Raw genomic sequence first — 120202 nt, 5'->3', positions numbered from 1 at the left:
TATGTCAATGCGGAGCTTTACAGAGTCCTCCCCATTGTACAGAGCTCAATTTGGCATATGCATGCCTCTGGAGGCTCCGCAATTGCTTCACACCATCCATATGAAGCCTGGCTTTAAAATGAAGGAGTCGTGTCTCTCAATCAGTAAAAAGAGTAATTCAAAATGAACCAATCTTTAGTGAACTGCACACTAAAAGGCTCTGCATGGTCAATTGTCATCTTCTGTGGCCATACAGCATTTACTGCATGCGGCCTCCGCAGAAGTCAGAGCAAACATACTTTTTGCGCTTTGCAGAGATGTTGTCAAGGAAGTGAGTTTGTGTTTATACAGGACCTCCCGCCCACACCTACTGTCAACCAATAATCTCAATGTGGAGCTATACTGAGCCCTCCACATGGTTACATTTGAGAGGCGCGCAGCAATACGCAACAGAGCTTGATTTGGCCTCTGCATGCCTCCAGAAACTCTGCAATTGCGTCACACCCTCCGTCCACAATTGCGGATCAAGCATAAATGGGCTTTTAAGGCGTCCTACGTGAGCTCTGGCGGATAGGAAGATGGATGAGGAAACATGCAGGGTGAGGTCGGGGAACACCCTGGAACGCCGTCATCGGATGACATAAAACGGCACTATATCAGGTGGACCCTGTCGTCTTAAATTATTCATATGTTTTCACTGCTGCGCACCAACGTGCAGGTAAATCGTCAAGACTACGAGCTATGATTTGGACGATACTTTTGATTGTCCAGGGCATCCTTATCTTATTCATACTTGTTTCGAAACGCTCTAGGTGAGTACCCTTTTCAAAAATCACTGTTTTATTCGATTTAATTTCTACTTTTGCAATGCATACATTGAACATAGCATGCATGCTTTCTGTATAATACTGTATTGTAGCCTTTTCAAACTTGTTTTCACCTGTGGGCATATTTGCTTAGCCTACTTATTAATATATATGTATTGCCTACCCAGTATAAACTAACCCAGCATAAAGTAGTATTTACCATAAACCTAAAATAATCTAAATAGATCTTGATAATATCACAGTTGTATTGAGCGATGTATATATATGAGCTGTCGCCTGTCAATCATTTTTGAGAGGCACAATTTAGATAATTCTGAGTTAAACCTAAAACCAATGGATTTATTATAAGAAGTAAACAACATGACTTAATCTGTTAGTTTAGTGGCCTGTTATGTAACAATTTATCCTCCCACTCGATGCTGTTTGGAGTTTGGTTAAACAGCCAGACTTCGAAACTTCTGTCGAATTAAGGACTATTTCTGCTGGCCAGTTAAATGTAAACTTGCGTGTCTCAAAGATTTTGTATCAAAGGTTCATGAAGGCACGTCTGTTTTCATCCTTGTTGCTGTATCCTTGGTTGTGAGGAACTGATGGGCTTGTTCTATTCTAAATGTTAATGGGAGAGTTCCGGCTTTAAAACATCCTGGAAAAGCTGTATATATTTTACACACAGCTGTGTTACACAATGTACTGTTAAGAGCCAGGCATGCAAATATTGATTCAATTGATATATGGGTACAGTCACTATATTAAAATACAAAATATGTGCAATCAGTAATGTTGATATGAACAAATATAGGTGTGAATATTAGCTGTTCAAAATTAATTGTATTCTGTTCTTTTCTATACAGGTCAGAGAAAGAGCCACCTTTAGACAAAGGAGTTATTCCGTGGTTAGGCCATGCCCTTGAGTTTGGAAGAGATGCTTCCAAGTTCCTAACCCGTATGAAGGTGAAGCATGGTGATATCTTCACGGTAAGAGTGGCGATATCCTCCTGACACCCAGCAATTCATTTTTGTCCTCTAGTGGACATCAATTCTTGGTCCATATCTCTAAGGCCATATAAGCCACAGTATTAAGTCCTGTTGTCCCTTTGAGATGACATTCTGGGCTTTTCAATGATATCACATGTGTGAAGGTGTGACTTTGACAACGTTATCTTCCTGGTTCCTAAAAAAATGGCTGCTGTCAAAATTAGCACATTTTATAGAAATTTGAAAAGAAGTGTGTAATTATTATTTTTGCGACGTTGATATTCAAATTGTTTTCTAGTAAGTGAATACCTCAGGAATAGTTAAGTGAGTTGTCAGGACTGTGTAATATTTTTTTCACATTAAATAAGAGCTTATATCCTCTGTAGTGGACAACCGGATGCCGCAACTATGTTTTTCACCTACTGTACCCATTGACTGTAATGTTAAATGTTTTCATATTTACGTCCTAATGACCGTTACAGGGGACAGTTTTGCACTTACAATAAAAGATAAATAACAATATTTTACAAAATCTCAATCTTAGTAACATTTTCATTTTACCCCAAACACTTTTTTGGGGTCTCAGGAGGACATAAAACACTAGCCTCAATATCATCTATGTAAATGTACCTTCACCTGATCATCTGTTCTTGCCTTAATTCTCGAATACATCTATAGTAGATTCAATTCTTCACCATTCAAGGTGAGTGTTTGTTTGTGTCACCCTTATTAATTGTGTGTCTGTGTCTCTGTGTGTGTGTCTGTGTAGGTGCGTGTGGCTGGACGTTATGTGACAGTGCTGCTGGACCCCAGCTCTTATGATGCTGTGATAGAGGACTCTGTGTCCCTGGACTTCACACGCTATGCACAGGTTCTCATGGACAGGATCTTTAGCCTGCGGCTCCCCCATCACAACCCTGCTGTAGAGAAGGCCATGATGAAACAGTACGTCCCTATCCTTATCCCTAGCACATTGTCACTCGCTCTTTTATGTGGGCAGCCCAAAAACAGCTCTACATGCCTATTGATATGGTCAGAGTTCAAAATGACATGTTTTTAAATAAGACAATTGAGGACAGCCTTATCCAGCCAATAACTGAATCCTTACACAGGTATAATACACAACTCTGTGTGTGTAAAGTTGCTGCCTGGCTCCACCATAGTCTAAATCTAAATGTTTCCCTCCCTGAGACAGAGGTGTCTGGGACCAGGGAATACTACATCAACCATCACAGATATCACTACCATTAGCGTAAGATGGTAAGCAAGATCACAACGACAGACATGGACGCTCTGTTCCTAGCTCCTAGCTCCTTTGTTGGTTATTACTGCACTGTTGGAGCTAGGAACATAAGCAGTTCGTTACACCCGCGATAACATCTGCAACATATGTGTACACCAGATGGAGGCTCCTCAGAGGAAGAAGGGAAGGACCATTCTCCTCAGGGAATTTCATAAAAATAAAATAGTGAAATATTTAAAAAGTTATCCTTTTTTGATAAAACTGTACTAAACATATTCATGTCACCAAATAATTGATTAAAACACACTGTTTTGCAATGAAGTTCTACAGTAGCCTCAGCAGCACTCTGTAGGGTAGCACCATGGTGTAGCCTGAGGACAGCTAGCGTTCCATTGACTTCAATACAAAACCTAGGAGGCATATGGTTCTCACCCCCTTCCTCAACTCATTCTCCAACCTACAGTATCAGAGCTCTTGCAGCATGAACTGACATGTTATCCACCCAATCAGAAGATCAGAGAATTAATCTAGTACTGAAAGCATAAGCTACAGCTAACTAGCACTGCAGTGCATAAAATGTGGTGAGTAGTTGACTCAGAGAGAGAAAGACAATAGTTGAACAGTTTTGAACAAATTAATTTATTTCGAGAGAGAGCGAGAGAGATTTGGCTAGCTATATTTGGCTGTATTTAAAAAAAAAAAAAAGGATGCTACGTTAGCTACGTGGCTTTTAGTTTTATTAATTTATTGCCACCGGAGCCCACCGGTGTAACTGCTTTCTGACTTTACACTATAGTGCATGATTGTAGCGGGTTTAATAACACGTTAGTTCTAGTAGCTATGTTGACTATGACGTGACAATGATGTAGGCTGTGTGTAGAAATTAGCGGTCATGATTTGAAGGTTTGGCTTGGAAAGGTTTTTTTGCCTGGTCAGACAGCTGATGTATGTGTTGTGCACTGAAGTCCACAAGCGAAGAGGAGGAGAAGAGGAGAGCGCGTAGATAGTTGTGAGAAGCAAACATATAATATATATATATACAATGAGCAAAGTGATCATGCTGTTTTAATGTGGCTGCTATGAAAGTGAACTCTGTTTGCATGTGATCAGGGGTGTATTCAATCAGCCAATTCTGTTGTAAAATGTTTCTTAAACGGAAGCAAACGGAACAAAACGGGGATAAACATACCTACATTTGTCTAATAGAAAATCACATTTGCAACTGTTGGATTAATGATTACACACTAGATCAGCTAGATGCAGGCAAGAGTGTGAAAGGCAGTATTGAAAGTGTCACTGTCTGTCACCCAAAAATATTTTGACCTGTGCACCTACATTGTAAACTCGTTCATAGGCTAGGTTGAAGCAAGCTCGTGATGGGTACAGGGAAAATGTGAGTACCTACAGTGGCTTGCAAAAGTATTCACCCCCTTTGGCATTTTTCCTATTTTGTTGCCTTACAACCTGGAATTAAAATTGATTTTTTGGGGGGGTATCATTTAATTTACACAACATGCCTACCACTTTGAAGTTGCAAAATATGTTTTATTGTAAAACAAACAAGAAATAAGACAAAAAGAAACTGAAAACTTGAGTGTGCATAACTATTCACCCCCCCCCCAAAAAAGTCAATACTTTGTAGAGCCACCTTTTGCAGCAATTGCAGCTGCAAGTCTCTTGGGGTATGTCTCTATAAAGCTTGGCACATCTAGTCACTGGGATTTTTGCCCATTCTTCAAGGCAAAACTGCTCCAGCTCCTTCAAGTCGGATGGGTTCCGCTAGTATACAACAACCTTTAAGTCATACCACAGATTCTCAATTGGATTGAGGTCTGGGCATTGACTAGGCCATTCCAAGACATTTAAATGTTTCCCCTTAAACCACTCAATTGTTGCTTTAGCAGTATGCTTAGGGTCATTGTCCTGCCGGAAGGTGAACCTCCAGCCTAGTCTCAAATCTCTGGATGACTGAAACAGGTTTCCCCTCAAGAATTTCCCTGTATTTACCGCCATCCATCATTCCTACAATTCTGACCAGTTTCCCAGGCCCTGCTGATGAAAACATCCCCACAGCATGATGCTGCCACCACCATGCTTCACTGTGGCTATGGTGTTCTCGGGGTGATGAGAGGTGTTGGGTTTGCGCCAGACATAGCGTTTTCCTTGATGGCCAAAAAGCCCAATTTTAGTCTCATCTGACCAGAGTACCTTCTTCCATATGTTTGGGGAGTCTCCCACATGGCTTTTGGTGAACACCAATTGTGTTTACTTATTTTTTTCTTTAAGCAATGGCTTTTTTCTGTCCACTCTTCTGTAAAGCCCAGCTCTGTGGAGTGTACGGCTTAAAGTGGTCCTATGGACAGATACTCCATTCTCCGCTGTGGAGCTTTGCAGCTCCTTCAGGATTATCTTTGGACTCTTTGTTGCCTCTCTGATTAATGCCCTCCTTACCTAGTCCGTGAGTTTTGGTGGGAGGCCCTCTCTTGGCAGGTTTGTTGTGGTGCCATATTCTTTCCATTTTTTAATAATGGATTTAATAATGCTCCGTGGGATGTTCAAAGTTTCTGATCTTTTTTATAACCCAACCCTGATCTGTACTCCTCCACAACTGTCCCTGGCCTGTTTGGAGAGCTCCTTGGTCTTCTTTGTACCGCTTGCTTTGTGGTGTTGCAGACTCCGGGGCCCTTCAGAACAGGTGTGTGTGTGTGTGTGTGTGTATATACTGAGATCATGTGACAGATCATGTGACACTTGGATTACACACAGGTGCACTTTATTTAACTAATTATGTGACTTCTGAAGGTAATTGGTTATGCCAGATCTTATTTAGGTGCTTCATAGCAAAGGGGTGAGTACATGTGCACGCACCACTTTTCTGTTTTTAATTATTTTACATTTTTGGAAACATTTTTTATTTATTATTTCACTTCACCAATTTGGACTATTTCGTGTATGTCCATTACATGAAATCCATATAAAAATCCATTTAAATTACAGGTTGTAATGCAACAAAATAGGAACAATTGCAAGGGGGATTAATTATTTTGCAAGGCACTGTAAATGTATTGATGTTACATTGAGCTGAGTGGAGTGAATGGAATATGAATGACAGTCATCCAATATGCTGTAATAGAAATAAGGCCATGCTCATAAAAAGGTTTGAGGAGGAGGCTTGAAGAGCTGGGCATCTTGCATTATCTGAAATAGGTCCACAGAATTAGGAGGGAGGCTTCTATGGAGGAACTTTTAATGTCCTTTGAGCTAGCTACCTAACAAGCTTGTGTGTGCAGAGTGGCACCAAAATTCAAAACACGTCTTACCTTCCGTGAAACATGATAATTCGGCCTATAATATTCTTAACTAGCATTGAAAAAGTTAACCCATTCTTCTCTAGCTACTTAAAAATATATCTCCCTATCTTCTGAATTGAAGAGGGGAGGGGCAGGTCACCTAAACACACACAGGCTAAGATTTTCATCTTGTAGGCACACACTGACAAAAGTTTGAGGGACAGAGTGAGGACTTTGCATAGGCGCTTTGTTGCGTTTTGTTGTGGGACTAGAAAAAAATGGAAGGTAAAATAACGTTATTAACCAGTTCCCATGCTTTTAAAATAATGGTTCTGTTCTGGAATAGTATGGATCACTTTCATTCCAGGTTCAGTTTCTGTTCCTTGAAAAATATCATTATTTTCCAGTTTTCTGTTCTGTTCCCTGAACCAGTTCCAACCCTTGGTGCATACAACAAATGTGCTCACCCCCCACCATGCTGTTACTGGGCACTGTTGTGGAACTACCTCAGTCTATCTCAGCCATATCGTCATTGTGTTGGTTACAGTGTTATAGTGCTTACTTGGCTCTGTGTAGTGGATTTTGAAACCACAGTATCAGTGTTTTGTACCCTGCCACACATGTTTACTACACAGACATAGGATAGTGTTTCTTAATTCTAGGACCACAGGTGTTTTATGGTGTTTTTCCACATTCATATAATTTAGGTAGGAGGGAATTACGGGTTTGGTCTTGATGATGAACGTTCCTCTCTCTTGACCTTAGTTTCTTGACTTAAACCTTTGTGTCCTCAGGCACTTTGAGGGGGAGAGCCTGTCCTGCCTGACCAGCACTATGCACTGCCATCTCCAGTCCCTGCTGCTGCAAGCCCAGAGGCCCTGTCACAACCAGACTGACTGGAACACGGACGGGCTCTTCAGCTTCTGTTACAGTCTTCTCTTCAGGTATTTTTGGAGGAGTTCAAATTGTCATGGAAATTACCACTAAGGATTTAAAGTTAAATGATCAGGTCTTTAGTATCAATGCCGGAGAGGTTACAACCAACTTAATACTCTAAGTACAAGTTTGTCAGAAGCTCTGAAGGGATGCTCTCCCTTCAGCACTCTTTATACTCATGCAAAAACTAGGTGTCTCTGCTCTCAGGGTGCAATAAGCTGATCATGACCTTGCACACACAGTTTCTAGGCGTTGGGCAAAGTAACAATGTGTTCCCTTCTTTGTGTTCTTCTATCAGTCCCTTCCCCGAGAGCAGTCACAGAACATCCTAACACAATAATCAGGACTCAATATGCTATATGCATTTGCAGAGACACAGAGGACACTAAAAATGTCCACTACACTCCCTCTTCTTTTTTGTGTGAATTTGACCCCTTTTTCTCCCCAATTTCATGGTATCCAATTGTTTTAGTAGCTACTATCTTGTCTCATCGCTACAACTCCCGTACGGGCTCGGGAGAGACGAAGGTTGAAAGTCATGCGTCCTCCGATACACAACCCAACCAAGCCGCACTGCTTCTTAACACAGCGCCATCCAACCCGGAAGCCAACCACACCAATGTGCGCCTGGCAACCTTGGTTAGCGCGCACTGCGCCCGGCCCGCCACAGGAGTCGCTGGTGCGCGATGAGACAAGGATTTCCCTACCGGCCATACCCTCCCATACCCTCCCTAACAAAGAAATGATCAGTCAATAATTTTAATGGTAGGTTTATTTGAACACCGAGAGACGGAATAACAACAACAAAATCCAGAAAAACGAATGTCAAAAATGTTATAAATTGGTTTGCATTTTAATGAGGGAAATAAGTATTTGACCCCTCTGCAAAACATGACATAGTACTTGGTGGCAAAACCCTTGTTGGCAATCAGAGGTCAGACGTTTCTTGTAGTTGGCCACCAGGTTTGCACACATCTCAGGAGGGATTTTGTCCCATTCCGCTTTGCAGATTTTCTCCAAGTCATTAAGGTTTCGAGGCTGACGTTTGGCAATTCAAACCTTCAGCTCCCTCCACAGATTTTATATGGGATTAAGGTCTGGAGACTGACTAGGACACTCCAGGACCTTTATGTTCTTCTTCTTGAGCCACTCCTTTGTTGCCTTGGCCGTATGTTTTGGGTCAATATCAGGAGTGCATTTAGTAAATGCTGATTCTTACATACAATAGACAAAAATGTATCTTCATATTTAATACTTTTCCCATTACCCTTTACATTATAAGGTTGCTGTTGTTTAACAGCCTAACTTAAAACCTTCAGGTATTTGATCAAACATGGATACTAACTCATTCTTGCATATTATCATCAATTATAGGGGAAAAGGGGAGTTCCTGGAAAGACAGCAAGTTATCAGTATCGCCTTCTTTTAGTAGCATTGAACATGATAGTTGCTGAGACTCCAGTTGTCAGGGAAGTACAAAAGGCCTTACAACAAGAAAGCAAAATGATCAAACACTTCAAACAATCACCCACTTAGCTATCTGGGAGCCCCAAGCTCCAAAGAGGCCTTTCAGCCAACCAGTAAACACCCACTCTGATTTCCCAGAATGAGACTTTGTAACTGTGGCAATGTAGTCAGCAAGATCAGTCACATTTGATGACACATCTGGGACAAAAGTGCAGTATTCGTCGCCAATGAGTGCACAAGTACCCCCTTGACCAGCCAATAAGTAGTCAAGTGCCTCCCTGTTTTGCAGGGCCACCTTACTTTGCACCTTGCTTTTACTTCCCCATTCCGAACAACAAAGGCGTCTCCAGTAGCATTTTCCATTTTCTCAACTTTTAATAGCCAAATCTCAAATTTGATCTGAGGCACATGCAACTCCATATTGGGGCAGCAAAACGTGAGCGAATTGGGAGAAGAAGGTCTGCACCTGAGTGACATCTGCAAGGGATTACTTATTAAAATTAGTGGTCGGCTGATGATAGTCTCTGAACAGAACCCTCAATTCTGTTTCAGTGTTTCCAAGGACTCCCATGGCCGGCACCACAAACCCAACAGTACATGTCCCTCACCAATTAGGTGGTAAACTATAATAAGCAAATCTGCCACATAACCAATAGGTACCATTTGGGGCTCCTTTCAGTCTGATAGACTTTTTTTAAACAATAATTGTATAACTCACATTTCCTGGTGCTCCTGTAACAGAATCATGTACAAGAGAGCAGTTATTGCTACCATTCACCAACATAGTATCCCCATAGTACAGTTACAAACATTTTCACCCAAATTGTTACTCCCAATTCCTCTAATACACCAGAGGGCTACCAGGGATCCTACTATAGGTATGCGTGGGTCACTGTAATTGTTTGGTCTAGGATATACAAGGCTGACAGTAACATTGTATATCACAAAACAAGTCATGGCCAATGACAATTTTAAGGACAGTTGAATAGTTAAGTTTACCCCTGCAAGGAAACCCCTACATATGGGAGACCCTTACCTAGTCCCACTGGACCCAACCCACATACCCAACAAGAAGTCTTATATGAGGTGGCATTTGCCACCATTCCAGATCGAGAGAGGAACAGATTCCCTCCCTCAACTTGACCTTTTACTTCAGTTTTCCTTTGGCTGACCTCTCCTCCTGGACCACTACTCTGAGTCTGCAGTGGTCCCTTTGGCTCGGGACTTTCATCTTCACCTGAACGGTCACTCACTGTTGGGCAATCAACAGTTCCAATCAGCACAATGGTTCCGATCCATGGAGGCCACACAGCCTAAGGGATGGGACTCCCGCCATCCTCCTCAGGGGCAAAGAACTTGTCTGCAGTGCGAGACATGAATCCAGGTGTCCCTCTCAGCTACCTTTTTACTGCAGTTCGGGGTGGTCAGCAAAACCTGATATGGTCCTCTACAACAAGGATCCTTCCAGCTCTTTCTTCTGTAGACTTTTAATACAATGAAGTCTTCAGGGCACTGACAATGCTCAGTTCCTCCTGATAGGTTGGGCAGAGAAGCCTTCACCTGTGGGAAGAGTCTTAAGAACATTGTTAACCTCTTAAGTCGACCCTCTACTTTTTTGAACATTCTGTTAAAAATCGCGCAACATTTCAGCGCCCTGCTACTCATGCCAGGAATATAGTATATGCATTTGCTTAGTCTGTGTGGATAGAAAACACTCAGCCGTTTATAAAACTGGTTAAATCACTGCTGTGGCTTTACCAGAACGGCATTTACATCGAAAAGCACAGGAAAAACTGATCACTGAAAATGGGAAAATATATCCATGCGCTACTTGAACCCATTGATAAATGTGAACCACAATTAATTGACTGAGGTTGCAGTACCTACAGCTTCCACACGGTGTCTAGAGTCTTGTCATTTCCCTTCGAGTTTTTTCTTGGTCAAACACATGCAGGGCACCGTATCTCCTTAGGTCTAGGACCGGATATTTTCGTTGAGTTTCTAGCCTGACATTTTTCCAGACGGATAGCTAATGATCTTTACATCGCCTCCTGATGAATTTTATCGCTTATTAACGTTTACTAATATCTAAAGTTGCATTACAAACGTATTTCGAAGTGTTTTGTGAAAGTTTATCGTCGACTTTTTGAATTTTAAAAAATGACGTTACGTTTTGAAACAATGTTTTTTTCGTTTATCACACAGTCTACATATAACGATATCTAGGCTTTATATGGACCGATTTAATCGAAATAAAGACCCAAATAGTGTTTATGGGACATCTAGGAGTGCCAACAAAGAGGATGGTGAAAGGTAATGAATGTTTTCTATTTTATTGTGCGGTTTGTGTAACGCCGAAATGCTAATTATTTTGTTTACGTCCCCTGTGGGTCTTTTGGGGTGTTACATGCTATCAGATAATAGCTTCTCATGCTTTCGCCGAAAAGCATTTTAAAAATCTGACTTGTTGCCTGGATTCACAACGAGTGTAGCTTTAATTCGATACCCTGCATGTGTATTTTAATCAACTTTTGAGTTTTAACTAATACTATTAGCATTTAGCGTAGCGCATTTGCATTTCCAGAGCTCTAGTTGGGACGCAAGCGTCCCGAGTAGAAGCAACAGGTTAAGTGAGACTCAGTATGCTCCCAAGTCTTCTTCCATTCCCTGCAACGGCAACCTCTTTTGAGGAAATGGCGTGTTAGTCATTCTCATGGGTTGCCCTGTCAGCACCTCCTGGGGTGAGAGACCAGTCACTGCGTGGGATCTGCCTCTCATGCTCATCAGTGCCAATGGAAGCACCTTCACCCATGTCAGGCTTGTTTCACCAATCAGTTTAATCAATACATTTTTTAGGGTTTGGTTTTCCCATTCTACCGCATCCCCAGATTGAGGATGATAGGCACAATGGTTTCTCAAATCAATCTAGAAAGTCTCTGACAGGGACTGAACAATCTCATCCACAAAATGTCAACCATTGTCAAAGGAGACTTTTCACGGCAGACCCCACCTTGGTATGTATGATCTCTCTCAGAAGAGCCTTTGCCACAGCTGCTGCTGTAGCTCTCCTGAAAGGAAAAGCTTCAATCAATTTTGAAAATATGTCAACAATCACCAAACAATACTTGTTCCCCTCACAAGGGGTCAACTCAATGAAGTCCATTATCAAGTGCTCAAAGGGGCCCTCTGGCCAGGGATTGGACACGTAGGATACTGAAATGCCGCATCCAACATTATTAGGCATACAGATCACACATTTCTTCAAAAAAATTCTGCAAACACAGTAAATCCTACTGTACTCCAATCATTTATTTACAAGATCCACCATCCCTCCTTTTGACACATGGTCTTGACCATGTGACAATTTAACAAGGTATTGGAAAGTACAATGGGGCATGGCAGGTCCATTAGAATCATCAAGCCATACACCTGAGGTGTCCTTGTGGCAGTGTTCAGCCCACCGCCTTATCTCAGTCGCATCAGCTGCTGCCTGCAAAACAACAACATTATTAGGAGAGAAGGGGTTAATGGGAACAGAAACAGGAACTGCTGCCATCTGTAGAAAGGGGAAACAGAATAGGAAGCAGCCAGCTTGGCTGCACAATCACCTTTAACGTACATGCTCTGGTTAAACCAAATAACTCTGCTGCAAGAGCAGACAAGTGAGGGGGAAGTCTAGCACTTTCCACAGTTTGAACAGCGGTGACAACCGCATAACCTACTAAAGGTTCACCCTTGTCATTCCTGAATTAAAAAGAGGAACGTCTTTTTAAGGCCAAGCCTATGGCTACAGTCCATCTCAATGGTCAATGGGTTAAGCACAGTACATATTTTCATGCTTAGAGTAGTATCTCACATGCATATAGCCAACTCCGTGGTACTGTGTCAACACAGTAGACATAAACCCACGATTCTCAGAGACAAAAAGATGGAATGGTTTGGTGTGGTCAGGCAAACCCAAAATGGGGTCAACAGTAGAGCCTGCTTTAACTTAATCAAGGCTAATTCAGTCTCAGGGGTCCATTCCACCACTTCAGACATTTACATTTTTCTGCCATGAATGTCTTGGCATGTGACAAATAAAGTTTGATTCGAAATACAATCCTGAAGAGGCTGTACTGTCTCCTCATAGTCTTTCAACCTTGGGCGGCAGTATCCAGCCACTCCCAACAGTGACATCATGTGCTGCTTAGTAACAGGTTTAGGCAGGGACTTTAAGCTTGAGGAAATATCTTTAGAGAGGGCGTGACCATCAAAAATAATGTCATGACCAAATATTTAACAGAACTTCTACATACAGTGCCTTGCGAAAGTATTCGGCCCCCTTGACATTTGCGACCTTTTGCCACATTTCAGGCTTCAAACATTAAGATATAAAACTGTATTTTTTTGTGAAGAATCAACAACAAGTGGGACACAATCATGAAGTGGAACGACATTTATTGGATATTTCAAACTTTTTTAACAAATCAAAAACTGAAAAATTGGGCGTGCAAAATTATTCAGCCCCCTTAAGTTAATACTTTGTAGCGCCAGCTTTTGCTGCGATTACAGCTGTAAGTCGCTTGGGGTATGTCTCTATCAGTTTTGCACATCGAGAGACTGAATTTTTTCCCATTCCTCCTTGCAAAACAGCTCGAGCTCAGTGAGGTTGGATGGAGAGCATTTGTGAACAGCAGTTTTCAGTTCTTTCCACAGATTCTCGATTGGATTCAGGTCTGGACTTTGACTTGGCCATTCTAACACCTGGATATGTTTATTTTTGAACCATTCCATTGTAGATTTTGCTTTATGTTTTGGATCATTGTCTTGTTGGAAGACAAATCTCCGTCCCAGTCTCAGGTCTTTTGCAGACTCCATCAGGTTTTCTTCCAGAATGGTCCTGTATTTGGCTCCATCCATCTTCCCATCCATTTTAATCATCTTCCCTGTCCCTGCTGAAGAAAAGCAGGCCCAAACCATGATGCTGCCACCACCATGTTTGACATTGGGGATGGTGTGTTCAGGGTGATGAGCTGTGTTGCTTTTACGCCAAACATAACGTTTTGCATTGTTGCCAAAAAGTTCAATTTTGGTTTCATCTGACCAGAGCACCTTCTTCCACATGTTTGGTGTGTCTCCCAGGTGGCTTGTGGCAAACTTTAAACAACACTTTTTATGGATATCTTTAAGAAATGGCTTTCTTCTTGCCACTCTTCCATAAAGGCCAGATTTGTGCAATATACGACTGATTGTTGTCCTATGGACAGAGTCTCCCACCTCAGCTGTAGATCTCTGCAGTTCATCCAGAGTGATCATGTGCCTCTTGGCTGCATCTCTGATCAGTCTTCTCCTTGTATGAGCTGAAAGTTTAGAGGGACGGCCAGGTCTTGGTAGATTTGCAGTGGTCTGATACTCCTTCCATTTCAATATTATCGCTTGCACAGTGCTCCTTGGGATGTTTAAAGCTTGGGAAATATTTTTGTATCCAAATCCGGCTTTAAACTTCTTCACAACAGTATCTCGGACCTGCCTGGTGTGTTCCTTGTTCTTCATGATGCTCTCTGCGCTTTTAACGGACCTCTGAGACTATCACAGTGCAGGTGCATTTATACAGAGACTTGATTACACACAGGTGGATTGTATTTATCATCATTAGTCATTTAGGTAAACATTGGATCATTCAGAGATCCTCACGGAACTTCTGGAGAGAGTTTGCTGCACTGAAAGTAAAGGGGCTGAATAATTTTGCACGCCCAATTTTTCAGTTTTTGATTTGTTAATTTTAAGAAAGTTTGAAATATCCAATAAATGTCGTTCCACTTCATGATTGTGTCCCACTTGTTGTTGATGCTTCACAAAAAAATACAGTTTTATATCTTTATGTTTGAAGCCTGAAATGTGGCAAAAGGTCGCAAGGTTCAAGGGGGCCGAATACTTTCGCAAGGCACTGTAACTGCATCTTAGAGTGGAAAACGTTGACCATTTTCAGCTAAGAAAATCAACAATGCCTTAGTATCTTCGTGACAGATTTCCTCAGATGAGGAACAGACCAACAGGTCATCAATGTATTCAACCACAGTACTACATCCAGAGGGAATACAACCTTCCAGGTTCCTCGACATTTCCTGGGCAGAAACGGCAGGTCATTCAATGTATCCTTGTGGCATCACTGTCCAAGTAAAAGAGAACCAAACCTAGGGTCAACAGGGATGCTGACAAATGCATTAGCCAAAACTATAACCGAAAAACAATAGCTCCCTGGGGGAACTTGGGAAATAATAGTAACTGTGTTCAGCACCAAGGGTGCTCTTACGTGAACAGCATTCTTAACTGTTCTAAAATCTTGCACAAAATGATATTCACCAAATGGCTTCCTAACAGGTCAAATAGGGGTGTTACACAGATAATTTGGGGATGGGATCAAAGACCCATTTTCAACCAGGGTCTCATGGATGGGAATAATACCCATTTTTGCTTCTTTGCTGAGAGGGTACTGATTTTTATATGGTCTATGATTATTCTTCGGGACAACTTTCACTGGGGTGGCACCTCTCATCTTCCCAATATCAATCTTGGAGACAGCCCAGAGCTGTTCTGGCACTTCATCCAGCCATAGTATGTGGGAGTTATCTTGAGACACAACCATAATATTCTCGGTAGGAATAGGTTATTTCTTTGGTATCGTTCGGATGGTAGACCAGAAAGGAGAAAAAGGTTGCTGTTGATGGTGACCACTTCCCATCACCTTCCCAGGCCACCCAATCAGTGGCTGTGATCACACTCTTCATCCAAGGGTCAACATCTCTACATTTTCAATTATTCATTTTTAAAAAATACTATAGTGTGGGACAGCACCTGTTACTTCATACAGTGCTCTCTGTACATCAGACAGCAAAACTCCGGCAGCTGTAAATTCCTCACCGTAGTATATTCCATCAATTGTCACTTCCATTCTGCTTTTCTGCTTTGTCCATCTTTGTTGATATTCAGGGTCTTCTTCACACAAGGGGACCGCTGCTGTACAGTGAAAATGTTCTGGGACGTGAGGTAAGTGATCTCTCGTAGTTCACCTGCCACCTCAGGATCGTTCAAATGCCAGGCATAATAACACTGGGACATGCACGGGTATATCTCATTTGTAGGAGAACGGAGGGACAAGCCTTCAGCAGTGCATACAGCAGTCAGATTTATCTTGCACATCTCTTCCCAGGAGGTTGACAGGGCAGTCAGAGGAGCTCAAAAGTTTTATTTAGATGGGCAGATAGCAGCCCCGGTGTCTACTAGGAATTGAATTTTCTGGCCAAGTATTTCAATTTCTATCAGGGGATTTTCAGCAAGGTGGTAAGTGTGCCAGAGGGATTGGCTGCCATTTTACGGGCTCATAACCAAATGTGCTATTATTATTTTTTCACATTGTAACTTATTTTGTACATAATGTTGCTGCTACAGTCTCTTATGACCGAAAAGAGCTTCTGGACATCAGAACAGCAATTGCTCACCTCAAACTGGACAAAGATGTTTTCTTTAAAGAGTCCGACGCGAAGGATATACTGCTTCCCCGAGACCAGGCCCAAATCCCTGTCATTTACATGAAGAAAAGACTGAGATACAGGGGGCGGAGATCAGGGTACCTTGTGAGAATTTGTCGGGGAGTGGGTTAACCGCCACTACCATCCGTCCTATTGGCCAAAGTGCAATCACTGGAAAATAAACTGGATGATCTACAATTAAGACAATCCTACAAATGGGACATTAAAAACTGTAATTTCTTATGTTTCACAGAGTCGTAGCTGAACGACAACATGGATAATATAGAGTTGTCTTGGTTTTTCATGCATCGGCAGGACAGAGCAGCTACGTCTGGTCAAACGAGGGGCGGGAGTATGTGTCTATTTGTCAATAACAGCTGGTGTGTGATGTCTAATTCTAAAGAAGCCTTGAGGTATTGCTCACCTGAGGTAGAGTACCCCATGATAAGCTGTGGACCACACTATCTACCAAGAGAGTTTTCATCTATATTATTCGTAGCCATCTATTTACCACCACAAGCCGATGCTGGCATTAGGACTGCACTCAACGAGCTGTATAAGGCCCTAAGAAAACAAGAAAATGCTCATCCAGAAGCGGCACTCCCAGTGGCAGGGACTTTAATGGAGGCAAACAAATCTGTTTTACATCCTTTCTACCAGCATGTCACATGTGCAACCAGAGGGAAAAAAACTAAATTTGGCAAAACTAACCATATTATATCCTCCTGATTCCTGCTTACAAGCAAAAACTAAAGCACGAAGTACCAGTGACTCGTTCAATGCAGAAGTGGTCAGATGACACGGATGCTACGCTATAGGACTGTTTTGCTAGCACAGACTGGAATATGTTCCGGGATTCATCTAATGGCATTGAGGAGTATAACATTTCAGTCACCGGCTTCATTAATAAGTGCATTGACTACGTTGTCCCCACAGTGACCTTACGTGCATATCCCAACCAGAAGCCATGTACTACAGACAAGATCTGCACCTACAGTGCCTTGCGAAAGTATTCGGCCCCCTTGAACTTTGCGACCTTTTGCCACATTTCAGGCTTCAAACATAAAGATATAAAACTGTATTTTTTTGTGAAGCATCAACAACAAGTGGGACACAATCATGAAGTGGAACGACATTTATTGGATATTTCAAACTTTCTTAAAATTAACAAATCAAAAACTGAAAAATTGGGCGTGCAAAATTATTCAGCCCCTTTACTTTCAGTGCAGCAAACTCTCTCCAGAAGTTCAGTGAGGATCTCTGAATGATCCAATGTTTACCTAAATGACTAATGATGATAAATACAATCCACCTGTGTGTAATCAAGTCTCTGTATAAATGCACCTGCACTGTGATAGTCTCAGAGGTCCGTTAAAAGCGCAGAGAGCATCATGAAGAACAAGGAACACACCAGGCAGGTCCGAGATACTGTTGTGAAGAAGTTTAAAGCCGGATTTGGATACAAAAATATTTCCCAAGCTTTAAACATCCCAAGGAGCACTGTGCAAGCGATAATATTGAAATGGAAGGAGTATCAGACCACTGCAAATCTACCAAGACCTGGCCGTCCCTCTAAACTTTCAGCTCATACAAGGAGAAGACTGATCAGAGATGCAGCCAAGAGGCCCATGATCACTCTGGATGAACTGCAGAGATCTACATCTGAGGTGGGAGACTCTGTCCATAGGACAACAATCAGTCGTATATTGCACAAATCTGGCCTTTATGGAAGAGTGGCAAGAAGAAAGCCATTTCTTAAAGATATCCATAAAAAGTGTTGTTTAAAGTTTGCCACAAGCCACCTGGGAGACACACCAAACATGTGGAAGAAGGTGCTCTGGTCAGATGAAACCAAAATTGAACTTTTTGGCAACAATGCAAAACGTTATGTTTGGCGTAAAAGCAACACAGCTCATCACCCTGAACACATCATCCCCACTGTCAAACATGGTGGTGGCAGAATCATGGTTTGGGCCTGCTTTTCTTCAGCAGGGACAGGGAAGATGGTTAAAATTGATGGGAAGATGGATGGAGCCAAATACAGGACCATTCTGGAAGAAAACCTGATGGAGTCTGCAAAAGACCTGAGACTGGGATGGAGATTTGTCTTCCAACAAGACAATGATCCAAAACATAAAGCAAAATCTACAATGGAATGGTTCAAAAATAAACATATCCAGGTGTTAGAATGGCCAAGTCAAAGTCCAGACCTGAATCCAATCGAGAATCTGTGGAAAGAACTTAAAACTGCTGTTCACAAATGCTCTCCATCCAACCTTACTGAGCTCGAGCTGTTTTGCAAGGAGGAATGGGAAAAAATGTCAGTCTCTCGATGTGCAAAACTGATAGAGACATACCCCAAGCGACTTACAGCTGTAATCACAGCAAAAGGTGGCGCTACAAAGTATTAACTTAATGGGGCTGAATAATTTTGCATGCCCAATTTTTCAGTTTTTGATTTGTTAAAAAAGTTTGAAATATCCAATAAATGTCGTTCCACTTCATGATTGTGTCCCAGTTGTTGTTGATTCTTCACAAAAAAATACAGTTTTATATCTTTATGTTTGAAGCCTGAAATGTGGCAAAAGGTCGCAAAGTTCAAGGGGGCCGAATACTTTCGCAAGTCACAGTAGCTAAAAGCTCAGAGCATGCGCGGACCAATGCTCAAGTGTCTTCATTGACATTTTCAACCTCTCCCTGACTGAGTGTGTAATACCTACATGTTTCAAGCAGACCATCATAGTTCCTGTGCACAAGAAAGTGAAGGTAACCTGCCTAAATGACAACCACCTCATAGCACTCACATTGGTAGCCATGAAATGCTTTGAAAGGCTGGTCATGACTCACATCAACACCATCATCCCAAAAACCTTAGACCCACTCGATTTCGCATACCGCCCGAACAGATTCACAGATGATGCAATCTCAATCGCACTCCACACTGCCCTTTCCCACCTGGACAAAAGGAACACCTATGTGAGAATGCTATTCATTGACTACAGCTCAGCGTTCAACACCATAGTGCCCACAAAGCTCATCACTAAGCTAAGGACCCTGGGACTAAACACCTCCATCTGCAACTGGATCGTGGACTTCCTGACGGGCCGCCCCAGGTGGTAAGGATAGGCAACAAACCATCTTCCACGCTGATCCTCAACACGGGGGCCCCTCAGGGTTGCATGCTTAGTCCCCTCTTGTACTCCCTGTTCACTTACGACTGCGTTGCCAAGCATGACTCCATCACCATCAATAAGTTTGCTGATGACACAACATTAGTAGGCCTGATCACCGACAACGATGAGACAGCCTATAGGAAGGAGGTCAGAGACCTGACAGTGTGGTGCCAGGACAACAACCTCTCCCTCAATGTGAGCAAGAAAAAGGAGCTGATTGTGGACTACAGGAAAGGGAGGGCTGAAAATGCCCCCATTAACATCGACAGGGCTGTAGTGGAGCGGGTCGAGAGTTTCAAGTTCATTGGTGTCCACATCACCAACAAACTATCATCGTCTAAACACACGAAGACAGTTGTGAAGAGGGCACGACAACACATTTTCCCACTCAGGGGAGGAATGGGTCTTCAGATCCTCAAAAAGTCCTACAACTGCATCATCGAGAGCATCCAGACCGAATGCATTACCGCCTGGTATGGCAATTGCTCGGCATCCGAACGTAAGGCGCTACAGAGGGTAGTGCGTACAGCCCAGTACATCACTGGGGCCAAGCTTCCTGCCATGCAGGACCTATATCCTAGGTGGTGTCAGAGGAAGGCCCAAACAATTGTCAGACTCCAGTCACCCAAGTCAGACTGCTCTCTCTGCTACTGCAAGGTAAGCGGTACCACCGGAGGCTCCTCAACAGCTTCTACCCATAATATATATAAATTCCCCCAAGCCATAACACTGCTGAACAAATAATCAAATGGCTATTTACATCGCCCCCCCCCCCCCCCCCCCTGCTCCCTTTGTTATTACACTGCTGCTATTCACTGTTTATTATCTACGCATAGTCACTTTACCCCTACCTGTATGTACAAATGACCTTGACTAACCAACCTGTACCCCTGCACATTGACTCGGTACCGGTATCCCCTGTATATTTCCTTGTTATTTTTATTTTGTGTTCCTTTTATTTTCTTAACTATTTCTTGAACTGCATTGTTGGTTTAGGGCTTATAAATAAGCATTTCACGGTTGTATAAAATTTTATTTTATTTGCTAAATGTCCTGGCTTGCCACAGTTGTAGCAGCTCCAGTCTCTTCCTCCAGAGGCGCCTTGCACTCCTCGCCCTCTTCCCATTCCTCTCTCAGCATCATCCTTGACCTCCACCTCCACGGTATCCTCTTCCTCCAGTGAAAAACATAAACTGTGCAGCGTGTAGTTTAGCTCCAGTCTTGGAGTTCTTTCACTTAGTCTGTCTTTCTGCATGGGTGATTTAAAGTTTGACATCAGCTAGGGTCTTTATCTCCCACCAAATGCATGTAGGGGTCACAGCTGTCTTCAGGTCTTGTCGCAGGCTAGTAACCATGGCATGGCACAGCAGGCTGCCATATCATTCTTGGTCAGGGGTCAGATCAGAGTGGTGGAGGAAGATATTCTCCATTCGTTCCTGATATTCCTCAAAGCTCTCATCGGCCTTCATTATGGTGGAATGTATTTCTGCCAGTCTGTGTGCTTTTGGGTATGTTGTCTTTACATTATCAAACACAGCAATGAGTTGGTCAGCACGGTTGGCTCTGGTTGCATCACTGTTCCAACCTACCTTACACTTGTTCCACTTGAACTTCTAGCACCGACAGGGTATTTCCTCAATTTCACAGGTGGGGGGGTTATACATGGAAATGATTGCTCTCACCTCTTCAAACTTCACAGCATCTTTCGCAGGGTCAGTCCATGCTGTCTGACACAGTAGCCCCTTACCAAATTTCTTTGCCATCACTTTACTGGGTCCCTTTGTTGCCCAATCTGGGTCTTTATATATACTTTTACTGTTCCATTTCCCCATTATTACTTTTAATTATACCTTATCAGTTTACGTTACTCTAACAATTTACTCATACCTCAATCATTCTGTGAACTAATTTCCCTTTTTCAGTAAATTAGTCAATCATACAAAAATCATTTCACTCAATCACTTACTATTCTCTAAATCCTAAAATGGAGTTCCCAGAACTTCCATGTAGATCCCAGAACTAAGTAAGTACTAAATAGGCTGATAATGACCTTGCACACACAGTTTCTGGGCATTGGGCCAAAGTAACAATGTGTTCCCTTCTTTGTGTTCTTCTATCAGTCCCTTCCCTGAGAGCAGTCACAGAACATCCTAACACAATAATCAGGACTCAACACGTTACATGTAGTCACGCATTTGCAGAGACACCGAGGACACAAAAAATGTCCAACACTATTCTTCTCTCTCTATTTCACTCACTCACTCACTCACTCACTCATTCACCGACGTGTCAACCAGGGCCTACGTCAAACACCTGGGATAAACAGTTTATGCACAAGCCTGTTCCACGAGCCACTTTGTTTGTAAATACACCAAGAAGAATGTTGAGTGGCACGTAAGAGGCATCTAATGAAAGAGTAGTGCCACCCATGCTTATTTGAGCCTCCCTCTCACACAAACGCTATGCTTCTAGGCTGCCCTTCCTGTAGCACTCTCCACGCCTACACACTGTAGAAGGCTTTTTATTTATAGCGATGCCAGAGATGTTTGAGTTGGTCATTTAAACACTCAGCGTCCTAATGCGAAGCAGATAATGTAGCCATTACAACTTTTCGCGTGAGAGAAGTTTATACTAGTAATGGCCTACGCTGTGAACACTAATCATGTGGGTGAGCAGTGGAACACAGGAAGTGTACCTGTTGACCTTAAGTGGGAGGACATCGATAGGAAATGAATCTTAACCATCACTTAAGGCAACGTCAATCAATGAAATGACTACTCTTTGACATGGTTTCCTATGCGTAATTGCTACCTAAACTAGCAAGCTCGGTTTGTTTGGCATACCACCTAGTCTTGTACAGTGGGGCAAAAAAGTATTTAGTCAGCCACCAATTGTGTAAGTTCTCCCACTTAAAAAGATGAGAGGCCTGTAATTTTCATCATAGGTACACTTCAACTATGACAGACAAAATGAGAAAATAAAATCCAGAAAATCACATTGTAGGATTTTTTATGAATTTATTTGCAAATTATGGTGGAAAATAAGTATTTGGTCAATAACAAAAGTTTATCTCAATACTTTGTTATATACCCTTTGTTGGCAATGACAGAGGTCAAACATTTTCTGTAAGTCTTCACAAGGTTTTCACACACTGTTGCTGGTGTTTTGGCCCATTCCTCCATGCAGATCTCCTCTAGAGCAGTGATGTTTTGGGGCTGTTGCTGGGCAACACAGACTTTCAACTCCCTCCAAAGAGTTTCTATGGGGTTGAGATCTGGAGACTGGCTAGGCCACTCCAGGACCTTGAAATGCTTCTTACGAAGCCACTCCTTCGTTGCATTCATTCTTTCCATTACACGGATCAGTCGTCCTGATCCCTTTGCAGAAAAACAGCCCCAAAGCATGATGTTTCCACCCCCATGCTTCCCAGTAGGTATGGTGTTCTTTGGATGCAACTCAGCATTCTTTGTCCTCCAAAAACAACGAGATTATCAGTGGTCTTGTATGTCTTCCATTTCCTAATAATTGCTCCCACAGTTGATTTCTTCAAACCAAGCTGCTTACCTATTGCAGATTCAGTCTTCCCAGCCTGGTGCAGGTCTACAATTTTGTTTCTGGTGTCCTTTGACAGCTCTTTGGTCTTGGCCATAGTGGAGTTTGGAGTGTGACTGTTTGAGGTTGTGGACAGGTGTCTTTTATATTGATAACAGGTTCAAACAGGTGCCATTAATACAAGTAACGAGTGGAGGACAGAGGAGCCTCTTGAAGAAGAAGTTACAGGTCTGTGAGAGCCAGGAATCTTGCTTGTTTGTAGGTGACCAAATACTTATTTTCCACCATAATTTGCAAATTCATTCATTAAAAATCCTACAATGTGATTTTCTGGATTTGTTTTCTCATTTTGTCTGTCATAGTTGAAGTGTGCCTATGAAAATTACAGGCCTCTCTCGTCTTTTTAAGCGGGAGAACTTTCACAATTGGTGGCTGACTAAATACTTTTTTGCCCTACTGTATATCTGAGACCTCAGGTAACATGCCGGAACATTGTTACATTGTGGGAGGCAACCTGTCTGACTAGGGAAACGACATACTACCCTACACCCACAAACTCACCTACCCACTCTCTCTCCCTCAGGGCAGGGTACCTCACACATTTCGAAGGGGAGCAGAAAAGTAACAGAACAGACCCCATTGCCGTTTACGCGGAGTACCGGAAGTTTGACAACCTCCTGACCAAAATGGCCAGGACCATGCTAAAACCAGGTGACTAAATGAAACATGGTCTCTGAAAGAAACATTATGAACCACAAGGTTTTAAATCTGTGTAAAAGTACAATGGCAGATGGATGTGAGTGGATGAAAATAAAGAGTAATTGTGTCCGATCTTAGGGCTCAATTAATTATGAATGTGGTATTATAGATGGAATGTTTTACCCTGATTTTGAATGTATTATAAAGATTGAATAGAGGGAGAATTCAATCTGTATTATTATCACTTTATATGAGTCAGCTTTTGTATCATTGAGTCGTCTGGCTGTTTTTGATATGTCATTTGTCCATGGACTCACTGTGGTGACCTCATCAGTGAAAGGACTTTAGTTTTTTTTTTCGGTTGCCATGGTGCGATCACTGCAGTGAATTATTTTATCTGAGCGGGTCATATGTTTGAATCATATTTCAATCATAGGTCATAAGGTGAATGCACCAATTTGTAAGTCGCTCTGGATAAGAGCGTCTGCTAAATGACTTAAATGTAAATGTAAAATATTTCCGATTCACACTGGCATATTACTCATGGTCGCTATGTCGTCTCCTCTCACACCTGTTTCATACAGGCTCTATCTGATGTCACCTGACACACCTATGTCTTCTCTCACCATTTCACTGTCACCTGTCCCTTTCATTCCCTTATCTACGATTTTACTCTTTTCTCACAATGCATACTGTATATGTTTTTACCTCCAGACTTACTACCACATATCTCCTGTTTCTGATAGTATCTTCCCCACCAGTGTCTCTATTGTCACCTCTTTCCATTCATATGGCATGTGGATATCATTGATGTTTCATGTCACATCGATGACTCACTCATTGCTTCATATTTATGTCATGCTCATTTACATTAGTAAAATACAGTGCATTCGGAAACTATTCAGACCACTTGAATTTTTTCACCCTTTTTTTAACGTTAGCCTTATTCTAAATTTGATTAAATCGCTTTTTTCCCCCTCATCAATTTACACACACAACCCCATAATGACAAATCAAAAAATAAAATAAAATAAAAACATTTTAGAAAATAAAAATAAAAAATACTGAAATATCAAATTTACATAAGTATTCAGACCCTTTACTCAGTATTTTGTTGAAGCACCTTTTAGCAGCGATTACAGCCTCGAGTCTTCTTAGGTATGACGCTACAAGCTTGGCACACCTGTATTTGGTGGAGTTTCTCCCATTTCTTCTCTGCAGATCCTCTCAAGCTCTGCGAGGTTGGATGGGGAGTGTCGCTCCACAGCTATTTTCAGGTCTCTCCAAAGATGTTCGATCAGGTTCAAGTCTGGGCTCTGCTTGGGCCACTCAAGGACATTCAAAGACTTGTCCCGAAGCCACTCCTGCATTGTCTTGGCTGTGTGCTTAGGGTTGTTGTCCTGTTGGAAGGTAAACATTCGCCCCAGTCTGAGGCCCTGAGCACTCTGGAGCAGGTTTTCATCAAGGATATATCTCTGTACTTTGCTCCGTTCATCTTTCCCTCGATTCTGACTAGTCTCCCAGTCCCTGCTGCTGAAAAACGTCCCCACAGCATGATGCTGCCACCACCATGCTTCACCGTCGGGATGGTGTCAGGTTTCCTCCTGCATAACTTTATTTATTAAATAAATGTAAAAAGTATCCAAATGTTTTATTTGTTCACTCAGGTTCCCTTTATTTAATATTTGGTTTTGGTTGACGATCTGATAACATTCAGTAAAACTATGTAAAAATAGAGAAAATCAGAAAGGGGGCAAATACTTTTTCACGGCACTAATCACATTAACTCTGTTTAACCTGTGTGTGTGTGTGTTTTTTTTTTTGTGTTTACTCTTGACTGTCTGTGCCTGTGTGTTTTTGTGTGGGTGTCTGTCTGTCGGTCAGAGGAGAAGAGGACTGCCCACAGTGTACGGGTGCGTCTGTGGGATCTGTTGGCCCCGGCGGGGCTGGGTGAGGGCTCGGGGTCCAGCACCTGGCTGAGATGCTACAGGCACCTTCTGCAGGAGGAGGGCGCTGACGAGGAGACACAGAGGAGAGCCCTGCTGCTGCAGCTCTGGGCCACACAGGTGAGTCACATTCAATCCCTGAACTCACCTCCCTGTGAGTTCTGTCATTGTTACAAAGCAAGGGCTGCCCAGCTATTTATAGCTGTTCTGAACAGGTCTCATGAATGATTGGTGAAAATCCCTGTTCCATTACACACATACAGTGGGGAGAACAAGTATTTGATACACTGCCGATTTTGCAGGTTTTCCTACTTACAAAGCATGTAGAGGTCTATAATTTTTTATCATATGTACACTTCAACTGTGAGAGACAGAATCTAAAACAAAAATCCAGATTATCATATTGTATGATTTTTAAGTAATTAATTTGCATTTTATTGCATGACATAAGTATTTGATACATCAGAAAAGCCAAACTTAATATTTGGTATTACCGAGATCATACATTTCCTGTAGTTCTAGACCAGGTTTGCACACACTGCAGCAGGGATTTTGGCCCACTCCTCCATACAGACCTTCTCCAGATCCTTCAGGTTTCGGGGCTGTCGCTGGGCAATACGGACTTTCAGCTCCCTCCAAAGATTTTCTATTGGGTTCAGGTCATGAGACTGGCTAGGCCACTCCAGGACCTTGAGATGCTTCTTACGGAGCCACTCCTTAGTTGCCCTGGCTGTGTATTTCGGGTCGTTGTCATGCTGGAAGACCCAGCCACGACCCTTCTTCAATGCTCTTACTGAGGGAAGGAGAATGTTGGCCAAGATCTCGCGATACATGGCCCCATCCATCCTCCCCTCAATACGGTGCAGTCGTCCTGTCCCCTTTGCAGAAAAGCATCCCCAAAGAATGATGTTTCCACCTCCATGCTTCACGGTTGGGATGGTGTTCTTGGGGTTGTACTCATCCTTCTTCTTCCTCCAAACACAGCGAGTGGAGTTTAGACCAAAAAGCTCTATTTTTGTCTCATCAGATCACATAACCTTCTTCCATTCCTCCTCTGGATCATCCAGATGGTCATTGGCAAACTTCAGACGGGCCTGGACATGCGCTGGCTTGAGCAGGGGGACCTTGCGTGCGCTGCAGGATTTTAATCCATGACGGCGTATTGTGTTACTAATGGTTTTCTTTGAGACTGTGGTCCCAGCTCTCTTCAGGTCATTGACCAGGTCCTGCTGTGTAGTTCTTGGCTGATCCCTCACCTTCCTCATGATCATTGATGCCCCACGAGGTGAGATCTTGCATGGAGCCCCAGACCGAGGGTGATTGACCGTCATCTTGAACTTCTTCCATTTTCTAATAATTGCGCCAACAGTTGTTGCCTTCTCACCAAGCTGCTTGCCTATTGTCCTGTAGCCCATCCCAGCCTTGTGCAGGTCTACAATTGTATCCCTGATGTCCTTACACAGCTCTCTGGTCTTGGCCATTGTGGAGAGGTTGGAGTCTGTTTGATTGAGTGTGTGGACAGGTGTCTTTTATACAGGTAACGAGTTCAAACAGATGCAGTTAATACAGGTAATGAGTGGAGAACAGGAGGGCTTCTTAAAGAAAAACTAACAGGTCTGTGAGAGCCTGCATTGTTACTGGTTGGTAGGTGATCAAATACTTATGTCATGCAATAAAATGCTAATTAATTACTTAAAACTTGTTCACGCTACCACGTTCCCCAAGGGCACCCCGCCCCCAAAAGCTCAACTCAAAAGATGGCGCACAGAATGCAAAAATATTCTTAGAAATATTTAACCTCCACACATTAACAAGTCCAATAGCTCAAATGAAAGATAAACACCTTGTTCATCTACCCAGCGAGTCAGATTTATAAAATGTTTTACGGCGAAAACATAGCACAAATTTATGTCAAACCACCACCAAAGACACAGCCAATATACAGCCATTTTGTCGAACAAAAGATGCAATAAACAAACGCAGGATTAAAAGAAAAATAATTCACTAACCTTTTGAAAATCTTCATCAGATGACTGTAATAGGACATGTTACACAGTACATTTATGTTTTTTTCAATAATATGCCATTTATATCCATAAATCACCGTTTACATTGACGCCATGTTCAGAAAATGATAAAAAATGTCTGGAGAAATTATAGATAACTCCGCCAGATAACAGCAATACACATCATAAACTTTGACTAAATATACATGTTCTACATATAGTTAGAAAGATACACTGCTTCTTAATGCAATCGCTTTGTCACATTTCTTTTTAACGTTACAGAAATCGTTCATTTTTCAATAATCTGAGACGGCGCTCAGACATAAGCAATATTTCTCCGCTATGTTGGAGTCAACAGAAACACAAAATTACAACATAAATATTCCCTTACCTTTGATGGTCTTCGATCAGAATGTAGTGGAAGAAGTCATACTTACACAACACATTGTTTGGTTTCAAGTCGTGTGTCTTTGTATTAGCATATGCTGCAAGTTCCAGCTGAAATACTACCAAAAATTACTTCTGGTCACGAACAGTTGCGCATCAAAACTTCAAAATTACATATTATATGTCGACTAAACTGGTCAAACTAAGTGAACAATCAAGCTTTAGGATGTTCTAAACGTACAAAACAATTATCTAATCTCTCGGACGAACGTGCTTCTTCGCAGGCGATCTGGAACAAAAGGACGTGTCTCCAAAAAGCGCGCTCTCGTAACCTTGAATTTTCTCGCGACACTCAGTCTTTTGCCTACCAAAGGCTCAAAACTCGCGGGATTTGCACAATTAAACGCTGTACTGAATGAGGACATCTAGTGGAAGACATAGAAAGTGTCTCCAGATCCATAGCTGGTTGGGAAGGGTGGGGGCGATGACGTCAAAGTTGCCCCAAGTTTGAGGCTCCCAAAAATAGTTTGGGAGATTGCCTGCCCTGTGAGTTCTGCTATACTTACAGACATAATTCAAACGGTTTTAGAAGCTTTAGAGTGTTTTCTATCCAATAATAATTATTATATGCATATATTAACAATTTTGGACAGATTTCTTTTCAGTTTACTATGGGCACGCAATTCCTCCAAGGGGGGCAGTATTCTGCCTATCCTTAACTGGTAAAAATCATACAATGTGATTTTTCTGGATTTTAGTCTCTCACAGTTGAAGTGTACCTATGATAAAAATTACAGACCTCTACATGCTTTGTTAGTAGGAAAACCTGCAAAATCGTCAGTGTATCAAATACTTGTTCTCCCCACTGTAGATAGAACATTTTATTTCAATTCAAAAGCTTTTTGGAGGTGGTTCAACAATGACCCCTAGTTATTCAGCAGCACACCCTTCTGGCTAGCAGCCATCTTAAACATGACAATGTTCCAATACAAAGATAGCTGCCCAGCTATTTATAGCTGTTATGAACAGTTGTCATGAACGATTGGTGAAAATCCCTGTTGTTCCATTACATCCATAGATAGAAAAATTCCATTCTATTCAATAGCTTTTTGGAGATGGGCCAACAATGACACCAAGTTATTTAGCAGCACACCCTTCTGGCTAGCAGCCATCTTAAACATGATAATGTTCCAATACAAAGACGCTCACATGCCAATGTCAGATGCTAGTCTCGATTGGTTAGGGTTAGTCTTTGTAAAATTCGGCTTCCAACACAGTGTGCCTCTCAAATTCTGATTCTACTGTGCCTGTTTGTCTGCCACATTTTATGCCTTGTCCAACCATTGTAGAATGATTTTATAATAAGTGATTATTCTTGAAAGACTATAAATAATTGCAGTGCTTTAAGATGAATACTAACGCTGTATTCTCAACCACTGGAGTGTATGGAAAACCCCCAGAACAGTTAGACCTTATTTGAGTGTTGTTATCTAAGAGAGGGCAGATATACTATCTCTAAGTTAGACTACTGCGAGTCCCAGTGGTACATGGGCCTCAGTGGGATCTTCCGTACTGGAATTGTTGTCACAGAGTGACACTGCAGTCTGCTCCTCCTGCTCTAATAAGTACTTCACAACAGAAAGACAGACATGAGTTTAATACTCATCTTTACCACAAGAGTGCACTGGTAGCCTCTTTATGTAGAGAAAGGTGTATGATGTCAGCTAAATGAACCCTTGGAATCCCAAGATGGAAAAAGTAGGCTGTAAATACAAAGATGTCTTCAAGTGCATCTGAACACATTCTGAGACTTAAGTACATTCTGAGTACACTCTTCTTAGCAGGGTTGGGGTCAATGTTATCTTTCTGAATTGAAATGGAATTGAACCCAACCCTGCTGCGTAGACATTACTTCACCCATTGAGAACTGATAACTGCCTCTAACATTTCCCGCAGACACATGATCTACCATCATCATGCAACTCTTGATTGCCATCTTTCAGTTCCCTTTTTTTCAGTAACACTAATAATTTAGTAAAGAACAAAAAGTGTTACCGACAATATCCTCACCAAACCCGGTCTCCTCCTTGTGGTATTATATTGTGTGCAGTTTGTTACATAGCAAACATCGTTTGGTCTGGAGGCAATGTAAATTCAGTGGTCTTTCCAGTCATGTACAAACACAGAGAGATGGCCATGGACAGGCCAGTGTGCCCTCAAACACTCCATATTGAGTCTCTGTTTGATATCTAATGTATTTCCTTTTGAAGTAAGCCATTACAGCACTTACTTCCTGACAGTAGCCAGAATGTGGTTTTCTATCATAGAAACACAGGAAAGGATTTAACTGTACAGACAAGTGTTGGTTGCCCTTTGTGTGAACTACACGACTATGAGAGAAAATAATAAGAGCTGTCATGCAGTGTGTAATGTTCTCTTCTCCGATTACATAATTGCTACCTGTACAATCTCTCTGTGAACTATCGGAGAGGGAACTCACTGTCATTGCCTTCATGTCTATCTTCATTTGTGGCCAGGGTAACGTTGGACCTGCTGCATTCTGGCTCTTGGGTTTCCTGTTGACCAATCCTGAGGCCATGAGGGCGGTGAAGAAGGAGTTCAGCAAGATCTCAGGGCAGGACTCAGCACAGTGTCCCCTACTGGACAGGCTACAGCACACACCTGTCTTTGGTGAGGATTACTTGTTTCCTGGGTAATCTGCACAAAGACAAGGAACTCAATGACTAAAAGACCAGAGCAGATCCACCTGCTCCGACTATGAAAGATGCTCTCAATTAGCTAATGGCTCCCATGTCACCATCAACAGGTGGTCTAACCTCTAGTGCAAATAATGACACTAACCTGAATATAGTAACCTGACTAGCCCTTTTTAATGTGCAATTCCTCTGCAGGGAGTCATCAATTAAGAATTATATTGGTGAATCTATTATGAGGACATAACCCTTACATAACCCCAAGCATTTTGCTACACCCGCAATAACATCTGCTAAATATGTGTATGTGACCAATACAATTTGATTTGATATGCCTAATGAGTACATTAGTGTTAATCCTCTTCTTTTCTTTGCCCTCCCCATCCCAGACAGTGCCTTAGAGGAGACGCTGAGGCTCAGTGCTGCCCCCTTCATTACCAGAGAGGTAGTACAGGCAAAGACCCTGCACATGGCCGATGGGCAGGAGTACAAACTCAGGAGTGGGGACAGAGTGTGTCTGTTCCCATTCATAAGCCCTCAGATGGACCCTGAGATCCACCAGGAACCACAAGTATGGATGTCACTTGTCCCTCCCACATTATCAAAGAATAGCTCCCTAATTGATGGACAATAAAGATTAGTTTCAAGTCCATCTGCGGATTAGCCTGTATGGGAAGGGACTTAGTTACACGGCTGTGTCATTCTGTTGTCCTTCTCCACCCTACAGTACAATACAATTAGTGGAATATGCAGGGAAATTGAAATAATAGGCTAATATTGCCATCTGATATGATATGGTTGCGTGTTGCAGGAAGCGTGGGGGAACAGTCATGTTTGATCATAATTTGTCAGTATGAGCCGGATTCACTGCTTTACCTCCCTGTGTTTCCTGTCATAGAGATTCAAGTATGACCGCTTCCTCAACCAGGAAGGTTCTGTGAAGAAGGACTTCTTTAAAGGAGGGAGACGGCTCAAGTACTACACCATGCCATGGGGCGCGGGCACCAATGGCTGTGTGGGCAAACGCTTTGCTATCAGCTCAATCAGACAGTGAGTGTCTGAGTGTTCCTAGTGGGTGTTAGGGGAGGGCAGAGGAAGTCGGTGGGGGGGGGGGGGGGGGGGGGGGTCAGAAGTCCCCACCTCACCAGAATCAGGGACAAACTAAATTCTGGGACAGACAATTGATTTGGGGAGATGGAAGGCTTAGCAGCTGTTTGTGACTATGCAGACTCCTCCAGGTGTCTATGCAAGATTGGGTTCCAGTGAGATGAATTTCACTGCTATGCAAATAGCCCATTCCAAAGGAAAATACAAATGGGGTATGCAAAAACTGGTATATGCAAACAGAAAATGTTACAGTTTAGACACGTTTGTAATGTATTATGTCAACAACTTACCTATTGTGTCTCTCTCTCTGTGTGTTCAGGTTTGTGTACCTGGTGCTGTCTCATCTAGAACTGGAGCTGTGCGATCCAGAGGCTCAGATGCCAGAGGTGAACTCCAGTCGCTATGGGTTTGGAATGTTGCAGCCCGAAGGAGACCTGGCCATCAGATATAAACCTAGACGGTCACATTGAAGACAGAGACGGGTGCGGAGATCTCTCAAACCAGACGTCAATTTATTCTCATTTCAAAGTGTTTGACAATATAAAGTCTTGTATGTATTTTTGTACCAACACAAATGTACAGTGTAATGTTATTGTGCTATTTATCTTGAATTATAATTTGTATATTTCACTTTAAAGGGTTTGTTTTTGTTCTTCACTATTTTGTTTATACAATATGCTGTATCCATGATTAGCTTGGCTCAATAATACCAGCCCCATGTGTTTAAAGTGCTTTCCATATAAACTCTTGCCCCACCTAATTACAATTATATATATTTTTTTTTAAATGTTCACAACAAATTTGGAGCTTATCCCAGTGATTAATTGGTGTCATAAATCCCCTCCAGTCTCATGACAGTTGTGTCCATTGCATCAGAGAACTATTTGGTAGATGCTTTGAGAGTAATGGGGTGGCTGGCCACTCTTTAAACAGAGCTAACCACACATTCGTCACACTGACATTGCCCTGCTGGTCGGAGGCAGAGTGAATGGAAAGTTTAGATTTATATGTCATTTGAAAATAATTAATAGCCCAGTTGACCAATAAGAGTTGGCCTACTTTTTAGTCACTCTTTACATTACTGAGTCCATATCCCCCTAACAGGTTTCTGGGGATCCCAGCAGCATAACATTGAGTGGTAAAGCTTATGCATGTACAAAGAGGTTGCAATTGTAAAGCATGATGTATATAAACCCTGGCTTGCTGAAGCAATGTATTGCCCATTGAGAGGCTTTGGAAACCACTGGTCGGCCATATTGGCACTCCCAAGTAGGAGCAGTCCTCCATTGGAAATAATGGAATTCTAGATGTAATTAAGTATTTGTTTGTTGTAGTAGGGACAGTAACATTGGTACTCTCTAAAGAAAATACATGAAGGAAAATGTTTTTACAATTTTTTTCCTTTTTTAAAAATGTTTAGTTCACGTAATATCATTTCAAAGAATGCATTAAGGCGTCTGTAATATAATAAAGGTGTCAAAAATGAATGTAGACATTAATAAATGCATTTCTATTGCTTCCTAAATCTTTTTTACAATTGAGGAGGAGTACCAAGATAACTGTGTGGTTTCTTCAATAAAGCGCCCCCTGTCAGTCATTCAGGGTTTGTTCTGTACACATCGTTGGTTGTACCAAGTGCAATGAGGGTTCCTCAAATGACAAACATTGGAGAATCGCAAATGACCCTCATATCCAGATTGTATAACTTTGTTATAACAGCCTAATAGGATATACAATACAATACTATACAATAGAAGGCATATCATAGTAATGATGTAACATAGACACCTGCTCTCCCTTGCGCACAATAGTGCTTTGATTGCTGCTTGATTTGTTCTTCTATGTTTTGTGTCATCATGTACGTTGGCCATTGATCATGCCTACTGCAGGGGACACCAAAGCAGCTACCTTGCCAAGACTAAATCTTGTAAAATACCTTTAGCTTATTTGCGGTTTCCAGAGTAAACCTGTGGTAAGGATGTGGACCCTCTCTTTCTAAAATTATCTGCCAAAATTGTTGCAACCCCTATTATTAGCCTGTTCAACCTCTCTTTCGTATCGTCTGAGATTCCCAAAGATTGGAAAGGTGCCGCAGTCATCCCCCTCTTCAAAGGGGGTGGCACTCTAGACCCAAACTGCTACAGACCTATATCTATCCTACCCTGTCTTTCTAAGGTCTTCGAAAGCCAAGTTAACAAACAGATTACCGACCATTTGGAATCCCACCGTACCTTCTCTGCTATGCAATCTGGTTTCAGAGCTGGTCATGGGTGCACCTCAGCCACACTCAAGGTCCTAAACGACATCATAACCGCCATCGATAAGAGACATTACTGTGCAGCTGAATTTATCAACCTGGCCAAGGCTTTCGACTGTGTCAATCACCACATTCTTATTGGCAGACTTGACAGTCTTGGTTTCTCTAATGTTTGCCTCGCCTGGTTCACCAACTACTTCTCTGATAGAGTCCAATGTGTCAAATCGGAGGGCCTGTTGTTCGGACCTCTGGCAGTCTCTATAGGTGTGCCACAGGGTTCAATTCTCGGGCCGACTCTCCTCTCTGTATACATCAATGATGTTGCTCTTGCTGCTGGTGATTATCTGATCCACCTCTACGCAGAGACATCATTCTGTATACTCTTTGGGCCACTCTGTGTTGGTGCATGTGTCGATTTGCTATGGTTTATCTTGGCCAGGTCGCAGTTGCAAATGAGAACTTGTTCTCAACTAGCTTACCTGGTTAAATAAAGGTGAAATAAAATAAATAAATAATGTACTACATGTTGGCCGTTGATCATGCCTACTGCAGGGGACACCAAAGCAACTACCTTGCCAAGATTGTAAATTTTGTCAAATATATATGTGTACACTAGTTTGCAAAGCTGTCATCAAGGCAAAGGGTGGCTATTTGAAAAATATAAAATCTATTTAACACTTTTGGTTACTGCATGATTCCATATGTTATTTCATAGTTTTAATGTCTTCACTATTCACTAATGTCTTCACTACTATTCTACAATGTAGAAAATAGAACAAATGATTTGCTACGTCACTCCTCCACCAGGCTGATTCCCTTCCAGTGTGTTCTGGGTTATCAACCGGTCCTGTCTCCCTTCCAGTGTGTTCTGGGTTATCAACCTGTCCTGACTCCCTTCCAGTGTGTTCTGGGTTATCAACCGGTCCTGTCTCCCTTCCAGTGTGTTCTGGGTTATCAACCGGTCCTGTCTCCCTTCCAGTGTGTTCTGGGTTATCAACCTGTCCTGACTCCCTTCCAGTGTGTTCTGGGTTATCAACCGGTCCTGACTCCCTTCCAGTGTGTTCTGGGTTATCAACCGGTCCTGACTCCCTTCCAGTGTGTTCTGGGTTATCAACTGGTCCTGACTCCCTTCCAGTGTGTTCTGGGTTATCAACCGGTCCTGACTCCTGACTCCGTGGACCCAGGGCCAGACCAGCGCTCCTGCGGTGGATGAGTGGTTCAGGTGCACAGAAGTGTGGAGCGACGCTCACGTGAGACTCCAGCACACCATCCACTGTCAGAAGCAGGCAGACCGCCACCACAGTGAGACTCCAGTGTTCCATCCTGGTGATCGTGTATGGCTCTCTACCAAGAAGCTCCCACTCCGCCTGCTCTGCAAAAAGCTGAGCCCCCAGTTTGTGGGGCCGTTCAAGGTTCTCTGGAGGGTCAGTGATGTGACGTATAGATTACAGCTCCCCAGTGACTACTGCATCTCACCGTCGTTTCATGTCTCCCTTCTCAAGCCGGTGGCTCCTGGTCCTCTGGTCCCCTGGCTGAGGCTGTCCCCCACGACTCCCCTCCACCCCCCCGTGGATGTCGAGGGAGGTCCCGCCTATGCCGCTAGATCCCTACTGGACTCCCGACATCGTGGGCGTCGGCTGCAGTACCTGGCGGACTGGGAGGGGTACAGTCCAGAGGAGTGGTGTTGGGTTCTGGTGGAGGACATTCTGGATCACAACATCATCCGTGATCTCCATCTTTGCCACCCAGACCGGCCTGCTCCTCGTCCTCGGAGGCGTCACTCTGGCCGGCGTTGTCCTGTGGCTGGAGCTGCGCATCATGGGAGAGTTGCAAAGAAAAACCCATATCTCAGACGGATGGGCAAAAGAACACAGACACTGGACAGAGGAACTCTGCCTCGAAGGCCAGCATCCCGGAGTCACCTCTTCACTGTTGATGTTGAGACTGGTGTTTTGCAGGTAATATTTAATGATGCTGCCAGTTGAGAACTTGTGAGGTGTCTGTTTCTCAAACTAGACACTCTAATGTACTTGTCCTCTTTCTCAGTTGTGCACCGGGGCCTCCCGCTCTTTCTATTCTGGTTAGGGCCAGTTTGCTCTGTCCTGTGAAGGGAGTAGTACACGGCGGTGTACGAGATCTTCAGTTTCTTGACAATTTCTTGCATGAAGTAGCCTTCATTTCTCAGAACAAGAATAGACTGACGAGTTTCATCAGAAAGGTCTTTGTTTCTGGCCATTTTGAGCCTGTAATCGAACCCACAAATGCTGATGCTCCAGATACTGAACTAGTCTAAAGAAGCCCAGCTTTATTGCTTCTTTAATCAGAACAGTTTTCAGCTTTGCTAACATAATTGCAATAGGGTTTTCTTGTAAGAAACAACGCTATAGAAGAGAAGCAGGTACGGGGAGTTGACATTTAATTAGGAATGGATATGCAACAGGACAGGAACAGCGTCAGAACTGCGAAACACAAAGAGAGATGACAATCAATGCAGCAGCGAGGAACAGAGCTGGGGAAATGACAAATATAGGGGAGTTAATAAACAAGTGATTGAGTCCAGGTCAGTCCAATAAATTGCTGATGCGCATGACGAGGGAAGGCAGGTGTGCGTAATGATGGTGGCAGGAGTGTATAATGCAGGGCAGCTTGGCGCCCTCGGACACCATGGGGGAGGAGCGGGAGCAGGCGTGACAGTACCTCTTCCTCTGTGGCGCCCACCTGGGCGAGCCTGACGGGACAGCCAAGGCACGAGCAAAGGACATGCCGGCTAGGCGTAAAATCCCCCAGAAATAGCAGAGGCGTGGGAGCCTGGCGCGCCGGCTGAGACATAGGAGCCTGACGATCCGGCTGAGGCGTGAAAGCCTGTCAATCCCGCTGAGGCGTGGGAGCCCGATGATTCGGCTGATATGTAGCAGCCTGACGAGCCGGCTGGCGATCTAGCTGAGGCCTTACGTGGGATGGGCCCCTTCCGAGCCAACCGGGGCAAGGAAACCTCTCGAGTCGGCTAGGGCATGGAAACACGACGATCCAGCTAAAGCACCCCCAGTTCCACCGGCGGTAGCCCCGGACACAACGTCACCACCAACAGAACCGCCAGCACTCTCCGATGCTTCATTTGATGGCTTCTGCATTCTGTAAGGGCCGATGCTGGAGTCGAGAAGCAGGTACGGGGAGTCAAACATTTAATAAGGAACAAGACAGGAATAGCGTCAGCACACAGGTAACAAAATGACATGCAAACTATAATGCAGAAGTGGGGAACAGAGCTGGGGAACAGTTGATTGAGTCCAGGTGAGTCCAATAAATCGCTGATGCACGTGATGAGGGAAGGCAGGTGTGCTTAATGATGGTGGCAGGAGTACGTAATGCAGGGCAGTCTGGCGCCCTCAGGCACCAGAGGGGAAGAGCGGGAGCGAGCAGGCGTGACAGATCAACTAGCCTTTTAAAATGATAAACTTGGATTAGCTAACACAACGTGCCATTGGAACACAGGAGTGATGGTTGCTGATAATGGGCCTCTGTACACCTATGTAGATATTCCATAAAAAATCTGCCGTTTCCAGCTACAGTAGTCATTTACAACATTAACAATGTCTACACTATGTTTCTGATCAATTTGATGTTATTTTAATGGACAAAAAACAAGGACATTTCTAAGTGACCCCAAACTTTTGAACGGTAGTGTGTGTATATATATATATATATATACATACAGAATACAAGCCAAATGTTTGGACACCTACCCATTCAAGGGTTTTTCTTTATTTTTACTATTTTCTACATTGTAGAATAAACTATGAAATAACACATATGGAATCATTTAGAAAACAGACAATTGTTAAACAAATCAAAATATTTTAGATTCTTCAAAGTAGCCACCCTTGACAGCTTTGCACACTCTTGGCATTCTCTCAACCAGCTTCACCTGGAATGCTTTTCCAACAGTATTGAAGGTGTTCCCACATATGCTGAGCACTTGTTGGCTGCTTGTCCTTCACTGTGTGGTCCAACTCATCCCAAACCATCTCAATTGGGTTGAGGCCGGGTGATTGTGGAGGCCAGATGATCTGATGCAACACTCCACTCTCCTTCTTGGTCAAAAAGCCCTTACACAACCTGGAGGTGTGTTGGGTCATTGTCCTGAAAAAACATTGTCCTGAAAAACAAATGATAGTCCCACTAAGCGCAAACCAAATCATAGTCCCACTAAGCGGTAGCCATGCTGGCTAAGTGTGCCTTGATTTCTAAATCAATCACAGACAGTGTCACCAGCAAAGCACCATCACACCTTCATGGTGTGAACCACACATGCGGAGATCATGTCACACCCTGACCATAGTTTGCTTTGTATGTTTCTATGTTTTGGTTGGTCAGGGTGTGATCTGAGTGGGCATTCTATGTGGGATGTCTTGTTTGTCTATTTCTATGTCTGGCCTGATATGGTTCTCAATCAGAGGCAGGTGTTAGTCATTGTCTCTGATTGGGAACCATATTTAGGTAGCCTGGGTTTCACTGTGTGTTTGTGGGTGATTGTTCCTGTCTCTGTGTTTGCACCAGATAGGGCTGTTTTGGTTTTGCACATTTCTTGTTTTGTTAGTTTATTCATGTATAGTGTCTTTATAAATTAAACATGAATAACCACCACGCTGCATTTTGGTCCGCCTCTGTTTCACCAGAAGAAAACCGTTACAGATCATTCGTTCACCTACTCTGCATCTCACAAAGACACTGTGGTTGGAACAGAAAATCTCAAATTTGGACTCATCAGACCAATGGACAGATTTCCATCAGTCTAGTGTCCATTGCTTGTGTTTCTTGGCCCAAGCAAGTCTCTTCTTTGTATTGGTATCGTTTAGTAGTGGTTTCTTTGCAGCAATTCAACCACGAAGGCCTGATTCACGCAGTGTCCTCCGAACAGTTGATGTTGAGATGTCTGTTATTTGAACTCTGTGTAGCATTTATTTGAACTGCAATCTAAGGTGCAGTTAACTCTAATGAATGTTTCCTCTGCAGCAGAGGTAACTCTGGGTCTTCCTTTCCTGTGGCAGTCCTCATGAAAGCCAGTTTCATCATAACGCTTGATGGATTTGCGACTGCACTTGAAGAAACTTTCAAAGTTCTAGAAATGTTTCGTATTGAGTGACCTTCATGTCTTAAAATAATGATGAACTGTCGTTTCTCTTTACTTATTTGAGTTGTTCTTGCCATAATATGGACTTGGTCTTTTACCAAATAGGGCTATTTTCTCTTTACCACCCCTATCTTGTCACAAAACAACTGATTGGCTCAAACGCATTAAGAAGGGAAGAAATTCCACAAATTAACTCTTAACAAGGCACACCTGTTAATTGAAATGCATTCCAGGTGACTACCTCATGAAGCTGGTTGAGAGAATGCCAAGAGTGGTGCACAAAGAGAAAGCAACTGCATCATTTCTCGTCACCCTTTTATGAACCTTTGAGCTTTTTTTTTACAACTACATGCACTTTGTGGAAGACTATTTCACCGAGTCTGGACCCTCTTACTTATCGGTGTTAGGCTAAAATCTCTTTAAGGTGATCAGTTCAAGAACACCTTCAAATGTCAGGCCGTGGCTGCCTCGCTCTTGTGAAACACCGCTCTTCTGTGTGGTGCTAAAGTTAAATGATTTCAGAGCCGAAGTATAGGGACTGCGCACAGCGGGGAAATTAGATGGTTTTCTATACTGACATATAGGCGTTTTCAGCACTGGACAGCGCTCGCGAGTGTTGTCGAGTTTATCATTGCGCATCCCCCACCATGCTCACTCATCAGCGAGGAAAGCGGCTGTGCGGATTAAATGATCTATTTGGTTCTCTGATGAGTGGATAAACCACCTGACATTGCGTTCTCTATCAGGCCCGTAGGTCATCGGGCTCGATGGCAATTTTATATAGTTACCCCTGATGTTTCTCTTTTCCCCTTTTGTAGCCATTGGAATAGGGGAGAACAGACCCTAATGTAGGACCGTGTCTTCTGGACCTGTCTGGCCATATAGTTTCGGACATTATTCATTCTCAAGTGACTGAACGTTTTGAGTGAGGATGATTAAAGGGGGCTCTCGGTCGACCACCTCGCTTCCACCGGAGCCGGTGGAAATAATCCGGAGCAAAGCGCACTACCGTCGGGTTGGACTCAATGTTGGGGGTCTCCTCCACGAAGTTCTATGGAGAACGCTGGACAGGTTGCCGCGAACAAGGCTTGGCAAACTACGAGACTGTAACACCCACGAGTCTCTCATGGAGATATGCGACGACTACAGTTTGGATGATAATGAGTACTTTTTTGACAGACACCCCGGGGCTTTCACGTCCATTCTGAATTTCTACCGCACGGGAAAACTGCACATGATGGAGGAGATGTGTGCCCTGTCGTTTAGTCAGGAGCTGGACTTCTGGGGTATAGATGAGATCTACCTGGAGTCCTGCTGTCAGGCCAGGTACCACCAGAAGAAGGAACAAATGAACGAGGAGCTCAAACGAGAGGCCGAAACTTTGAGGGGCCGGGAAGGCGAGGATTTTGATACCACATGTTGTTCTGAGAAACAAAAGAAACTGTGGGATCTCCTGGAGAAGCCGAGTTCATCGTTAGCTGCTAAGGTAAGAAAAGTCAGGTATACCTCTTCAAGTTTGTCTGAACTTTTCCCTGCATGGTCTTTACTGCTCTGTCATGGGATTGCATGTCATCTTGCTGTAAGTGGATCGCCAGTTAATGTAACTTCACCTAGGTTCTCCTAGATAAACATTATTGGTGGCTTACCGCCACGTTGAAAAGTTCAATTTAGTCATTTGCATTATACTCAACAAATAATAAAAAGGTGCTACATTTTCTGTATGACATTTGTTTATGACACGTCATTTGCTGAAATTGTTCATATTTAAACAATTACATGGCCTGTCCTTGAAAGTGGGAGTTGTTCTAAAGAGGTAAGTCATAACTAAAGATAAGCATAACTTTTAACTTTCTAGACTTGTAAGTGCTATGACTCACAGTTTGAGTGTGTTTGTGAGGAAGCATGTCATTGTAGGTTGACTTCACTGAAGTTGACATAAACCATCATGTGGCCTCTGATGCCTGACTGGCTCCCTTTATCTCGGATCCAGTGCTTTTAATCTGTCATGTTCAATGGCTCTGGAGAACTCCTGGAAAGCACTATTCCACTTCTCCTGTACCAATGAATGAATGTAGCCTGTCACTGAGAGGTCGCCTGTCAATACCAATAGAGAGGTGAAGGTGTCAACAGAGCATTAGCTCCATCGTGACAGACTGATCTGATACTATGCAATGCAGCTGGTTTTGCCCTCATATTGAATACTTAGAAAACTGAGTTTTGTCTGGAGGGAGACAAGTGGGCAATACTGGGAAGTGGGAAGGCACAGGTACAAAGACCAGTTCGTGATCAGTGTGTGATTGGACGCATGCATTTTGTAATTATCTTGTCCCTCTCTGTCATTTTCAAACTCCAACAGTCTCTTTGATGTTAAACCCAGTGTGATTCCTATAAAGGTCTCTTGAACACGCCGGTCGTTCATATTTGTATAGGTAAATCGAGAGAGGAAGGAGACAGAGCAATATCTCTTACTGGAGGTATGCATCTCAGAGCACTGGAGAAAATAGATGCAAGAATCAAAACTACTTTATACATGTAACTCTTCAACTATTTATAGTGAGTTTATCAAGTATTTAAACTGATTCTGGTCCCACCCTCTTGTCTTTGGATTTCATAATGAGTGTCTGTTGTTGGCAAATTATTCCTGATGACATTTTCAGTGTTTGGTTCCACCCACCCACCCACCCTCTCTCTCTCTCTCTCTCTCTCTCTCTCTCTCTCTCTCTCTCTCTCGCTCTCTCTCTCTCTCTCTCTCTCTCTCTCTCTCTGCCTCATTTCCAGCTTTGCATTTTCTCTCATCATTTCTCTCATTGATCACGCTGCTGTAATAAGGCCATTTCACTAGGCTGGATCAATGTCATATTCAGTCACGTTAACCTCATTTTAAGTGAAGTGTTTCCACTACTGTTTGAATATGGCAATAATTAATTAGCATGATTAATAACAGGCCAATAACATGTTCTGAATACTACATCTGTAAATAGATTGAGTACTGATTGGGAGAGTGGGGGTCAATATTACACAGGTATCATGATATAGCTGGCTTGGTAAATATGAGTGTTGTGTTGTTTTCTTGTTGTTGACCTTTTTCTGCTTACTTGTAGCCACGACAGCATTACGTTTTTATGAAGACGTTGTAGGGTTCATGGATCATGCCCACTCTGATTTCTACCTTCAGTATTTTTCACCTGCTCTGCCTACTATTATATAAGACAGTGAAGTCCAACAGTATTTTGGCAGTGGTACATGTTGTGTTGTTTTGTCTCTGTACTCCATTACTTAATATTTGAAATGATACACTGACTATGATACACACAATGATACACAATTATACACTGTCCCCCAATTTTAGGTAACCAAAAGTATTTGGACAAATTCAGTTGTATGTGTGTTAAAGTAGTCAAACCTTTAGTATTTCCAATATTCCAAAAACAATGACTTCATCAAGCTTGTGACTCTATTAACTTGTTGGCTGCATTTGCAGTTTGTTTTGGTTGTGTTTCAGTTTATTTTGTGTCCAATAGAAAATAATAGTAAATCATCTATTGTGTCATTTTGAAGTAACTTTTATTGAAAATAAGAATAGAATATGTTTCTAAACATTGAATATTGTGGATGCTACCATGATTATGAATAACCCTGAATGAATCATGAATAACGATGAGCGAGAACGTTAGAGGCACTAAAGATCATTCGCCCAAGACATGCTAACCTCTCGCCATTACCAATAACAGGGGAGGTTAGCATTTTGGGGTGGTGTGATATTTATACGTATGAAGGTAGGAGTACAGAGTTACTATGTTTTTCTTGTCTAGTCAACAGGATTCAGATTCATCTCAGTGCATTTGGCTCATGCTGCACAGTAGGATTAGTGCTGTCTGAGGACATGGATATCTCTAAGGGGCTCAGAAACTTCTGAATGGAGGGGTGGGGGCAGGAGGGGGATGTGGAGATGAGGCAGCGGGAGTAATTGGTTCACTTGACAAATAGGGCCTGTGTCCCATGTTTTCCCTCCGTAATGGGGGAGAGGGGGATAACAGTGTCATGCTGAGGTCTAATGGCAGGTGACTGATGCAGCCTTGTTTTCCCTCCGTAACGGGGGAGAGGGGGATAACAGTGTCATGCTGAGGTCTAATGGCAGGTGACTGATGCAGCCTTGTTTTCCCTCCGTAACGGGGGAGAGGGGGATAACAGTGTCATGCTGAGGTCTAATGGCAGGTGACTGATGCAGCCTTGTTTTCCCTCCGTAACGGGGGAGAGGGGGATAACAGTGTCATGCTGAGGTCTAATGGCAGGTGACTGATGCAGCCTTGTTTTCCCTCCGTACAGTGTCATGCTGAGGTCTAATGGCAGGTGACTGATGCAGCCTTGTTTTCCCTCCGTAACGGGGAGAGGGGATAACAGTGTCATGCTGAGGTCTAATGGCAGGTGACTGATGCAGCCTTGTTTTCCCTCCGGGGGAGAGGGGATAACAGTGTCATGCTGAGGTCTAATGGCAGGTGACTGATAACAGTGTGTCATGCTGATGGCCTCCCTCCGTAACGGGGATGGTCATGGAGGTGACTGATGCAGCCTTGTTTTCCCTCCGTAACGTAGAGAGGGGATAACAGTGTCATGGAGGTCTAATGGCAGGTGACTGATGCATAACAGTGTCATGCTGAGGTCTAATGGCAGGTGACTGATGCAGCCTTGTTTTCCCTCCGTAACGGGGGAGAGGGGGATAACAGTGTCATGCTGAGGTCTAATGGCAGGTGACTGATGCAGCCTTGTTTTCCCTCCGTAACGGGGGAGAGGGGGATAACAGTGTCATGCTGAGGTCTAATGGCAGGTGACTGATGCAGCCTTGTTTTCCCTCCGTAACGGGGGAGAGGGGGATAACAGTGTCATGCTGAGGTCTAATGGCAGGTGACTGATGCAGCCTTGTTTTCCCTCCGTAACGGGGGAGAGGGGGATAACAGTGTCATGCTGAGGTCTAATGGCAGGTGACTGATGCAGCCTTGTTTTCCCTCCGTAACGGGGGAGGGGATAACAGTGTCATGCTGATAATGGCAGTGTCATTGTTTTCCCTCCGAGGGAGAGGGGATAATGGCAGGTGACTGATGCAGCCTTGTTTTCCCTCCGTAACGGGGAGAGGGGATAACAGTGTCATGCTGAGGTCTAATGGCAGGTGACTGATGCAGCCTTGTTTTCCCTCCGTAGCGGAGGAGGGGATAACAGTGTCATGCTGAGGAGAGGGGGATAACAGTGTCATGCTGAGGTCTAATGGCAGGTGACTGATGCAGCCTTGTTTTCCCTCCGTAACGGGGGAGAGGGGGATAACAGTGTCATGCTGAGGTCTAATGGCAGGTAACGGATGCAGCCTTGTTTTCCCATGCTTAATTGAAGGGTGGTATCATTAAAATAAGTTGTTCCTAAACACATATTCCACGTAATTTATTTTTCAGTGCAGATACATTTTAAATTGCACATGAATTACTCTTGACTTTGTGTCAGGTGATGGGTTAAGGGAAGGTGCGATTCTCAGTATATATAACTAAAGACGTCACCCTGGCTGTGCCTGGTCCTTTGGCGTTATAACCTCCACAAAATACACATATGAACATGGGCTCTGAGACAAGACATTCCTCATAGTCAGACCTGCTGTACAATGAAGGACACTGTGTATGCACAAGCCTCCCCACTGGTCACAGACGTCGATTCAACATCTATTCCATGTTGGTTCAATGTAACTTCATTGAAATGACGTGGGAAAAACATTGATTCAACTACTGTATTTTTGATACACTCTCATGTGGTTGTAGACTCTCAGGGGTCTCCATGTCAACATATTTTGGCTTTTTCCTTCGGGATAATTCCCCCCAAAAATATAGAATCTCTGGGAAACAAAACGTTTGAGATCATTAATTCATCCATTATAGATGAGTCTCCTTTCATACCTACAGTATGTCTGCAAAGCGTGTACTGTGTGTATTCACTGAGAGGAAATGGAAAGCAGCTTGTGAATGGAAGACCTGGCTGATGCTGCACTAAAGCCTGTCTCAGCATGTTTCTGCCTCATAGACCACAGTTCACTCTCAGTGCCCTCAGCACCATGGCCATACAATATGACAGGCTCACAGTGCATCAGAGGGTTGTAGCCTGTACACTTCCATCTTACCTTACATTGGAACACTGTTTAAAGAGAAGATCACACACAGACAGGGTCAGATTACAAAGCTACTATCAATAATAGTACTAGTTTGATTCAATATTTCATTGATTGTCCTACGGCAACATTATTTTCCCTATACAACGTCAGGAGATGTCTGCTGGGTGATAAAACATACCAGGGGCAAGCAGGTTGTTGAGTCACCTGGTCGTGGCTATCGGTTGTGATTTGATGGTGATATTTCCATATGTCCACTCTGCCCTGTTCCACTGACATCCCTGATTCTCCGTCTCCACATACAATCACAGCACTCTCCCCAGTCCAACCTCCAACCTCCCCATCCCCTGAAAGTCAAGCAATGGAACCTAAAACTACTGCAGTTTGGACCCAGAATTGGACTTTAGCTATGCAAAAAGGATGCTAGTATGGTATTAAATAAATGGCTTGGAAAATCAGTCGTCAGACATTTTAATCAGAGTATATGCTGTTACAGTCGTGATTCAGTGGTGCTTGACCGTGATCCAAATGCACCATTCAGCTGTAGTTAAAAAGCCATTTTGTTAATACTATTTCATAACTATACTGAACAAAAATATAAACGCAACATGCAACCATTTCAAATATTTTGTTGAGTTACAGTTCATATAAGGAAATCAGGTAATTTAAATAAATAAATTAGGCCCTAATCTATAGATTTCACAAGGGTGGGCCCACTTGGGAGCCAGGCTGACCCAGTGGGGAGCCAGGCCCAGCCAATCAGAATTAGTTTTTTACCCCACAAAAGGGCTTCATTATGGACAGAAATACTCCTCAGCACCCCCGTCCCCCCTCCCCCATCTGATGATCACGCAGGTGAAGAAGCCGGATATGCAGGTCCTGGGCTGGCGTGGTTACATGTGGTCTGCGGTTGTGTGGCTAGTTGGACGTACTGCCAAATTCTCTAAAACTACATTGGAGGCGGCTTATGGTACAGAAATGAACGTTCACTTCTCTGGCAACACTCTGGTGGACATTACTGCAGTCAGCATGCCAATTGCACCCTCCCTCAAAACTTCAGACATCTGTGGCATTATGTTGTGTAACAAAACTGCACATTTTAGAGTGGCCTTTTATTGTCCCCAGCACAAGGTGCACCTGTGTAATGATCCTGCTGTTTAATCATATTGTTGATATGCCAAACCTGTCAGGTGGGTGGATTATCTTGGCAAAGAATATATGATGACTAACAGGGATATAAACAAATGTGTGTACAACATTTGAGAGAAATAAGCTTTTTGTGCGTATGGAACATTTCTGGGATCTTTTATTTCAGCTCATGAAACATGGGCCAGCGCTTTACATGTTGTGTTTATATTTTTGTTCAGTATGAATGCTAATGTATAGATTTACTACCACAGTATATTTCTGTTGGACTTTCCTCATACAGGACCGAGCATCCCTGAACCCTGACCCTCACAGTAAACTCTTGGCTATACTCCTGAATGGGTTTGTGCTAGTTACAGTCACCCACTGCTATTTATGGTCACCTGCTCTAGGTGCTCTCTATCTCCTATTTTCCAGAAACATGTTTTTTACTCAACCCCCGTCTCTGTCTCTGGTTGAGTGATGATGATTAGGCCTACATTATGGCCAGGTTGACAGGTCCTCTGTAAATAATGAATGAGGGACTCCAGCAGCCTACAGTACAGCGGCCCTGTTCACATCTCCTCACGTTTGACCTCTCACTTCTTAAATGTCACCATTGGAACTTATCTGCAGTAGTTGACTTTTCTACCCGCACAAGTTTTAAAAAAGTTATATTAGTCGTATGTACAGGATACATATGGTATACACCTTCCAAATAAATGCTTACTTGCAGGTTCCTTCTCGACAAAGCAACAACAATAAGAAATAATAAAAGATAAGAATATGAACATACAGTAAACGGTTCAGTAGAATATAGTTTTAGGATAAGTATATCACAGGAATCTCAATTTCTAGTCCAATATTTACACGTCTTTTGGGGAACGGGGGATTGGGGGGCATCAGAGTCAGAATCAGAGCAGGCTGTCAGTCCGGTTTAAGTGTTCAGCAGTCTGATGGCTTGTAGTTTGTGGCTTGTAGACCTAATGCTCTGATACCATCTGCCCGATGGTAAGGGAGTGAACAGCTCGTGGCTAGGGTGTGTGGTCCTTGATGATGACGCAAGCCTTCCTCAGGCACTGTTTCGAGTAGATGTCGTGGATGGGTGGGAGGACGGTCCCAGTGATGTACTGGGCTGTCTCCACCACCTGCTGGAGGGCCTTGCGGTCGTGGACAGAGCAATTCCCGTACCAGGCTGTGAGGCAACTGGTCAGGATGCTCTCGATGGCGCAGCATTAGTATTTGGAGAGGACCCAGGGTGGCATGCCGAATTTCTTCAGCCGCCTTAGGAAGTAGAGACTCTGTTGCACCCTCTTGACAAGAGTGGTGGTGTTGTTGGTCCATGACAAGTCCTCGGTGATGTGGACGCCGAGGAACTTTAAACTTCTGACTCTCTCTACTGCAATCCCTTTGATGTGGATCGGAGCATGTTTCCTCTTCTGCTTCCTGAAGTCAACAATCAGCTCCTTTGTTTTGCTGATGTTGAGGGAGAGGTTGTTGTCCTGGCATCACAATGCCAGTTCACTTACCTCCTCACTATAGGCTGACTCGTCGTTGTTGGTTATCAGTCCTACAACCGTGGTGTCATCAGCACACTTGAGGATGGAGTTGGGGTCGTGCAAAGTCACACAGTCGTAGGTAAACAGGGAGTACAGCAGAGGGCTGAGGACACGCTCCTGGCGTACACTGGCTGTGTGTGAGTAACGGCTTGGAGCTGCTACATACTGTAAGGTATTCAGGCTGTCTTAGAACACACTCTGCATTATAAGAGGGTTGGTCAGTGTGTGTGTGTGTTTGTGTAGTCGTGGTAGTAGTGTTACTCTGATACGGTAGGCTTAGTGGCTCCCTCCATTAGGCAATAAGCTTATGTAGATCACCTCTCTGGGTGGATACCCTCCAGTGCCAGTAGTACAGTGTTGCCTAGTTCCGCTCCAAACCAAGTGGGTCAAACTGATCTTGGCAGACTACTGTGGAAGCACAGAAAGCAGATGTCTCTGTCACTTACCCTATGGTCAAATGAGATTACCTTGTTAATTGGATGTTATTATTTATACCTGTCCAGACCTTACAATATTTAGCAAGCAGAGACTTATTAAGCTACTTTAAACCCATGACTTAATTTACTACATTCAGATGCCTATGGTGTATTACTGTAGCGGTACAATAATATCCGTCCCATTGAGGAGGGATCTGTTCCATTTATAGAGGATCAATCCAGCCATGATGACAGGTATCTACAGTCAGTCAGTTGTTGTCGGCTAATTTGGATGTCCTCATTCAAATGTGAAAGAAACCCCACATTTGTAAGGGAAGCCTTCCCAGTCCAAAGGTATTACAGAACATCAGCCTGTGTCTAGCCTATATCCTGCTGATACAAGGTAAACCCTTGCCTAACAGTCAATTAGTCCTTTTCTCTTCTGATCTCAGTTCCATATTAGGAAGGACTTTTGGCTCATTATCAGAAAGTGCATTTAAGAAAGTAATGACCTATATGCGTAATTAACTTACAATATGCTATGATAGTGAGTAGTTATGATCGCTTTTTCACAGAGATAAGATACATGTTATCATGTCATCCTCTGCATGTTGTTTGTTTTGTTCTCTATGTAAATGTTTGTCTGTTTCCACCTAGATCCGCATTATCCTTAGAACCTCTCCAAAGCTTTCTCCAGATGGTGTTGCAAGGATTTAAAGTGAATCTTCTTTGAAATCCGAAGCAAAGACGTTTACATATTTTGTCTGCTATCAGACCTAACCAATATTCTTAGAGGAATGTGCAGCCTTGGTGAAAGTGCTTTGTGGTTCTTGTTGGTTACTCTCTCATTGTGTCAGTAATCCCCTATATGCCCCTAAAGCAGGGTACCCCAACTGGTGGCCCCGCGGGTGATTTGATTTGGCCACCAATGTTTTCTGAGCAAAAAAAAAAAAAGTATTTTTTTTGTCTGTTGCAATTTGTTATTGTTCAACATAAAGACTGTAAAAACACCCGGAAATCAAGTATTCCTGCGCATAATAGAGAAATATTTGTAATCGTATACGAATGTAAGCAAGGTTTGAAATGATTATGTTTCAGTCAAATATTATATCTATTTGGGCTTCTTGTGGTCAATTTGCAGTCTTCCAATGATTTGTATTTATGTTCCGGCCCCCTGAAAAAAATATGGCTTGTGGCTGAATCTAGTTGATGATCCCTGCTCTCTTAACCTTTGAGAAAACAAAGGCATTAGCTCAAAGAAATAAACAGACAATTAGACAACTTTTTGATTTAGCCTGTTACTGACATATCTTTAAGCCTGGTCTATTTTTAGTTTAGATCTGAAATCCACGACCACAGGGAGACATCCAGCACACAGCCTTCAGAGATGCTCCTCTTCACATCTTGCTCACAAACCAACATTTACATGATCGATTCTTCACGTCTTTGATATCATGTGATCAATGTGTGTCAGGACATGGCTGGAGAAGGAGAGGAGCCTGTAATGGATGGAGAAAATCTCCTCCATCAGTGTGCTGCTGAAAAGAGGATTACATTGTTTGTGTTGTTGCCAGTGTTTCCCATGTGTGCCATATTTTCTAAGCCTGGTAGATTTTTTAAAGCCTTCAAGGACTGTGTCTCTTTGCAATCACAGTAAACTACTGCGGCAGCAAGAAACATATATTCTGCTGTCAATCAGATGCATTCAGTATGAGATATTCCCTTATTAACTTGCCTCTGAAATCAACCTTGTGGCTATTTGGCAGAATAGGGTCCTGGAGAAATGTGTTGTTAATGTGTTGAAATTGAGGTCATACCTTTGGGCTACGGTTTCCTCTCCATAGAGATTATGAGTGGTGAAGAAGGTGGTTCCCTGGGACACTATTCAGGGTATGTGACCTATAAATAACTTCCTCCATTGATGGAGGTCATCTATTACCTGTATGGACAGCAGCTCCTGCCTGGCTCACTATGCTCCTCAGGGGCAGCCTTTGAGTTGACCTGAGCATGTGACTAACCATGTTTTATTTGTTTTGGGATGTATTTTTTGATTGCTTGATGTTATTTGGGATTTTTTTTTAAATAATTCACTGATACTACGGCCCACACACTGTAAAACCAATTTTTTTCTGTAACACTTTTAAAAGCTTCAAGGCATTTAGGATTTAAATGAAAACGCGTCACAGTGTTAAGATTGTAAACACCAGAACATGTTTATTCACTGTAACGCTTTAAACAGATGAACACGTTTATTCAGCATAAGGCATTTAGGTTTTAAACACTACTGCATGTATATGCATATTTTCCAGCATGCCTTTCAAGTGAATATGAGAGATACCCACCCATGACTGTGTTGTTAGTGACAGAGACATGGTTATTGCGTTCTTGCAATCTATCGGTATGCTGTTGAGTATGGCAGAAACATTTGCTAAATGACTAAAATGTAAATGTAGGAATCATTGGATATAAAAAAAAAATTAAAAAACAAAGCATGCTGGGAAATATGATAATGAAGACCGCTCCCATGTCTTGTTCACTCTGAGAGACAATTGGTTATAAATGTTTTTATAGTGTAAATCAATAATCAATGCACTTGATACACATGCATTACAATGGTCTCAGGGGCAACCACCATAAAGAAATGTTAAATGCTAGTGTTGATCAATATGAAAGATGCGTCTCTCAGACCATATCTATACAGTATACCCAGGGGCAACAGACTTGGCTGTGCGTGGGGTGCTGCAGGTGAATTAAACATCTGTACCCCATTTCTGGTCTGTTAGAGCACTGAGAGTGAGCAATAAGAAATTACATGAATAATTAAATGAAACAACAACATCGAACAGAGTGGAAATGATACCATGACATTCAAGAGGGCCTCTATCGGGTGCAACACGCTTTTGAAACAAAAATATGGGCCTAATTGTAAAGATGTCATTTAACGGTAAAAATGTATTACTTATTAATGTGGCATGAACCTGTCGTGGTTGTGTTCATGCCTGCACAACAGCAAACGCAAACCTGTAGTGTATTCAATGTTTAAAAAGGCTTCTAAAGTTTATAATTTTCACTTAAAATGTCCATTAATTATAATCCACATAATAATTCACATTTCCTGTTTATTTTCCGGATTATTTTCCTGCTGTGAGAAACTATTCAAATTAAGATAGCATACCTATACCTGCGCACGTTCACCCACTCTAAAATAATTCTAGCATCCAAACAGCACCCGCCATCTGATGAATGGAACACCAGAAAGTGTAGTGACATTCAGCTATTGTCATTAGGCCTACTCTCTTGTAGCCTGAATTAATTGATGCGTCTTTATGACAAATTAACCTTTTTTGTTCAAAGGAAAGTCGGGACAACTGAAAAGGGGTTGAAATACAGGATTGTCCCAGGATGACAAGTGCACCCACATGGAATATAACATTTAAAAAACATGACAGAGAGGTGGAGGTGTTTGTTAAATTTGGAATATTTTTTTTCTTCATTATTATGTAACACAGTAGCAGTTCAGAATTGCATTTGAAACAAATTGGAGAATGTTTAAATTAGCAATAAAGTATTTTGAGCCCCACCGTAAATCCCACGAACATCGGAACTAAACAAACAGACTGAGGAAGAAGACTTTCGTAATAGATCCAGTGTTATGGTGATTTTGCATGATTGTATATTTACCTCATATCTATGAAATGGTTTGTATACATTTCTGCATTGTATTTCTTGTGTTATTTCATCTCAGTTGTAGGTGAAATGTTATATCCTTATCTCTGGTAATACGTGCTAAAATGCTGATTAAGTTATTTTCACCTAAGTAATTAGAGCGGAGAGAGGGAGAGAATGAGAAACAGGGAAGGAGAGAGAAAGACGAGAATGAATGATGTAGAGTAAGGGGGAGAGAGGGCTGAGATGGAGAGATGAGAGAGAGAGAGAGAGGGGGAGAGCGAGAGAGAGAGAGAGAGAGAGGTGATATGAAGAGACGAGAGCGGGAGCTGAGATGGAGAGAGCGTGAGAGAGGGGAAGATAGCATGTGCGTCAGTGCTCTTTGTCTGTCATTGTGCATAGTGGTGTCAGGCCAGTGGGAGATATATGGCAATTGAATCAGCAAGGCAGCAGAGAGGCTGTGTGCCATGGATTTTATAGGCATTCAGAAAGCACCTCAGCACCACAGCCAGACACTGTCACCCAGCATTGACCCCTCAAAAACATCTCTTTCAACACAGATCATAGGACAGTCTCTCACACATCTTGTCTGCATACTCCACTCCACACACATGTTCACATGATCATTGGTACACACACACACACACACACACACACACACACACACACACACACACACACACACACACACACACACATCCATCCCTAGTCTAATCTTATGTCCTAGTAGTCATAAATCATCTGCGGTGTCAATCATTTATATAACACAAACCCCAGCATGCTAATGTACTGTAATTCTAGTGTGGCCATCCATCGTCAAGTCATGCTGAGCCAGTGGTCCAGCGGTCCATGCACGTTACTTTGCCTTTCAGCCTTTCTCTATCTCACTGTCTGTCCAGGGTGTGTCCTGACTGTCCTCACCTGACCCAACTTGCCTTTCATCTTAATGCAATTGTCATCGATTTTCTCCGCAGAAACAATTTGCTTGTCAACCCATACTGGGTGAAAATATATGGGACCTGGCGGGAGCTGTAGAACTCTGTTGATGGCTTCACCTTGACAGAGCACATAAAACTGTCATCCTCAGCCCAGACGGATACCCAGTTAATCCTTAAGAGTCTAAGCCAGAGGGGAGGAACTGTTTGGAATTGTTTTAAGATGGGCATATCAAGGATCATTTAGCAATATGATTTGGAATGGAAACACTTTACTTGACTGCCAGCACTATAACACGTTATGACACGGTCATAACCATGTCATAATAAGTCATAATAGCTGACATAACTTGTCATAAGCACCCCCAACCATCACACCTCCTCCTCCATGCTTCACGGTGGGAACCACACATGCGCAGATCATCATTCACCTATTCTGCATCTCACAAAGACACGGTGGTTGGAACCAAAAATCTCCAATTTGGACTCATCAGACCAAAGGACAGATTTTCACCAGTCTAATGTTCATTGCTCATGTTTCTTGGCCCAAGCAAGTCTCTTCTTATTATTGGTGTCCTTTAGTAGTGGTTTCTTTGCAGGAATTTGACCATGAAGGCCTGATTCAAGCAGTCTCTGAACAGTTGATGTTGAGATGTGTCTGTTACTTGAACTCTGTGAAGCATTTATTTGGGCTGCAATTTCTGAGGCTGGTAACTCTAATGAACGTATCCTCTGCAGCAGAGGTAACTCTGGGTCTTCCTTTCCTGTGGCAGTTCTCATGAGAGACAGTTTTATAGCGCTTGATAGTTTTTGCGACTGCACATGAAGAAACTTTCTTCAAATGTTCCATATTGACGGACATTCATGCCTTAATGTCACGATGGACTTATTTGAGCTGTTCTTGCCATAATATGGACCAAATAGGCTATCTTCTGTATACCACCCATACCTTGTCACAACACAGCTGATTGGCTCAAAAGCATTAAGAAGGAAACTTGAACTTTTAACAAGGCACCCCTGTTAATTGAAATGCATTCCAGGTGACTACCTCATAAAGCTGGTTGAGAGAATGTCAAGACTGTCATCAAGGCAAAGAGTGGCTATTTGAAGAATCACAAGTATAAAATATATTTTGATTTGTTTAACACTTTTTTGGTTACTACATGATTCCATATGTGTTATTTAATAGTTGTGATGTCTTCACTATTATTCTACAATATAGAAAAGAGTAAAAACAAAGAAAAACCCTGGAATGACTAGGTGTGTCCAAACGTTTGACTGGTACTGTATATTTTTTAAATTGACCATATTAAATTATCATTGTAATTGCGCACCCTTTGATGTCAGACATGCATCTACCCCAATGCTCTGCTGTTGATGACTGGGATGAATGCAGGAGCAGATTTCAGGAGCAGGACAAGACACCATCTTTTTGACTGATGACTGATCTAAGGTCATGCACGTGATAGGCCTATCTGGCTTACAGTTTATGATTATGATGATCATAATGCTTCTTGACAGTATGATAAAGTATATTTTCTTAGTCCAAGCAAAGTGACACAGGAGGGTCATAATGCAGTATGCCATTGGAAGGGAGGACAGTAGCAGGTGACCGAACTGTTGTTTTTAGCCATTTCAATTTCAGTATTTGTATTTATTATGGATACCCACTATCTGCTGCCAAGGCAGTAGCTACTCTTCCTGGGGTCCAGCGAAATTAACACCATTTTTAAACATTACAATACATTCACAGATTTCACAACACACTGTGTTCAATCAGGCCTCTACTCCACCACTATCACATATCTACAGTGCTAAATCCATGTGTATTTAAGTGTATAGTGTCATTCTGTTACAGATTTTTGGTTAATTCTGTTACAGATAAGAGTGTATTTACAAGTTATTTAAAATATGATTTAAAAAAGTCATGACTGTGAATATTTCATTACGATAACAACAAAAGATTTAAGAAACAAACTTTCAAACGAAAGTAATTTCAGATGACCGTCCTACCCATGCTAGATTACGGAGACGTAATTTATAGTTTGACAGGTAAGGGTGCTCTCGATCGGCTAGATGTTCTTTACCATTCGGCCATCAGATTTGCCACCAATGCTCCTTATAGGACACATCACTGCACTCTATACTCCTCTGTTAACTGGTCATCTTTGTAAACCCATCGCAAGACTCACTGGTTGATGCTTATTTATAAAACCCTCTTAGGACTTACTTCCTCCTATCTGAGATACCGACTGCCGCCCTCATCCTCCACATACAACACTCGTTCTGCCAGTCACATTCTGTTAAAGGTCCCCAAAGCACACACATCCCTGGGTTACTCCTCTTTTCAGACTGGAACGAGCTGCAAAAAAACACTAAACCGGAACAGTTTTATCTCCATCTCTTCATTCAAAGACTCAATCATGGACATTCTTACTGACACTTATGGCTGCTTCACGTGGTGTATTGTTGTCTCTACCTTCTTGCCCTTTGTGCTGTTGTCTGTGCCAATAATGTTTGTACCATGTTTTGTGCTACCACCATGCTGTGCCTCCACCTTGTTGTGTTGCTATCGTGTTGATGTCATGTGTTGCTGCCATGCTTTGTTGTTGACTTAGGTCTCTCTTTATGTAGTGGTGTATCTCTTGTTGTGATGTGTATTGTCAAATATTTGTATTTTTTAAAATCCCAGCCCCCATCCCCACAGGAGGCCTTTGGCCTTTTGGTTGAATAATGTAAATAAGAATTTGTTCTTAACTGACTTGCCTAGTTATGTCACGTTCGTTGAAAGGATCGGACCAAGTCGCAGCGTGGTATGCGTACGTTCTCTTCATTAAAAGAATGAACACCAAACAAACAAAATAACAAAATAACAAACGATACACTATAGTCAAGATCCCACACTAGAAAGTGGTGAAAAGGCCTGCTTAAATTAAATATGATCCCCAATCAGAGACAACGATAAATAGCTGTCTCTGATTGGGAACCATATCAGGCCAACATAGATATACAAAAACACTAGACATACAAAAACCCTAGACATACAAAAACTAGAGTACCCACCCTAGTTACACCCTGACCTAACTAAAATATATAGAAAACAGAGATATCCAAGGTCAGTGCGTGACAAGTTAAATAAAGGTGAAATAAAAAAATATGACCTTGTAATGTAACTGGGTGTCAAGTAAAGTGTTACCAAAAACAGAAAGTCAAAAATAAATCAAAAGGAACGTTGTTTTAAAGTATCTGTCCTATATCTGTGCCAATTGAACTGATATGTTGCAGTAGTGCTCTAACAATTGAATGTGTATAGTGGACAGATTAGAGTGGTTGAAGTCTTAAACCTTTACTGCAGCATTTCCCAAACCAGTCCTGAGCACATCAAGGGGTGGACATTTTGTTTTGTTTCTTTTATCAACCTTGCACTGACTGTAAGTCACTCTGGACAAGAGAGTCTACTAAATAACCTAAATGTAAAGGTTAAAATGAACACTGGCAAAGCACACTGCTGGATATTATTCTAATGAGCTCAGCTCTATTTATATTTTGATCAAATTTGGCCTTGTTTGGGGCGAAGTCATTAGAATAATACCCAGCAGTGTGCTTTGCAAGTGTTAATTTATAACCTTTACATTTTGGTTATTTAGCAGACACTGTTATCCAGAGCAACTTATAGTCAGTGCATTAAACTAAGGTAGATAAACAAAAACATCACAGTCATAGCAAGTACAAAGATGGTGTTACCATTACCGCGAATGTTGTGGTTAAGCAGGCTACTTTCAAGTTTATTTTTGTATTAGAAATTACAAAAAAGCATGTATTTTAATTAAACTGTTACAAAATACATGACTTGTACTTCAGGCCAGTGAAATACCAAGTAGGCATTGAAACTATTGAAATACCCATATTATGCAGAATAACAATATTAACGGAACATGCAACAATTTCAAAGATTTTACTGAGTTACAGTTCATATAAGGAAATCAGTCAATTTAAATCAATTGAATAGGTCCTAATCTATGGATTTCACATGACTGGGAATACAGATATGCATCTGTTGGTCACAGATAACTTTTTTAAAAGGTAGGGGCGTGGATTCAAAAAACAGTCAGTGACCACCACGTGGCACATGCAGCGTGACACATCTCCTTTGTATAGAGTTGATCAGGTTGTTGATTGTGGCCTGTGGAATGTTGTCCGACTCCTACTCTTCAATGGCTGTGCGAAGCTGATGGATATTGGCGGGAACTGGGACAAGCTGTCGTACTCGTCGATCCAGAGGCATTGGAAGAACTGGGACATTTTCAGCCTCCAGGAATTGCATACAGATAATTGCGACATGAAGCTGTGCATTATCATGCTGAAACATGAGGTGATGGTGGCGGATGATGGCATGACAATGGGCCTCAGGATCTCGTCATGGTATCTCTGTGCATTCAAATTGCCATTGATAAAATGCCATTGTGTTCTTTGTCTGTAGCTTTTGCCTGCCCATACCATAACCCCACCGAAACCAAGGGGCACTCTGTTCACAACGCTGACATCAGCAAACCACTCGCCCACACAACGCCATACACATGGTCTGCGGTTGTGAGGCCTGTTCAACGTATGCCAAATTCTCTAAAACAACATTGGAGGTGGCTTATGGTTGAGAAGTTAACATTACATGATCTGGCAAAAGCTCTGGTGGACATTCCTGCTGTCAGCATGCCAATTGCAAGCTCCCTCAAAACTTGAGACATCTGTGGCATTATGTTGTGCGAGAAAACTGCAAATTTTAGAGTGGCCTTTTATTTATTTTATTACCCCCTTTTTTCTCCCCAATTGGTTGAAGTTACAGTCTTGTCTCATCACTGCAACTCCCGTACGGACTCGGGAGAGGCAAAGGTCGAGAGCCATGCGTCTGCTGAAACACAACCGAACCAAGCAACACTGCTTCTTGACACAATGCACATCCAACCCGGAAGCCAGCCGCACCAATGTGTCAGAGGAAACACCGTACACCTGGCGACCTGGTCAGCATGCTTTGCACCCGGCCCACCACAGGAGTCGCTAGTGCGCAATGAGACAAGGATATCCCTGCCGGCCAAACCCTCCCTAACCCGGACAGCGCTGGGCCAATTGTGTGCCACCCCATGGGCCTCCCGGTCGCGGCCAGTATTTTACTGTAAATTGACAGTAACCTACTGTGCTGCCAGTAATTGACTGTAAAAATTACAGGAAGTAGTTTTGACAGTGTACAGTAAGCGAATGGAATACATGTAATTTAACCTAATTGTTATCAGCCTGTGATAGTAGAACAAAGGGATGACTGAATCATTTTTATTTGCTCACAACAACTACACACCACACCAGACTTGGGACAACCATAGTTTTAAATATGTTCTGTGGAAAGTAACACTTTTTTGGTCAGAACAAATAGTTATGTTGGCGGTGACAACAACTATTTGAATACAGATCTGAAAAAATGACTACTTTTCAAAAATATTTAAATACAGATCTCAGAAAGTGACTACTTTTTTACAATCTTTGAATATAGATCTAATAAAGCAACTAATTAAAAAAAAATTAAAAACATGTGAATACCAATCTCAGGAAGTGATTACTTTTCAGAAACGATTGGATTTCCTGCCTTCAACTAAAAGGCTCTGCATGACCAATCTGCCGTCTACAGTAGCTGTACAGCATTTACAGCGATGTGGCCACCGCAGAAGCCAGAGCATTCATACTTATGCGCTTCGCAGAGCACAGCTGTTGTGAAGGAAGATGTCAAGGAAGTGAGTTGATGTTTATACAGGACCTCCCGCCCCCACCTACCGTCAATCAATCATGTCAATGTGGAGCTTTACGGAGCTATACGGAGCCCTCTGTATTCTTACAAAATTTATGTGGCGAATGGCGATGGGGTACGGAGCTCAATTTGGCCTCTGCAAGCCTCCGGAAGCTCCGGCTTGCATCCAATTGCATCGTCCAGAATCGCATTCACAGAGCAAGCATGAATTGGCTTTCTATCTGCATGTTGCAGATAGAAATATGATGAATAGAGCACACACAATGTCCTATAATATTTCAATCTATCTGACAATAGATCATATTTGATTTACATAATAGGGTGAATATAGGCCCTCAAAAAAATACCTTATGAAATATTTATAGTACATTTGGGAAATTTTTGAATAAGGTTTTACACTAAGCAATGTGTTAATTTAACCAGTGTCTACATGAGTCCACAGACTGCACACTTTCGTTGTTGATTCAACACTCTCAGTGTTGATTCATATTAATAATAATAATTGTATGCTCGCTTCGAGGCAAGCGAGCATAAAATACCTTTACACAGGTCAACATTCACAAAGCCGTGGGGCCAGACGGATTACCAGGACGTGTACTCAAAGTATGTGTGGACAAACTGGCAAGTATCTTCACTGACATTTTCAACCTCTCCCTGACCGAGTCTGTAATACCTGCATGTTTCAAACAGACCACCATAGTCCCTGTGCCCAAGAAAGTGAAGGTAACCTGCCTAAATGATTACCGCCCTATAGCACTCACGTCAGTAGCCATGAAGTGCATTGAAAGGCTGGTCATGGCTTACATCAACACCATCATGCCAGAAACCCTAGACCCACTTCAATTCGCATACAGATCCACCGATTACACAATCTCAATCACACTCCACACTGCCCTTTCCCACCAGGACAAAAGGAACACCTATGTGAGATTGCTATTCATTGACTACAGCTCAGCGCTCAACACCATAGAGCCCACAAAGCTCATCACTAATCTAAGGACCATGCGACTGAACAGCTCCCTCTGCAACTGGATCCTGGACTTCCTGACTGGCCACCCCCAGGTGGTAACACATCTGCCACTCTGATCCTCAACACTGAGGCCACTCAGGGCTCCGTGCGTAGTCCCCTCCTGTACACAAATCAAATCAAATGTATTTATATAGCCCTTCGTACATCAGCTGATATCTCAAAGTGCTGTACACCCACGACTGTGTGGCCAAGCACTACTCCAACACCATCATTAAGTTTGCTGACGACACAACAGTAGTAGGCCTGATCATCGACAACTATGAGACTATAGGGAGGAGGTCAGAGACCTGGCAGTGTGGTGCCAGGACAACAACCTCTGTCTTAGTGTGAGCAAGACAAAGGAGCTGATCGTGGACTACAGGAAAAAGAGGACCGAACAGGCCCCCATTAACATTTATGGGGCTGTAGTGGAACAGGTCCAGAGTTTCAAGTTTCTTGGTGTCCACATCACCAACAAACTATTGTGGTCCAAAACACACCGAAACAGTTGTGAAGAGGGCATGACAGCACCTATTCCCCCCCAGGAGACTGAAAAGATTTGGCATGGGTCCTCAGATCCTCAAAAGGTCCAACAGCTGCACCATCGAGAGTATGGGTTGCATCACTGCCTGGTATGGCAACTGCCCGGCCTCCGACTGCAAGGCACTACAGAGGGTAGTGTAAACGGCCCAGTGCATCACTGGCTCAGTACCATACCAGGCTGTGATCAACCCAGTACACCACTAACGGCCCAACGGCCCTGCCATCCAGGACCTATATACCAGGCATTGTCAGAGGAAGGCCCAAAAAAGTGTCAAAGACTCCAGTCTCCCAAGTTATAGACTGTTCTCTCTTCTACTGCACAGCAAGTGGTACCGGAGGCCAAGTCTAGGTCCGAAAGGCTCCTTAACAGCTTTTACCACCAACCACAAGACTGCTGAACAATTAATTAAATTCCAACCTGGACTATTTACATTGACCCCCCCTCTTTGCCTTTCACTGCTGCTACTCGCTATTTATTATCTAAGCATAGTCACTTTACAAATTACCTCGACTAGCCTGTACCCCGCACATTGACTCGGTAACGGTTCCCCCTGTATATAGCCTCGTTATTGTTATGTCATTTTCTTGTGTTACTTTTCATAAAACATTTTTTACTTTACTCATTGAGTGAGGTCTTAGTGCCAGCATCGGTTTATGTTGGTAAATAGATGGCTACGAATAATATAGATGAACTCTCTTGGTAGATAGTGTGGTCTACAGCTTATCATGAGGAACTCTACCTCAGGTGAGCAATACCTCAGATTCCTTTAATATTAGACATTGCGCACCAGCTGTTCTTGACAAATAGTCAAACACCCTCACCCCTCGTCTTAATAGACGTAGCTGTTATGTCCTGCCGATGCATGGAAAACCCAGCCAGCTCTATATTTTCCGTGTCATCGTTCAGCCATGACTCGGTGAAACATTCGATTTTACAGTTTTGAGTCTCCCGTTGGCAGGATAATCTCCAACGGAGATCATCCAGTTTATATTCCAGTGGTTGCATGTTGGCCAATAGAACAGAGGCGGGTTACCCACTCGCTGCCGAATTCTCAGAAGTCCCCCCGATCTCCACCCCCTGTATTTCTGTCTTTTCTCTGCGCGAATGATGGGGATTTGGGCCTAGTTTTGGGAAAGCAGTATATCCTTCACGTCGGACTCATTTAAGAAAAAATCTTTGTCCAGTTCGAGGTGAGTAATCGCTCTTCTGATATCTAGAAGCTCTTTTCGGTCATAAGAGACGGTAGCAGCAACATTATGTACAAAATAAGTTACAAACGATGCGAAAAAACAAACAAAATAGCACAGTTTGTTAGGAGCCCGTAAAATGGCAGCCATCCCCTCCGGCGCCATTATTATCAAGGACAGATACTGTGCTCCAGTGGATGACCACTGAGCAGAATGTTATTTTAGAATACTCTGCCTCTTTCTGTTCTGTGCTGTGCTGCGGATGGGGAAGATCACATGGTGTGTTGTGGCAGACAAGGCTGAATGGATGCATATTGAAATCACACAATATTTCTCCCCTTGCTTTTCCCTTTTTACCTCTCTTCTGTCCTGCTGTCGCTCCCTGCTATCACCCAGAGAGGTGTGGCAGCCATGTTGGGGATAGTGTTGCAGTGCTTGCCAGCCTGGCAGCTGTAATTACATGAAACTGATAACAACCCAACACCGGTAATCTCCATGGCGGAGTAATAAACAAAAATGTTCAATTAACACAAGATCATGGTTGTTACCACATCCACAAAGTCAAAATTGGATATATCGTTACAAAAAAATGTGCTTTTTGGTCTTAATTGAAGATTGGGGTTAGGCATATGGTTTTCAGTGTGGTTAGGGTTAGGGTCAATGTTAGGGTTAGGTTTAAAATCATATTTTAAGTAGGTAAATTGTAGAAATAGGCAGGGGTTAGCCATTTGTGACTGTGGTAACTAGCGACGAACCAAGATAGTAGACTTAGCATAAAGCTGCAGGGAGTCATGTTTCTGGTGCAGACACTTTAGATTAAATAAAGCTTTATTGTGGACTGATTTTTGTATCATCCATTGTGCTGTTAGACTCCAGTTGCTTTTAGACTTTAACAACTGACTATAGCAATTCTCTCATACTTTCAGCAATTTCTCATACTCTCCTAGCTATGTATAGGCACAATATAAATATAAATTCACCAGTTTTCACATACATTCTGTCAAATTCAGTTGGCAGCAATATACAGTAGATTTTTGTGGTTGATGCTTTTTCCCTTTCACTAAGCAGTTCCTAAAGTGCAAATGGAAAGCCAACCAGAGTTAGGTAGAGCAGAACAGCATTTACAGCCGCACCTGACTGAGTCAGTGAGTGAGTGAGAGAACAAAGCAGGCGTAAAGACAGATGGGTGAGAGGGAAACCTGCAGCTATCCAGATGGGTCTCTCTCTATGGCCTCTGCTCTTAGACAAACACACACATGCAGAAGACAGAACAGTCAGTGGGTTCAGGTATATCCCTCATTCCCAAACTAATGGAAAAGATAAGCACATAATGAAACCATGGAATTATATCAAACGTATCTTTCCATTTAGTATTGAGGCATGTGTACAAAACATTAGGAACACCTGCTCTTTCCATGACATAGACAGACCAGGTGAATCCAGGTGAAAGCTATGATCCCTTGTTAATGTCACAAGTCAAAAGATTTAAGTGCCTTTAAACGGGTTACGGTAGTACGTGCCAGGCTCACCGGTTTGAGTGTGTCAAGAACTGCAACGCTGCTGGTTTTTTATTGCTCAACAGTTTCCGTGTGTATCAAGAATCCATCGAACTTGACAAAACTGTGGGAAGCATTGAAGTCAACATGGGCCAGCAAACCCATGGAATGGTTTCGACACCTTGTAGAGTTCATGCCCCAACGAATTGAGTCTGTTCTGAGGGCAAAGGGGAGTGCAACTCAATATTAGGAAGGTGTTCCTAATGTTTTGTACACTAAGTGTATATGGAACTACAAGCAAATGGCCTGGGACATGGACTTATGATAAGACACATTTTTGTTGATAAAAAATTACAAATAATAATAATAATTAACACTGAGAGTGTTAAACCAATACTCAAAGTGTGGAGTCTGGACCCAAATAGACACCGGAAAAGTTTTAAATGAACACACTGCTTAGTGTAAAGCCTCATTCAAATAATGACTGTATTTAAGATACTTTTCAAAATGCATTTGGTGAACTAACCCATTCACTTGACTTGTATTGATTTATTATTTTTATTATAAAAAAATATAAATAATACTTACTAGCTCTGACTTTAATGATAACTACTTTATTGTGTGAAGAAGTACTTGACTGTGATATGTGGTTGTCCCACCTAGCTATCTTAAGATGAATGCACAAACTGTAAATTGCTCTGGATAAGAGCGTCTGCTAAATTTAAAACATGTAAAATGTCATGCATTTGTATGCATTGTATTTATTAGTATTTATTACGGATCCACATTAGCTGCCGCCAAGGCAGCAGCTACTCTTCCTGGGGTTCAGCAAAATTAAGGCAATTATACCATTTAAAAAAACATTACAATACATTCACAGATTTCACAACACAATGTGTGCACTCAGGCCATCCCTACTACATATCTGCAGTACTAAATCCATGTGTACGTGTGTATAGTGCGTATGTTATCGTGTATGTGCATGCATGTGTCTGTGCCTATGTTTGTGTTACTTCACAGTCCCTGCTGTTTTATAATGTGTATATTTATCTGTATTTTTAATCTAATTTTACCGCTTGCATCAGTTACTTGATGTGGAATAGAGTTCCATGTAGTCATGGCTCTATGTAGTACTGTACGCCTCCCATAGTCTGTTCTGCACTTGGGGACTGTGAAGAGACCTCTTGTGCTATGTCTTGTGGGTTATGCATGGGTGTCTGAGCTGTGTGCCGGTAGTTTAGACAGACAGCTCGGTGAATTCAACATGTCAATACCTCTCACAAATACAAGTAGTGATGAAGTCAATCTCTCCTCCACTTTGAGCCAGGAGATGTTGGCAGGCATATTATTAATGTTAGCTCTCTGTGCACATAGAAGGTCCTTTTTTTATGGCACTTGACCACATGACTGAACAGTAGTCCAGGTGCGACAAAAGTAGGGCCTGTAAGACCAGCCTTGTTGATATTGTTGTTAAGAAGGCAGAGCAGCGCTTTATGATGGACAGACTTCTCCCCATCTTAGCTACTGTCGTATCAATATGGTTTTTGACCATGACAGTTTACAATCCAGGGTTACTCCAAGCAGTTTAGTCACCTCAACTTCCACATTATTTATTACAAGATTTAGTTGAGGTTTAGGGTTTAGTGAATGATTTGTCCCAGATACAATGCTTTTGGATTTAGAAAAGTTTAGGACTAACTTATTCCTTGCCACCCACTCTGTAACTAATTGCAGCTCTTTGAGGGCTAGGCCCCTTTTTTCTCAATTTCCACCTGAATGACGTGCCCAAAGTAAACTGCCTGTTGCTCAGGCCCTGAAGCCAGGATATGCATATAATTGTTACCATTGGAAAGAAACCACTTTGAAGTTTGTAGAAATGTTAAAATAATGTAGGAGAATATAACACAATAGATATGGTAGGAGAAAATCCAAAGAAAAACCAACTTTTTTGAGAGAGAGAGAGACCATGCTCTTACAATGGCAAGTAGAAGGGCGTTCTCAATTCTAACTCCCAGGATGCAATTCCTATGGCTTCCGCAGGGTGTCAGCAGTCTATATTCAAGGTTTCAGGCATGTAACTTCCAAAACGAATAAGAAAGATCAGTTTTAGTACAGGGAAACTTGGAAATTACTGTTTGCGCACGCCATGAAGAAAGGACCTGCTAAAATCGGTTTCCTATTGAACATACTTCTTTCCGTAAGAAATATTATAGTTTGATTACATTTTAAGGTATCTGAGGAGTAAATAGAATCGTATTTTGACTTGTTGAAACAAAGTTTAGTGGTAGATTTTTGGATTCCTTTCTCTGCATGTTGAACGATTACTCAAATCAATGGTGCCAACTAAACAGACTTTTTGGGATATAAAGAAGGATTTTATCTAACAAAATGGCAATACATGTTAAAGTTTGGACCCTTTGGATGACAAATCAGAGGAAGATTTTCAAAAACTAAGTGAATATTTAATCACTATTTGTGAATTTATGAAACCTGTGCCGGTGGAAAAACATTTTGATGTGAGGTGCCATCCTCAAACAATCGCATGCAATGCTATCGCTGTAATAGCTACTGTAAATTGGACAGTGCAGTTAGATTGAAATTTAAGCTTTCAACCGATATAAGACATTTGTATGTACCTAAATGTTTAATATCCTTCATTTGTAGGATTATTTGTTTGAATTTCTCATCCTCCAGTTTCACTGGAAGTTGTCCCGCTAGCGCTTAAGAAGTTTGTTAAGGGTTGCCGTCATTTCTGTTGCCATAGTAGCTGAAGTATATTATGTTGAGACATCCGCATACATAGACACACTGGCTTTATTCAATGCCAGTAGCATGTAGTTGCTATAGATTGAAAAAAGTAATGGGCCTAGACAGCTGCCCTGGGGAATTCCTGATTCTACCTGGATTATGTTGGAGAGGCTTCCATTAAAGAACACCCTCTGTGTTCTGTTAGACATGTAACTTTTTATCCCCAATATAGCAGGGGGTGTAAAGCCATAACGGATACGTTTTTCCAGCAGCAGATTATGATTGATAATGTCAAAAGCCATACTGAAGTCTAACGAAACAGCCCCCACAATAGTTTTATCAATTTCTCTCAGCCAATCATCAGTCAGTTGCATTGTATCATCAGTCAGTTGCATTGTATCAAAAGCATTGGTCAAACACATTTTTTTCCAAAATGTTACTAATGGTTGGTAACAGGCTGATTGGTTGGTAAAGGGGGCTTTACTATTCTTAGGTAGCAGAATGACTTTTGCTTCTCCCCAGGCCTGGGGACCCAAACTTTCCAGTAAGCTTAACCTTTTCACATGTGAGTTCCACATATCTCTTACGGTCACCCCAGCGTGAGTAGTTTTATGCACGTGATGTCAGAATGCTCTCACTGTTCCATAATGTGATTATTACACAATGGGACAGTTAACACACTGCCTGCTAATTATCTATAGGCTATGTTTCAACTTGTCAATTTCAAATTATTTTCTGACAAGTTGCATTTTCTAACAACAGTTTGAATTGAGGTGTGTTCCGCCTCCTCATGAATTCACATAGAAGTAGTTCATTTCAGCGTTGCGGACAATTTATGTTTGTGGCTTTACTGAGCTGGGTAAACTTCTCTCTTCCAGGAGAACCCCCTGCACTTCACTCATGTTTGTGCAGATCAAGTATGCATATATTTGCACAGAATACAAGAATTGGACAATTGTTACAAGAATTGGACAATTGTCTTGCTGGCACTCACTTTGCCTTCCTTGTTGTTTTCCTTACACATAATAACTTTGGACATCCTTATTTTCTGTGTTGTCATTTCTACTGTAGGCGCATACAGTATGTATGGAACATAATGTATTTACAGTTTTATTCACATGTTTTCAATTACTGGTGACAAATAATGCATTCTGATTATTGCATATATTGTAATGGACACCTATGATGTGTGTAAAATACTTTTTTGAAGGTTGAACTGATTATAATGAGCTAAACTATTTGCCATCCATGTGTGGCGCCATGTTTGTTGACATTATACAGTGCATTCTGGGTGTCACGTAATCTGCCAGACCAAATATGTTATAATGAGGTGAAGGAATAAATGATGGTAATTGGATGATCATATACGACACACCCCCTTCAACATGCATACTATAAACAGACCAAACTCATCTAGTCTCCTCTTATTATCTTTGGTTGATGCTGGAAAAAAACAAGCATGGCGGCGCGCATTATTACTCAATTATTTCGATCAATGGTGAGCTCACCCGTGATGTGATTAATTGTAAATAATATTAGCTAATTCATATTGTAGTTTCTATCGTCCTCAGTAATTTTCCATCCAGGTTAGCAGACCCCGGGTGCTTGTCATTGTTGATAGACAACAATCATTTTTTCACCTCTTCCACACTTACTTTACGGAATTAAAAATAACAATGCTTGTCTTTCATAATTTGGTCAGATATACTTGGATATGTAGTGTCGGCATTTGTTGCTGGCATGTAATGCCTAAATTTGCTCATCTTTCCAATGAAAAAATCATTAAAGTAGTTGGCAATATCAGTCAGTTTTGTGGTGAATGAGCCATCTGATTCTTTGAACGATGGAGCTGAGATTGCTTTTTTCCCCAAAATGTCATTTAACGTGCTCCAAAGCTTTTTTACCATCATTCTTTATGTCATTTATCTTTGTTTCATAGTTAGTTTCTTCTTTTTATTCAGTTTAGTCACATGATTTCTCAATTTGCAATACGTTTGCCAATCGTTTGCCAGCCAGACTTATTTGCCATTCCTTTTGCCTCATTCCTCTCAACCATACCATTTTTCAACTCCTCATCAATCCACGGGGATTTATCAGTTCACAGTAATTTTCTTAATAGGTGGATGCTTATTAGTAACTGGAATAAGCTATTTCATAATGTGTCAAGTGCAGCATCTGTTTGCTCCTCATTGCACACCACGGACCATCAAATATTCTTTACATCAAGAACAAATTAGTCACTACAAAACTTATTGGAAGACCTATTATACACTATATTAGGCCCAGCCTTTGGTTACTATATTGTGATCACTACATCCACTGGATCTGGATACTGATTTCAAGCAAATTTCTGCAGCATTAGTAAAGATGTGATCAATGCATGTTGATGATTTCATTCCTGCGCAATTCTTTACTACCCTGGTAGGTTGACTGATAACCTGAACCAGGTTGCAGGCACTGGGTACAGTTTGAAGCTTTTTCTTGAGTCGGCAGCTTGATGAAAGCCAGTCAATATTAAAATCACCCGCCTCCCGGGTGGCGCAGTGGTTAAGGGTGCTGTACTGCAGCGCCAGCTGTGCCATCAGAGTCCCTGGGTTCGCGTCCAGGCTCTGTCGTAACCGGCCGCGACCGGGTGGTCCTAGCGTCATCCGGGTTAGGGAGGGCTTGGTCGGTAGGGATGTCCTTGTCTCATCACGCACCAGTGACTCCTGTGGCGGGCCGGGCGCACTGTGTTTCCTCCGGCACACTACCCTGGTAGGTTGGCTTCCGGGTTGGATGCGCGCTGTGTTAAGAAGCAGTACGGCTGGTTGGGTTGTGTATCGGAGGACGCATGACTTTCAACCTTCGTCTCTCCCGAGCCCGTACGGGAGTTGTAGCGATGAGACAAGATAGTAGCTACTACAACAATTGGATACCACGAAATTGGGGAGAAAAAGTGGTAAAAAATCACCCCCCAAAATATATATATATTAAAATCACCCAGAAAATATACCTCTGTTGATATCACACACATTATCAAGCATTTCACACGTATTATCCAGATACTGACTGTTAGCACATGGTGGTCTATAGCAGCTTCCTAAAATAATGAACCTATTACTTCAACAGTATTTAACATGAGATCCTGTCTAAGCTTTACAGGAATGTGGCTCTGAATATAAACAGCAACACCGCCATTGGCATTTCTGTCTTTTCTGTAAATGTTATAACCTTGCATTGCTACCACTGTACAGTACAAGATAAGGTATTATCTAAGTGAGTTTCAGAGATAGTCAGAATATCCTAATTTCTAGAAAATGATTGATTTCATGAACCTTGTTTCTTAAGCTACATATGTTAACTTGGGCTATTTTGAGTACTTTTCTGGGATGCTTACTTGTTTCCTATTGGAGTCCAGACAGTTTTTAATCACCCGCCACCTGTATTCAGAACGCCCGCCAGGGTTTGGTAGATGAAGCTATGATACTAGCTAAATCATATAAACTGGGACAACCATTTTAGTTTGCACAGTTGCAATAAGTCCAAGTAACATCTTGAATTAGTTTAGAAACGGTTTGTAATTTATATTTGAATAGCATAAGATTAATTAATTAATCAATCAATGTACATGCACAAACATAGATATTGATGGGAAATATGATAACGATGGGTGTGGTTTTGGTTCAAAGTGCTGTGTATGACTTTCAGGTCCCTCCATAGAGTACCACAGTTTGAGTCATAATTACTCATCAAATCTAGCGGTCAAACAAGGAAATGATTCTGATTGTTTTCCCACCAGTCCTTTTTCCCATAGGGGATTTTAGAAACACTTCAAATAAGGACTGTGTTACGTATAGGCTTACCCTGGCGTGACGTTTTGATAACCATGGAAAAGGTGACTTTTATCAATATATTCGCCTGCTCATTAGCTGTTAATGTGGCTATCATAAAGAACTGCAAATGCCAGGATGATCTGGATGAGACTGTCAAATTGAGGCAAAGGTAAAAATCTCTGGATTTAGAGCCGCACACTCTAGGAGCTCAGATGCAAAACTGTAATTACCAACGTTTCGACAGCCAAGCTGTCTTCATCAGGGTATAATCACAAACACTGCGGGATGACTCGTTTATATAGTGTGAAAAGACACAGGTGTCTGTAATCATGGCCAAGAGTGGCCTAATATCATTGGTTAATAATCCAATTATTTAAATGTCATACAAAGAACAACATACAAACAACAAATGGATAGCATACGATCATAAATTAATTTGACTACACAAGCTTACAAACAATTACAATGGTAACGTCACAATAATCACAAGAATGGCTTCAGATCAAAGTCTACGTTGAGACCGAAGGGCAAAAATCTCTGGATTAACTATCTAATATTAACTAAATGTAGTAATGAATAAATTGGCTACATTTCTTAAAATTGTCAATTATGTGAACTGTCTTATGCAAGTTTTAAATACCTGTTCGCAAAGGTGTCAGATAGAGATGACGTAGTTTTGCATGATGTCTACTTTGATGCTAATTAGCATTTTCGAATCTGAGACAATACTGACCAAAAATATAAATACAACATGCAACAATTTTAATGATTTTACTGAGTTACAATTCATACAAGGAAATCAGTCAATTGAAATAAATTCATTAGGCCCTGATCTATGGATTTGACATGACTGGGGCAGCGACGCAGACATTGGTGGGCCTGGTTCCCAGATGGATGGTCCTATGCCCTGCCAGGCCCACCAATGTCTGCTCCGCTGCAGAATTAGATTTTCCCCACAAAAGGGCGTTACTAAAGACAGAACTACTCCTCAGTTTCATTAGCTGTCTGGGTGACGGGTCTCAGACGATCCCGCAGGTGAAGAAGCCGGAAGTGGATGTCCTGGACTGGAGTTGTTACACGTGGTCTGCAGTTGTGAGGCGGTAAATTCTCTAAAATAATGTTGGAGGCAATTAACATTCAATCCTCTGCCAAGAGCTCTAGTGGACATTCCTGCAGTCAGCATGCCAATTGCACGCTTCCTCAAAACTTGAGACATCTGTGGCATTGTGTTGTTTGACCAAACATTACACTTTAGAGTGGCCTTGTATTGTCCCCAGCACAAGGTGAACTTGTGTAATGATCATGCTGTTTTCCCAGCTTGGATGGATGGATTACCTTGGCAAAGGAGAAATGCTCACTACAGGGATGTTAACAAATTTGTGCACAACATTTGAGAGAAATAAGCTTTTTGTGCAGATGGACATTTCTGGGATATTTTATTTCAACTCATGAAACATGGGACAAACACCTTTAGCGTTTATATTTTTGTTCAGTATAAATAGAATCATATATATTTATAAGTCATGTATTGATAAGTCACCTTGTCCGAGAGAGATTTACACGGTTATCAAAACATCACGCCAGGGTGATCCTACACAAAATCCAGTCCTTATTTTAAGTGTTTCTAAAATCCCCAGTGGGAAAAATAAATTGTGTAAAAACAATTGGAACCATTTCCCTGTCTGACCGCTAGGTTTTATGGGTATTATGATAGCTCCACTGTGGGGCTCCATGTGGGATAAACGAGGCCCTTAAAATTAGGCCTTATGAAATATGTATGGTGTTTTGTTAAATAAATAATAAGGCTTTACACTTAGCAGTGTGTTAATTTAACACTATTCCAGTGTCTATATGGGTCCACAGAATCAACATTGTCAGTGTTCATTTGTTTGTTTTATAGTGTCACAACTTGTTTATACTTATCTGTACACAATATCATTGGTTGATTGGTTTGACTTGATTATATAAACCTGTTCAGGAGAATGGACATTTACAGAAATGTATTTTGTAGATCAAATATGATCTATTGTCAGATAGATTTAAATATTATAGGACATTGTGTGTGCTCTATTCATCAAATTTCTATCTGCAACATGCAGTTCCAGATGCAGCCCTGCCATTCATTGAAGGCAGCATATCCAATAGTTTCTGAAAAGTAGACACTTCCTGAGATCTGTATTAAAATATATTTTTAAGTAGTTGCTTTCTCAGATTTGTATTAAAATAGTTTTAAAAAGTAGTCACTTTCTCAGATCTGTATTCAAATATATTTTTTAAAGTAGTTGCTTTCTCAGATCTGTATTCAAATAGTTTGAAAAAGTAGTTACTGGGATCTGTATTGAAATAGTTGTAGTCACCTCTAACGTAAATATTTATTCTGCCCAAAAAACTGTTACTTTCCACAAAGCATCTAACTATAGTTATCCCAGGTCTGTCAGACAGTCAAATCTGATTTGGAGAGAAATATTTTCATTGCTTCCAGAAATATATTTCATGGTGCTTGGACATATAATGATTCCTTTATCCCCTGCAAAGTGAAAGCAGTTAATTAATGACAAGATTAATGGAGCTGTTGATAACTTGTTGCTAGATGCAGGCTTTAGTGGGATAATGGTGGTCTTCATGTTGGTTGTGTGTGAAGGGGAGTGAAGTCAGGGGACCTCCCAGAACTATAGATCAGCTCTGATCTAGATAAGTCCAGTATGGGTGATAAGGGAATCCAGGGGTGCCTGTGTGTAGGCCTCCATTGATCTACTGACGTTTCATTCTCCTACACGGATGAGGGACGAACAGTGGTTGCCATAGAGATTGGCTTATGTATCCAAGGCAATGCTCGGCCGGCTGGTGAGAGGGAACCCGTAAGAGGGAGTTCAACTGGATTTCTCAATCAATGTTTCCTCCTTTAACCCCTCTTAAATTCTTCAGGGGAATGACCTATTCAAACAATGACAGTCAATAACGATGGATAGAAAACTAAATGAAAAATCATAAAGAGAGAGAGAGAACAGGAACAAGATCTGCCTGTGTTTGCATGTCTGATGGCTTCTGTATTGACAGAGCACATTCCAGATAGTACACTCAGGAAACTCCTGAGACCTGGAGGACCTGGGAAGTATCAGTGTGGTGAGCCTAGTTCCTATTCCCTGGGGGATCTGGCCCAGTACATAATGTGATGTGTGTTTTAGGGAGATTTAGAAGGACCATGCCGGAGAGGAGAGCCCTGGTACTGTAAATATTATACCGTGTGCTTCTCTTTCTAGTTAGACTGGGATTCTGCAAGGAGTGTGTGTGTGTGTGTGTGTGTGTGTGTGTGTGTGTGTGTGTGTGTGTGTGTGTGTGTGTGGCTTCTATAAATATATAGCCGTAGACAGGAACACACACATGGAGATCTAGCTAATGTATTCCCCCACATATACACACGTACACAGAAGGTAAGCACACACACAAACAGACACGCAAATCAAAATAAATCAAATGTTATATTCGTTACATGATTCGTAAAACAACAGATGAAGAGTAACAGTGAAATGCTTACTTATAGGCCCTTCCTAACAATGCAAAGAGAAAGAAAATAGAGAAATAAAATTCAAATAATTATACGTAATAATGAAAGTAATAATAAATACACAATGGAGTAACATTGAATTGGCTGTTTACACAGGGTACCAGTACCAAGTTGATGTGCAGGGGTACGAGGTAATTGAGGTAGATACCTCTTAGATACCTGTTTCTACAACTTGATTGGAGTCCACCTGTGGTAAATTCAATTGATTGGACATGATTTGGAAATGCACACACCTGTCTATACAAACCCCTACAGTTGACAGTGCATGCCAGAGCAAAAACCAAGCCATGAGGTTGAAATGGGGAAGGGTACCAAAACATTTCTGCAGCACTGAAGGTACCCAAGAACACAGGGGCCTCCATCATTCTTAAATGGAAGAAGTTTGGAACCACCAAGACTCTTCCTAGAGCTGCCTGTCTGGCTAACTGAGCAATCGGGGGAGAAGGCCCATGGTCAGGGAGGTGACCAAGAACCCAATGTTCACTATGACAGAGCTCCAGAGTTCCTCTGTGGAAATGGGAGAACCTTTCAGATGGACAACCATCTCTGTAGCACTCCACCAATCAGGTCTTTATGGTATCATGGCCAGACGGAAGCCACTCCTCAGTAAAAGACACATGACAGCCACTTGGAATTTGCCAACAGGCACCTAAATGACTCTGAGAATCAAGATTATCTGGTCTGATGAAACTAAAATTTAACTCTTCGGCCTGAATGCCAAGTGTCACATGTGGAGGAAACCTGGCACCATCCCTACGGTGAAGCATGGTGGTGGCAGCATCATGCTGTGGGGATGTTTTTCAGCAGCAAGGACTGGGAGAGAGAGAGAGAGAGATCCTTGATGAAAACCTGCTCCAGAGTGCTCAGGGCCTCAGACTGGGGAGAAGGTTCACCTTCCAATAGGATAACAACCCATAGCACACAGCAAAGACAATGCAGAAGTGACTTTGGGACAAGCCTCTGAATATCCTTGAGTGGCCCAGACAGAGCCCGAACTTGAACCCAATCGAACATCCCTGGAGAGACCTGACCTGAGAATAGCTGTGCAGCAACACTCCCCATCCAACCAGACAGAGCTCAATAAAATCTGCAGAGACAAATGGGAGAAACTCCCCAAATACAGGTGTGCCAAGCCCAAGAAGACCCAAGAAGACTCTGAATACTTATGTAAATGTAATATTTTTTAAATATATTTTTTTAATAATTTTGCAAAAATGTACAAACAACCCTTCACTACAGAGTAGGGATATCCAACATCACACTGCACTGGCTGGCACACGTTGGCCAAAATTCTAAGTGTATCACTGACAATTAACAGAAAAACTCCACAGCAGGCATTAGTGTAAAACTAGGCCATCACAATAAGGCCTTATGAAATACGTATTTTATCGTTTTAAAGAATGTAATTGTATTGATAACATATTCGCTTAGGATCTCACAAGGCATGGCTCAGAGGATGAAGGATGGAGGGTGTGTGTGTGTTTGTGCCTGTGTGTGGTGTGTGTACCTATGTGTGAAAGAGAGGGGGGAGAGAGAGAATGAGATCGAGACTTTTCTAGGTCAGCACAGGGAAGCGTTGTATCTGGTTCCATTTCTATTTAAAACTGAGCATACTGTATGAGGACACACATTTATTTTGTTTTGAATTGGTTCTGTGGCAGGATGAGTTCGCAATGAAAAAGACCTCACATTGGTATATTGTAATTCAGAGTGAAATTTTGGGCTTGAGAAAATAAGAACAGAGGTCATTCAGCCAACAGTAAGCTGACATTCCCAAGGAGCAATGTTCATTTAACAGATATAGTATGTGTGTTCTAGAGCTGTGTGTGTTCTGTACATTTTCTTCACTGTGCTAGAACTGCTTTGGAGCAGATAGAGAAATACCAGGAGAAATACATTACGAATGTGCCAGGGCCATATGTGAGCATGATTTGTGAGGAGTGAGGAGCATAGGTTCTGTCCCTGGGGTCATTCTATGCTAATATCTGTGGTACTTCTGAATCCCGTGACATTTTGTTTAACAAGGACCCTCTGCCTCTTACAGCACCAGCTACATGTGAGCTAAAGCCTATGGTACTAATGGTGGTGACCTGAATAGTGTCATATCACTTAAGTAGTGTAAGTGAACTGTGTGAGACTCATTCATCCCCACTCAATTAAAGCTGTTGGAGTCTATTCTATTCTCATGACATTACTAGGGCAATCTCCAGGGAGGAGTATCCTGTAGTTACAATGCAGTAGGCTAATACCAACCTGAAGCCCTATGACAACTCTGCACAGGGAATGATTGACATCTGAGGGCGTTTCTCATTAAAGGATGTTCTCTAATTATCTAACTGATTGAGTCCTGCTCTTCTAACCAAGCGAAGTGGCTGCCTATTCGAAACAGTGGGAAAGGTGTTGTTGCTGTATGTGAGAGTCAGTGCTGTGTGTCGGTGTGACTCTATTACAGTGTAGTGTGGGTGGGCTGACTGTGTGAGTCTCAATCACAATCCCATTTCTCTGCAGGCAGGCAGGAGTCCCAGTCGTCCCCTTTCTTCCCTTCCCAAGCAGACGGCTGGGTAGCCTCCATCCCACTCAGGCTCTGCTCTACCCCCCCATCTCCAGCCTCCGCCACCCCCTCTCCCCAAGTCACTATGGAACAGCCGGGACACAAGAATATTTCTGCTTGTTTCCTTGACTGTGTCTAGGAGGAGAGCTAAGTGGGCCATGCCAGCTCCCGCCACTGTGCTATATACAGCCCAAAAAGGATCAGGAGCTGAGTCGAGATAGACTGCCTCTCCAGAGAAAGAAAGAAAGGATTGACAGTGAAGGGGAAACGGGGAAGGACAATGAAAGGCAAAGTGTAGGAAGTCAAAGAAAAAAAGAGGAGAGAAAGAGAGGAAAATGTGGTATAAGAGTGGGTGAGAAGAGAGAGAAGGGGCAAGCAGGTGAAGGTTGGGGATGAGGGAAGGAGATTGGGCACAGAGCAAGAGAGAGGGGGGTGGTTAAAGGAGAAGAGAGGGTGAGATGCAACGCAGCAGGTCAGAGACACTTGACCAACCACAGATCCTGAACTGTGGGCACACTCCTAACACTATCCTCCTCTCCTTCTTTTTTCCTTCACCTCTCTATTTTCTCTCCCTCCTTCCCCTGGTTTTTCCTCACATCCTCATGTGCTCTGTACACTCCTCCTTAATCTCTTTGTTCTCCCAACCATTTCTCGCTGTCATTGTCCTGTCTCTTATGCTCCTTCTTTATGTTTCTTTATGTCTTTCCCCTGTGTCTCCCCTTCCTCTTTCTACCCCCCAGCCTCCCTAATCCTTTTTACATCTCTCTTTCCTCTGGTTTTCCCTCCCAGCCCATCCTAAACCTTGACAGTTATGTAATGAAGATTACACAGCCACATTGCTGACTCAGAACATGCACCGAATATCGTTGCTCTGCAGCTCTCTCACATGGCATGTGTTTACAGATACTGATTTGGTGTTATTATTATTTGCCCTCATAAATGACCAGAAGTTATCATCTGGCAGTCTGATGTGGGTGGAGCTTGTGTGTTTTTGTACTGATCGTAACTTTTTTGGTACATAAATGTTTCCACCATCGTTTCCTGTGACCGAAAAGAGCATCGGAACAGCGATCACTAACCTCGTTTTGAATTAATATTTTTACTTCAACGAGTCGGCGGTGCTACAGCTCAAACCGGACTAGGACCTAATCCCTGAGACTTGGAAAAGGAAGAGACGAAATAGAGAGAGGCTGATGTGCTGGAACCCTGATGAAACTACGTTGGTGAGTAAATAAACCGTCTCTACCCTTCTTTCTATCATTGGAAAACAAACTGGATGAGCTCCGTTCAAGGTGCATCCTGTTTCCATTGATCATTGTTGAGATGTTTCCACAACTTGATTGTAGTCCACCTGTAGTCAATTCAATTGATTGGACATGATTTGGAATGGAAACACACCTGTCTAGATAATGTCCCACAGCTGACAGTGCATGTCAGAGCAAAAACCAAGCCATGAGGTTGAAGGAATTGTCCGTAGAGCTGCGATACAGGATTGTGTCAAGGCACAGATCTGGGGAAGGGTATCAAAACATTTCTGCAGCATTGAAGGTCTCCAAGAACACAGTGGCCTCCATCATTCTTAAATGGAAGAAGTTTGGAACCACCAAGACTCTTCTGGCCGCCTGGCAAAATTGAGCAATCAGGGGAGAAGGGCCTTGATTGGGGAGGTGACCAAGAACCTGATGGTCACTCGGACAGAGCTCCAGAGTTCCTCTGTGGAGATGGGAGAACCTTCCAGAAAGACAACCATCTCTGCAGCACTCCATCATTCAGGCCTTTATAGTAGAGTTGCCAGACAGAAGCCACTCCTCAGTAAAAGGCACATGACAGCCAGATTGGGGGTTGGCAAAAGGCCCCTAAAGGATTCTCAGACCATGAGAAACAAGATTCTCTGGTCTGATGAAACCAAGATTGTGAACTCTTTGGCTTGAATGCGAAGAGCCACATTTGGAGGAAACCTGGCACCATCCCTGTAGTGAAGAGTGGTGGCAGCATCATGCTATGGGGATGTTTTTCAGTGGCGGGGCCTTTGAGACTAGTCAGGATCGATGGAAAGATAAACAAAGCAAAGTACAGAGAGATCCTTGATGAAAACCTGTTCCAGAGCACTCGGGACCTCAGGCTAGGGTGAAGGTTCACCTTCCAACAGGACGACAACCCTAAGCATACAGCCAAGACAACACAGGAGTGGCTTGAGGACAAGTCTCTGAATGCCCTTGAGTGGCCCAGCCAGAGCCTGGACTTGAATCCGATCATACATCTCTGGAGAGACTTGAAAATAGCTGTGCAGCAATGCTCCCAATCCAACCTGACAGAGCTTGAGAGGATCTGCAGAGAAGAATGGGAGAAACAGGTGTGCCAAGCTTGTAGAATCATATCCAAGACTCAAGGGTGTAATCGCTGCCAAAGATGTTTCAACAAAGTACTTAAAGGGTTTGAATACTTATGTAAATGTGATTTCCGTTTTTTATATTTAAGAAATTTGCTAAATTTCTAAAAACCTGTTTTTGCTTTGTCATTGTGGGTTATTGTGTGTAGATTGATGAGGGGGGAAAAAACACTTAATACATTTTAGAATAAGGCTGTAAACATAACAAAATGTGGAAATAGTCGAGGAGTGTGAATTATTTCCGAATGCACATCTAGCTAGTTTTTCTATGCATCGGAAGGAACGAACGGCAGCCTCGGGTAAGCTCAAGGGGGGAAGTGTCTCGAGGTTACGCTTGCCTGAGTTAGAATACCTCATGATCAGCTGTAGACTGTACTATATACCAAGATAGTTTTCATCTATATTTTTCGTAGCTGTCTATTTACCACCACAATCTGATGCTGGCACTAAGACCACACTCAACGAGCTGTATAATGCCATAAGCAAACAAGAAAATGCTTATCCAGGGAAGTGCTCCTTGTGGCCGGTGATTCTAATGCCGGGGGTGACAAGGTGACAGTGGAATGTCCTCTTACAATCATGGCCTTTATTAAGAGGTACCTCTCCAGTCTCCATGTGGTTACTATGGGCTCTGTCTATTGACGACTATGTGGTGTCCTGATAAAACTACAGATAGTATGGGCCAATATGCAGAGACATTAAGTAGCAGCAAACAATGAGCAGGCATTCACAAAATATTGTGTTGTTCCTGGAGTCTGTTACAGTAGTGATAACCAAAAGATACCTGTGTTCTGGGATCTTTATGTATGTATGTGACTATTTAATGACAGATAAATCATCAAATAAGTTCAACACCATAGTTCCTTCCAAACTAATCACTAAGCTAAAGACCCTGGGACTGAACACCTCCATCTGCAACTGGATCCTGGACTTCCTCACGGGGCACCCCCAGGTGGTGAGGGCGGCAGAGTAGCCTAGTGGTTAGAGCGTTGGACTAGTAACCGGAAGGTTGCGAGTTCAATCCCCCGAGCTGACAAGGTACAAATCTGTCGTTCTGCCCCTGAACAGGCAGTTAACCCACTGTTCCCAGGAAAATAAGAATGTGTTCTTAACTGACTTGCCTGGTTAAATAAAGGTAAAAAAAATTAAAAAACAAAAATTTAAAAAAACAACACATACACTATGCTGACCCTCAACACGGGGGCCCCTCCAGGGTGTGTGCTTAGTCCCCTCCTGTACTCCCTTTCACTGATGACTGTGTGCCCGTGCATGACTCCAACACCATCCTTAAGTTTGCTGATAACACATTGGTGGTAGGCCTATAGGGAGGAGGTCAGAGACCTGGCAGTGTGGTGCCAGGACAACAACCTCTCCTACAACGTCAACAAGACAAAGGAGCTGACCATGGGCTACAGGAAATGGAGGAGCCAAGCACGCCCCCATTCACATCGACAGGGCAATAGTGGAGCGGGTCTAGAGCTTAAAGATCCTTGGTGTCCACATCATTAAGTATCTATCATGGTCCATACCACGTGTCAAACTCATTCCATGGAGGGCCGTGTGTCTGCGGGTTTTCACTACTCCCTTGTATTTGATTAATAAATTAAGATCACTAATTAGTAAGCAACTCCCCACACCTGGTTGTCTAGGGCTTAATTGAAAGGAACAAACTAAAACATGCAGACACTAGGCCCTCTATGGAATGACTTTGACACCCCTGGTCCACACACACCAACACAGTCGTAAGGAGGGCACGACAACGCCTCTTCCCCCTCAGGAGGCTGAAAATATTTGGCATGGGCCCTCAGATCCTCAAAAAGTTCTACAGCTGCACCATTGAGAGTATCTTGAGTAGCTGTATCACCGATTGATATGGCTTGGAATCTGACCATAAATCACTACAAAGGGTAGTGCGTATGGCCAAGTATATCACTGAGGCCGAGCTCACTGCCATCCAGGACCTCTATACCAGGCAGTGTCAGGAAGGCCCTAAAAATTGTCATAGTCTCCAGCCACTCAAGTCATACACTGTTCTCTATGCTACTGCACAGCAAGCGATACTGATGCATCGGAACCAACAGGACCCTCAACAGCTTCTACCCCCAAGCCATAAGACTGCTAAATAGTTTGTTAAATACCCAGACTATCTCCATTGACCCTTTTTGCACAAACATTTTTGACTCATCACATACGCTGCTGCTACCGTTTATCTATCCTGTTGCCTAGTCACTTTATTCCTACTTACATGTAATATCCCTTTATTCCTAGTTATATGTACTACTACATGTGTTATATGTATCTATCTCAATTACCTCGTTCCCCTCCACATCGACTTGGTACTGCTACCCCGTGTATATAGCCAGGTTATTGTTACTCATTGTGTACTTAATATTACTTTTCTATTATTTCTCAATTTTCTTTCTCTCTGCATTGTTGGAAAGGGCCCGTAAATAAGCATTTCACTGTTAGTCTGCACCTGTTGTTTATGAAGCATGTGTCGAATAAAATTGTATTGTATTTTATTTGTATTGTAGCCCAGGAGAATGAGGGCTCAGGGGCAGATGGGCCTTAGTTAAACTGAGCAGTGTGATTTCAATTGAACGGGTTAGTGATCTGTGGGAAACTTGACTCGCTCACCAACCATTACATAAGCACACTTGTGGTTCCTGAGGCAGACCAGAGAGCAAGCAATCTGGTTAGATGGAGAGCTGAGGGACTGCTCAACTACGGCAGAATTGACAAGTGACATTTCTCAGTATTTGATGATTTATCTGATGATGATTTATCTGTCATTAAATAGTCACATACATACATAAAGATCCCAGAACACAGGTATCTTTTGGTTATCACTACTGCAACAGACTCCAGGAACAACACAATATTTTGTGAATGCCTGCTCATTGTTTGCTGCTACTTAATGTCTCTGCATATTGGCCCATACTATCTGTAGTTTTATCAGGATACCACATAGTCGTCCATAGACAGAGCCCATAGTAACCACATGGAGACTGGAGAGGTACCTCTTAATAAAGGCCATGATTGTGAGAGGACATTCCACTGTCACCTTGTCACCCCCAAAAGGACAAAAAGACCTTCATCAAACTTACATGTCAATCTCCCTCTTCTTCACTCTTTTACTCTTCCTCAAGACTGAATAGTCACTTCAAAGTGAAGGTTTACTTGAGACTGAGGACTTTAACTGAGGACATTGCTTGATAATGTTATTGTGTAATGCTGTACACTCTGCCCACTGGCACAGAGTTTCCAGTAGGACAGGACAGGGGTCTGAGGAAATGAGGAGGCTGGTGATTAGATAGTGAGTGTTTATCATCCCTCAGCCCAGATCACACTTAGTATTAACAGGGAAATCCCCCGGGTCTATTCCATGGGAACCTTGGGTGCATGGCCACAGAGTTACAAAATCTCCCAGGATTTGCTTTCTAATCTTAGTCTGATCCTGGATTCTCTGAGTCTAATGGTAAAAAGTGATTAGATAAATGCATGCAATGGCTCCTGTTTCCCCCTTATTAAATCCCCCTCCTGAATCCAAGTGTTTGAGATTGGGGAGGTGACCAGTACCTTTATGATCAAACTTTAGCAATGTAGAAGAAAAAGTCCTTTTTCCTACCTTGGTCATCATAATTTGATCTGGTTTCATCCAAATATCATCCAATTTCATGAAATACATGATTTCAACCATTGAAGGTTTGTGACTTGCTGCCACTCTGATCTGTCCCATATATAATATTTTTCATGGAACCACTACCACATATCACTTTAATTGGTACAGTACTCTCTCTAACAGGCGTAACAAATATAGCCTCATACAAGACACACCTCCAAAATTGTTAATGAATGTAAAACGACAATACTATGCCGTTTCAGTGCACAGTTTATAGAATTCCTAAACAGTATATTACCATATTCTGTGTACAGCATTTTCACTCACGAGTACAACAAATATAGCCTCTTACACGGAACGCCTTAAAATATGTTAAAATATGTTTCCATGCCGACAACATTTTCCCACAATGCACCATAGTTAACACCGTAAAACACATTGCCGGTATTTTACTGTGCATTTGAGTGTTTCACTGTTGAAATTACAGAAAGGTCTTAGAGTGTGCTGTAAAGCAATTGTACGGTATTTTACCGTGGATTCTATGGTAATCTACTGTATTCTGTTTATAAAGTATCATACTGTTGTTTAATACTAAAATTACAAAACAACTGCTAACAGTGTACAGACAGATCCAATACCAAACAGACACAGTTACAGACATATTATCAGACATACTATCAGACATACAGACAGGGTAGGAGTGTGTTGGGGAGGGGTGGGGGGAGGAGAGGCGGATAACAGCCGCAAATTAAAAGTCTCAGCATGGCTCCATGATTGATTCACTTCATAAAGTGAATGGTTGTGGTCTCAGCTGCTTGGGGCAGTGATTGCGTCCTCATTAGAGAGAGGCAGTAATGTATTTTTACTGAAGGGAGGGGGGTGAGAAGGAGAAGGAAAAGGAAGAGGGGAAAGCTGGTGAGGGAGTGTTACGGCTCCATGTATGGCAGGGGCTGTCTGGGCCAGCGTGCCAGAGTGACGGGCTGTTTACTTGCTGCTGGATGGATGTAAGCAGTGTGCTGTGTGTCACCCCCAGTCTGACGTCTGTTTAGCCTTCCCTCTGCCGGAGTGTGTGGAACCCACTTCACTAACCATGCCTGGGAGACTGGAGAGCTACAGCTAGGGCTGGAGAACTGGGAAGATATTTTCTCTATGTTTGGCTTCCTCTCTCTCCTTGCCTTTCTATACCCCTCTGTCTTGTATCCCTATTTTATAGATGCCCATAGTTGTTCAGGGACATGTATCTCTCTCTTTTAAACAGAGACTCCCCCCTCTCTCTTTTGCTCTCTCTCTTTTTTCTCCTCCTTCCCATCGTCGGATCCTTGGGATGACAACTGCATTACACACATCCTGTTGTGATTTAAGGTTTCATTCCCCTTGCAAATCACCCTGCCTGTCACTCTCTCTTTATACAAGCGGGATGCGCTGGCCGTTCAGACTGGAGACGGGCAGCCAGCCACAGTCTCCGCTGGCCCCCTGCCAGCACGGGGCCGCTACGGACACTTATCACTCTCACAACAATATGACACAGCCAGAATGGGATTGGCAACGGAGAGTAGACAACTTAGATGTTTATACCTCCATGTATGTGTGTGTGTGTGTGTGTGTGTGTGTGTGTACGCCACCGGTCAAAGGTTTTCACCCTTTCCTTCACAGCAGAAGCTTCAGGTTTTTCCTTATTAATTATTCAACTGAGGGCACTACTTGAGTGGAGAAATCCAATCCCTTCCTCATTTTCTTTTTTTCTTCGTCTCTGCAGCCTGAGAGATTGAAAGGAGGTTTGGGAGAGGTGATCAAGAAGTCACTCTGACACACAGTCTCTTCAGGGTGTTCTGGGCCACTTAGGTCCAACTGATCTTACCGGTAGTGATAGACTTACTCACTAGCTCCCATTCATCAGAGCGCTATACTAGCTCCCTGAAGCCAGAGTTCCCAGTAATCACTCCTCCAATAAAAAGAGAGTTTCTTTCCACTCCTTTTAGCCCATATTGCTTTTCTGTAGAGATTGAGAGATGTACTGTCACTGCTATATCCCACCTCCCCTCTCTCTCTCTCTCTCTCTCTCTCTCTCTCTCTCCCTGTCTCTCTCCCTGTCTCGCTCTGTCTCACAGCCAAGTTGGGATGTCATTCCTCCAGGCCATCCTCCTCCCTCTGTGTTTTGTTTTGTCCTGTTTTTGTGAATGCCTTGTGTCTCTGCTATGCAAAAAAAAAGCCTCATGTCACCATGGAAACTATTACTTTAGTTATAGCCAAGATACTGCAGTCTCTCTCCAAATTGGAGCATGTGGTAAGTGCATATGCTTGTGTTTAGTTTTCCCATCATTCAAAAAATAGCCATCGCTTAGATCCTACCATTTTATCAATGATCTTCAGAGGGCAAACGCCCCACTGGGCACTGACTGTCAATACAACATCTATTCCATATTGGTTCAACATAATTCAGTTGAAATGACATCGAAACAACGTTGATTCAACCACCGTTTGCCCAGTGGAACCACTGGACAACAAACCCATGCCATGATGTCCCCATGCCCATCCTATCAGGTGGCTGGGCATTGTTTTAGAAATGCCATAAGGACTGTGACAGCCAGCTGGCCATGCTCCCCAGTCCTATTACAGCCCTGTCCAGACTGATCACAGTGTGACCAAGACCCACTGGACTGGCTGTCCTGCTCTGCTACAGCAGGAGAGTTCCCCTCCACAGTAAAACACACAGACAGACAGAGAGTCAGCAGGGACTTCCATTACAGAATGCACACGTCCATTACAGAATGCACAGAATGCACAAACCTTAGCTGGAGAGAGTCTTAATAGGTGAAAAAAGGGTGTGAACTACAGCAGAAAGGGAGATAATCGGAATGCACCCCTAGAACCTATGGGAGAGGTCCTGTGCAGGTCATAGGAGGGGAAAACATTGACATCCATTCATCATGTCCTTACTTTATATGTTGAAAACACGTCACCTTGACATTAAACTGGAGCAACACAGTGTAAATATGGTGTATAAGAGCTGATTGTGTATGTTCTGTGTCCCATATGCTTTACTGGCTGAACAGTCACTGGCTGTGTGGAATAAGTACATCTTAAAGTGTGATTTGTAATGAATGGCTACATTTATGTGTCTCGAGCTCTCTAAGCCAAGAATGACTGTTCATGTTTAAAGGTTATATCGGTCATGACTTGACTTTAACATTAATCTGATGACTGTTATTTATCTAATCAACTATGTTTAATTGTTACCCGATTAAATGAATCATGTAACAATAATTGATAACTCAGTTGGGTCTGGGGCACCACGAGAGCAGTTTTTAAAGAGTTACCATCTCCCGAATGAAACTCTAAAATGTCTTTACCTATCACATCTATAAACAGTCAACTTATTAATAACCTCGTATCACATCATCATTCTGAACAGTCGTAACCTCCTTGCATATGCAAAAACCTGAGCCTTACTTATGATTATGTACTACACAAATTTGTTGAATTTTTTATTTACTAGCTAATTAAATGGAAACACAGGATAAACATACACACTTAATACGTTAAAAACAGGTCCCTAGCGGAATAACAACAATATAGCTGCTTGTTACAAAAGAGATGGAGAGGGCGAGAGAGGGACATGAGAAATCATGAATGTATTTACATGAAATGTCTAGGGTCGCATGGTATCTCTCTTGGAACCGGGCCGCCTTGGAAAGGGGGCTGGGCCTTTTCGCGGCACACTTGTAAGGCTCTGATTGTCCAAAAGGGTTCCAACAACTCTTCTACTGTTGTTCTCCTCTATAGTTGTCTTTTACTTATTTTACCTTTATTTAACCAGGTAGGCCAGTTGAGAACAAGTTCTCATTTACAACTGCGACCTGGCCAAGATAAAGCAAAGCAGTGCGACAAAAACAACAACACGGAGTTACACATAAATAAACGTACAGTCAATAACACAATAGAAAAATATATGTACAGTGTGTGCAAATGTAGAAGAGTAGGGAGTTAAGGCAATAAATAGTAGGGAGGTAAGGCAATGTCTAGTAGCCGGTGACTTGTCGTGTTGTCCTGAACAAAACTACAGAGTTCATTTTCCTTCCAATCGCTCTCGAAGATGCTTCTTTGATAAGCTAGCCAGCTGTGGTGATGGTTCCCAGTGGGGTGAGGAGAGTAGAGTAAAATGATGGTTTGAACAGAGTAGTAGAATGATCCTACTTAAATTCGCTTTCGAAGATACTTTCCTTAGGACAGCTAGTCAGATGTACCAGTGATTGTCCAGGAGGTGAGTTTATCGTCTCTACCTCGTGTTGATATTCAAAGTTCAAACCATTTTTAAACGTAAAGCTGCAGCTCTACGTTTCTCTGGTCTGGTATGTTAATTCTTAACCCATAATTTTATACAGTTTGTTCAAAGGTTGTTTTTGTTTGCCTCCTGCCTGAGGAGAGATCTCCACAGAGGACTACATTATCACATGTACAGTACAGTGCATTCGGAAAGTATTCAGATCCCTTGACCTTTTCCATGTTTTGTTACGTTACAGCCTTATTCTAAAATTAATTAAATATTTTTTCCCTCATAATGACAAAGCGAAAACAGGTTTTTAGAAATATTTGAGAAAAAAATACCTTATTTACATATATATTCAGGCCCTTTGCTATAAGACATGAATTTTAGCTCAGGTGCATCCTGCTTCCATTGATCATCCTTGAGATGTTTCTACAACTTGATTGGAGTCCATCTGTGGTAAGTTCAATAGATTGGACATGATTTCGAAAGGCACACACCTGCTTATGTAAGGTTCCACAGTTGTGTGCCATGAGGGTGAAGTAATTGTCTATAAATCAAATCAAAATGTTATTTGTCACATACACATGTTTATCAGATGTTATTGCAGGTGTAGCGAAATGCTTGTGTTTCTATCTCCAACAGTGCAGTAATATCTAACAATACACACCGCTAACCACGCACAGCTTACATCGTTGTCTCGTCATAGTCAACATAGCTACTATAATTAATGCATTAGTAAACCCACTGTAATCATGCAGTGCAGTGTAGTCAGCAGCAATCAGTTTAGCAGTTACGCCAGCCGGCCTCAGTGGCAATAAATTAATAAAACCAAAAGCTTACCTTGACTTCTCTATTTGAGCTGGGTCCTTGAGTAGGCTAAAGAAACTAGCTGCATTTGACACTAGCTAAGTGAAAGTGAAAGTGAAAAAAAGATATACTACAACATATAGATGCTTCTCTTTCATTTTTGAATAAATTCATTTGTGAAAAACTCTGGCTACACCATGGTGCTACCCTACAGAGTGCTGTTGAGGCTACTGTCGACCTTCATTGCAAACCAGTGTGTTTTAATCAATTATTTGGTGACGTGGATATATTTAGTATAGTTTTATCTAAAATGATAACTTTTTAAATGTTTCACTATTTTTATTTTTATGAAATTCACTGAGGAGAATGGTCCTCCCCTTCCTCCTCTGAGGAGCCTCCACTGATGTACACATGCACACAGAGACACACACAAATGGCAATGTCCTCACTGCAGGCCTTGTCGTTCTTATTAACGTAAAGTTGATAAAGAGGCTGTAGCCACCAAGTGTGCACTTCTAACTGCAGGATTCTAACTAGATATTAACTCGAGAGCAGCTGAGCTCTTCTCTAGCTGGTGGAACTGAATGCGAATGAGACAGTGGTCTCAGACTGACCCATGAGAGAGACATCCCCTTTCTATTTATGCCCATTTGCTAGGACAGGAGGGTTCAAATATAGACCCAGTTATCCTCTCCTCAGTCCTTACCCACTGAATTATTCAACCACAGACTGACTGCTGCGCGGAAGAAGTGTGTCCCCTCTCGACAATGTAATATTCAAGTTTTGTGTGTTCTGCTAACTCTGTGTGTGTGTGTGTGTGTATGTGTGTGTGTGTGTGTGTGTGTGTGTGTGTGTGTGTGTGTGTGTGTGTGTGTGTGTGTGTGTGTGTGTACGCCACCGGTCAAAAGTTTTAGAAAACCTACTAATTTAAGAGTTTTTCTTTATTTTTACTTTTTTCTACATTGAAGAATACTAGTGAAGACATCAAAACTATGAAATAACACATATGAAATCATGTAGTAACCCAAAAAAATGTGAAACAAATTTAGATTCTTCAGAGTAGCCACCCTTTGCCTTGATGACAGCTTTGCATACTCTTGGCTCTTATCTCAACCAGCTTCACCTGGAATGCTTTTCCAACAGCGTTGAAGGAGTCCCCACATATGCTGAGCACTTGTTGTCTGCTTTTCCTTCACTCTGCGTTCAGACTCATTTATGGTCCAAAATGCAAGAGGCAATCTACTCAGAATATTTCAGAGGTTAGGCGAAAGGAAATATGGGAAAAGTATTGGGAAATGACGTATAAGGAGAAGAGGACATGGATCTTCCACATGGTGGTACAGCAATCTAAGAAAAATGTCACTGTTGGTGCGGACAGTCAACACAGCAGGTCGTTTCTGTACCATCTTCCAAACCAGAGCGATTCTGCACAACAGGTGTGCAAAGTGTTTTTTCTGACAACATTGGGCTACCACCTCAAAAATGACAGGTTGATTGTCACAATGATGGGCAAGTCAATCACCACCAAACTGATTCCACCAAAGGATCAGAAGGGAAAGAAAGCTTTAGCGAGCAAATTGAACATGAATCCAATCCTGCAACACATTGAATCCTTCCATCCCCAAATCATCCACTACAGATAAGAGCATGCCCCACATCGTCTCTACCTCCCTAGTGACGTCAATATTCGGTTCATGCATAATGACTACAAGGAGAAGAACAAAGATGCCAGCTGCGGTTATGAAACCTATCGCAAGGCGGTAAAGGGAAGCAACATCAGCTTTGTGAAGCTTGGAGAGGAGGAGTGCGAGCTCTGTTTGGTGCAGGGTCATCATCTGAAGACGGAGCACAGGGAGAATGAGGCCATGGAAACCCAAGCCTGCCAAGACAACAGCGATGCAGCACCTGAATTCACCATCACCAACCCCGACCGCATGCAATGTAGAAAATATGAGGAACATTAGAAGTCTGCAGGGCAGAGCAGAAGCCATTACCAGGCTGATGCACAGAAAGATTGGCCTGAGGACTGGTCTGTGAGGAGCATTGATATGCAAAAAGTCATCATGCTCCCTCGCATGCCAGGTGTGAAAACTGCATTGTTCACAAGAAGAATCGTTGCCTATCATGAGACATTCGCCACCATTGGAAAAGAGTCTCAAAAGCAGAAGAAAACAATCTCAGTGATATGGCATGAAGGAACAGCTGGTCGGAAGGCAGAGGAGATTACTTCATCTTACGTAACAGCACTGGAGAGGGAGAGAGATGTCAAGCACGCAGTGTATTGGGTGGATAACTGCACTTCTCAAAACAAAAACTGGTGCCTCCAAACATCACTGGTGAGTGTTGTCAATGCTGACTCAACTTTGATGGAGGACATCACCCTCAAGTTCTTCGAGCCAGGACACACCTTCATGAGGGCAGACAGTTTCCACCATGGCGTGGAACAGGAAATGAAAGCTCGACCTGGAGGTGTGGTGTACGACTTCGGGGACTTCCTCCATGTGGTCGCTACTTCCAATGCAGGCAAGGTGGAGGTGGTCGAAATGAAAAAGGAAAACATCCTGGCATGGAAAGCTGGCCATTCCATCGTCAAGCTGAAGAAGGCAGCAGCACCAAAGCTGGCAGAGATGGCTGAGATCCAGTTGAGGTGTGGATCCAGGAGCCTCTTCTACAAAGTCTCCCATGAAGAAAAGGACATCACAGAGCTTGACTTCATCATGAAGAAAGTCACTCTAGAGACACCCTCGACACTACGTACACAGGATAGAGGGATAGAAGAGTCCAAGAAGATGGACATCATCACCAAGCTGTGTCCTCTGATGCCTGCAAATCGAAGGCACTTCTGGAATGACTTGGCTGTGAACAGCATTGCTGAGGATGAGGAGTGATATGGAAGAGCACTGATGAAGTTTTACTTAAAAATGAAATGTAACTACTATTCAGCATTTTATCAATTGTAGCTAAATGTCATTTGGGTCCTCTTGTGAATATGAACATGTAAATATGTTTATAATGTATTCTTAAAGCTGTTATGTATTCATTCAAAAGTGTCATTTGAAATAATACAAAATAAAATGTTTTTATTAGCAATCTCATGGTCATGTTTTATCATTTGTATTACCCTACATCATACATCAATCATGTTCCATAATTATATATTACAAGACAGGTAATCATTTCATGTGATTCAACAATTTCAGTGCTGCTTTTCACATTTATTCTTATAACAAGACATGGGCTACTTGTCAAACACAGTATGTAATGTGACTGACGCAGAACCTACATCTCTACGTAAATACACCTGGTATCTTAATGGAAGACACACAAAGGATGCAGTTTGTACTCTGTTACACTGTCAGTAATTACACTGCTCTTGTATATATAGCATAAATGAGAAGTATAGTAAACTAACAAATGAAAATGGCAAATACGGCTCTTTGCTTTGGTATTACCCTGCAATTTATAACATATCATGCCAAGGAAAGAGGGCAACTGCTGGCAGTTGTGGACAGATCATTTTATATTAATATTCAGTGGGAATTAAAGGGAAAGATTTAGTATGGCAAAAAGACGGGTGAGACTGGGTGAGAGACACATGCAATCATTTATCTGCATGTAACAGGAGATTTTAATCGTATGATAAAATGTGTCAGAATAAGTATTACCAGAGGTAGTGAAGTCTTCTGCTGTCGTGTGAATATATAATAATCCAAGGGAGAAGTTTGTCAGTGCTGTTAGATGTCAGAAACAGACTGCAGGCAATTTGTATGTCTGCTCGTTTTTCTTTCACATCACAAATGTTATAAATGGCTGCCAAAGTGACAGTTAGAGGTAAGTGCCGCCATGGCTTCAATATCAACCATAACAGGTCATGGTTTTGAAAAGGAACGTTTATCTGAGACAGAACAGACAAAAACATGCGATCAGGATAGGAAGACGAGAAAAGTGGTGAGAAAAAGAAAGATGGAAAGAGCAGAGTGATTTGTCAAACTGGTAATGGTCCAGGAACTCTCTATAATCACCACCTGGTGAGCTCTGAGTAGGTTGTCATGACCACAATGAGCGATGGGCCGGGTGGCAACAACAGTATGATTATTTTCTGGTGATGTGTCCACAAGTGACAGACCACTGTGGGAGCTCTACACCTGTGCTTCCCAAAGAGTGGGTCACAGCTGGACCCTAAGGCGACTATAGAGACACTCTCTGGTGAATTGACGGGTCAAGAAAGCTATAAAGGCTTTATGGGTAAACTTCTACTGTTCTAAATACGCCCTCTACAGGTTACAGCTTGCTGGACAGGAGAACACTTCTCCACCTCTCATCAGGGCCGTTGTTTCTCAGAGGTCTAGAGGAAAATATAGTGGACCTGCCCACAGCAGGACCCGTTGATCTGAGTGCACAAAGCCTTCTCCTGTTTCAGGGAAAAAAACCTGTGGGTCCATCCCACCTACGTTTTGCTGTGACAACCTGCTGTTGCGTCAAGTGACACCTCTCTTTGTGGTAAACACAAAACAGGACTGGACAGGTCGCTAGGGTCACTGGAGCGGGATATATTAGTGACTGTTAATTAGTGGTCAACTGACCAGCGTAGGCATCTTACCGCTTCCTGTTGTACCCAGCTTTCAGCAGTGGCTGATATTGAGCTTCAGGTTGTGGTCGATAACATTGGAGATGACCAATCAAACAACAGGGTTTAGCCACAGGAAATCTTGAGATTTACATCGATGCAGAACAGCAAAGATATAGCTGTCACTACGCTTCTGTATTGTATCTCATGTGACGTTGAGCACACCAACGTTTCTGGCTCACCTCAGTCTAACTAATGCGAACATGGGTCATGACCCTTGCCCTTAGCCCTGTGTAGTTTAATCTCTGATTTGTACAGTATGTTCTCTCTGGTCCTAATCATTGTTTGCAATCAACCTCTTAATTGTCCTGTGGCCATCTCTAGCTCAATGGTTGTTTTATAGCCCTCCTGTCACTCCAGAAGTTTCAACATGCCTCAGTTACTTTAATCGGGATCAAATCCTCATATTGTCCATCAGCTAATCCCCATGTTACACACTCGGCCCGCCAACTAAGGACAGATGGCCCACACTGGGTGTTGTTTAAATATGTTTACTGGGTGGCAATCTCAAATCTCATAGATATCCTAGTCCTCACTTAGTTCACTAGAGAAACCCTGGCAATAGACACTTCTGCCAGCCCTGGTATACCGTACGTGTGTCAAAACCATAACAAGACAAGAGAGCTGGACTTTATGCATGAAATAAGAAAAAAGAACAGTCTTTAAGTACTTGTCATGTCAGCGGTGTGAGATATCTTTATCAGTAGGAAGAGTGTGAGTGCTGTGAGCCTCCTGGTGTTGTGTGTTCCTGGCCCACTCAGACACATGCCCACCACACGTAGATCAGGATGACAGCCACACTACTCCCATTAGAGGGAGCCTCACAATCTGTCTGTTTTTCCACTGCCCTGAGGAAAGCCTCACTGACAGTCTACTGAGGGTTCCCACTGCAAACGCAGCCAAACAGGAACTCAGAGAAAACGAGAGGTGCCTCCTCCATACCAAGATACAGCACAAAGAGAGGGAGAAGGAGAGGGGGGGATAGAAGGGGGTGAGAAATAATGAGAAGGGAGAGGGAGAAAGAACGAGGCAAAGATAAAGAAAGCAAGAGAAAGACACCATTTAACCACTCACCAGTCAAAACTTATAGAAAACATCCTCAAAGCTAATAGAAAACCAGAGCATGTGGGCTGAAATAGCTTCTTAATAAACCATGAGTCATATGTAACATGTCTCCTGCCATGACTATCTGTATTTATCATGATGATGTCATTTGTTGTCTTAGGAGCACATGAATTCATCCCTGTCTTATCCCTGTGTCAGAGTCGTTCATTTGTGACTCCAGACCCTCAGTATAAGTGGGCACCATGATCAGCTAAGTGCTCGGGGCCATCAATCTACACACCTGCTGACCCCACTCCACAACCTTGACCCGTTCCATTGTAAGAGTACTACAGTTCTTCATTGGTAGAAGGTGAAAAAGGAGCATAATATCACACCACATAACATACACATAAAGAAGCCTCTGGAATCATGACCCACACCGATGAGCTAAACATGTACAGTGCCTTCAGAAAGTATTCACACCCCATGATTTGTTCCAAATTTTTCTGTGTTACAAAGTGGGATTAAAATGGATTTAATTCTTAATTATTTTTTTGTCAGCAATCTACTCAAAATACTCTTATGTCAAAGTGGGGAACGAATTGTAGACAATTGTAGAAAACATAGGAAAAATAATACACTAATATACTGTATCTTGATTACATTATTCAACCCCTTGAGTCAAAACATTATAGAATCATCTTTGGCAGTGATTACAACTGTGAGTCTTTCTGGGTAAGTCTCTAAGAACTTTCCACAGCTGAATTGTGCAAAATTTGCCCATTTTCCTTTTCAAAACCATTTTCAGGTTTGCCATAGATTTTCAAGCAGGTTTAAGTCAAAACTGTAACTTGGACACTCATATTCACTGTCTTCTTTGGCCTTGTGTTCTAGGTTATTGTCCTCCTGAAAGGTGAATTCATCTCCCAGTGTCTGGTGGAAAGCAGAATGAACCAGGTTTTCCTCTAGGATTTTGTCTGTGCTTAGCTCTATTGCTTTTTTTCCCTGAAAGCTTCAAAGTTCTTAACGGTTACAAGCATGCCCATAACTTGATGCAGCCACCACTATGCTTGAAAATATGGAGAGTGGTACTCAGTAATGTGTTGTATTACTTTAGTGCCTTGTTGCATAAAGGATTCATGTTTTGTCATTTTTATTCTGTACAGGCTTCCTTTTTTCCCCTCTGTTGATTAGGTTAGTATTGTGGAGTAACTACAATGCTGTTGATCCATCCATTTCTCCTATCACAACCATTAAACTCTGTATCTGATTTTAAGTCACCATTTGGTCTCATGGTGAAATTCCTGATCGGTTTTCTTCCTCTCAGGCAACTGAGTTATAAAGAAAGCTGTATCATGGGTGCACCTCAGCCACGCTCAAGGTCCTAAACGATATCTTAACCGTCATCGATAAGAAACAATACTGTGCAGCCGTATTCATTGACCTGGCCAAGGCTTTCGACTCTGTCAATCACCACTTCCTCATCGGCAGACTCGACAGCCTTGGTTTCTCAAATGATTGCCTCGCCTGGTTCACCAATTACTTCTCTGATAGAGTTCAGTGTGTGAAATCAGAGGGTCTGTTGTCCAGGCCTCTGGCAGTCTCCCTGGGGGTGCCACAGGGTTCAATTCTTGGACCGGCCCTCTTCTCTGTATACATCAATGATGTTGCTCTTGCTGCTGGTGAGTCTCTGATCCACCTCTACGCAGACGACACCATTCTGTATACTTCTGGCCCTTCCTTGGACACTGTGTTAACAACCCTCCGGGCGAGCTTCAATGCCATACAACTCTCCTTCCGTGGCCTCCAATTGCTCTTAAATACAAGTAAAACTAAATGCTTGCTCTTCAACCGATCGCTGCCCGCACCTGCCCGCCTGTCCAACATCACTACTCTGGAAGGCTCTGACTTAGAATATGTGGACAACTACAAATACCTAGGTGTCTGGTTAGACTGTAAACTCTCCTTCCAGACTCACATCAAACATCTCCAATCCAAAGTTACATCTAAAAATTGGCTTCCTATTTCGCAACAAAGCCTCCTTCACTCATGCTGCCAAACATACCCTTGTAAAACTGACCATCCTACCAATCCTCGACTTCGGCAATGTCATTTACAAAATAGCCTCCAATACCCTACTCAATAAATTGGATGCAGTCTATCATAGTGCCATCCGTTTTGTCACCAAAGCCCCATATACTACCCACCACTGCGACCTGTACGCTCTCATTGGCTAGCCCTCGCTTCATACTCGTCGCCAAACCCACTGGCTCCGGGTCATCTACAAGACCCTGCTAGGTAAAGTCCCCCCTTATCTCAGCTCACTGGTCACCATAGCAGCAGCCACCTGTAGCACGCGCTCCAGCAGGTATATCTCTCTGGTCACCCCCAAAACCAATTCTTTCTTTGGTGGCCGCCTCTCCTTCCAGTTCTCTGCTGCCAATGACTGGAACGAACTACAAAAATCTCTGAAACTGGAAACACTGGAAACACTCCCTCACTAGCTTTAAGCACCAGCTGTCAGAGCAGCTCACAGATTACTGCACCTGTACATAGCCCACCTATAATTTAGCCCAACAACTACCTCTTTCCCAACTGTATATATTTATTTTGCTCCTTTGCACCTCATTATTTTTATTTCTACTTTGCACATTCTTCCACTGCAAATCAACCATTCCAGTGTTTTACTTGCTATATTGTATTTACTTCGCCACCATGGCCTTTTTTTGCCTTTACCTCCCTTATCTCACCTCACTTGCTCACATTGTTTATAGACTTATTTTTCTACTGTATTATTGACTGTATGTTTGTTTTACTCCATGTGTAACTCTGTGTTGTTGTATGTGTCGAACTGCTTTGCTTTATCTTGGCCAGGTCGCAATTGTAAATGAGAACTTGCTCTCAACTTGCTTACCTGGTTAAATAAAGGTGAAATGAAAATAAATAAATACATCTTTGTACTGAATGGCTGTATTCATACACCATCCAAAGTGTAATTAATAAGTTCACCATGCTCAAGGGGATACTTTTATTTTTACCCTTCTTTGCGAGGCATTGGAAAACCTCCCTGGTCTTTGGTTGAATCTGTGTTTGAAATCCACTGCTATACCGAGGGACCTTACAGATAATTGCATGTGTGGGGTACAGAGATGAGGTAGTGATTCAAAAATCATGTTAAACACTATTATTGCACACAGAGTAAGTCCATGCAATTTATTATGTGATTTTTAAAGAAAATGTTTACTCCTGAACTTTTTTAGGCTTGCCATAACAAAAGGGTTGAATTCACGCCCTGACCTTAGATATCTCTGTTTTCTATATATTTTGGTTAGGTCAGAGTGTGACTAGGGTGGGTACTCTAGTTTTTGTATGTCTAGGGTTTTTGTAGGTCTAGGGTTTTTTGTATATCTATGTTGGCCTGATATCATTCCCAATCAGAGACAGCTGTTTATCGTTGTCCTGATTGGGGATCATATTTAGGCAGGTCTTTTTTCTCACTTTCTAGTGTGGGATCTTGTCTAAATTTAGTTGCCTGTCAGCACTAGTTTGTATAGCTTCACGGTCCGTTTGTTTTGTTGTTGTTTTTGTTTGTTCATTCATTAAAAAGAGAATGTACTCATACCACGCTGGGCCTTGGTCTTATCCTTATGACGAACGTGATATCAAGACCTTTCAGCTTTTCATGTTTAATTCATTTGTACAAATTTTGAAAAACAGAATTCCACTTTGACAATATGGGGTGTTGTGTATAGGCCAGAGACAAACAAAACAAATTCAGGCTGTAAATTGTGGATACTTTCTGGAGGCACTGTAATTCTTTCTCTGGCTGTAAACCATTCTAAAATTCCTTCCCCACATAGCAACCCATGTGTAAGTAAAAGTTGTGACACCCATTAGAGAATGTCTACCCTGCTCCAGTAGATGCTCCTGATGCTTGCAGAAGAGAGAGTATTTCCTGCCAGATGTCCTGGGAGAAAGGCCGGTGTTCAACAGCTGTTCTAGTGGAGGCCAGTGGGTGTTAAACAGCTGTTCTAGTGGAGGCCAGTTGGTGTTAAACAGCTGTTCTAGGGAGGCCAGTGGGTGTTAAACAGCTGTTCTAGTGGAGGCCAGTGGAGGTTCCAGTGGGTGTTAAACAGCTGTTCTAGTGGAGGCCAGTGGGTGTTAAACAGCTGTTCTAGTGGAGGCCAGTGGGTGTTAAACAGCTGTTCTAGTGGAGGCCAGTGGGTGTTAAACAGCTGTTCTAGTGGAGGCCAGTGGGTGTTAAACAGCTGTTCTAGTGGAGGCCAGTGGGTGTTAAACAGCTGTTCTAGTGGAGGCCAGTGGGCGTTAAACAGCTGTTCTAGTGGAGGCCAGTGGGTGTTAAACAGCTGTTCTAGGGGAGGCCAGTGGGTGTTAAACAGCTGTTCTAGTGGAGGCCAGTGGGTGTTAAACAGCTGTTCTAGGGGAGGCCAGTGGGTGTTAAACAGCTGTTCTAGTGGAGGCCAGTGGGTGTTAAACAGCTGTTCTAGTGGAGGCCAGTGGGTGTTAAACAGCTGTTCTAGTGGAGGCCAGTGGGTGTTAAACAGCTGTTCTAGTGGAGGCCAGTGGGTGTTCAACAGCTGTTCTAGTGGAGGCCAGTGGGTGTTAAACAGCTGTTCTAGTGGAGGCCAGTGGGTGTTCAACAGCTGTTCTAGTGGAGGCCAGTGGGTGTTAAACAGCTGTTCTAGTGGAGGCCAGTGGGTGTTCAACAGCTGTTCTAGTGGAGGCCAGTGGGTGTTAAACAGCTGTTCTAGTGGAGGCCAGTGGGTGTTCAAAGCTGTTCTAGTGGAGGCCAGTGGGTGTTAAACAGCTGTTCTAGTGGAGGCCAGTGGGTGTTCAACAGCTGTTCTAAGGCCAGTGGGTGTTAAACAGCTGTTCTAGTGGAGGCCAGTGGGTGTTAAACAGCTGTTCTAGTGGAGGCCAGTGGGTGTTAAACAGCTGTTCTAGTGGAGGCCAGTGGGTGTTAAACAGCTGTTCTAGTGGAGGCCAGTGGGTGTTAAACAGCTGTTCTAGTGGAGGCCAGTGGGTGTTAAACAGCTGTTCTAGTGGAGGCCAGTGGGTGTTAAACAGCTGTTCTAGTGGAGGCCAGTGGGTGTTAAACAGCTGTTCTAGTGGAGGCCAGTGGGTGTTAAACAGCTGTTCTAGTGGAGGCCAGTGGGTGTTAAACAGCTGTTCTAGTGGAGGCCAGTGGGTGTTAAACAGCTGTTCTAGTGGAGGCCAGTGGGTGTTAAACAGCTGTTCTAGTGGAGGCCAGTGGGTGTTAAGCTGTTCTAGTGGAGGCAGCTGTTCTAGTGGAGGCCAGTGGGTGTTCAACAGCTGTTCTAGTGGAGGCCAGTGGGTGTTAAACAGCTGTTCTAGTGGAGGCCAGTGGGTGTTAAACAGCTGTTCTAGTGGAGGCCAGTGGGTGTTAAACAGCTGTTCTAGTGGAGGCCAGTGGGTGTTAAACAGCTGTTCTAGTGGAGGCCAGTGGGTGTTAAACAGCTGTTCTAGTGGAGGCCAGTGGGTGTTAAACAGCTGTTCTAGTGGAGGCCAGTGGGTGTTAAACAGCTGTTCTAGTGGAGGCCAGTGGGTGTTAAACAGCTGTTCTAGTGGAGGCCAGTGGGTGTTAAACAGCTGTTCTAGTGGAGGCCAGTGGGTGTTAAACAGCTGTTCTAGTGGAGGCCAGTGGGTGTTAAACAGCTGTTCTAGTGGAGGCCAGTGGGTGTTAAACAGCTGTTCTAGTGGAGGCCAGTGGGTGTTAAACAGCTGTTCTAGTGGAGGCCAGTGGGTGTTAAACAGCTGTTCTAGTGGAGGCCAGTGGGTGTTAAACAGCTGTTCTAGTGGAGGCCAGTGGGTGTTAAACAGCTGTTCTAGTGGAGGCCAGTGGGTGTTAAACAGCTGTTCTAGCTGTTCTAGTGGAGGCCAGTGGGTGTTAAACAGCTGTTCTAGTGGAGGCCAGTGGGTGTTAAACAGCTGTTCTAGTGGAGGCCAGTGGGTGTTAAACAGCTGTTCTAGTGGAGGCCAGTGGGTGTTCAACAGCTGTTCTAGTGGAGGCCAGTGGGTGTTCAAACAGCTGTTCTAGTGGAGGCCAGTTCTAGTGGGTGTTAAACAGCTGTTCTAGTGGAGGCCAGTGGGTGTTAAACAGCTGTTCTAGTGGAGGCCAGTGGGTGTTAAACAGCTGTTCTAGTGGAGGCCAGTGGGTGTTAAACAGCTGTTCTAGTGGAGGCCAGTGGGTGTTAAACAGCTGTTCTAGTGGAGGCCAGTGGGTGTTAAACAGCTGTTCTAGTGGAGGCCAGTGGGTGTTAAACAGCTGTTCTAGTGGAGGCCAGTGGGTGTTAAACAGCTGTTCTAGTGGAGGCCAGTGGGTGTTAAACAGCTGTTCTAGTGGAGGCCAGTGGGTGTTAAACAGCTGTTCTAGTGGAGGCCAGTGGGTGTTCAACAGCTGTTCTAGTGGAGGCCAGTGGGTGTTCAACAGCTGTTCTAGTGGAGGCCAGTGGGTGTTAAACAGCTGTTCTAGTGGAGGCCAGTGGGTGTTAAACAGCTGTTCTAGTGGAGGCCAGTGGGTGTTAAACAGCTGTTCTAGTGGAGGCCAGTGGGTGTTAAACAGCTGTTCTAGTGGAGGCCAGTGGGTGTTAAACAGCTGTTCTAGTGGAGGCCAGTGACACGCAGGGAGCCATTTCCCCTCTTGTACACAGTCAGACACACTCTCTCTCTCTCTCTTACCTGTCTAAACCAGCTAGTGTGCTTTAGCACAGCTGCGAGGCAGAGGCATAAGCTCAGAGTTACACCCACCCACCTAAACCTACACACACACACACACACACACACCTGTTTCCCGGTGACAGCGCCACCTTCACAGCTTCAGAGGACACAGCCCACTGCTTGGGAGCCCAGCCATCCATCTCTCTGTCTTACACTCTGCACCCCATTTATCAGGACAGGCCCAGCGGTGGGAGGGGAAGGTTGGGGAAGGTGGGTAACATTTGCTGTCATCCCCCCATGATTGCATAATCACAGTCAGCTCTTCAATGTGACAAAGGAGAGAGGACGTGAGAGGAGAGGAGGTTTGAGAGGAGACTGTCTCGCTGTACTGTTTGTTTGACATCCAAGCCTCTCTCTCTCTTACTACTCCATCTCTCCTCTCTATGTGTCCTTCCTCTCTCTGTGCCTCTCTTTGTCTCTTTACCACTCCACTCCCCACCTGCCTCATATAAGGCTGTTTGTTAGTGGTTCTGGGAGGGTGATAAAGGAGTAGGTGAGGAGGGGAGACAAGTTTGGGGGAGTTTGAGGGTAGACTTGCAAACACCTGAGTCACTCCCAACATGGAACTTTCCGACCAGTTTGTTCCCTATTGGTGTAGGTGTTTTTGTCTACACTGTTCTCTACCCCATACTATTCTCACGTCAGGCCTGAGGAAGACTCAGTGTTTATTGGCAGTGGCTGGGTAATTCCATCCATCCTTTCCAGTACATTGTCATTAATAGAAACAAAAACAAGGGACACTGAATCCTCCAGCCGTGGCCTGTACGACCTAGTAATAAGCGGGGAGTGAAGGAGGTCAAGCATACAGTACATAGATCATAGCACCGCTACACATAACAAGATCAGAAATACCCTATGTGTGCCAATTTCACCCAGAGAGAGAAATAAATAGAGAGAGAGAGAGAGAACGTTCCCTCTACAGACAAGATCAGGTGGTGAACTGGGAGAGCAGAGCCATGATTAAGTGCAGTGAAACTGAATCCCAGGAGAGAGGGAAAGAAAACTTCCCATCCTATAGCAAGCTTTATAGAGCAATACAATCCTATTACATGTATCCTTCTCTGTCCTCTCTGCTCCAGGTGGCAGACATGTTTCTTGTATCCTCTTTTCCATCCCTCCCCCTCTCTCACATCTCCCCCTGGCCCTGGGCTGGCCTCAGCTCCCATCAGACTGGTGGTAAAACTAGATGTGACGCCCAGGGGGGTGCAGACAGTACATGATAGCACAGATCTCCATACAACCCCACAACAGAGCTCCTACACTACCTGCTCTGGTGGCGAGTGGAGTTCTCTCTCCCTCTTCCTCCCTCTTTTCAACCCCCATGAAGCTTGATGAAGCTGATTGAACTGCTACCTCTTTGTGCACCCCACTAAGCACCCACTCACACATACCTTGTTCAGGACAGGAGGATCGCTCTGCTCGCACTTCAGGACATATTAAATATTCACATTGCCTCCAAGGAGACGGGGGAGGGGCCGCTAGCGCTTTGGTCTAATTAGGAGTATATGTGGGCAGGGTGGGGAGGATTGCATGTGTGTGTCTGTATGCTACTGACTTTATAGACATGTACTGTGTGTGTGGTATGCACACAAGTGAACAGGAGTGAATGTGTCTACATCTCACCTGAATTAATGTTTGTCCTGTCTTGTATGTGAATATCTGCCAGATGTAGCAGTAGTGAACGGCAGTGGATCCGCAGGCTCCTTTACCTCATCATTTACTCCTAATGACAGGCAGTGAGGTCATGGGGACATATTGTCCCGTTTCCTGTTTGCGTAACACTCAGACACCAGAGACACATCCAGCCCTGCTGTTCCTTTACCGCTGCACTGCCTGGCCTCCTTACAGACACATCCAACCCTGCTGTTCCTTTACCGCTGCCCTGCCTGGCCTCCTTACAGACACATCCAACCCTGCTGTTCCTTTACCGCTGCCCTGCCTGGCCTCCTTACAGACACATCCAACCCTGCTGTTCCTTTACCGCTGCCCTGCCTGGCCTCCTTACGGACACATCCAACCCTGCTGTTCCTTTACCGCTGCCCTGCCTGGCCTCCTTACAGACACATCCAACCCTGCTGTTCCTTTACCGCTGCACTGCCTGGCCTCCTTACAGACACATCCAACCCTGCTGTTCCTTTACCGCTGCCCTGCCTGGCCTCCTTACAGACACATCCAACCCTGCTGTTCCTTTACCGCTGCACTGCCTGGCCTCCTTACAGACACATCCAACCCTGCTGTTCCTTTACCGCTGCCCTGCCTGGCCTCCTTACAGACACATCCAACCCTGCTGTTCCTTTACCGCTGCCCTGCCTGGCCTCCTTACAGACACATCCAACCCTGCTGTTCCTTTACCACTGCCCTGCCTGGCCTCCTTACGGACACATCCAACCCTGCTGTTCCTTTACCGCTGCCCTGCCTGGCCTCCTTACAGACACATCCAACCCTGCAGTTCCTTTACCGCTGCCCTGCCTGGCCTCCTTACAGACACATCCAACCCTGCTGTTCCTTTACCGCTGCCCTGCCTGGCCTCCTTACAGACACATCCAACCCTGCTGTTCCTTTACTGCTGCCCTGCCTGGCCTCCTTACAGACACATCCAACCCTGCTGTTCCTTTACCGCTGCACTGCCTGGCCTCCTTACAGACACATCCAACCCTGCTGTTCCTTTACCGCTGCCCTGCCTGGCCTCCTTACAGACACATCCAACCCTGCTGTTCCTTTACCGCTGCACTGCCTGGCCTCCTTACAGACACATCCAACCCTGCTGTTCCTTTACCGCTGCCCTGCCTGGCCTCCTTACGGACACATCCAACCCTGCTGTTCCTTTACCGCTGCCCTGCCTGGCCTCCTTACGGACACATCCAACCCTGCTGTTCCTTTACCGCTGCCCTGCCTGGCCTCCTTACGGACACATCCAACCCTGCTGTTCCTTTACCGCTGCCCTGCCTGGCCTCCTTACGGACACATCCAACCCTGCTGTTCCTTTACCGCTGCCCTGCCTGGCCTCCTTACGGACACATCCAACCCTGCTGTTCCTTTACCGCTGCCCTGCCTGGCCTTACGGACACATCCAACCCTGCTGTTCCTTTACCGCTGCCCTGCCTGTCCTCCTTACAGACACATCCAACCCTGCTGTTCCTTTACCGCTGCCCTGCCTGGCCTCCTTACAGACACATCCAACCCTGCTGTTCCTTTACCGCTGCCCTGCCTGGCCTCCTTACAGACACATCCAACCCTGCTGTTCCTTTACCGCTGCCCTGCCTGGCCTCCTTACAGACACATCACATCAACCCTGCTGTTCCTTTACTGCTGCCCTGCCTGGCCTCCTTACAGACACATCCAACCCTGCTGTTCCTTTACTGCTGCCCTGCCTGGCCTCCTTACAGACACATCCAACCCTGCTGTTCCTTTACCGCTGCACTGCCTGGCCTCCTTACAGACACATCCAACCCTGCTGTTCCTTTACCGCTGCCCTGCCTGGCCTCCTTACAGACACATCCAACCCTGCTGTTCCTTTACCGCTGCCCTGCCTGGCCTCCCTTACGCCCTGACACATCCAACCCTGCTGTTCCTTTACCGCTGCCCTGCCTGGCCTCCTTACGGACACATCCAACCCTGCTGTTCCTTTACCGCTGCCCTGCCTGGCCTCCTTACGGACACATCCAACCCTGCTGTTCCTTTACCGCTGCCCTGCCTGGCCTCCTTACGGACACATCCAACCCTGCTGTTCCTTTACCGCTGCCCTGCCTGCCTCCCTTACGGACACATCCAACCCTGCTGTTCCTTTACCGCTGCCCTGCCTGGCCTTACGGACACATCCAACCCTGCTGTTCCTTTACCGCTGCCCTGCCTGGCCTCCTTACGGACACATCCAACCCTGCTGTTCCTTTACCGCTGCCCTGCCTGGCCTTACGGACACATCCAACCCTGCTGTTCCTTTACCGCTGCCCTGCCTGTCCTCCTTACAGACACATCCAACCCTGCTGTTCCTTTACCGCTGCCCTGCCTGGCCTCCTTACGGACACATCCAACCCTGCTGTTCCTTTACCGCTGCCCTGCCTGGCCTCCTACGGACACATCCAACCCTGCTGTTCCTTTACCGCTGCCCTGCCTGTCCTCCTTACAGACACAACCCTGCTGTTCCTTTACCGCTGCCCTGCCTGACACATCCAACCCTGCTGTTCCTTTACCGCTGCCCTGCCTGGCCTCCTTACTGACACATCCAACCCTGCTGTTCCTTTACCGCTGCCCTGCCTGGCCTCCTTACAGACACATCCAACCCTGCTGTTCCTTTACCGCTGCCCTGCCTGGCCTCCTTACAGACACATCCAACCCTGCTGTTCCTTTACCGCTGCCCTGCCTGGCCTCCTTACAGACACATCCAACCCTGCTGTTCCTTCACCCCTTCCCTGCCTGGCCACCTTACAGACACATCCAATCCTGCTGTTCCTTCACCCCTGCCCTGCCTGGCCACCTTACAGACATATCCAACCCTGCTGTTCCTTCACCGCTGCCCTGCCTGGCCACCTTACAGACATATCCAACCCTGCTGTTCCTTCACCACTGCCCTGCCTGGCCTCCTTACAGACACATTCCAACCCTGCTGTTCCTTCACCGCTGCCCTGCCTGGCCTCCTTACAGATACATTCCAACCCTGCTGTTCCTTCATCCCTGCCCGGCCTCCTTATGGACATATCCAACCCTGCTGTTCCTTCACCGCTGCCCTGCCTGGCCTCCTTACAGACACATCCAACCCTGCTGTTCCTTCACCGCTGCCCTGCCTGGCCACATTACAGACACATCCAACCCTGCTGTTCCTTCACCGCTGCCCTGCCTGGCCACCTTACAGACACATCCAACCCTGCTGTTCCTTCACCGCTGCCCTGCCTGGCCACCTTACAGACACACACGCTATGATTCAGTCCCCTTGAGAATACCTCCCACTCCCACTTACCACAAATCAACCCTACTCCTCTCACATCACTGATCCGGCCTCTGCCTGGCTCCCACACCCATACGAATTGCCATCTTGTGGGACCCTGATGCCATCTCCACACACACACACCTCACACTTCCTCCTCCAGGAAACTCACACGTTTCTGCCACACTGCCTGATTCCCTGCTTCAGTCAGTCACTCTAGTCTAACCCATCCACCTCTGTAGAGTGTTGTCTTTGCTATGAGTGGCCTGGGTATACTTCTCTCTGAGTGAATCCATGTCACTGTGATCTCTTCTCTGCCTGGCTGGCTGGGACTGGCACTGCGCCCAGACTGGAGTGGGAAGATGCATTATGGGAGAGAGATTGAGGGGGAGGGGGGGCTGTCATGCTTCGGCTGCTCTTCTATAGTTAGCACACACACACACCTGGAGTCAGTTTCAAGGCTGCCGTTCGTATTTAGTACGAGTCATTAGGCACGCTGCAGCCCTGTCTGCTCGTCAGGCCACATTAGCCATGATCTGATCAGTGTGAGTTCCCCTCAAAGGCCCGTTTTAGAACCAGGCCTCGGGAGCCAAGAGCTCCGTGTTCCCTTGTATGCTACTTTACTCACCAGAGAGATGTGCATACAGTTCCCATTCACACCACACTGTGCTGCTTGGATTGTAGTTGATATACACTGAACTAAAATATAAATGCAAAATGTAACGTGTTGGTCCCGTTTCATGAGCTGAAATAAAAGATCCCAGAAAGTTTCCATACGCACAAAATGATTTATCTAAATTTTTATGCACAAATTTGTTTACATCCATGTTAGCGAGCCATTCTCCTTTGCTAAGATAATACATCTACCTGACAAGTGTGGCATATCAAGAAGCTGATTAAACAGCATGATAATTACACAGGTGCACCTTGTGCTGGGGACAATAAAAGGCCACTCTAAAATGTTCAGTTATGTCACACAACACAATGCCACATACGTCTCAAGTTTTGAGGGAGTGTGCAATTGGCCTGCTGACTCCAGCAATGTCCACCAGAGCTGTTGCCAGAGAATGTAATGTTAATTTCTCTACCATAAGCCGCGTCAACGACATTTTAGAGAATTTGGCAGTATGTCCAACCGGCCTCACAACCGCAGACCACATGTAACCACGCCAGCCCAGGACCTCCACATCCGGCTTCTTCACCTAAAGGATCGTCTGAGACCAGCCACCCGGATAGCTGATGAAACTGTGGGTTTGCACAACTGAAGAATGCCTTTACAAACTGTCAGAAACTGTCTCAGGGAAGCTCATCTGCTCGTCATCCTCACTAGGGTCTTGGCCTGACTGCAGTTCGGGGTCATAACCGACTTGAGTGGACAAATACTCACCTTCGATGGCCACTAGCACGCTGGAGAAGTATGCTCTTCATGAATGAATCCCGGTTTCAACTGTACCGAGCAGATGGCAGACCGCCTGTATGGAGTTGTGTGAGAAAACGGTATGCTGATGTCAACGTTGTGAACAAAGTGCCCCATGGTGGCGATGGGGTTATGGTATGGGCAGACATAAGCTACGAACAACGAACACAATTGCATACTATCAATGGCAATTTTAAGATGCCGTGATGCCGTGACGAAATCCTGAGGCCCATTGTCGTGCCATTTATCCACCGCCAGCCCCCCATGTTTCAGCATGATAATGCATGGCCCCATGTCGCAAGGATCTGTACACAATTCCTGGAGCTGAAACTGTCCCAGTTCTTCCATGGCCTGCATACTCACCAGACACTGTCACCAGTGGTGGAGAAAGTACCCAATAGTCATGCTTTAGAAAAAGTAAAAGTCACCTAGTAGAATCTAAAAGTCTAAAAGTATTTGGTTTTAAATATACTTAAGTATCAAAAGTACATGTAATTGCTCAAATATACTTAAGTACCAAAAGTAAAGGTAAAAGTATAACAAATGTCAAATTCCAAATATTAATCAAACCACACGGCACCATTACATTTTTTATTTACAGATATCCAGGGGCACGCTCTAACACTCAGACATCATTTACAAACAAAACATGTGTTTAGTGAGTCCGCCAGATCAGCCGCTGTAGGGATGACCCAGGGATGTTTTCTTGATAAGTGTGTGAATTTTCCTGTCCCGCTAAGCATTCAAAATGCAAAGAGTACTTTTGGGTGTCAGGGACGTATGGAGTTAAAAGTTCATACTTTTTTAAAGAATGTAGTGAGGGAAAAGTAAAAGTTGTCAAAAATATCAATACAGTGCCTTCGGAAAGTATTCAGACCTCTTGACTTTTTCCACACTTTGTTACGTTACAGTCTTATTCTAAAATGGATTGAACTTCGCACAGCAATTGAAGAGGACAACATTCCACAGGCTACAATCAACAGCCTAGTCAACTCTATGCGAAGGAGATGTATGGGGTCAATCTCACGCCATATGTATTGAATTCAAAATTAAATAAATCGTGAACATGAATTACCTGTTGCACAACGTTCGGCGCAGGTGTTGGTGACTGGTTCGCCATACACCTGCGCCGAACGTTGTGAAACAGGTCATTCATATGTCTACCTAAGTAGTTAGATGGTTTGTCATTAAATGTATTAGATAGACATGCTTCTAATATCTATACATTATTGACACGTGACTGACAATTTTGAAGTACGTTAGCTAAAACACTAAAACAAGGTGATGTCAGAACGTTTACTTAAGTAGGCAATAGAAAAAAAGCCTGTCTATCATGTTCATTGATGGGTTAAGATGAACCGTCACTCGAATCGAAAACTAGCGGACCAATAGAGACTCATTGTCTATGCTTCCCTCTAAACCCCGCCCTTCATGGAAAAATAATGCCAAAACTCGAAATCGAAAAGACTGGCAGTGAAAGCAAAGAAACAGACATTTAAAGCAAAGATACGTGTAGTGTAACCAAAAGGTAGTACATGCAGGCAAGAGCATAGGCAACATGTATTTAATAGGATTGGTTGCTGGGAAGGTTAAGAGAAAATTATTTTTGCATTCGTTTTCAAATATTTTCTTTGATCATTTGCCACAGTTTTGCTCTCGCTTTTAAATGATTTGCTTACAAGTTTTGGGGTTTTGCTTTTGATGTATTATTTTGGTTTACAATTCTATACATTTTGCTTTCAATTGTTTGGTTTTTGATTTTGACATCTGTTATTTCACCCATTCTCGAAAATATAATGTTTACATTCTCAACTTTATTTTTCATGTTCTCAATTTATTTTGTTTTGAATTCAATACATATGGCGTGAAATTGACCCCATAGAGATGTGCGCGCTGCATGAGGTGGTCATTCCAGATACTGACTGGTTTTCTGATCCACGCCCCTACCTTTTTCTTTAAGGTATCTGTGACCAACAGATGCATATCTGTATTCCCAGTCATGTGAAATCCATAGATTAGGGCCTAATACATTTATTTCAAATGACTGAAACTGTAACTCTGTAATTGTTGCATGTTGCGGTTATATTTTTGTACAGTGTAATTGACCTGGATTCTCAGTGCGTGGAGCTGGCTCTATGGCTTTACATGGTCCACGTTCTAACACTTAAGCTCTCCCCATCCCGGCGTTGTAACCCAACACTGAGAGTGAGAGTGTGAGAGATAAACATCTACATGTAGACTAGACACAGAGAGCAGGTTGGATGAATCTTTCAGTAGGGCAAGCGGATATCTCTGCTTTATTTAATGCTATAACATAATACATTTAAAGGTGTGATAATGTTCACGTGATATGGTGTGTTATGTCTTGAAGTGTGTGGAATGTTGTGGAACGTCATTTGTGTTTGGTCCACAGACAGAGTAACAGTATTGCATGTCTGGATGTCAGGCGTAATGTGCACACGTAATGTGTCATGCATGAGGTACAGTATACCTAACAACCACATCAGCCAATGTGTGTCAGTTTAAGTGTGTCAGTGAAATACTCAAGAACCACAAACACTACACAGTATTAGAGGTCGACCGATTATGATTTTTCAATGCCGATACCGATTATTGTAGGACCCAAAAAAAAGAAGCCGATACCGATGAATCAGCCAATTTGATTTTTTATGCATTTGTAATAATAACAATTACAACAATACTGAATGAACACTTATTTTAACTTAATATAATACATCAATAAAATCAATTTAGCCTCAAATAAATAATGAAACATGTTCAATTTGGTTTAAATAATGCAAAAACAAAGTGTTGGAGAAGAAAGTAAAAGTGCAATATGTGCCATGTAAAAAATATAATGTTTAAGTTCCTTGCTCAGAACATGAGAACATATGAAAGCTGGTGGTTCCTTTTAACATGAGTCTTTAATATTCCCAGGTAAGAAGTTTTAGGTTGTAGTTGTTATAGGAATTATAGGACTATTTCTCTCTATACGATTTGTATTTCCTATACCTTTGACTATTGGATGTTCTTATAGGCACTTTAGTATTGCCAGTGTAACAGTATAGCTTCCGTCCCTCTCCTCACCCCTATCTGGGCTCGAACCAGGAACACATCCACAACAGCCACCCTCGAAGCAGCGTTACCCATGCAGAGCAAGGGGAACAACCACTCCAAGTCTCAGAGCGAGTGATGTTTGAAACGCTATTAGCGCGCACCCCGCTAACTAGCTAGCCATCGGTTACACCAGCCTAATCTCGGGAGTTGATAGGCTTGAAGTCATAAACAGCTCAATGCTTGAAGCACAGCGAAGAGCTGCTGGCAAAACACACAATAGTGCTGTTTGAATGAATGCTTACGAGCCTGCTGGTGCCTACCACCGCTCAGTCAGACTGCTCTATCAAATCATAGACTTAATTATAACATAATAAGACACAGAAATATGAGCCTTAGGTCATTAATATGGTCGAATCCGGAAACTATCATCTCGAAAACAAGACGTTTATTCTTTCAGTGAAATACGGAACCGTTCCGTATTTTATCTAACGGGTGGCATCCCTAAATCTAAATATTCCTGTTACATTGCACAACCTTCAATGTTATTTCATAATTACGTAAAATTCTGGCAAATTAGGCGGCCCAAACTGTTGCATATATATATGCGTGCAATGAACACAAGAGAAGTGACAATTTCACCTGGTTAATATTGCCTGCTAACCTCGATTTCTTTTAGCTAAATATGCAGGTTTAAAAATATATACTTCTGTGTATTGATTTTAAGAAATGCATTGATGTTTATGGTTAGGTACAGTTGTGCAACGATTGTGCTTTTTTCGCAAATGCGCTTTTGTTAAATCATCCCCCGTTTGGCGAAGTTGGCTGTCTTTGTTAGGAAGAAATAGTCTTCACAGTTCGCAACGAGTCATGTTAGTAGGCAATATTAACTAAATATGCAGGTTTAAAAATATATACTTGTGTATTGATTTTAAGAAAGGCATTGATGTTTATGGTTAGGTACAAGTTGGAGCAACGACAGTCCTTTTTCGTGAATACGCACCGCATCGATTAAATGCAACGCAGGACACACTAGATAAACTAGTAATATTATCAACCATGTGTAGTTAACTAGTGATTATGATTGATAGATTGTTTTTTTGTAAGATAAGTTTAATGCTAGCTAGCAACTTACATTGGCTTCTTACTGCATTCGCGTAACAGGCAGTCTCCTCGTGGAGTGCAATGTAATCAGGTGGTTAGAGCGTTGGACTAGTTAACCGTAAGGTTGCAAGATCGAATCCCCGAGCTGACAATGTAAAAATCTGTCATTCTGCCCCTGAACAAGGCAGTTAACCCACCGTTCCTAGGCCATCATTGAAAATAAGAATGTGTTCTTAACTGACTTGCCTAGTTAAATAAAGGATAAATAAAGGTGTAAAAAAATATTTAAAAATCGGTGTCCAAAAACACAGATTTCCAATCATTATGAAAACTTGAAATCGGCCCTAATTAATCGGTCATTCCGATTAATCGATCGACCTCTACACAGTATCCTTATAAACACATTGGAAATATAAGGAGACATACAATGACAATATTCAATGGTCAGATAGACTTCGTCCTTGCCAATAGGTAAAGTGCAGTTTACACTTGAAATGGTGTGAACTTGAGTCATTAACGGTGATTGGTTGAGAGAATCGTTAATGGGAGCAAATCCCCTTTGGATCTAATGTGATTTTTATACATCACTTTGGTCCCTCAGGATCCTGACAAGATGAAGAACATGTTAGGTGTGGCTCTGATTGAGTTGGAACTGTCTGGCCTTTAATTCACTCTCTTTTGGCTGGGGCATTGAGCTGATGCTGGAACACTATAGCCCAGACTGCCTGTACCTCTCTGTCTCTTTCTATCTCTCTTTCTCTCTCACTCAGCCTCTCCCTAAAGGCCAGGGTGGGTTTGCAGGCACCTCACCTGCCAGGATTAATTAAAGCTAATGAATGCTGAGCGGTGCCAGGGAGTAATCCTGCATTCCACTGACCTGGGGACAGGGACAGGGACCTCCACTGTGACCTTGTGTCGAGATGACACACACACACTAGCTGGGAGAGGACTAATAGGTGTGCCACACCCAGCGTACATGGCCCTGATCTGAATGCGCTCTGTTAATCCACAACACCTCGTCCAGATCCTGATGTACTCAGCATGTAGTACTCATCCTCCTGTCCCCTGTAACTGCCACACAGGTTCAAATGCTCTTATCATGCAGGGGAGTCACAGGCTGTGCTATGAATCTAGGTCTCTAGTAGTCTGCTAGTAGGACAGACTCACTTTGCAAGGTGCTTTGTAGAAGAACTAGGACAATAGGTCTGAGGGAGTCAGTCTGAAGGTGAGAGGCAGATGGGAGGGACTGAGAGGATAGGCAGAAAGAAGGAGAGGGAACAAAGTCACACATTTGACAGGGATATGACACCACAATTTACAGCTGTACAGCAACTTTGAAATAAAAAACGTAACACCCACAGTGTTAAATGTAAGAATCTCTTAGTGTGTACTGTATATGTGACCATCAGAAATAGTGTTAAACTAACACTTTTAAAGTGTTGATGAACTAACACCCTAAGAATGTTTGGTCCCTAAAACCATGGGCAACATCTGACTTAAATTAACACCTATTCTGTTACAGTAACTTGCTTTGGGGTGTTGTTTTAACACTGTAGGGCAGGGATGGGAAACTTTGATGGGGTGGAGGCCACAAAAAAAAACATGGTTTGCGTACCCACATCCAAAGCCTCCACATTGCAAGCAAAACACTGTAGTGGCCCCCCTCTAGACAGAGAGAAAACATTTTTGCATGACTCAATAGGCACGCTGCAGTCCTGTTTAAAGTTAATTTTGTGCAATTCTACACATTTTGCCATGGGGTGTACAGTTTTAAAGCAAGTTTCATGATTTCTCCACATTTTGCAATGGGGCGGAGAGTAGATTTTGCAATTTTATAACACGTTTCATGCAGTTCTACTCATTTCGGGGGGGGCAGTTATTTGTTTAGATAGATGGCTGCTAACCTAATTTAGCTAAAAATCTAAAAATCTAAAAATTGTTAGCTGACATGGACTAATTCCCTGACTATTGGTGAATAACATAACAAGAGGAAAACTGCTGATGCACAACCAAATTTAGAAATGGCATCTTGTGTAGCCTACTATTTTAACTCGCAACAGTAAGTTGAGACCCCAGCCCAAAATAATAATGGGGGGGAATTGATCCAAGGGCCTTCAAAATGCATTTTAAATGGTACCAGTGCCACCCATGATTGTGTTTGCTAGTGACAGAGACACAACTGTTGCAATGGATGACATCCTGTAGCTTTCAATTAGTGAGTGCCTAAGCTCATATTTTCTCAAAACAATTACATTATAACAAGGCTTTGCTTTTTTGACAATACCATACTTTGACAGCCTAGTTTTACCCTAACACAGTTGTCTGAAACTACTGGTTTGAAAGTCATATCACTAGCTTGCGTAGTGTTACATAATTCCAATCGGAATTCAGCCAGTTAGGATATCCAACAATTGCAACTTTTAATCACCCGCAATTTGCAGTTAGAATGACTGTCAAGGTAGGGAAGATTGAAAAATTAGACTTCCGGGCCTCCCGAGTGCACTGCATCGCAGCGCTTGAGGCATCACTACAGACCCGGGTTCGACCGGGAGTCCCATAGGACAGCGCACAATTGTACGGGTTAGGGCAGGTTTTGGCCGCTCTAACGACTCCTTGTGGTGGGCCGGGCGCCTGCAGGCTGACTCTGGTCGTCAGTTGAACGGTGTTTCCTCTCACATATTGGTGCAGCTGGCTTCCAGGTGTCCAGGCGGGCAGGTGTTAAGAAGCGTGGTTTGGTGAGTCATGTTTCGGAGGACCTTCACCTCTCCCAAGCCCGTTGGGGAGTTGTAGTGATGAGACAAGGATGTCACGAAAAAGGGGGTAAAAAAAATATGTACAGTACCGGTCAAAAGTTTTAGAACACCTATTCATCCCAGGGTTTTTCTTTATTTGTACTATTTTCTACATTGGAGAATAATAGTGAAGACATCAAAACTATGAAATAACACATATGGAATCATGTAGTAACCAAAGAACTGTTAAATATATTTTATGTTTTAGATTCTTCAAATAGCCACCCTTTGCCTTGATGAAAGCTTTGCACACTCTTGGCATTCTCTCAACCAGCTTCATGAGGTATTCACCTGGAATGCATTTCAATTAACAGGTGTGCCTTGTTAAAAGTTAATGTGTTGAATTTCTTTCCTTCTTCTTGCATTTGAGCCAATCAGTTGTGTTGTGACAAGGTAGGGGGGTATACAGAAAATTGCCCTAAGTCCATATTAGGTCAAATGTTTTAGAACACCTACTCATTCAAAGGTTTTTCTTTAGTTTGACTATTTTCTACATTGTACAATAATAGTGAAGACATCAAAACTATGAAATAACACATATGGGATCATGTAGTAACCAAAAAAAGTGTTAAACAAATCAAATATATTTAGCTTATGCCTTGATAACAAAATGTATTTCCTTCTTAATGTGATAGGGCTTTTGATTCAAATAACGCTCCATTGTGCACTTGGCGTCAATTTCAATCCCACCGGTATTTTTTTGTAATTGTAAAAAAAATTTTAAAAAATGTTTTTATTTAACTAGGCAAGTCAGTTATGAACAAACTGTTATTTACAATGACGGCCTACACCAGCCAAACCCGGACAACACTGGGCCAATTGTGCGCCACACTATGGGACTCCCAATCATGGCCGGTTGTAATACAGCCTGAAATCAAACCAGGGTGTCTGTAGTGACGCCTCTAGCACTGAGATGCAGTGCGTTAGACCGCTGCGCCACTAACCCCACTAGCATCAACACTCAATGATGGTAGATAGCCTAGCGGTTAAGTAACCAAAAGGTTGCTGGTTGAAATCTCTGAACCGCCTAGGTGAAAAATTGGTCGATGTGCTCTTGAGCAAGGCACTTAAACCTAATTGCTCTTGAAGGTCACTCTGGATAAGAGCGTCTGCTAAATGACTATAATGTAAACAACACTTTTTACCTCAACACCAAGAGTTTAACACCCGCAAATTTGCTCAGATAGGGAACGCTGGTAATACACACACCATCTTTGGATCAATGTGCACCCTCATCTCATGTATGTTCTGTCAATCACAAGCCACATAAAAGACAAGAAGAGTCCATTTTTAAGCTAAGACTACCGTACAAAGGTGGGAAGCAGGGGCGCTCCAGTACAGTAGGTGGCAAGCTAGGATACCGGTAAACAGTGACCTTCGCCCCGCCTTTCGGGCACTGCTTTCCTGCAGTTCTGATAATGAGGCCAGGTGCTTAGCAGGCGGGAGCGAAGGACACTGTCTGCTAGCTAACACTGTGGTACACATCAGGTGGGAGGCGGGGGTGATACCGGTGTCTAGCTTGCTAGGTCACCAGTAGACAGTGGCATTTGCCATCGAAAAACTCAGATAATACCAATATTTTAATCGCATATCAGGGGAAATCCAGAACATCAAAAATGTCACACAAGCATGAGGATGACGTGCTAAAGGGGGGAGCATTCGTGCATGAACAAATGGGGCGCTCGAGGGAGGAGGGGGGGGTCAGACATGAATGCTCAACCAGGCAATTAAATCATATTTATCTTTGACCTTTTTTTTCTCTTAAAAAGCTGGTAGTCCTGATATGACAGTAACCTTTTCATAATGTTCAGGAGGAATCAGTCAGAGAGCTAAATGGGTCATGAATTAATCATATTCTTCAGGTGTCAGCCTCACAAAATGACTGTTATTATTTGCCGCAGCCGTACTCAAGAAGTTTAAAGCGTTGTTGAAAAGTAATTTTGTCCCACAAAAGCGTTGAAATGATTTGGCATTAATGTTCTACATGTCAATGCACTGACGTTTGCATGTTGTCTTGGTTGTGTTTCAACAGGTCCTGGCCATCATCTCCATCCTCTTTATCGTGCTGTCAACCATTGCCTTGTCTCTGAACACCCTCCCGGAGCTGCAGGACATAGACGAGTTTGGCCAGGTGACAGACAACCCTCAGCTAGCTCACGTGGAAGCGGTGTGCATCGCCTGGTTCACCATGGAGTACCTGCTCCGCTTCATCTCCTCGCCCAGTAAGTGGAAGTTCTTCAAGGGTCCACTAAACATAATAGACCTGCTGGCCATCCTACCCTACTACGTCACCATCTTCCTGACTGAATCCAATAAGAGCGTTTTACAGTTCCAGAACGTCCGGAGGGTGGTGCAGATCTTCAGGATCATGCGTATCCTCCGTATTCTGAAGCTGGCCAGGCATTCCACAGGGCTTCAGTCTCTGGGCTTCACCCTGAGGAGGAGCTACAATGAGCTGGGCCTGCTCATCCTATTCCTGGCCATGGGCATTATGATCTTCTCCAGCCTTGTCTTCTTCGCCGAGAAGGACGAGGAGGACACCAAGTTCAAAAGCATCCCGGCCTCCTTCTGGTGGGCTACCATTACTATGACTACGGTGGGGTATGGGGACATATACCCAAAGACTTTACTGGGTAAGATTATTGGGGGTCTATGCTGCATAGCTGGAGTGTTGGTGATAGCCTTGCCCATCCCCATCATCGTCAACAACTTCTCAGAGTTCTACAAGGAGCAGAAGAGGCAGGAAAAGGCCATCAAACGGCGGGAGGCCCTGGAGAGGGCCAAGAGGAACGGCAGCATCATCTCCATGAACATGAAGGAGGCGTTTGCACGCAGTGTCGAGCTCATAGACGTAGTGGTAGAAAATAATGGAGAGAACATGGGGAAGGTGCAGGACAACCACCTGTCTCTTAGCCACAGGAAAGAGACTCCCAAGAGGACCACCTCAGAGATGGGCTTCACTCAGTCATTAGAGCCCAGCTCACCAGACAAAGCCCATCCCGCCAGCCCTCAGCAACTCAACGCTCAGAAACTGGAGGAGATGTACAACAAGATGGCTAAGACCCAGTCTCAGCCTAACCTGAACAGTAAGGACAAGGGGCATTTGTCTAAAGCGCCCAAGAAGAGAGACGAGATTGAGATGGGTATCATCCCCACAGAGCCTGCCCCAACCACAGACATGAGGAGCATGTCCAGTATTGACAGCTTCATGAGTTGTGCTGCTGACTTCAACGAAAGTGCTCGCTTCTCCCACAGCCCCAGCACCATTGTTCCAGGGAGGGTTAGCACCAACCCCGTGCTCGAGACCACCCTGGAGCACGAGGCCATGGTGTCCCCCCACAGCGCCACCAAGGTCCCTGGAGGACGAGGCTCCAAGCACGGCCTGTTCTCTGACAGCCCCCGGGGCCTACGCTTCAGCAACCCGCTAAAGAACCGCTCCCTCAAGGTCAACTTCAAAGGCGGGGACGCAGACCCTTCCTCCTCCTCCTTACCACAGGGGCCAGGGGGCGGGGCCCTCTCAGATAGCTCTGCCCTCTCTGCCCACTCCCTCATGAGTCCTGAGGTGTCTGTCTACACCACTGCCAGCAGCAAGACTCCACCCCCTGAGACCCTGATCCCGACAGTCTTCACATTCCATGACGCGTCCATCAGTAAGTTCATTGATGCTGACACGGACGAGGAGGAACACCTCCATGATAGCTCGGGTACAAACGCCTCCCAGAGGCTTCTGGGGAAAGCCAGCCCCAAGCTCAGCTCCTACAGCAGCCACCACCGCATGGCCAACCACCTGGAGGGCTCCCAGAGAATGCTGGGTAACAGTGTGTTCCCCTTGGAGGCCCAGTCAGGTGGGGGACAGGGGAATCATGTGCTCTCCCGGGGAGAGAGGAGTCGTTCAAACACCCATAATGAGAGCAAGTGAGGTAGGGGAGGGAATAGATAGTACAGACAGGACCCAAACAGGAGGACATTGTGCATAACTCTGCAGATCTGGTCACACACTGTAGATTTAGGAATTACTGAATCAGCATTGTGCTAAAAGAAATGTTGTTGATTTCCTTGTGTTTTCTTCCTCAAAACTGGCCTTAGTTATATGTGACTATGTGTATGCATAGCGTGCACAAGTGTTTGTATGTCTGTAGGTATATGTGTATGCAGGATGATAGGCAGATAAACATACACACACAGTTATGCAGTATTTTATGTATATTGTTTTCCTTTTTTTATCATATAAATAGTATATTTTCTTTGGTCTGTTATTTTATGACTCTATCTGAGAGGTGAACTTTCATCCTTGTTTATCAACAGTTTGGTTCAGCCATTAGAAAGGTAACGGCCACTTTGATTTCCTGTCTGTTTCCTCATTCCCATCACACCTCTGCCTCCCGCCTCCCGGGTAGCACTAACCGCATTAACCGAATATTTTCAATTCTGTACAGGGTATTCTTTGTTGTTTTGTTTGTTTACTTCTTTTTTTTCTTTTTGATTGTGTGTGTTTTATCCAGACAGGTTAGGGTTAGGTTTAACCCGCTCTCCTTTATATTTTAATACTCTCTCAGATGTGTGGTTGTGGTTCAATGTCATACTTCATATCCAATCACCATTGATACTGGGGAGGGGATAATAGCATCCATTTAGGCTGGATTGAAAGTACTGAAAACACTCAGATTTTCCATTTTAAAGTTCCACATTTGTACAATTGATAATACTGTACGAGCATATAACTCAACAAGAACATGAAAAAAGAACACACTCATTGTGCAAAAAGTTATATTTTTAAAATATATTTTTAGAATGGTATATTAGAAGAATGAATTATACTAAACTCATAGATTTGCATTTCAATACATTGTTTTATTTTAGAGAGATTAATTACAAGATAATGAATTTTTTTTTTTTTTTTCTAGTAGTTAGGGTAAACGTTTGTCCTTCTATCCTTCGTAAATGTGAATGACTTTGTATAACACTCTGTTAAATCCAGGGCATCTTTAATCATATCATGGACCCACAAAATGTTATTAATTAATTATAACAACAATAGTTTCAAAACAGCAGAATGTCCGAAATATTTCATGAAGCCTTGGACAAATTCAAACACAGCAGAGATGAAGGGAGAAAGGAGGAGTGGAAGATACGATTTTAATTTAGCCTTTAAAACACCCGGCTAAACACTCAATATAGAGTGAGAAAAAAGTGTATTGTTGACTTCCATTGTCCTATTTTTCTATTGTCAGACTACATGCAAAGAGATAGGTATTTCTGTGCCTCTGCCAGTAACAAACTTGCTTCCCTCCCCATCTCCACTCTGAAAAGTCTGTCACTATAGCCTCAGTTTAATAGAGCTCACATGACAATTCAATAAAGTGTAAAGCAAATAAACACAGAGAACTGGGTCACCATGCTGTCAGGGTGTGGTATTAAAGCACACCAACACCCAGACACGCAATACACATAACACACACACACACTGGTAGCACACAGAGACACATAGACTTAAATAAATACACACATAATTCTGAATAACCAAAGCCAAACACAATCACACATGAGGGCATGGCCTACTAAAGAAATATACTATCAAAAATTAAAAGAGATCCCTAGGGGGGGGTAGGCTGGTGTGACCAACCATTTAGTTAGTTACAGTCAGATGATGAGAGAACAGTTGGGCAGAGAGCTGTCTGTTCCTCCTGATGTCTGTAACTATTCCTGTGGACCTCAGGCCCTAGTCCAGCCCCACTTTATATCCATAGCCAGTCCACTATTAGACGATTTTATCCCTAACAATGGAATATTGGGCCATTTAGTCTGTATTGGAATTAATTGAATAAGCATTACAGAGCATTGTAGGACACTTGACCTCTGAACACACACCCGGTAGAAAGACCATTACCCCCTGACTTACCAGAGCAGCATTACTTCCTTTAAGACACATATTAAATATAGATCACTTTATCATCTATGGACATGCTTTTCAAAGGGAAGATGGCTATTAAATCAATAGAACTACTGTACCGAGTCAAGGAATAATGCCTGTCTGTTTGGTGACTCAAACACTGAGGGATATTTTGAGTGTGTTCCATTCTTCTGTTTAACACAAAACACAAGAGTGTTTGTAATCATTTTTGTGTATTTCCTACTGAAAGGGTTGCACTCTTGAGCATGTTTGTGTATAATGACAATGTGCAAATGATGGTTGTTTTGAGGCAGGTTTTTGGATTTGAATCCATTTCTCTGGTTCCATAAATACCAGTCTGGGCAGGGCAGTGGAAAGATCAGGCCACCAACAAAGTGGCTTAGGTACACATGTGCCTTTGGCAGTTCAAGTCACAGAGTTCTTTGAAAGTAAACGTTTTAAAGATTAAAGTGTCAGGGAAAGGTGGAATTGGCATTTACAAGAAAACAACAGGCCAGGTAAAGTTGTGAGAGGGTTCCGTTGTGGGAACTGCACATACATGGATAAGTTGCATTTTAGAGACAAGAGGGTAGGCCTACATTGTTCTCTTATTGCAAGGTGTATTATTATTCTCATAAAATGATATTATTATATACCTGCTTCATCCGTCTCAGAATACTTTGTCAACTGTCCCGTTCTCTATAGCTGAAAGTCCTCGGTGGCATCTAACCTTGAAGTCCGGTTCAGTTCTCAAGCCCCCACAATTCATGTTCAAAACATTTGGTAATTGCTTCAGTGAGTGGGCCCCTAAGTAACTACTGATTATGTGCATAACATCAAGCCCCAACACCCCCTGTATTAAATCCAATACAAACTGAATTCAGACAAATGATTCATTCAAAAATGTATTTGGATCTTTCCTGTGTTAGTAGTCTTCTAGGTCTAGGATATTGATGTATAACAATCAATACATTGTAACAAAGTTGGAGATGGGGAAATGGGAGGATATATGCATAGATCATACGAAAGTCAGGGTCTCCTTCCACAGAAAATACTACAGCAGAGCTCATTCACACATGGTAAAGTCAAATTTAACAATCAATCAATCAAATGTATTTATAAGCCCTTTATTTATTAAAAATAAATAAAAAATTGTCACAAAGTGCTATACAGAAATCTAGCCTAAAACCCCAAAACAGCAAGCAATACAGATGTAGAAGCACAGTGGCTAGGAAAAACTCCAGAGAAAGGCAGGAACCTAGGAAGAAACCAAGAGAGGAACCAGGCTCTGAGGGGTGGCCAGTCCTCTTCTGTGCTGGATGGAGACTATACGAGTACATGGCCATTTAAGGCCAGATTGTTCTCCAAGATGTTCAAACATTCATAGATGACCAGCAGGGTCAAATAATACAGATTTCAAACCACGCATAATGGTGATCATGATTCCTGTTTCTCTTTTACACTCTGGTGTTGGATGAACTTCTATGATTTTAATGTGGCTTTTATTTGTTTTTGTTTCCCATTTTCTTTTATTATAAATAAATGCGCTCTATTGGACCCTGAGCTATGTCTTTGAAACGGGCCTCCTACTTGGCCAAACCAAACACACGGACTCCAGACAGACTCATTAATAACATTCTTACTACATGGTTGTAAATATGATGTCCCCAAAAGCACAATTGATTATTTATTTAATTCATCATTTTATTTCATCATCACCAACTACCAAACAAACAGATGCAGTCAACTGCTAATGCTCCACA

General features: G+C 43.2%; 2 protein-coding genes across 3 annotated transcripts; both read left to right on the top strand.

Annotated features, from left to right (window-relative positions):
• Positions 1-444: 444 nt before the first annotated feature.
• LOC115143122 (prostacyclin synthase-like) lies at positions 445-33409 on the top strand. Of its 2 annotated transcripts, XM_029683224.2 has the most exons (11): positions 445-791; positions 1658-1781; positions 2551-2726; positions 7109-7258; positions 15690-15746; positions 23537-23664; positions 25537-25718; positions 30529-30682; positions 31095-31276; positions 31604-31755; positions 32132-33409. In XM_029683224.2, exons 1-11 carry the CDS (start codon positions 721-723, stop codon positions 32280-32282), a joined length of 1527 nt encoding a protein of 508 aa, XP_029539084.1. In that variant the 5' UTR covers positions 445-720; the 3' UTR covers positions 32283-33409. The 2 variants fall into 2 exon arrangements, with proteins under 2 accessions (XP_029539084.1, XP_029539085.1); XM_029683225.2 differs by lacking the exon at positions 15690-15746 and having other exon boundaries at positions 446-791.
• A 6508-nt stretch (positions 33410-39917) lies between these two features.
• Positions 39918-116935, top strand: LOC115143121 (potassium voltage-gated channel subfamily B member 1-like). Its single transcript, XM_029683223.2, has 2 exons — positions 39918-40686; positions 114582-116935. Exons 1-2 carry the CDS (start codon positions 40132-40134, stop codon positions 116466-116468), a joined length of 2442 nt encoding a protein of 813 aa, XP_029539083.2. The 5' UTR covers positions 39918-40131; the 3' UTR covers positions 116469-116935.
• The last annotated feature ends 3267 nt before the right edge of the window (positions 116936-120202 follow it).

The sequence above is a fragment of the Oncorhynchus nerka genome, linkage group LG15 (genome assembly GCF_034236695.1).
Source record: "Oncorhynchus nerka isolate Pitt River linkage group LG15, Oner_Uvic_2.0, whole genome shotgun sequence".
NCBI classification, from domain to species: Eukaryota; Metazoa; Chordata; class Actinopteri; order Salmoniformes; family Salmonidae; genus Oncorhynchus; species Oncorhynchus nerka.
This window is presented reverse-complemented; position numbering and strand designations above follow the sequence as displayed.

Bases quoted from the DNA above. Each gene is read 5' to 3' on its own strand.
- LOC115143121 (XM_029683223.2), top strand. From the start codon at position 40,132: ATGATTAAAGGGGGCTCTCGGTCGACCACCTCGCTTCCACCGGAGCCG. The intron at 40,687-114,581 runs GTAAGAAAAGTC...GTGTTTCAACAG, and splicing joins GTTCATCGTTAGCTGCTAAG to GTCCTGGCCATCATCTCCAT.
- LOC115143122 (XM_029683224.2), top strand. From the start codon at position 721: ATGATTTGGACGATACTTTTGATTGTCCAGGGCATCCTTATCTTATTC. The intron at 1,782-2,550 runs GTAAGAGTGGCG...GTGTCTGTGTAG, and splicing joins AGCATGGTGATATCTTCACG to GTGCGTGTGGCTGGACGTTA. The intron at 31,277-31,603 runs GTATGGATGTCA...TTCCTGTCATAG, and splicing joins AGATCCACCAGGAACCACAA to AGATTCAAGTATGACCGCTT.